General features: G+C 39.2%; 2 protein-coding genes across 6 annotated transcripts; one reads left to right on the plus strand and one right to left on the minus strand.

The window, feature by feature from the left end:
• Nucleotides 1-5289: 5289 nt before the first annotated feature.
• On the minus strand, nt 5290-52388 carry ZPBP2 (zona pellucida binding protein 2). Of its 3 annotated transcripts, none has more exons than XM_049114062.1 (8): nt 52368-52388; nt 12246-12311; nt 10648-10773; nt 9630-9791; nt 8778-8996; nt 8058-8140; nt 6326-6506; nt 5290-5748 (listed from the first exon to the last, which is right to left on the minus strand). In XM_049114062.1, the coding sequence occupies exons 3-8, from the start codon at nt 10724-10726 to the stop codon at nt 5654-5656; spliced, it is 819 nt and encodes a 272-aa protein (XP_048970019.1). In that variant the 5' UTR covers nt 10727-10773; nt 12246-12311; nt 52368-52388; the 3' UTR covers nt 5290-5653. The 3 variants fall into 3 exon arrangements, with proteins under 3 accessions (XP_048970019.1, XP_025296213.1, XP_025296214.1); XM_025440428.3 differs by lacking the exon at nt 52368-52388 and adding an exon at nt 12466-12676; XM_025440429.3 differs by lacking the exons at nt 6326-6506; nt 52368-52388 and adding an exon at nt 12466-12678.
• IKZF3 (IKAROS family zinc finger 3) lies at nt 16615-108715 on the plus strand. Of its 3 annotated transcripts, XM_025440260.3 has the most exons (8): nt 16615-16822; nt 43579-43632; nt 46006-46107; nt 77110-77370; nt 78285-78452; nt 80815-80931; nt 90062-90178; nt 102406-108715. In XM_025440260.3, the coding sequence occupies exons 1-8, from the start codon at nt 16816-16818 to the stop codon at nt 103107-103109; spliced, it is 1530 nt and encodes a 509-aa protein (XP_025296045.1). In that variant the 5' UTR covers nt 16615-16815; the 3' UTR covers nt 103110-108715. The 3 variants fall into 3 exon arrangements, with proteins under 3 accessions (XP_025296045.1, XP_035577286.1, XP_025296046.1); XM_035721393.2 differs by lacking the exon at nt 80815-80931; XM_025440261.3 differs by lacking the exons at nt 16615-16822; nt 43579-43632; nt 46006-46107; ... (1 more) ...; nt 78285-78452; nt 80815-80931 and adding an exon at nt 89088-89946.
• The last annotated feature ends 8304 nt before the right edge of the window (nt 108716-117019 follow it).

The raw sequence follows: 117019 nt of genomic DNA on the forward strand, positions 1-117019 counted from the left end.
TGAATTTTCAATTTTGAGGAATGAGTTACTGGTGAAATAAGCCTGCTATGGTAAGAAAATAATTTCTACTCTAGGCCACTGACACCTGCACAAAACTGGTAATCTTGTGTTCTTACTCATTACTGTAACTCAAAAATTCCTTTCCTTAAAATTTCCTTCTTGAGATCAGGTTTTGTTTTGGACTGTAAAACTATTTCTACTCATAGAGCTAAAGGTAATCATACTAATCTGTCAGTTTATTTATATTCTTCCTTCTGAGGTACTGAAGAAGTTTATGAAACAAAGGAGGAAGGCAAGAAGGGCTCTGAGAAACATTTATCACATGCATGGGCTGTGGGGTAGGGAAAGCTTGCCACGGGTGAACACAGTTAAGATGCAAATATGGCAACAACCTAAAGTGTAAAAGGACACTGGAGGATGAAAAACAAAATGTAAAAGGAGAAAATAGTTTCCTGGTTTAGGAAAAAAGAAATTCACAAACTCAAGAGCAGTGCCTACATTTTGTGGGATTATCTAAAGAGCCAGGGAAAAGTCAAGTCACAGTCATATCATCAGAAAGCAGCATATGGCAATCTTATGTACTCAATACCATCACTAGTTCTCCCTTTAACCTGTACTGTTCATTTTCCCTCACTGGGGTTAGTTAAAGTTTGTATTTTGCTCATATCATATTTGCCTATGGGCATTATCTCATTAAACTGCTTTATTTGAAGAGCTCATACAAAATGTTAGGAATAGTTATTACTTGTTAAGATAAAACTTGCCAAGAAAGAGCTAGTATAAGAGCTTAGATTCCGGAGACTTCCAGTGCCAACTCTACCACTTACTAGCTGTGTGACTTTGGGCAAATTACTTAACAGTTATGTCCTTCTGTTTGCTCTGTATAAAATGTGAATGAGTATGTACCTACCATTATGGACATGAGGACTATTGAGAAAATACATAAAAAACATTTAGAATAGTACCTGGCACATAGTGTTATATAGGTGTCAGCTATTCTTTAGGAGCACATGCAGCTTTCCGCCTTCAATTCCCTAGGCATCTATCTCTCTAGAATGGTTCTGGTGGTAGTTCTACCTTCAAGAAGGAGACATTTAATTCTTTTTTTTTTCTTTCAAAGATTTATTTATTTATTTAGGAGGGAAAGAGAGAGTGTGTATTAGCAACCGGGGTGGGGGGCAGAGGGAGAGAGAATCTCAAGCAGACTCCCCACTGAAGGTGGAGCACAACATGGGTTTTGATATCAAGACCCTGAGATCATGACCTGAACAGAAATCAAGAGTTGGACATTTAACCAACTGAGCCACCCAGGCACCTCAAGACATTTAATTCTTAAGGAGACAGAAGTTTCCCTTTAGAATTCAATCATTAAAATCTTCACATTATATTTATCACTTTTATAAAATTCTGTTTCAAAATGAAATAAGCTATTATAAATAAAAAAGAATAATGTGTAAGTCTATCGAGGGCAACATTATATTCATTAACCTGTATGACTAATTCTTTTTACACTGATAGAGTAAAACTATCCAAACAACAGAGATTCATCCTTATTGGAATAGACACAAATTCTGGGTGTGGATTTGCCTTTTGTGTTCATAATGCTTCTGGCAGCACCAGTGGACTCATAGAGTGCCTTTGCCTTATCTACCATCATGATATTCTACACGACATTGTGTCTGATCAAGGAATTCACTTCAAAGCAAAGGAAGTAAAGCAATGGGCTCATAACCATGGAATTAAATGGTCTTACCACATACCCCATCACTCAGAAGCAGCTGGCATAACTGAAAGGTGAAATGGCTTGCTAAAATCTCAGTTACAGTGTCAGTTGGGAGAAAATACACTGAAATGAAGGGTTTTTGCAAATGCTTTGAATTGGGGACCTATATACAGTGCTGTCTCTCCTTCATAGTCAATATAGTCCAGAATCAGAGGTGGAAGTAGGAGTGGATACTTTCAAAATTACACCTAGTAACCCACTTGCAGAATTTTACTTCCTATCCTGGCGACTTTGAGCTCTACTGGTTTGGAGATCACCATCCTCAAGTGGGGAATATTTCTACCACGAAACACAACAATGGTTCTTTCCTGAGTTGGAAGATGAGACTGCTACCTGGACATTTAAGCTCCATATGCTATGGAAACAACAGGCCAGAAAAAAAGGAGGTAGAGTGTTAACTTACTGACTAGAGTGATGATTCTGATTACCAAGGGAGAATAGAGTTGCTATTCTCTCATGATGGCAGCAAGGAGGACCATTTCTGGAACCCAGGAGATTTTCTGGGGTGCCTCTTAGTTCTTTGCCCAATAATAAAGGTTAATGGAAAACTACATAGCAACACTAATAAAAAAGGGCAGAATATGAGGACCCATACCTTTGGGAATGAAGGTTTTGGTCATTCCACCAGATAAAGAACCTGCATATCTACCATGTTAATAGTAATACGAAATAACCCTATTATTAAAACCAGATAATGATATTACAAGAAAGGAAAACTACAGACCAATATATCTTATGAACCTAAAAGCAAAAATCCTCAACAGACTATTTGCAAATCAAATTCAACAATGTATAAAAATAATTATACACCATGAGCAAAAGGGATTTATTCTAAATATACTAGGATTGTTCAACATTTGAAAATCAATTAATGCAATCCATCTCATCATATGATCACATCAATAAATGCAGAAAAAGCGTTTGGTAAAATCCAATACACATTCATGATAAAAACTCTCAGAAAATTGAGAATAGAGTAGAACTTCCTCAACTTCACAAAGAATATCTATAAAAAAAAAAAAACTATAGCTAACATCATATTTAGTGGTAAAAAAAAACTGGATGCTTTCTAAGATCCAGAACAAGGCAAGGATGTCCTCTTTTACCACTCCTCTGCAGTATCATACTGGAAGTTCTAGTTAATGCAGTAAGACAAAACAAGAAAGTGAAAAAGATTGGGAAGGAAGAAACAAAACTGTCTTTGTTCATGGATAACATTATTGTTGAGGTAGAAAAGCCCAAAGAATCAGGGCATTTGGGTGGTGCAGTTGGTTGAGGATCTGACTCTTGGTTATAATCTCAAAGTCATGAGATAGAACCCAAAATCAGGCTCCATGCTCAGCATGGAGTCTGCTTAGGATTCTCTCTCCCTCTGCCCTTTCCCCATGCACGTGCTCAGATAAACAAATCTTAAAAAGAAAAAAGAAAGTCCAAAGAATCAACAAAAAATATCCTGAATTAATAAGAATTTACAGTAAGATCACAGAATATAAGCTTAATATACAAAAGTCAATTGCCTTCCTAAATACCAGCAATGAACATGTGGAATTTGAAATTTTAAAAATACAATATATTTTATATTTGCACCAAAAACTTTAAATATTTAGACATAAATCTAAGAAAATATGTACAGCATCTATGTGAGGAGAAGTACAAAACTCTGATTAAATAAATCAAAGAAGATCTAAATAAATAGAGACATATTCTATGTTCCTGGATAGGAAGACTTGATATTTTTAATATGTCAGTTTTTCCCAATTCAATCTAGACTTAATGGAATTCCAACCAAATTCCCAGCAAGCTATTTGGTGGTTATCAACAAACTGATTCAAGTTTATATGGAAGGTCAAAGATCCAGAACAACACAATACTAAAGAAGAAGAAAGTCAGAGGACTGATGATACTAACCAATTTTAAGATTTACTATACAGTAATCAAGACAGCATGGTATTGATGAAAGGATAGAAAAATTGATAAATGGAACAGAATAGAGAACCCAGACACAGACCCACACAAATGTAGTCAATGGATCATTGACGGAGGAACAAAGGATAGTCTTTTCAACAATGATGCTGGAACTAGACATCCATATGCAAGTAAATGAATCCAGACACACAAGTTATACTCTTCACAAAAATTAATTAATGCTAGACCTAAATGTAAAACATGAAACTATGTAACTTCTAGAATAGGAGAAAAATCTAGATGACTATGGGTTTGATGAAGAGTTCCCAGGTATGATGCCAAAAGCATGATCCATGAAAGAAAAAAATGGTAAGTTGGACTTTACTAAAATTAAAAGCTTCTGCTTAATGAAAGACTGTTAAAAGAATGGGAGAAAATATTTGCAAAACATGTATCGGAGGATCTTGTAGATAAAATATACAAAGAACTACTAGAACTCAGCAATGAGAATAAACAATCCAATAAAAAAATGAACAAAGATCTGAATAGACATCTTACCAAAGAAGATATACAAAATAAGCATATGAATAGATGCTCAGCATCAGATGTAATTATTTCAGATTAAAACAACAATGAAATACTACTATATACCTATTAGAATGGCAAAATCCGAACAACTGAAAATACCAAAAGTTGGTGAGGATGAGAAGCAACAAGAACATACTCATTGCTGGTGAGAATGAAAAATGGTAAATTAATTTGGGAGATGGTTTGGCAGTTTCTTATAAAACTAAACATAATCTTACCATACAATCCAGCTATCATGTTCCTAGGGTATTTGTGCAATTGAGTTGAAAACTTAAGTCCACACAAAAACCTGCACACAAATGTTTACAGCAGCTCTATTCATAATCTCCAAAAACTGGAAGCAACCAAGACGTCCTTCATACATCCATACAATGAGATATTGTTCAGCAATAAAAAATGATCAAGTCACAAAAAAGACATGTAGGAACCTTAAATGCATATTGCTAAGTGAAAGAAGCCAGCCTGAAAAGCCTACATACTGTATAATTCCAAGTACATGACATTTTAGCAAAGGAAGAACTATAGAGACAATAAAAAAGTCAGTCGTGTCAAGAGTTCTGGAGCAAGAGCAAGATGAATAGGTAAAGCACAAGGGATTTTTAGGGTGGTGCAACTATTCTGTATGAAACTGTAATGGTAAACACAAGGTACTATGCATTTGTCAAAACCCATAGAACTGTATAATACAAAGAATGAACCTTAATGTAAACTATGAACTATAGTTAATAATAGTATCAATGTTGGTTCATTATTGTAACAAATGTATCACACTGATGCAAGAGGTTAACAGTAGGGGAAATTGGGGAAGGGTGAGGGACATGAGCTGGAGTAGGTATACAGAACTCTATTTAATATCTGCTCAGTTATCTATAAATCTGAAACTGTATTTTCAAAACAAATTATTTTAAAAACAAACTAAAAGCAAAGGGACCAAAGGAAATAAGTTTTTTGGTTCTAATTACAAAGGTAATATACATGCCTTTATATCATATATCAGAGTGATTTCAAACAAATTAATATATAGAAAGTATAAAATTTTTATTATGTTATCCTTTGCTACTCTTCTTGACCTTAATATAGTCTTAAGTACAGAGCAACAGATTCAGTTTCTAAACAGCAAAACATATTTCATTGAAAAACATCCGCTAATACTTTCCTTTGTACACTGGAGATATTAAATTCCTTCTTAGAAATGCCAAGTCAACTATTTTTTAAAGTTTCTAAAATGTATGTTTTCCAATGTTTTGGTCTTACTGATCTTACTTAATGGATCTTTGATGCTCCGGGATGTGAACAAATTATCTTATGTTCCCCACCTCCACAAGCAAGGAACACACTTTCACCTCTAGTCTTCATATTACAATTTTTGTTTGAAGTTTATGCACAAGATTTAGCTCCATAAATACGGACGGAAACGCAGTTCTGACAAGTAACATCAACATCAGGACTAAAAGTCCCAGGACTACAAACCACTGCAGAGGAAAAAACACGGAGTAGATTACCATCATTTCAGTTAGAGGTATTTTATACCAGTAATATAAATCTGCTTTCAGTATCACAGTGTTTCTATACCTTTATTATACTGAGTAATGTTCACCAATTAAGTTGTGGAAGATTATGAGTTTGAAACATTGTAATTTCATGATCTTAAAGGTAGGAGAAAGTTAGGATCCTATTTTTCCCTTTAAAATCAGCATTTTACAGCTTCTTCTGCAGTGCCCCATTTATGAGTTCCTATTTCTAATTTTCTAGTTTCTATTTCCAACTCTGTTTCCTAGGTAGGACCATTCTGTTGTTTTCCTTCATAGCATAGCAGCTTAACTCAGAACACTATGGAAATGTTTTATAACACAGAAGAATGCATTAGGAAGAATTAATATACATAAAGATACTTATAATTAGAAATTTAGACTTTGAATTTTTACTTCCCTTTAACTAAATATAACATTTTGTGAAAGAACCACTATATTCAATAATCCTAAGGTAATTATTCATCTATTCTTCTGACTACATAACCTAAATATTTAGATAGTTATATTTTATAATTACCGCAACAGCTAGCACAATTACTGTGTAGACCATCATTTTTTCCAAAGCCTGGACGACAGCTATCCAAACGAACTACTTGAAAACTGTGGTCCACAAAGTGCATAGCAGGTATAGTTTTATTAAAGTCGTGGTAGTAAATGTATGCTTGGCTCCGGAAAAATTCTTCTATCCGATCTCTTGCCTAAGATTTTAAAATACCAGAAAGAAGTACAATTACTAAACTGTGAACCAAATTTATCCCTCTGTATCAGAGGCAATGAAACATAGTATAAGCATATCATGCTATATCCAACAGATGAATTCCTGAAAAGTTGTGTTAATACTAAAATTAATCTAGCCTTGACCTTATTCAATTGTCAGTTCATATGTACAATATTTAAGAAAAATTTAATTGAGGTTTAAATTATTTGCAGCATGTCTACTCCATGAGAGTTCATTATTTCTAATTCCAAAGAGCCAAACAAAATAGAAACCAAAACTGTTCTCTAATCAGTATTAGAAACCAATGATGTAAATTTTATTTTATTTTTTTTAACACAGCCTTTATTTATTTATTTTTAAAGATTTTATTTATTTATTCATGAGAGACAGAGAGAGGCAGAGACATAGGAAGAGGGAGAAGCAGGCTCCCTGCGGGGAGCCTGATGCAGAACTCGATCCCTGGACCTCAGGATCATGTCCTGAGCCAAAGGTATATGCTCAACCACTAAGCCACCCAGGTGCCCCTGAAAACAGAGTTTAATAATAACTAATATTAACTGAATGCTTTCCATAAGCCATGCACAATATTTATTTTTTTAATTTTTATTTATTTATGAAAGTCACACAGAGAGAGAGAGAGGCAGAGACATAGGCAGAGGGAGAAGGCAGGCTCCATGCAGGAAGCCCGATGTGGGACTCGATCCTGGGTCTCCAGGATCACGCCCCGGGCCAAAGGCAGGCACCAAACCGCTGCGCCACCCAGGGATCCCAGCCATGCACAATATTAAGGGTATGGGGTCAGGACTAGATCAGGAGAGTAATTTTTTAGACTATGTCCTTAGCCTCTGAGAATGGCAGAGGGGAAAGCAACTATTATGACCAACATAGATACAATTTTGTTAGAACTACTGGTTTAACCTAGGATTACATGATTGTGGGGCTGTTCTTCAAGTTGCTGCTTAGTTACCACTTGAGAAACAAAAGCCAGGGATCCATTCTTCCATTAGAGAAAAAATACGTACTATTAACCTGGGGAGCTATGTATTATTCTAAGTGTATTATTCCAAAACAAAACAAAACATCTTAAAATAGGCAAGACTCTCACAATCTCTGCTTAAAAAACTGAAACAGGGATCCCTGGGTGGCGCAGCGGTTTAGCGCCTGCCTTTGGCCCAGGGCGCGATCCTGGAGACCCGGAATCGAATCCCACGTCGGGCTCCGGGTGCATGGAGCCTGCTTCTCCCTCTGCCTGTGTCTCTGCCTCTCTCTCTCTCTCTCTCACTGTGTGCCTATCATAAATAAATAAAAAAAATTAAAAAAAATAAAAAACTGAAACAAAAATCAATAATGCTTCATATTTTTTAAAATAATAATTAAATCTACTTGCTAGAATGCCTATTATTAATAAATACAACATGGAAAAATCGATTTTTGAAGAAACTTTTAAATTAATAAAATGAAATATTTACAAAAAATTTTACATAGCTTTCTTAACTATTCAAATACTTTCCCTCTACATTGAAATTCTCACCTGGAGGATATTATGATTAGTGGTATCTTCACAATCAACAGAATCCTTGCATGCACCTTTCCACCCTGGTGCAAAAGGATTGACTGGAGAGGAAAAAAATGATATCTTCACAAAAGAATTCTAAAAAATTCCAAACATTCCAATAAAGCTTTAAATGCTGAATTCAGTATGCATGCATGCATGTGTTTAAACTATCTAATCCTAGTAATAAAGTGTACAATTTGAATAATTTATACATTATGATTTCACTCCATCTGGGGGCTAATCAAAGTAACTACAAGGCTTTAAAATGAATGGAAATCAATTTGGTTTTGTTCCACCCTTTTATTAAGTTCTTCTAAAAAATACAAATTAAATTTTATAAGAATTTATAAATTAAATATTAGCTGCATAGTATGTATAAAATGATATCAACTTCTAAAAGATGAGTAACAATATTGGGGTGCCTGATTAGCTCAGTCTATAGAGCATGCAATTCTTGATCTCAGGGTTGTGAATTCAAGCCTCACATTGGGTTTGGACCCTATTTTAAAAAATAAAATGAACAAAAAATAAAAGATAAGCAACAATATATTACTGTTAAGGTAAATAATTAATTGTTCATTTTTAAAACCTTAACCAGGCTAGAATCAACACTACACTTTAGTGCTTAACAAATATTGTAATGCCTACTATTTGTAAGACATCTCAAATTAAAGAAGTGTTAATTTTTTTTTTTACCTTGAAAAGCAATAAATAGCTCATGTAGGAGGCCATGTTTTGGAATTTTAACAAAATGGCATTTATATGATGGTTCTATGATATGGCATGACAAATCAGAGATTAAATTATCCAAGATTTTCTTCAGCACTCTAAAAAGCAGGTCATTATATCTTCCTTCACAAGACTTTGTGGTAAAACGTACAGCCATCTGATATGAATAATCAGGTTCCCGATAGGCTTTAAAAAAAAGATGAGAATAAAAACAATTGTGCTTACCATTAATTTCCTCTACCAAACAATTTGCAAATAACATGTAATATTAAATCACATTAATCTTGCAAATCAACATAGAAACTTATCTAATAAAATGTTTTATCAGTTTGTCCTCAAAAAATACACAAAACTAGTAAATTTAATGAAAAAAGGTTGTTTTCATCTGGAATGTTATCTACTCAGTACAAGAGAAGAAATGGCTGAATGTATAGATAAGTTAACAGTATCAAAAAAAAATAAGATGGAGAAATGTCTTAATTTGCAGAAAGTGTCACTGTTGTCAACACAGGCCAGTGAAAAGGATCATCGATTTGCTTTTATAGAATTAAACATCAGTTTTAAATTACCTGGCAAATTGTGATAAAGTAGATTGTGCATGCACACCTAGATGGTAGAAAGCAGGAGGCTGAAAGAGGATTATTTAGGACACACACTATCCAGATGTCAATTTAAGAGTTTGTGTGGTCAAATATGCTAAAATACTCCGTAAGTCATGATGATTATATACAACAGACTCATTTTCACTAAATGAGGAGACCATTCACTTAATTCTTATCCAAGCTAAATGTGTAAGTTAAAATGTGCCCATATTCTTACCAAAGATCAGAAAGTCATATCTTTGCTTTACTATACTTTCTTCTTGGGTTTCTGCTCTGACAGTCTTATAAGAAAGAGTACACGTGTAAAGTCCAGACAAAGCCTCCAGAAAATCTTTCACCTTCAGCTTTCCTGTTTTAGTTATATTTATTCGATCATTTACTAAACAGAAATAGTAAATTAGTTATTTAACATATAACAATTCAAATATTATTTAGTAAACTTGGGGTTACAAATGAATACAAAAATGAAAAAATGGACTATTTAACTTCAAGAATTCAAAAAAAATCTTAATTCTGTTATTACTCTCTGGAAAACCACATAAGTACAGTTTTAAAATATATTTTGGGGGCAGCCTGGGTTGCTCAGTGGTTTAGTGCTGCCTTCCTCCCAGAGCGTGATCCTGGAGACCCGGGATCCAGTCCCACGTTGGGCTCCCTGCATGGAGCCTGCTTCTCCTTCTGCCTGTGTCTTTGCCTCTCTCTCTCTCTGTGTCTCTCATGCGTAAATAAATAAAATCTTAAAAAAATATATATATATAGATATATATTGTTTGGTTTACTTTAGCTCATTTCTTGGCCTTTAATTTCAATTGGTTTATGTTGATAATTTAGTAAATGAGATCACACTGCTCTGTCATACTACACAATTTCCTCACATAAGACAGAAATTAATAATGCTAATATTCCAAGACACTCTTCTAACATCATGAAGAATTACATATTCGATACTTTATCTCCAATATAGATGCTATAAAGATAATATTTAGGTTTTATAAAAACTTTTGAACTAATATAGCTCTGGGAAGTAGGATACAAAAATTACTGCTTCAGTTTTTTCATAAAGAGAAAATAAAGCACAGATGAAGATACGATGTTATATCTAAATATGGAGCAAGTGAAACTGCAGTTGAAATTAAATTTCAGTTTGTTCTATCCAATAAGTGACAGTGCTTTTCTCTTTAAAAAAAAAAAGTCCCCATCATTTAAAAAGAAGATACTAAGATCAAATAAATTACCTGTTAATGGCTTTTCATTAGGCCCAATCCATAAGTAGGTGGGGTCCACTGTTTCTTTTTTAGCACGTCTAAAATCCATACAGGCAAGGATTGGGCTATTGTGATGTAATTTTACATATATTTTCACTATGACAAAATAAAATAATATAAAGCAAAATTAAATTAAGAAATATAGTTCCTAACATTTTGGCCCCAAAGACACACTGATTAGTTCTTTTTGAATTTCAGTATTTTGAAAATCAGCGTATCATTATAACATTGAGAATGCTAACATAAATTCCTTATTTTTTTAAAACTCTAGACTGATAGTCCATATTCTTTTTTGTGATATTATAGTTTTATTATAAAAATGTACATGATATATTTGATTCATCTTAATGCACAGATTCAGAACTTACTTAAATCACAATTTTTTGAAGGGTTAGTGGAATCAATTTACAGGTCAGAAAATGATTTGAAATTGGTTGTGAAACTATTCTCAAGATGATCATTGTCATCCCTAAAAGGAACTTGATATTTATCTACAAATGCCCTCTTTGGGGGACAATAATTAAACTTATATGGGGGCATACTAGAGAGGTTTTCTGTAATTACCTATTCTGTTTCAAATCTAGTAGAGGCAGCAATACTCTACTTAGAACCAATGCAGTCCCACAAGATATTGATTTGAAAGTCTACTGAGGGATGCCTGGGTGGCTCAGTGGTTTAGTGTCTGCTTTGGCTCGGGCGTGATCCCAGTGTCCTGGGATAGAGTCCAACATCAGGCTCAAGGCAAGCAGCCTGCTTCTCCTTCTGCCTGTCTCTGCCTCTCTCTCTGTCTCTCTCATGAATAAATAAATAAAATCTTAAAAAAGAAAAGAAAGTCTACTGAATGCCAGGTCCTAAACTTTAAAAGAAGACACCAAACCACAATTTGGGTGTTGGAGAAAAGAGGGGCTCCAAACACGGAGAGATCCCAAAATAAGACAAATGCCGTGAACTGGCCCCAAATTATCTAAAAGTCAGCTACGTGACTAATTTTCCTCGGAGAGTGTGGGAAAGAGTCATCACAGTGATAAAGGACATTGGAGCTGAGCCTTAAAGGAGGTGTAGGAGGGACTCCTGGGTGGCTCATTGGTTGAGCAGCTGCCTTGCGTGATCCCGGTCCGGGATCCCGGGATCGAGTCCTACATCGGGCTCCCCGCGGGGAGCCTGCTTCTCCCTCTGCCTATGTCTCTGCCTCTCTCTCTGTATCTCTCGTGAATAAATAAATAAAATCTTTAGGAAAAAAAAAAAAAAAGGACTGTAGGAGCTCCAAATAGAGGGACTTGCAGCCCTGGAAATGACTCTGAGTGGGCCTCGCAGGTTGCAAAGCAGCGGAGACGCCTGGCAGTGAGGTGGCATCGAGAAAATCTTGGAATGAATCCGAGCTGCGTGGCTTTAGGCCAGATGATACACACTCAGGCATCGCTGTAAGGATGAAATGACGCGAGTGCCAAGCACCAGGTGGACGTTCAATGAACTTTCTCTCCCTTTCCCTCCGCTGGAAGAGCCTTTAGTAGGTCCACTGCACACCAGGCTCTTCTGATAGACTCTTCAGGTGAAGAGATCCTCAGTACCTGGGTGTCCGGGTCTGCCATAAATGAAGCCTTTCCCGGTGCGTTCAGAAGAACGCTGCCATCCAACTGTGGAAGAAAGAAACCAGTGACTTCAGGTAGAAGAAGAGTGGGAGCTCAGAGTGGGGCAGGGCAAAGTGAAGCGGAACGGGCAGGACTGGGAAGAGGGGCGAGACTGAGGGTGGGGGACAGGGGAGAGGGGGGCAGACGGGAGGAGCCCCACCTCCAGTGAGGTACCAGAGCACCGCGGAGAGTAGGACCCACGCTCGCATCACGGCTCAGGGGCTAGCGTCGCGGGAGGCGTCGAGGGGCGGGCTCCTTCCTACCTCAGCCCAGGCCCAGCGCCTCCCCATCTCTCCTCCACAGAGCGGAGCAAACCGCCGGGGTCAGCTCCCCTACCGGTCCCTAGCTACGGTGGGAGCGGACGCGCAGGAGAGCGCATGCGCGCTCTGGGGCCTTGCACGCGCGTGCGTGCGCGCGTGCGCAGGAGGTAGCGGGCGCACGCTGGGCCCGAGCGTGGGAGGCGAGCGCCTCAACCCCGCGTGTGCACGCGACTACCCTCGTGTGAGCGCCTCGCGCCTCGCGCCATTTTCCCGCGCTCTCTGTGACCGAGCTCTCTGAGTAGCCACGCCCCTTCCCAAGTTAAGGAAAGGGTAATGTTAAAGAAGCCAAGCCTTCGCGTTTCAGTTACTTCCTTTTCTGGAAGCTGAAGCGATCCACCAGAGGAACACTGTGGATCCCAAGTGGGACGATGGGGTAAGGCGAATAAGGATGCAATTACATTAGAATCGGAGGGAGGGAGACGCATGTGAGAATTTCCTCCTAGTAGGAAGCAAAGAGCTTGTGCGAATTTCCCGTTCCTTGCTCCTCATGAATTCTGCCTGAAGTTGTGTGTGGCATCCTTTCCAAACTCTTCCACCCTATTTTTACCTAGCCGCATTTTGTACCCCTCCCCCCAAAAACGAAGAACCACTCATGTGCCAAGAAGGCGTTTCCAGCCCTTCCCACACTAGAGGAACATTTCACCTTTCTTTTTCTTTTCTTTCTTTTTTTTTTTTTTTAAGATTTTATTTATTAATGCATGAGAGACACACAGAGAGAGGCAGAGACACAGGCAGAGGGAGAAGCAGGCTCCATGCAGGGAGCCCGACGTGGGACTTGGTCCCTGGTCTCCAGGATCCCGCCCTGGACTGAAGGCGGCGCTAAACCGCTGAGCCACCCGGGCTGCCCTCACCTCTATTTTTCACATCAAATATCGAAGGGTGTTGGGAGACCCCCATGCAAATTTACCTAGGGTTGTGAACTAACCTTGCTTTTGGAAATGGGCCCTATCAAGGGGCAGGTGGGTGGCTCAATGGTTGAGCCTCTGCTTTTTTGACTGAGGTCGTGGTCCTGAGCCTGGAATCAAGTCCCACATCAGGCTCCCCACAAGAAGCCTGCTTCTCCCTCTGCCTATGTCTCTGCCTCTCTCTCTCTCTCTGTCTCTCATGAATAAATAAAATCTTTTAAAAAAGAAAAAAGAAAACGGGCCCAGCTGAAAGGCAAGATCCACCAAGTAGGGATGCTTTTCCCATAGGGATGGATGATAGATGAGTCAAGATCACAGAGCTCATGGTTCCTTCTTGGATACCAGTTTGGTGGCCTGTTTGTTGTCTATTTCTTAGCAGCGGGACACCCTCTGGGGTGGTTTTGAGTAGGCTGATGGGTAAAGAGACCAAGGTTCAGACAGGGTGCAGAATGATTATTTTGGGTGAGATCAAGAGTTTTCAGTTTTATTTCCTTTGAGCCAAGTCAGTACTTGGACTATCTCAGATAGTCCAGGAGCAACCTTTGTCAGTAATTTCATTTTTAGTCACTGTTAATTATACCTACATAGCTTAAACCATGAGATGTGATTCGGTGAGTCAGATCCACCCAATGGCAGTTACTGTGTCTAGATTCATGGTTTAGTCTCAACTGTTCCCTTCCTTCTTGAGGGAGTGATAATGAAGACAAATTTAGGCATTATCTTTAATTCCCTAGCAGTTTACCATTCCAGCTTTAGTCAAAGTACATTATAAATCCTAATAGATCCTTATAAATCCCATGTAATAAACTTTGAATAGTGTGAGAAGAGACTTAACCAAATAAGTAGTAGCTATTTGTTGAAAGGACCCGTGCATTCTTTTAAAATAAACTTTTAATCGTAGAATCATTTTAGATCTACAGAAAAAGTGTGAGTACAGAGTTCTTGTGCACTTCCACCTAGTTTTCCCTACTCTTGACATCTTACATTAGTACATTTCTCAAAATTAATGAACCAGAGTTGATACATTACTATCAAATAAGGTATACATTTTATTTAGATTTCTTAGTTTTTACTTAATGTCCTTTTCATGTTCCAGAATCTCATCCAGATTCCCACACTACATTAAGTCCTCAGGTCTCCTTAGGTTCTTCTTGGCTGTGACAGTTTCTCAGACATTTCTTGTTTTTGATAACCTTGAAAGTTAATGACAATTTTGATGACATTACCTGACCTTAACTGGTTAGATACTTTGTAGAATGCCTCTCTATTAAAATTTGACTGGTGTTTTCTCTTATTATACTAAGGCTATAGATTTTGGGGTGGAAGACTATAAAGTGCCATTCCCATTATATCACATTAAGGGTACATACTATCAACACATTTTATCACTGTTGATGTTACCCTGATCACCTGGCTAAGGTAGTGTTTGTCAGGTTTTTCTACGTGAAAATTACTCTTTTCCGTCCCTTTTATACTGTATTCTTTGGAAGGAAGTCACTATAGGAAGCCCATATTTAAGGAGTGGGGATTTATGCTCCACCTCCTTAACGGTGGAGTAGCTATATAAATTATTTCATCCATCTACTTTTTATCTATTCCCTTAAGTACCATTCTCTGGAGTCTGAAATTCTCCATTTTGAACTAATTACTTACAGAGTAGTAACACGTTCCACTGCTTAAGTATAATAACAGTTTTTACATCCTTTTAATAACCAAATAACTATTCATCCTTAAACCATCCCTGTGAAATTTTACAGTTCCTCTTCTGCTACTTTTGATGTGCTATTTTTGCTTCTAGAAACTAACAAACAACAAATTTCCCCTTTCAATACTATAATTAGACCTGGTGTTTAGAGTATTTCTCCAAAATTGATATCATCCTGTGGAACTCCAACCCATGCAATCTACCAAGATACTACCATGGTGTCATAATCTTAAAACAAAGCCAATGTGTTTATTTACTCATTAAAAAAAAAATCACCCACCACACACACACACACATACACACACATATATGTATGTTGACCTTCTATACCAAGGCATATTAAAAATAAACTAAAATTCATAAAATCACAACATGTACACTTTAACTTGTAAGTGTGGGGTTTCTGCTGGTGCACATCCCACAACCTTAAGCCTGTAATATATTTTTATACAGTAACAATATAATTTTCTAACAAGGGTGGAAGTTGCCTTTTTGAGAATCATTCACATGTTGTCCAATTCAACACAATAGATATCTTTATAAGGATTCACCAGAACAACGTCCCTTAGACTTCAATGTAAAGAAAAATTCTGCTTTTGAAAAAAATGTTGTATAGGCACTTCCTCTTTCCTTTTCCTACAGTCAAACTTATGCTTTTACCTCTAAAAGCGGGAAGGATGTTAGGGAAAGATGTTGACTGGTATGTTTCTGTGCAGTAACATCTTTGAGTTAATTAACTATCTTATCACACACACACACACCTTAATTCTCTTTACTTACTTTTCTGATACATTATATGTATGTATATGTATTTTTGTAAGCTCAGATCCCACTTAGAAGGCGGAGAGTAGAAAACAAACATGTAAATAGAGTGCATAGTATTTTGTGAGTGGTGGCAAGTAGTTCTCAGAAGGGAAAACAAAAGTAGAGAATTTTTGCTTCCCGAAATGAAAAAGTTAAGTTGATAAAAGTGCCCAAATTCTTTTGAGCTGTCTTAGAATTTTCTGAAAACGTGAACCAGGAATTATCATGTGAAAAGAAAAACCCAGAGGAGGAAAAACATAATACTTCGAAGGAAGTGAGTTCTCTTTGACGGTATTCATGGCTAGCATCCCCTCATCTAGACCAAAAGTTCCAGATCTTGTTAAATTTAAGACAAACCTCTTTGAACTTAAACTTGTAAGAAAACGATCCAGATCTCCCCTCCTCCCACGTATTACTCTCCCATCTATTATCCTTATTAGATAGACACTTTGGGACAATTTACTGATGCGCCATTTCTATCCTATCTGGTTCTTGGGTTTCACATTCAAAAGGGGGTTGGAGGTGCGGAACCTCGGGCGCTCCGCGACGATCGTGCTTTAAAGCCGCCGCCAGCCAGCGCCGCTGTAACCCCGCGCACCGGCGGGTCGCCGGCTCCTGCCCCTTTCAATCTGCGCCGACGCGGCGGCCGGATCCCGGGGAGTCCCCGCGCCGGGAATCTCCCGCCAGCTGCGCGCTGCGTCCCGGCGACGGCAGGAGCACGTGGAGCGGCCGGGTAGCCAGAGCGCAGCTCCAACCCAGCCCAGCCCGCCGGCGAGATGGAAGGTGAGCCTCCAGCCCGCTTCTTTTCTAAGGGGTCTTTGAAAAGCTCAACCAGTGCACGCAGCAGGGAGAGTTCTTTCTGAATCTCAGTTTTGCTTCTATTTATTTCTTTTGTCAAGAGTAAATAAGAGGAATTTCAGAAGGCAAAGCGTGTTGGTTCTCATACGTCTCTTTATATTGCCCCCCTCCCAGCCCCCACCTAACTTTGAAAAGTGATAACTTCTCAATTTTGTGTCTTAGGGGTTGTCAGACATGAGGGGTCGACTCGAAGTATGCAGAGGAAGAGTACTTAAGGGGCATCCCTGAAATGGCAGCAGACATAGGTTGGAGTCACTGATCTTTTTGGATGCTTTTTTCATCCATGGCCTCAAGTGTCCATTGGAATTATGCTAATCTGAGTGACTTATTTAGAATGAAATGTGAAAGTTTTTCTTTTTTTCTTGTAAGAGTAAATGCTGTCATATGGGAAAGGTAAATTTTTTTAAGTGGTTGGCACTGGTGGTTCTTGGAACTCTGTCTTCTAATGATCCTTTTTTACCCAAAGCAAAAATCAGGCTCAATTTAAAAGTTTCATGTGAATTAATTTTTAAAGTCATGAAACTATCCTAACTTCTCAGAAACTTTCCAGTAGATACTTACTTAGGAAAACTAAAATTTCACACTACAGTTGTAAACTTCTTAATGGTCTTTTCAACAAGTGTTTGTAAAACCTTGAAAATGGCAGCTGCATTTCAAATTGGGGAAGGTGGTGATATTTCGAAGATCAGAATTTGTGGGAAACCTATTCATTCCCTTAATGAGATACTGACACCTAATGAAAACGTTAATTTGATACATATTATGAATAGCATAGGATTTTTTTTTCATAAAAATAAAAGGATCTTCTGTTGTCAATGAACCTTGATCTTTGGCAACTCTAAGTCTGGAGTATATGAAGTCATTTAAATTTTATTAAATATTCTGGAACACAAGATACAGGTGGTAGACACCCCCCGCAATATAATTGAGTGCAATTTTATGATCCTGGATCCTCAGTTTGTACATGGGTGTGCTTACAATCTTTCTAACTGCCGTGGCCCATATAAATTTTTTCTTTTTAGATAGAATGCCAAACAAGTCAATGAACAGTATGTGTTTAGTATGGATATGGAAACTTTAAAATGGCCATTATGAATAATCCCTCAGGTGTTTTCTTTTATGGAAAACTATGCTTTTAAATTTTTTAATTATTGGGGCTTAAAAATAGCTCTTAAAAATGGACATTGTGAATATTTAAAAATGAAGTTTATGAAGTGTAATTGTTAACATGTAAAGGTTTTGTTGGCCAAGAACAGGAAAAAATTAGGTCACTGTACACTATGAAAAAATAATTTAAAAAACTCATGCTTTGATTATTATAAGTTACTGAATTTGTTTTTGTGGTTATAAATTAATATCCAACACTATTTTTTCTTTTTTTTTTTAAAGAATTTTATTTATTTATTCATGAGAGACACAGAGAAGAGGCAGAGACACAGGCAGAGGGAGAAGCAGACTCCATGCAGGGAGCCCAATGTGGGACTCGATCTCAGGACTCCAGGATCACACCCTGGGTCAAAGGCAGGCGCTAAACCGCTGCGCCACCCAGGGATCCCTATTTTTTCTTATTATTAATCATTTCACTTCTCCAGACTAACATACAGAATAGTGTAAATCTGTGGAAGCTAGAGTGTTTCCCTGTAAATATTAATACTCCTAAATTCATTTATTTAATGTGAAATAAATTATTAACTAAATAGCATAATTTGGGATAATAATGCCCCTAACAAAGACTTTTAGATAAGCCTGAATAAAGACTCTCTGAATCAAAGAAAGAAATGAAAACTTGTAGAGAATTTGATTTAGAATGTTCAAACTATAAATGGAAAGAAATGGAATATAGAATATAGGCAGTGATCAGTTGTGATTTTAGATGTCTAGATTAAATTTATAGGTCCATAGAGATGGATGGTATATAGGATAGTGCAAAAACTTTAACACTTAAATGAAAAAATTAAATTAAAAAAAAAAAAGGTTAATGATGTGAATTTGGCTGTTCTAACACCAGGTCCTTGAGGACAGAGTAGTTGAAGTAGTAAAATATCTAGTTCATTATAGCCACCTGAGATTGACTCATCTGGCCTGTGTGTTTAATATTTAAAATATATTTATATTATCTTGACATTTTGGCCTCAATATACAGAGATTTGACCAATAGTGTGTACCTCTCATTTCTTGGCAATATAAGAAAGTAGAATATTTTATGGAATACCTTTATTTTCTGCCTTAATATGGTGGCCAAATTAACATGCTACAGTTTATTGTTAAATGTGAGGCTGTTTAGTTAGGCATTCCAACAGCATATGAAATCTTTTTTAAGTTTATTCTTCAACAGACATTTATTGAGACTTTCCATGTGTGAAGATGTCAGATGAAATAAGCTTTTGAAATTGAAATTTTGTCATGTAAAAATGAAAAGTTGATACATATAATAAATCAGAAGCTATAACTTTTTTCTTTTCTCACAATCTGTGATCCTAAATATTTTCTATCCAAAGACTCTTGATGTTGCTAAATTTTGTTATTTGTGTTGTAATAACAGTATTTCTTCTATCTGTTATGGTTGAGAAATGAGGTGGTTCACAAATATGAATTTCATAGGTATTGACATGTTTCTCATTTATTATAAAACCTTTCTATTTAAACAATATTGGATAGAGATCTTTCAAATTGTATTTATTACACAACCCTCTATCTTATAAACAAGATACACAAGAGATAACTTTATCTTGGTGACCCTGGGTCACAATTCTGACCATCTGGTAATGTATTACTATTCTATAATATATTCTCACAGGGGTTTTTAACTTTACAGAGCTGAATGCCCCTACGCTAAATATTCCAGGGTTATTAAACAAATTTTGTCTCCTTCTTGATGTCAGCTTCTGCTTCTTACCACATGGCTTTTGTGGAAGCCATTTTTCATTTCTAAATTCCTTTCTATGCTTTGGATGGTTGAGTTTTACAGAGATATAGACTCAGATGGTGGAGTTTAGTAGCCCTCCATTATGAGCATAAGGGATGAAATGGTAAAGTTCAAAGGAACAAAAGCTACAGAAGGACCACAGGATCTTGATAGAACATAATTTAGAAAATTCCTGTTTGTGCTTCCTATGATCCAACATGCTATTTCACACTTCCATGTCTTCACTAAATTTTTCCATTCTTTACATGGTTAAGCCTATTCATCCAAGAAGTCTGCTCAGAGCATCATCACCCTGAAGGCTCTGCAGACCTTCTGATGAACTTCTCTGTTGACTTCTGGTGGTCACCTTACTGGTCCCTCACCTCCCTCCACCTAAAGGCTGAGTCTTTCCTTTATGTGCATATTTCTACCAATTGTATTGAAATTATTTATTGATTTAAATGTTTATTCTCACACTGGTCTTTAAGCTTCTAGAGGGCAGAGAATCTGTGTTATTTTTGTGTGCTCAGTGCCAGGAATAATTCCTGGTTCATAAAAGACCCTTAGAGTTTGCTACATTCAATTAAGAAAATAGTGCTGAAAAACAATTTTTCTTATGTTTATTATTGTGCCTTTTATTTAATTAATTTTTATGAGTAGGAAATTGGTGCTAGCAATTCTTTGATAGAACTCAGAAAATTTTAAAAGTACTTAATTAAATGGTATAACAGAAAAAGAAAGCCAAGAAAACAAAAGTGTAATTGGTTTCTTTTGGCTAAACTATCCCTAAAGTCAAATAATTCCTATTAAACTTATATCAGCAGATTTTAGGATCACATATTAGTTCATTAAAATATGGATCAAATATGAGCAGAAATTTGCTTTCTCAATCAGTAAGATATAGATGATGCCATAAAATTAGCATACAACTTTCCACTGATACCTTTCTAATACGTTATTATAAAGTTCTCATTATATTAACTAAATATACTCCTTATGTAGGACTAAATGATCATTCTTTTTTTTCCTAAATATTTTATTTATTTATTCAAGAGAGACACAGAGAGAGGCAGAGACATAGGCAGAGGGAGGAGAAGCAGGCTTCATGCAGGGAGCCCAATGTGGGACTTGATCCCGGGACTCTGGGATCACGCCCTGAGCCAAAGGCAGATGCTCAACCACTGAGTTACTCAGGTGTCCCCCTAAAAGATTATTCATAGATCTTTTATCAGACATCCAATGTTAGTTGGCTCCTGACTCAAGCTGTATGAGAAGAGTTGAGAGATTAATACAGAAACCTGCCTGTAGTAGGTGCTCAATAAATGATTTTTAAATGCTAAGGATTCATTAATTATTGTGAAAAGAGATCCTAAACATCACAAAGACATAGAGATCACTCTGCTATCTAGCCTTTTAAAAATACAACTCTTTACTAACTGTATATTTGTAATAATTAAAAACATAAGGATGATTCTAAGGTCTTTTAATCACTAAAAAAAGATAAAATAATGAAACCAATTATATTTCTATTATATGTAGATTATTTGAGATATTACCTATGCATAACTATTAGTTATTATTACTATATAATTATCAAAACACTTTAGTCCCCAGTGATTTTGAGTGGGGTATTTTTTCAGCCTTAATTGAGATCTGCTTTCTGCATCCAAAATTAAAGTTCTTAGAGTCCAAAGTGGTATAGAATAAATCAAAGTAATATGGAGTTTATCCTGTATTATATTGGATATGTGTTCCACTTAGGAGATATAAAAAATTAGGTGTTTAATAATGGATATGAAACAATAAAATGCATTTATGGAACAGTACTCTTTACTCATTGTCAAAAATTCAAAACCAGCTTACCTCCTAACTTTTTATGTCGAAAGAATTGGCAATGTACCCAAAATTATATTTGTTAATATATGTTCTTAGAGATGAAATTTTTTGGCACATCAGATTATCTGTGCATTTATACAGGTAACTTTTTTAAAATAAGAGAAATTGAAAATATTTCAATAACATCACCAATGAAACAATACAAAGCTATATTTTCTACTTGTAGCTCTTAATAATCTAAAGGTAACTAGATTTCTTACTTATTTTGTAAATTTTATTTAAATTCAATTAATTAACATATAATGTGTTATTGGTTTCAGAGGTAGAGGTCAGTGATTCATCAGTCTTATATAATATCTGTTAGCCTGTTTTCTTTCTTAAATTCCACGAGTGAGATCATATGATAATTATCTTTCTCTGATTGATTTATTTCACGTAACATAATATCCTCTAGTTGCAACCATGTCGTTGCAAATGGCAAGATTTCTTTTTTTTTCTTGATGGCTGAGTCCAGCGTATATATATATATACCACATCTTTATCCATTCATTTGTCGATGGACAGCTGGGCTCTGCTTTCTTGCTTATTTTAGTTAATATACCTGTAGCCCCTTCTAGACTGTTAGGTTACAAAATGTAGGCATCTTTTTATCATCAGCCCACTCCTCAGCACGTAGTAAAACTAGTCATATTAATTGAATAAATTAATGAAGGAGTTTCTTGTGTATTTGGTCATTTTATTTTGTTTGTTTGTTTGTTCAGCTTTAAAGGTAAAGAGTAAAGGTAATAGTGACATTGAAACTAGTTAATTTGGGGCACCTGGGTGGCTCAGTGGTTGAGCATCTGCCCTCAGGTTGTGATCCCAGAGTTCTGGGATTGAATCCCACATCAGGCTTCCTCTTGGGGGCTGCTTCTCCCTTTGCCTATGTCTCTGTGTCTCTCATGAATAAATAAATAAAATAAAATAAAAAAGAAAATGGTTAATTTTGCTAGTTAATTTGTCAGAGGTGCCGTTAAACGTTTGGTAGAAGAGTTTGGGGTGTTGGCCAACTCCAACAATATGAATACTACCATCTTTTTCTAATCCAATATTGGCTCTACTCGAGCAAAATAATATAGTGCCTTCTAACTTTTGGATTTGTTTAATATTTTTGCTACATTCTTTATTTCAGGGAAGCACTACACTTTCCACGATAAACCATTTCTTTATAACAAATGTTTTGGTTTTTATTTTTTTTATTTTTTATTTTTTATTTTTTTGTTTTGGTTTTTAAAGTTGACAACGTAGTTCACTTAGAGTTCTAGTTCACAGCACTATCAGTTCACTTGCAGAGTAATATCTATTTGAAAGACTATTAATTTATCAGAATATTTGGCATATCAGAATAGTTTCCTGTAATAGTCATGTAGAGTCTGTGTATATGAAAAAAAATCATGCTCACAAGCCTTTTTATAGATGTGGAGTTACATCATAGTTGATATATCATAGGTCCAGTCTTAAAACTGAAAGTTACTAATTTTTATATTTAACAATTAATCATTTTTGCTATAATTTGCCTTTATCTCTGTAATTAGGAATTCACTCACTAATATTCATTAATAGTTGATTTTATGTTTGCATACATGTAGATAGTACCACAGATGTGCATCAGAGGCTAACTTGATTTAAATTTCATTTGACTTTTTTGAGTATCATTTACCAAGTTTTGGTGCGTTGAGGATTATTCAATGTATAAATTCATACTCTGACCTCAAAATAAAACTTTTTTAACTCTTTGAAACTCTTTGAAATACTAACATTTTATAAATGTGACAAGTAAGATTGTGGTTCTGTACTCGTATTTTTTTCCCCATGCATGTTTTGCTCATGTAAAATTATTTAAGTAAGAACATCATTAACTCTTCTATTTCCTCTGTTTAACTAAGTGCTCATAAAGGCTCAAGCTAAGGTGCTTGGAACATGCTTTTGCCACAGTGTAGTAATGAACTGCTCAGTAACAAGAACGTGCAGCATGGTACCTCATGATTATATATTATAAATTTTTAGAGTACTTATTGTAAGGTTTGGTTACTTGTCTGATTTTTGTGTTTAGAATTAAAGAATGTGAAGATTTGTTAGATATTTTTAGTGATTCAGCTTTGATTACTTACCATCTTCTTCCAAATTTCAGGGAATAAATTAAAAACTATTCTGAAGGGATGCCTGGGTGGCTCAACAGTTGAGCGTTTGCCTTCAGCTCAGGGTGTGATCCCCAAGTCCTGGGATCGAGTCCCACATGGGGCTCCCTGCATGGAGCCTGCTTCTCCTCCCTCTGCCTGTGTCTCTGCCTCTCTCTGTGTCTCTGATGAATAAATTTTTTTAAAATCTTAAAAAAAATTATTCTGAAAAGGTGAAACACTTGCAGGTGGTAACAGTTTATATATATATATATATATGCATCGTCATTTCTTTTCATATTGACAAATAAGACAAAATACAGAAATAATGTATTTGTTTCAAGCTGATGTAAAGCTGTAAGTTTCATCTGTATCTATAGATTTTTAGTTTTTGTTTATTAAAACAGGCTTACTGTCCTCATTGTTTGACCTTTCATCAGTAATTATGTATTTGAACTTACTGTATTGTATACTACTAAGATACCTTTTTATCTGTTTTATGTATGGCAATCTGTGTAAGATTTCATTTGAAAAATGAAGTGCTTCTTCAAAAAAATATTTTAAAACTAATGGAATAGAAGATGCATTTCTAACCAAGTTGTCTCTGGAAGCCAGTATTGTCTAAGATTCAGCAAGTTCTGTAGCAATTATGACTATTAGAAATTAATCCCTGTTCCCTTTGGCTCTACAACTTCCTTTTTTAAGACTAAGCTTCCTAACTTCATTTTGATACCATAGATGTTATGCTGTACCATTCAAACCTTGAGATATAGCTGGCCCATTGGCCTACAAGAAATATTTGTCTAAAGCAGTTGTGTGCCAGTGGATTTAAGGGGACAAGGTGAGAGAGATTATTCATAACTGGTATAAACCACTGATTCTTGACTTTTCTTGGTTTAAGAATCATTTCAGTAAGACAAAAGACTTTATGGACCATCCTGACCAATACACTTCTTGCGACTATAAAGACAAAATTCCCCAGAATTAATCAGTAAAAGAATTAGGATGAGTCACCATTTTAACATTTATCATGCATTCTAGAAATAAGACTGTGAACTTGTTTGGTAAACAGTACTTCAGTATAAGATAGGCCCTTGGCATTTACGAATGTAACCAGCTGTTTTGACTCTTTACGAGTGACCCTAAGGAATACAATAATACATGGAAATTTCTAAATGTTATGGTTCTTGTAAAGATTTAAATAGGGTAATGTATATAGAAGTCCTACCTCAAATTTGAATTAGTAGCACTGAGAAACCAAAGTACACAAGTATATAGCTTTTATATTAGCCTAAGCAACGGCATCCATGCACACGTTAATAAAAGGAATTTGGAGGGATGCCTGGGATGACTCAGTGGTTGAATATCTCTCTTTGGCTCAGGGTGTGATCCAGGGGTCCAGGATGGAGTTCCCACATCGAGATCCCTGCAGGGAGCCTGCTTCTCCTGCAGCCTATGTCTCTGCTTCTGTGTGTGTGTGTGTGTGTGTGTGTGTGTGTGTGAGAGAGAGAGAGAGAGAGAGAGAGAGAGATAAATAAATAAATAAATAAATAAATAATCTCTTATTTTATTTATAAAATTGGAGATTCTCAAAGGACTCCACAGTTTTCCATTGCAAACATCAGTGACTTAATATGGTCCTATTTGCTCCAAACTTAAGCAAACCCAGGGAATTTTTACACATAATCTAATTTAGGGATGGAGACATACTCTCTATAATGGAACAAATAATGACTTAAAAAGTTGATAGTAAGAATGAATGTAATGCTTATGGATCTTGTGGTTAGAACTCTATACAATGACACTGATATTATACGAAGACTCCTTGAGGTAGTCCATGGTCCATCTCACAGTTCAACAAGAATTTTGTTGAGACACATACAAAAAGAAAAAAAAAATTGTTTTTATTAACAGAATACCCTTTTATACAAAAATCTTATGTGGGGCAGATGCAAGTGTGATGTTCCAGTTGAGAGGAGGGAGAGAGCAACAGACTACTGCTAGGCTTGCCTAACTGTTGGCCCTTTCCTTATGACACAGATTGGCACATGTGGCAGCCCTCTGGAACCCTGGAATTCCATAGAACACATTTTGAAAACTATAGATTCAGACTGTTACATGTTCTTTTCTATTGGTAACCCTGTATCTAGACTTACTTTCTTCAGTCCATTTTAAGAATTGCTGCCAGAATGATCTTCCTAAAATATTATCAAGTTATTCCTCTACTGAAAAACCATTTTAAGAATTTCTTAGTAGGGCATTTAAGATAATCCACAATGTAGCTTCAGTATACCTTTGCCAGTGATATCCTCTGTCCTCTAATGTTATTCTGATTGCTTAGTGTTCCCTGAACCTGCATTACTTTTCCTAACTTCCCATTTTCTAATGCTGTTCAAACCCAGCAAGTCCAAAAATGAATTCGTCTCTCCAACCCAAACCAACTTCTTTTTTTTTTTTTTTTTTTTTTTTTTTTTTTTTTTTTTTTTTTTTTTTTTTTTTATTGGTGTTCAATTTACTAACATACAGAATAACACCCAGTGCCCGTCACCCATTCACTCCCACCCCCCGCCCTCCTCCCCTTCCACCACCCCTAGTTCGTTTCCCAGAGTTAGCAGTCTTTATGTTCTGTCTCCCTTTCTGATATTTCCCACACATTTCTTCTCCCTTCCCTTATTTTCCCTTTCACTATTATTTATATTCCCCAAATGAATGAGAACATATAATGTTTGTCCTTCTCCGACTGACTTACTTCACTCAGCATAATACCCTCCAGTTCCATCCACGTTGAAGCAAATGGTGGGTATTTGTCATTTCTAATAGCTGAGTAATATTCCATTGTATACATAAACCACATCTTCTTTATCCATTCATCTTTCGTTGGACACCGAGGCTCCTTCCACAGTTTGGCTATCGTGGCCATTGCTGCTAGAAACATCGGGGTGCAGGTGTCCCAGCGTTTCATTGCATTTGTATCTTTGGGGTAAATCCCCAACAGTGCAATTGCTGGGTCGTAGGGCAGGTATATTTTTAACTGTTTGAGGAACCTCCACACAGTTTTCCACAGTGGCTGCACCAGTTCACATTCCCACCAACAGTGTAAGAGGGTTCCCTTTTCTCCACATCCTCTCCAACATTTGTTGTTTCCTGCCTTGTTAATTTTTCCCATTCTCACTGGTGTGAGGTGGTATCTCATTGTGGTTTTGATTTCCAAACCAACTTCTGACTTCCCAACAGTGTTAGTACTACAATCCCATTGAAATCTTTATTCATTTGCCATATTCTATTGCAAATGCCATCCCTTTTAGGAAGCCATTCTTCATTCCACGTTGGAATTTTTCTGTTATTCTGAAAATCAGTGACATTTTATGTCTAATAACTGCCAGAACCCAACTCCATTTTATTTATAAACATGAAGTATTTTTGCATGGTTTCAATACAATCTAAATTGTCTAAGAATGCAACTACTGTATAAATGAGGAGGCAATGATTCTTTGTTCTGTTCAGAGCTAAGCTCTTTTGGCATTATTGATGCAACCTGTATCTTTCTATATTTTTAGCTCTTGCATTCATGGTGATTCTACAAATACATCTGACTACCTTATTATTATGTTTTTTAGAATAATTGTGCTAGTATACTTATATATTGAGATACAAATTATTTTATTATCATTTTCACCTTTATATGACAGATGTGGCTTTATTAAAAGCTTGCAGGAGTGCCTGGGTGGCAGAGTTGGTTGAGCCTCCAACTCTTGGTGTTGGCTCAGGTCATGATCTCAGGATCCTGGGATCAAGCCCTACATTGGGCTCTGTACTCAGGGCAGAGTCTGTTTGGTATTCTCTCTCTCTCTCTCCGCCTTTGCCCTTCCCACTCGTTCTCTCTCTCTCTCTCAAGTAAATAAATCAGTCTTTAAAAGAAGAAAAAAGCTTACATGTATGGATAGGCTATATTTAATTCTGATTATAAAAGAGGTATTATAACATATTTTTCTAAAAGGGGAATGCTTCTTTCCAGATCGTTAAATGTGAGTTGGGGTGGCCTGAGCTGGATGTCTTTTTTTTTTTTTTTAATTTATTTATGATAGTCACACACACAGAGAGAGAGGCGCAGAGACATAGGCAGAGGGAGAAGCAGGCTCCATGCACCGGGAGCCCGACGTGGGACTCGATCCCGGGTCTCCAGGATCTCACCCTGGGCCAAAGGCAGGCGCCAAACCGCTGCACCACCCAGGGATCCCCCTGAGCTGGATGTCTTGCGCCGAGATGTTTCAAAGCCTTGTTTAAAAAGTTTTGGTCCTCATAAAGCCCTACTCTACTCAAGTTTACCAGGAGATTTGGGTATGAATGGAGTTGATGGGCTTCATCATTTATAAAATCAGGAGTGCTGCACCTGCTCATGGTCATCATTAACCAGCTTTACTTGGAGTACATATCAGATGGCACATGAGTCTGGCTGTAAATCTCAGAAGCTCTGTTAGATGGAGCATTGCTGTACACTTGCTAGACGTGTTGTTTCCTTTGTGACATGAATAAATATAATGACAAGGCACAAAAAAATAAATAAAATAAGTAAAATAAAAAAATAAAAAGGGGACACTTGGCCTTGGTAAGGTTGAAAACGTCTCTGAATTTACTGTACTACAAGAGAACAGCTACAGCCTAAATAAGATAATGTGTATGAAAATCACTTTGCAAAGTACTAGACACAAAGTTGAGGCCCAGCAAATGTTTGTTTTAGTACATAAATCATTTACAAGGATCCTTTAGACCCTTGCTAATTTAAAATTAGACCCTTTAGACCCTATACTATTTTAAAATTAGTCTGTGGACCAGCAGCATCAGCAACATCTGGCAAATGTTACAAATGCAGAATTTGGGCCAGACATGCTGAATTAGAATCTGCATTTTAACAAGATTCCTAGGGAATTCTTGTGCACATTAAAGTCTTATAAGCATTGCCCACAGTTTGAAAAGTATCAGTGCAGCTTATCCTCACTCTCATAGCACATGTTGGATTAGTAGTGTTGGATCATCTTTATATGTGTATTTAGAATATATATAATTAAAATATATTACTTATTTATTCATGAGTAAAATATTTTACTTATTCATTTTACTTATTTATTTACTTATTTATTCATTTATTTTACTTTATTTGTTCTCTGCCTCACAGAGAGAGAGAGGCAGAGACATAGGCAGAGGGAAAAGCAGGCTCCATACAGGGAGCTCGATGTGGGACTTGATCCCAGGACTCCAGGATCATGACCCCAGCCGAAGGCAGGCACTCAACCGCTGAGCCACCCAGGCTTTCCTAGAATATATTTTTTATTTAGATACTGATTTTAAAAGATAGTTGAATAACAAAAAGCTTTATAATATTTATTTTTCAATTGTCTTGTTACATTTATAACACAACCCCAAAATCAGAAATCTTCATTATTCATTTAAAAAATATGTATTGATGCCTAGTATGTGCCATGTATGCAAAATATTGGCAATATAGTGGTAAACAAAATAGGCAATGCTTTTGCTGCCATTGAATTTGCAGTCAGGTAAGAAAGACTCCCTCACACCAAAAAAAAAAAAAAAAAAAAGAAACCAAGTAAGTAACAAATTAAAATTATGTAAGTGCTATGAAGGAAATAAAAAGAGTGCTAATATGGAGATTAATGATCAGGGACATGGTTGGTGAACCTCTCCTCTAAATAAGAGGTTTGGTTAGAGATAGAAATTTGGTCATTTTCGGCACATAGATGATATTTAATGCCCTGAGAATGGATGGGATCACCTAAAGAGAGGAGCTAGCATAAGAAGGGGACTCAGGATTGAACCCTGAGAAACATCTAATTTAGGTGGTCAGCTAGAGGAGGAAGAGCCAGCAAAAGAGGAGCAGCCAGCAAGATAGGAAGAAAGCCCACAGACTGTGGTATAATGGAATTCAAGAAATAGGACTGTTTCATGAAGAAGTAGGTGGTCAGTTGAATGTTGCTGAAAAATCAAGTAAAGTGAGGAGAAAAATATGAGTAGGTTTTGGCAACATAAAACTTGCTATTGACCTTAACAAAAGTGGTTTCTGTGGAGTGGTGGGAATGGATACCAAATTGAAGTGGTTAAAGGAGGGATGGGAAAAGAGGAAGTAGAAATGTGGATACAGATCATTTTTCCCAGAAGTTTAGCTAGGAGAGAAGCAGAGAAATAAGTGGGGCTGTTGGTGGAGAGAAATATGGATCAAGAGATTTATTTTGTTTTTGTTTTCCAAAGGCAAAGACACTTACACTATCTGTAGCCTAACTTTATTAAAAAACAAAACAAAACAAAACAAAAAACTGGGACACCTGGGTGGCTCAGCAGTTGAGCATCTGCCTTTGGCTCAAGGCCTGATCCCGAAGTCCCTGGATCGAGTCCCACAGAGGGCTCCCTGCATGCTCTCTGTATCTCTCGTGAATAAATAAATAAAATCTTTAAAAAAAAACTAAAACTAAAAAACCTCCAGGAACAAAATTGAAACATCTTGAAATCTCAATTCTCAGAGAAGTTCTCAGAGTATTAACTATCACTGAAAATATCTTCATATCTACTTGACATATGCCATGTAAATACATTTCTTCACTGTGAGAATTTTTTTAAATTTTTTTTAAAGTTTTATTTATTTATGATAGTCACAGAGAGAGAAAGAGAGGCAGAGACACAGGCAGAGGGAGAAGCAGGCTCCATGCACCGGGAGCCCGACGTGGGATTCGATCCCAGGTCTCCAGGATCACGCCCTGGGCCAAAGGCAGGCGCCAAACCGCTGCGCCACCCAGGGATCCCCACTGTGAGAATTTTTAAGAAATATACTGCCCATTTAGTAGATGATTGGTATAGATATAATCTGTACTCTTCTACAAAGAATCATGAGAGGGATCCCTGGGTGGCGCAGCGGTTTGGCGCCTGCCTTTGGCCCAGGGCGCGATCCTGGAGACCCGGGATCGAATCCCACGTCGGGCTCCCGGTGCATGGAGCCTGCTTCTCCCTCTGCCTGTGTCTCTGCCTCTCTTTCTCTCTCTGTGACTATCATAAATAAATAAAACTTAAAAAAACAAAAAAACAAAGAATCATGAGAAAACCTTAAATGCACTTTTCTCAAAAGTGGGAAGATAGGGATATAATGGCGTTTCTAAGGTTTATGATTTTAGATATTTGAATATATTTGAGTATTCAACAGATTTTTTTTGAAATTAAGGAATAACTTATGCAGTACACATATCTTAAGTTATATAGCTTGATTAATTTTTACCTTATATACACATCTTTCTGATCAAGATATGGAACATTTGCATCACCCCACAAGGTTCCCTCATGCACATTTATTTTATTTTATTTTATTTTATTTTTTTAAAAGGCTTTATTATTTATTCATGAGAGAGAGAGAGAGAGAGGCAGAGACACAGGCAGAGGGAGAAGCAGGCTCCATGTGGGAGTCGATCCTGGGACTCCTGGGACTCGGGGATCACGCCCTGAGCCAAAGGGAGATGCTCAACTGCTGAGCCACCCAGGCATCCCCCTCATGCTCATTTATAATTGGTATGCCCCCTTTGCCCTGAGTTAAACATTATTCAGACTTCTATCATCATAGATCAGTTTCCCTGTTCTTGAGTTCTATATAAATGAAATCATACAATATGTACTTTTTTGGTGTCTGGCTTCTTTCCCTCAACATACTTTTGAGATTTACCCACATTGTTACATTTGTTAGTAGTTTATTTTTTTATTATTAAAAGATATGAATATCCCGCAATTTGTATACTCATTCTACTGTTGATGGACATTTGATTGTTTCCAGTGTTTGTATTATGAACATTCATATTCATGTCTTTTAGTAGACATACATTCATTCATTTCTCTTGGATATAGATGTAGGGCTAGCATTTCTGGGTCATAGGTTAAGTGTATATTTAGCTTTGATATATACTGCCAGATAGTTTCCAAAGTGGTTGGACCAGTTTACCACCCCACTAGCAATGTTGGAGAGTTCCAGTTGACATCTTGTCAACACTTGTTATTGTCTTCGGTTTTTAAAATTTTAGCCATTCTGACGGGTGTGTGGATATTTCGTTGTGGTTTTAATTTGCATTTTCCTGATGAATAATGATGTTGAATACCTTTTCCTTTGTTTATTGACCATTTGGATATCCTCTTTCCTGAAGTTCTGTAAGTCTTCTTTACTTTTTTTTTAAGTTGGGTTGTTTGTATTTTTTCTTGTTGATTTTATAGACATTTAACAAATATTTTAGAAATATGTACTTTGGGATGCCTGGGTGGCTCAGTGGTTGAGCATCTGCCTTTGGCTCAGGTTGTGATCTCGAGGTCCTGGGATCGAGTCCCACATCAGGCTCTCCACAGGGAGCTTGTCCCTCTGCCAATGCCTCTGCCTGTCTCTGTGGTGTCACGCATGAATAAATAAATAAAATCTTAAAAAAAAAAAAAAGAAACATGTACTTTGTCAGATGTGTATTGCAAATTTTTTTCTCCCAGTTTGTAAATTGCTTGTTTTCTTCATCTATTTGATAAATAGGATTCTTAACTTTAGTTAAGACAAATATATCAATTTTTTTCTTTTGGGATTAAGTGCCTCTTATGCCCTATTTAAGAAAACTTTGCCTACTCTAAAGCCATAAAAATAACCTCCTCCAGAAATTTAATTATTTTAACTTTCACATTTAAGTTTTTAAAAATTTAATTAATTTATTTGACAGAGAGAGAGCGCGCGAGAGAACGAGAGAGCGTGAGGTGAGGGCGGGGGAGGGAGAAGCAGGTTCCCCATTGAACAGGGAGTGCGATGCAGGACTCTGGGGCTCCATCCTAGAACCCTGGGATCATGACCTGAACTGAAAGCAGACATTTAACAGACTGAGCCACCCAGGCACCGCCACATTTAGGTTTATTACCCACTTCAAAATAATGGTTCTGTTTTTGACCCCAGTTATTTTATAACAGAAACTAGATATTTTACATTTATAAAATGAAAATCTTAGTTGGAACATGTTGGATTCAGGCACTTAGCACATATTTTTGAAGTAGCAATAACATGAAATGCCCATTCTTCCTTTTCTCTCCACATGTTCATTTGGTGGCATGATATCCATGGTACAATAAAAATATTTATTTTGAGGGATCCCTGGGTGGCTCAGTGGTTGAGTGTCTGCCTTTGGCCCAGGGTATGGTCCTGGAGTCTCAGGATTGAGTCCCGCATCGGGTTCCTTGCATGGAGCCCGCTTCTCCCTCTGTGTCTCTGCCTCTCTCTCTCTCTCTCTCTCTCTCTCTCTCTGTGGGTCTTTCATGAATAAATAAATAAAATCTTTTTAAAAAATTATTTTTCTACAATTTTAGAATAATTGATCTTTCAAAGAAAATAACACTAGATGTTGCATTTGTTGTTTTAGACCTGTGCCCAACAGTCTATAATTTCCTCATTAGATATTTAATCTAGGGGGGAAAATAGGATATTTTATTTAGAAAGAATAAAGTAGGAAAAACTATAGTGGTGATATGGGCTGTATTTGATCTGGCATCCCTAGAGAAGTAATATTAATATTTCTTAATCTTTACTTTAGTCCAAGGTAGAAAGGAAGGAAGTATTTCATGGTTAGAGGAATTACTCTCATTTTATATCTTCCTTTCCCCTCAATCATAGTCAACTGAAGTGTTTGAAATAATTGGATCTGAATCCTTTTTAGTTCTGACCTTCCTCTAAAATTTATAATCTATATAGAAGAGCACTTTAAAACATTAAATTCTTTGAAACAAAAGTGTAATTCAAGGCATGAATCCTGCTTCTCTTCTTAATGTGTCTCTGATGTTGTACCCTTAAAACAATTACATGACTTTGTATTTTTTGTCTTTCTTTGTGTCATGAATTTTGTCTGTATAATCGGGAAAATAATATATGCCACTGTACCTGTTTATCTTGCAGAAATGCTATGAGATAATATGAAATGTCATTTGCATTACTGGACTAAGTGCTTGATGTCACATTTTTGGAGAGCCACAAGCAAATAAAACAGGTTCAGAAGAAAGCTCTCATCATGGCTATGAACTGATTGGTAGCATCTGAATTAGAACTTATCCTACACATTTCCAGAGAGCTGAACTAGGACCTGAAATCAAAACATTAAGAAATTTGAGTTCAGCTATTTTAAGGAGGAACTTTTTTAACCACTAGAGTTTTTCTGAAATGGAAAAGAATAACATTCTGTATTATTGGAAGTGCCTAAGCAGAGGCTGTGCAACCCAAGTTTGGGAATATTGGAGGAAATTCAGGGGAAAGAAAGATAAGATAGCTAAAATATCCACTCCAATTCTGATATTCTAATTTCATTGGTTATAGAGGTCATTTTTCATTATACATTATACTATACATTACACATTATGTTATTCTTGTGGTGATAAGATTCCAGGAATGATTATACATGGTAGTATTAAGAGAACTGGTGAAAGACCTTTCAGAAATAGTAGCTCACGCTTCTGCTTTCACATATATAGTAAGTACTGTTGCTGTTGGGATTGTTGAACACATTTTTGTAGTCAGTGACTCAGTTTCCAAAGGTTTTAGTGAAAAAGTAAAAGTGAACAATTTAAGTAAGAGAAAATATTTTTTTGAAAAGAAGCATGGAAAAAAAACAAAAAGAAGCATGGAGATAAGAGAGTCAGTTTACCATTATGAAGATAAAAAGGAGTGTCAACACTGAGAGACAGCTTTCTGGCAGCTGTCAGGCACCAATGACGCTGGCAGCTGGCAAACTCACTCTAGGATTTTTTCTAAGATTTAACATTTTGCTCTCCTTTAGCACCTATACTTTCTACCAGGAAAACAGACAGAGGCTAGAAATCTGATTTCTGAAACTATGAACAGAATTTTGTTAGCTGGTATTTTTTAAATGAATGATAATTACTTAATGGTATTAAAATAAAGGCAAATTTATAATCATCTGAGTTAAAAATATGGTTGCAAATTTTCGCTAATGTAAATATTTGGTTTTGTTCATAGATCATTTATTTTAGAGCTAAGAGGTTAAAACCTTCACCCATGAACTTAATGAACTCTCAACCAGACTGCTGCCATTTCCAAGTTTAAATTTTATTTGTAATCTACCCCCTTTCATTTAGCAGTGTATAAAATGCTAGAATTTCTGAGAAAAATATCAGTATCTTAATAAAAAACTCTAGTGAAATTGTTTTAAAAGGCATCTTTGTCAGTGAAAAGAGAATCTGAAGGAGTAAAAACAAATTTGAAATTGTCATCTCTCAGTAGGCATATAATGAAGGCTTGATTTCAATACTGGTAGAAAACAATTTGAGATTGCTGGTAAAGCTTTGAAATTCTGGAGTACTTGGAAAGCTACAGAAGAAATAACCTTTAATTTTTCCAGTCCAATACATTGTCAGCTATATCAGTAATAAATAGTTATACCTTTTATAAGATTTGTTACTTAAGATGTAAGGTGTCAATAGAAAACACTAATGATTTACTTAAAACATATCAGGAGATGGCTATTTAGTTGTGGGAAGGGCAAGAAGACAAATGATAGGAAAAGAGTGTGTGCTAGGGTTTTCTGCTAGATTATAATTTTAGCTTTTTAAAAAGATTTTATTTATTTATTCATGAGAGACACAGAGAGGCAGAGACACAGACAGAGAGAGAAGCAGGCTCCATGCAGAGAGCCCGATGTGGGACTCGATCCCAGGTCTCCAGGATCACACCCTGGGCTGAATGTGGCGCTAAACCGCTGAGCCCCCCAGGCTGCCCATAACTTTAGCTTTTAAATGAAATAAGAATAGTTTTATCTAATGATACCAAAAAATCCTAATGGTAATATGATGCTAAGTATATATTTGTACACATACATTAAGCATATTTCAAAGATATTGTATCTGGATGTTTGGCATCATGCAGTGTTTTGTTTTTGTTTTGCTTTTGTTTTCTTACCCTCCAAAAGGTCACATTAATGTTTCAATTGGTATGAAAGGTGCTGTGTAGATACTATATATCTTTGACTACTGCATTACTGGAAACCACAACTTTTTTTGAAATTCCAGTTGCTAGAATTTTGGAAATATTGGTAGAACATGGTTATTGTTGTTTCCTGGTATGATACCTTTAAAATTTTGCTTGATATTTAATTTTTATATTTAGTTTGATTTACGTCTTTTTTTCCTGATCCAGAGTTTTAATGTTTGTTTTAAAGAAATAACTTTTCAGTGGTATCCCAGCAACAGCAAGATATCCTAAAATCTAGAGCAGTGCTGTTCAAAAAAACATTCTGTGATGATAGAAATGTTCCTTATCGGGATTCCTGGGTGGCTCAGTGGTTTAGCGCCTGCCTCCCGCCCGGGACTGTGATCCTGGATCCGGGAATCGAGTCCTACATCAGGCTCCCTGCATGGAGCCTGCTTCTCCCTCTGCCTGTGTCTCTGCCTTTCTCTCTCTGTCTATCATAAATAAATAAAAAAAAATAGATCTTTAAAAAAAAAAAAAGAAATGTTCCTTATCTGTGTTGGCCAATTAGGTAACCACTAGCTACATGTTCTATTGCATACTTGAAATGTGGCAGGTATGATTGAGAAACTAAATTTTTAATTTTAATTAATTTACATTTAAAGTTAAATTGCCATACATGGCTAGTGGCTACTGTATTGGACAATACAGTATTAGTATTAGTAACAGATCTAGAGCAGGGCTTGGCAAACTTTTTATGTAAAGGACCAGACAGATAGTGACTGTTTTAGGCTTTGTAAATCATATAGTCTCTGTTACAACTGTTTGACTCTGCCACTGGAATATAGAAGCAGCTATAGACAACACATAAATGAAGAAGTTTGGCTGTATTCCAATAACACTTTATTTTTGGATACTGAAATTTGAATTTCATATATTTTCAAGTGACACAAAATAGTATTCTAATTTTTTTATGTATTAAAAAAATGTAAAAACCAGCAGAGGAGGGAAAAAATGTAAAAACTATTCTTATTTCACATGCCATACAGAAACAGGTGGTAAGTTACATTTCACAGAACCTTGATCTAGATCGATGTAAAAATTCATGTGTTCATTCAATAAGTATTTTTTGAGTGTCCATCATGAGTGAGCACTATTTTGGGATCTGAAGATACAGCAAAATAGCAATAAAAAATACAGACAATGGGGTGTCTGGGTGGCTCAGTTGATTATGTGTCTTACTCTTGGTTTCAGCTAAGGTCCTTATCTCAGAATTTTAACATCAAGGCCCTCCTTGGGCTCTGTGCTGGGTGTGGAGCCTGCATGGGATTCTCTCTCTCCCTGTCTCTCTGCCCCCCCACCCCCAAAAATGTATGTGTATATATGTCAGGTAGTGACAATGAAGAGATTTTATGAAGAGAAATAAAGCAGGGTAAGAGAAAAGAAAGTGACAATGGAGGATGACATTTAATTTTTTTTTAATCTTTAGTTAAGTTTTTAATTTTAATTCCACTTGAGTTATCATATAGTATTATATTAGTTTCAGGTGTACAGTGTAGTGATTCAACAATTCTACACATTGCTCAGTGCTTATCACGATAAGAGTATTCTTTAATCCCCATCACTTGTTTCACCTACCCACAGAAGATGATGTTTTATATGGGGTAGTTAGGTAAAGCTTGTTTGGTAAGGTGACTTTTGAACACACGTCTGAATGAGAGAGGAAGTGAGCCACATGGTGATCTGGGGAAAGAGCATTCTGGTCAGAAGGGAAGGAAAATGCAAAGGTCTTGAGGCAAGAGTATGATTTACCTATTCAAGTAACAGAAGGGATGTAGAAAATAGAGGAGATTTATACTTAAAATTAACCCACTTTGGAATTCTTCCATCATTAGCACTAGTTATGTATAAACATAAGTATAGGAAACTATTTCAAAAGCAATATAGGGACCCTTCATTCTTAGCTTTCTAGAGCATTCTTTTGGAAAATATTTAAAGCTATATTGTCTGCCAGTATATTACAAAGACCCCATCAAATGAAACATTTTTGAGGGTTTTTTTTTAATGAAGTTAAAGAAATTAATAACAAAATGATCCATTAAAAACTGAAAAGTTTTTACTGTACTTAGAAATATTTAACAGGTTTCTGGTCTCTCTGAAATTCCTTCACTCTCTATCCACTACTGGGTTTCATGTTTTTACGAGGACCTTTAAGTTTAGGTGGAAAAAATGTATTTCAATCTCTTCTGTCTTGTGTTTTATATATATATATTAGGAGCTCCTCCATGTAGCCTGATCATAGATGGTTTTAATATCTCCTTTAAGTTCTGAACACTAAGGTATCAGAATCTCCGTTTTCTCTTAGAAACTGTGCTAAATTGTTTCTGATGTTCTCTACAACACACAAAGGTTGCTTGAAAGAATATTGAGAGCTATTTAAATGTCATTGTCAGAGGGTTTAAAAGGTTCAGGGGGCTGGGACCTTTTTCCTTTAGGTCACCAAATCAAAAGCCATCTTGCTTTGTAGTAACTAAAAGATATTTTCACATGAAGGTTGTTTATGTGAAACCTTTGAGCTAGTTTTCTTTTTTTCCTGTTAAGAATCCCTTTAGTGTGCAGTTAAAAGTTTCACATTTAGCTTTTTAAAAACACTATCAAACTTACAGAAAAGTTGCGATACAGTACAATTTTTTTTTCAGAAATTTTGAGACTAAGTTGCTAATATGATGCCTTATCACCCTTGAGTACTTTAATGTGCTAAAGGATATTTCTCCTAGATAACCACAAAACAATGTCCAAGTCAGGAAATAAACATTGATATATTACTACCATTTAATCCTCAGACTCCATCCAGATTTCTCAGTTGTTTCTACAGTGTTATCTACTGCAGGAGGAGTCAGCTCAGAATCACACATTGTGTTTAGTTGTCAAGTCTCTTTACTCTCCTTCAGTCTGGAACAGTTTCTAAAGTTCCTTAATCTCTCATGACTTGGACACTTTTGAGGATTACAAAGCCAGTTATTTTGTCAACTGTCCCTCAATTAGAATTCATTTTCTCATGGTTAGATTCATATTATGCTTATTTGGCAGCAATATCACAGAAGTGATGCTGTGTTCTTTTTATTATCAGATGGCACATAATTTTCATTTGTCCCATTACTGATGATGATCACTTTGTTCAGTTACAGTGGTGTCTACCAAGTTCTTCACTATGTACTGCTCTTTTCATGTTTGTAATGATAAGTATTTTGAGAGAAGCACTTTGAAACTATATAGATATTCCATTAATCATCTGACTTTCAGTTTATTTACTTATTAATGTCAACATAGACTCATGAATTTGTTTTTTTTTAATGAGTTATAATCCCATACTATCATTATTATTTTGATACTTCCCTGTCTCAGATTTGGCAGTGGAAACCTCTTCAAGATAATTTCTATATCCTTTAACATATACTCTTCATTCTGTGCACACTTTCTTGCTTCGTGAATGTTCCAGACCCATCTTGTACTTTTTCCTGCCCCAACTGTGGAATCAACCATTTCTCCAAGGAGCCTGGTTTCTTTAAGTGGAAAATGATATGTAGAAGTTAATATCTGGATGCTAGAAGTTGTTGTAGTGTCACTGCTCCCCAGGGACTCTCAGTGGACAGGGCTAGGGACTATATGTATGTATATCCATACATATCCATACATATATACATACACATATATACATATTTACATCTGTATTTTATATCTGTTTATATAAAGTAGAAATCACATGTGCAAGCCAGTACCTTCATTTCCAATACAGTACCACAGGGTTTTTTGGAATTTTTTGTTTTGTTTTTGTTTTTTTTTGCATTTGTAACTCCCTTTTCTGACAGAAAAATCTGACTCTTATTCTTGTTATATTTACTTATTTGATGAATTCTCCTTTATGTAATCAATCAGCCATTGCCACTACCATCCCTTCCTCAGCACTGAATGCTTTTCGTGCCTCATTTGGGTTCTGACATCCTGCACAATAGCTACTGTGCTATGTGGACACTCTTTACGTTTTCTTTGGCTTTGACACCTCCATGCAAGGCTGTCCCTAGTATATCGATGCCCTCTACCCCACTCAAGTTTTGACACTTTAGACTGGAGCATTCCTATGTATGGAAGCTTCCTCCACTGTCCCCATGTGAGTGCCTTACTCATCCCATTTAGGCTCGGAAAACCCACACCAGACCACCTCTATGCATGGATGTCTTATTCACCATGCTCAGGCTCTGACTTATGCTAAGCTGTCTCTTATCTTGGATACCCTTTTTATCCCTCTTGGACTCCAGCATTCCAAGTTGGGCAGTTCTCCTGCCTGAATGCTCTCTTTAGCTGACTCAGGCTCTGATTTCCTATGTTGTCTGCCCTCCATGTAGAATTCCTCCTTATCTCATTCATACTGCCTACTCCATATGTCATACTCTTCAGGCTGGCTGGTCTCCAGCAGCCTGCCCTGGGTTGCCTCCCTTCCTTGTATAGATTTATTCTCAGCTATCTTGGGTTTTGACACCCTATGCCAGGGGGCCCCTTTGCTTATTTTAAAAACATGCTTTGCTGCCATCATCTAATGGATAATACGTTAAAATTTTAAAATTAGAACAGAATATAAATGTAGTGACTCTATTTTACAAAACAAAAATTGAAACGTGACTAGATAATGGTATTGAATATTTGAAATTAGTACTGTTTTGAACAGTTTTGGGTATATGATCTTCATTATTTTTTTTTAAACTTACCAAATCTGAGTTTTTTTTTTAAAGATTTTATTTATTTATTCATGATAGACATAGAGAGAGAGAGAGAGGCAGAGACACCGGCAGAGGGAGAAGCCTGACACGGGACTCGATCCCTGGGACCTCCATGCCAGAAGCCTGACACGGGACTCGATCCTGGGACTCCAGGATCACACTCTGGTCCAAAGGCAGGTGCTGAACCGCTGAGCCACCAAGGGATCCCCTGATCTTCATTAAAATAAAGAACAAAGAAGAGGATCCCTGGGTGGCTCAGCGGTTTAGCGCCTGCCTTTGGCCCAGGGCGCGATCCTGGAGTCCCTGGATCGAGTCCCTGGATCGAGTCCCCGGATCGAGTCCCCGGATCGAGTCCCACGTCAGGCTCCCAGCATGGAGCCTGCTTCTCCCTCCTCCTGTGTCTCTGTCTCTCTGTCTCTCTGTCTCTCTCTCTCTATGTCTATCATAAATAAATAAATCTTAAAAAAAAAAGAACAAAGAAGATTTTCTGGCAATAGAAGGGTACCTCCTACTGAACCAGCCTTCGAACCGATAACAATGATAGATTCTGGACAAAATATGAAAAAAATCTATTACCTGAAAGCATTGGAAAATGTAAAAACCAACTTGTTTTTTTTTTTTTTTTTTTTTTTATTTATGATAGTCACAGAGAGAGAGAGAGAGAGAGAGAGAGAGAGGCAGAGACATAGGCAGAGGGAGAAGCAGGCTCCATGCACCGAGAGCCCGATGTGGGACTCGATCCCGGGTCTCCAGGATCACGCCCTGGGCCAAAGGCAGGCACTAAACCGCTGCGCCACCCAGGGATCCCCCAACTTGTTTTTATATTTGTTTTAACCCACGGGTAGGCACCAATTTTGGCCTCAAGGTGACCAAAACTTGGGTAGATAATCCACAGTTACACTGGCTTAAAAAACCATAGTATCTGCAGCAGGCTGGGAAGTAAAGAGGGAAATCTTGGTATGAAAAAAGAAGAGAGGGCTTTTTTTTTTATCATAAATTCCCTGGCTGATCCAGATCTCTAGCTGATCCTTGAACCACACATATATGGGTCATGCTCTGAGCAGCCAACCTGAGACTAAAATATTGAACAGAGATTTATGCCTCTTCAAGAGACCAACTTGTCCCAATTTCCCTGGAACTAGAAAAGTTCTCTGATCTGGAAAAACCCTCAGTTTCAGTCATGCTGGGACATTTGGTTACCCTAGTTGCTGCTCACTACAGTGATACAGAATTCAAGTTTGAGTCTAGGCAAGTTAACTGCATGCTTTAAAAAGAAACAAAATTTCTATACTCTTCAGAGGAACATAACAGAATCCAGAATTTCTGTAACATATCATTTATAATGTCCAAGGTACACTCCAAAATTATTAAGTCATTTGAAGAAGCAGGAAAATGTGACCCATACTCAAGATAAAAGAGAATCAATGGTGGCTAACCCCAGGATGACATAGATATTGGAATCAGAAGGGAAAGTATGCTTGTAATGAATTAACAAATAGGAAATCTTGACAGAAAAACTATGACAAAAGAACAAAATGGAAATTCTAGAACTAAAAATTATAATATCTGAAATAGAAAACTCACTGGATAAACTTAACAAATTAAGATGACAGAAGAAGGTGAATGCACTTGAAGATATATCAGTGAAACTATTCAATCTAACAACACAGAGGAAGAAGAAACATTGGGGCAGGGGGAGAACAGAGCCTGGGAATTGTGGGAAAATATTAAAAAGTCTAACATATGTGCAGTTGAAGTTCTAGAAGGAAAGGAGCAAGAAGATGGAGGAGAAAAAGTATTTGAAGAAATAATGGCTGAAAATTTCAAGTTTAGTGAAAAATATAAATTTACAGAAGTTCAGCAATCCCAAGTGGGATAAGTTCAAATAAAATCACGCCTAGATATATCATAGTCAAACTACTGAAAACCAAAGATAAAGAGAAAATCTTGAAAGCATTCAGAGAAAAAGAATACATTATGTGTGGGAAAACAATAATACAAATATCACCGATTTCTTATCAGAAACAATAGAGCCTTGAAGGTAGTAGAATGCTATCTTTAAAGTTCTGGAAGAAAACTGTCAACCCAGAATTCTGTATCAGGTAAAAATATCCTTTAAAATTAAAGGCAGGGTGTTATGCTGTATGTTGGCATATCGAACTCCAATAAAAAAATATATACCAAAAAAATAAAATAATCAATCAATCAATCAATAAATAAATAAATAAATAAAATTGAAGGCAAAATTAAATTAAAATCTTTCAAAAGGGACAGGATGGTTGCCTGGGTGGCTCAGTTGGTTGAGTGTCCAACTCTTCATTTCAGCTCAGATCATGATCTCAAGGTTCTAAGATTGAGCTCTGCTTTGGGCTCCACACTCAGTATGGAGTCTGCTTGCCCCTCTCCCTCCACCTTAACCCCCTTCCCCCACTCACTCATTGTCTCTCTCTCTCTCACTCTCAAATAAATAAATAAAAATCTTTAAAATTGAAGGCATAAAGATATTTACAAATAACGAAAACTAGGAAAAATTATCACTCACATAGTTGCATTACTCGAAATGCTAATGGAGGGATGCCTGGGTGGCTCAGCAGTTGAGCATCTGCCTTTGGCTCAGGGCGTGATCCCAGAGTCCCTGGGCCACATCGGACACTCTGCATGGAGCCTGCTTCTCCTCCCGCTTCCTATGTCTCTGCCTTTCTCTGTGTGTGTCTCATGAGTAAATAAATAAAATCTTTTAAAAAAATGCTAATGGAAGCTCTTTTGGCTGAAGAGACATGATATGAAATGAAAAGTACTAGAAATGTTAAGTACAAAGTACTAATGTTTTCCTCTTAATCTCTAAAATACAATTACTGTGTAGATAATTCCTTTTATCCTCCTAAAAAAGGGAGGATAAAGGTAAAGAACAGCCCGGCTCTGAAGAGGAAATCTGCTAAAGCTCCCAAAATGGTATCCTTATTAAATTTAGAATGCTCCAAATCTGAAAAAAATTTACTCTAAGTAGCTAATATTTATAATCCTTTTCTTTTCAGATATAAAACCAAATGTGGAACTGAAAAGCAGTCAGGAAGAGTCTATGCCCACAGGTAACATCAGGTCTTACCTCCCTAGAAATATACCTTTACTGAAATAACCAAAGGAAGAATAATATTCTGATCACAGTAAAAATGCTATAGAAATGTGTTAGAAAAAAATGTAGTCTTTCTGATATAAAAACAACTTGTCCATTTCAATTATATAAATTCTTCGGCATCATAGGGCCAAATCACACCCCACCTAATTTTGATCACTGTGGTTTTTTCCCTTAAAAATTTGTTTTTAACTTACTGGTTTAAATAAAGACAGTTCTTGTTGAACAATGTAGTAGCTTATGTTTTATCAACTTGTGCTGTAGATAGTGGTCAACAAATTTTTGTGTGTGAAGGGCAAGATAAGTAAATTTTTAGACTTTGTGGGCCATATATGGTCTCTGTTGTATATTCCTTTTTAAACAATCCTTTGAAAATGTAAAAACCACTCCTACTACCTGGGCCCATACAGAAACAAGCCATGGCTAGTTTTGGCTCTCAGGCCATGGTTTGCAGATTCCTGCTCTAGAATAAACTATAAACTTTTCAGATTTCTTAGAAATAACTTCTGTGTTTTCTGGATTAACTCCCTTTGGATCAAAATTTATGCTATATTACAAAATTTATCACTTAAGTACCTTTTTGTTATTGTTGATTGTAACCTTATATTTTAATTGAACCTGTACATCATGTTAGTTGTTTAGGTGTGCACTTTATTTTAGTCATATTGAGCTTGAGAAAAGTGAGCTACTATTTAGAATAGTGTCTTAGAGTTCATAGAGTATATGTTACAATATGTAGAAATGAGAAATTTAACCTGTTTATAAATCAAAACATGAGTCCACAATAACCATGTTTTTAGCACCTTTTCATCATGGATTTTGTGAAATATATTTCCATTTTATTCCTGCATTCCAGCAAAAGTCCTGCTCCATGTGTTCAGTCATGGATGCAGCTGGAAGGAATGCCACTGCAGAGTTTCTAGTCACTTCTCCTACTTTACCTAGCTTAAATGCCACAGGATTCAATATCTTTGACTATTTTTTGTATGTAGTAGCTACTCAGTAATATTTTATTAAACATTAGGAAGGACATAATCAGTTTGATATAAAGTAAATAAGTGAATGGGTGACGGGCACTGGGCGTTATTCTGTATGTTAGTAAATTGAACACCAATAAAAAAAAAAAAAAAAAAAAAAAAAAAAAAGGAAATAGGAGAAACCATCATTGTATGGGTATGTGTAGGTTTATGTGATCCTAGAAATGCAGGTAGTGAAATGCAGGCTGTTAATAAATTAAATTTTATAAGAAAAAAAAAAAAAAAAAAAAAAAAATAAAGTAAATAAGTTTTTAGTTGATTTCTTTTGTTAACATCTTTTTAAGCTACATGCTTGTACATGAAATAATACCTGCTACATTGTTCCTTTTCTTCTAACATCTAATATTATCAGTATTTATATAATATACAAATATACAAAAGTATATTTCTTTTAGACTTAATTTTTAAATAAGTTTGCTGTTTATTTAAGCATGCTTTTATTATATCTGCTCTCTTTCACAAATGAATTCCTGCTCCTATAATACTTTGTCTGAGTCTACATTATAGACCTGTAATGTCTTGCATTCAGACTTATCTACATCTGCAAATTATAAGCTCCTTGAGGACAGGAATTATGACTTACTCATATCTGTAGCCTTGTTAGCATTTAGTAAATGTCCAAAGAAATAAAGGAACTCGAGGGCCAATATGTCTTCCACAGAATCACATTTATAATGTGAACAGAAAAGGAAAATAGGATTTCATATACAGTTGCTTATGGGTTTTCTCTCAGGAAAACATATTTCCTAAATTGGGTTATGCCGGTATTTTTTATCTCAGTATTTCTCATCACTACATAAATGCTTCTTGGTCATAAATAGCAATAGTGGGAAGCCTGGGTGGCTCAGTGGTTGAGCACCTGCCTTTGGCCCAGAACATGGCCCTGGAGTCCCGGGATCGAGTCCTGCATCAGGCTCCCTGTGTGGAGCCTGCTTCTCACTCTGCCTCTCTCTCTCTCTGTCTTTCATGAATAAATAAAGTATTTAAATGAATAAATAAATAAACAAACAAACAAATAAATAAATAGCGATAGCATCCTACTGAATGTTGTGAGACATACCAAAGGAGAGAGAATTCCTGTCAGGAAGGAACATGAATGCATTTTAACTCTGGTGTACCCTGGGCATATTTCTGAATCTCAGGAGTTTTCACATGTATTCCACTTGGAGTATGTATGAAAGGGGCACTGTCTATCATGAAGAGATTATGCTGAAATGGAAGTCTACTTAATACATGTTTATAAAAATCCTTTAAAACTGGCCTGTATGATTAAAATTCTTTTTATCTCCTAGAATGTCCAGTGATTTTGAATGACTACGACTTAACCAAACCACATGAAACAGAAAATGTGGACAGTGCAGAAGGCCCAACCAATGAAGATGAAGATCTAGGAGGTAAGCCACTGCGACCGACTAAAAATGGTTATAGATATGGTTGAAGCTTAATATATGGAAGAAATCAGGAACTCTCCAAGAAAAACTTGCATTTGTGGGTTGAGTTGGGAATAATTAAGTTTTGTTCATTTTACAAACATTAATATTTAAAAATTTGCTGAAGGATATCAGCAAACTTTGAGAATTTAAGGTGTTTATTCAGTGTTTAAGTTATACCACTTCATTTTTAAAATGTTTATTTGACTCTTTTTCATTATAAAAATAATAACTGTTCATTATGGAGTATTTCCCCACCAACAACCAATTCTCCAATTCTTCAGACAGTAAGTGGGCATCCAACAATTCAATTCAATTCTCATACTAACTCCTGGAGTTAGCACAGAACCCACAGGTTAAGGGCTCAGTCCCACAAGACTGCCTTAACTTTAGACATCAGTTGAGTGGGCACCTGAGTGGCTCAGTGGTTGAGCCTTCAGCTCAGGGAGTGATCCCAGAGTACTGAGATTGAGTCCCACATCAGGCTCCCCATAGGGAGCCTGCCTCTCCCTCTGCCTATGTCTCTGCCTCTCTCTGTGTGTCTCTCATGAATCAATGAATAAAATCTTTAGACACCAGTTGAAACTACCAGGTCTCCATGTCACCTGCACTTTTGTCCAGCTTGGCTACAATGCAGGGTTTTTCACAACCCCTCCCCTCAGTTTTGACAAGTTGCTAGAATGACTCCCAGAATCTAGGAAAGCACTTTACTTTACTATTAGTAGTTTATTACAAAGGATAGAGCTCAAGAACAGTCACATGGAAGAGATGCATAGGGCAGGGTATAGGGTGGGAGGGCATGGAGCTTCCATGCCCTCTTTGGGCACACCACCCTGCGATCATCTTGATGTGTTCACCAACCCAGAAACTCTGAATCTCATTATCCAAGAGTTTTTATAGAGATCAATCTTTAGTCACCCCCCCCATCACTTTGTCTTTCTGGTGACCATTCCATCCTGAGGTTACCTAGGGGCCTTACCCTAAGTCACCTTATTAGCATAAATTTAGCCATGATTGAAAGGAGCTTGTTATAAATAACAAAAGATACTCCTATCACTCAGGAAATTCAAGAGTTTTGGGAATTCTTGTGCCAGGAACCTAGGACAAGGACCAAATATATTTTTGTACTTTACCATAGGCCACCCACTGATCTTTGACCATGAATCTCTTATAGCACAAGAATTATAAAAGTCAAGATACTGGTGGGGCACTTGGGTGTCTCAGTTGATTAAGCATCTGACTCTTGATTTCGGCTCAGGTCATGATATCAGGGTAATGAGATCGAGCCCAACCCCTCATCGAGCTCTGTGTCTGGCTCCATGCTCAATGAGGAGTCTTCTTGAGATTCTGTCCCTCCCTCTCCTTCAACACCACCCCCCACCCACTCACAGGCTTTAAATAAATAAATAAAATATTAAAAAAAAAATAAAAAAAAAAACAAAAAACAAAAAATAAAAAAAATCAAGATACTGGCACATTACTACAGTCACAGTCAGTCATTAATAATTATTCCAGTCCATCACCATATCATATGAAAATGTTTCCCAGGGTGAGGCCATTCAAGCTTGCAGGTTTTGATTTTGTCAGGTTCCAAAAGCAGGAGTGGTCTCAGCAATATATGGCTTCACCTTTTCAGCATCTAGTATAATTGAGCTGAGAGGCAATATTTATTATTCTCTTGCTCTGAGCCTTTCTTGAGATTTTAGTATAATACTGAATTTCCTTCATTATATAACCCATTGATTCATTTCTTTACCCTCAGCTACCATTCTTTCTTTTCATTTCTACCTGAACCTTTGCACTTTTGGAAGGAACATTAGGTTAAACTACTGTGCTGGTCTAGAGGATGGATGGCTCAGTGGTTGAGTGTCTGTTTTTGGCTCAGGTCGTGATCCCGGGGTCCTGGGATTGAGTCCCACTTCGGGCTCCCCGCAGGAAGTCTGCTTCTGCCTATGTCTCTGCCTCTCTCTCTCTGTGTCTCTCATGAATAAATAAAAAATCTTTAAAAACAAACAAACTAGGCAGCCTGGGTGGCTCAGCGGTTTAGCACCACCTTCAGCCCAGGGCATGATCCTGGAGACCTTGGATCGAGTCCCATGTCGGGCTCCCTGAATGGAGTCTGCCTATGTCTCTGCCTCTCTCTGTGTCTCTTATGAATAAATAAATAAAATCTTTAAAAACAAACAAACTACTATGCTGGTCTAGATTGCAAGCAACAATACTAGTCGAGCAAGTGCCTTCCTATCAATCCACTCCTGATCCTATAGAGTAGAGTTACTTAGGTACAGAACCAGCAGGCTCTTTTTGCCACTAACAATAGAGCTTCATTCACTGTTAACTCCAGTTGGGGAAATGGAGTGAAGGCACAACCTGCCCTATCAAACCTTTAAAAATTCTGACATAAAGGTTTAAAACTATAGTTACTGGGCAGCCTGGGTGGCTCATCAGTTTAGCGCCACCTTCAGCCCAGGGTGTGATCCTGGAGACCCAGAATAGAGTCCCCTGTTGGGCTCCCTGCATGGAGCCTGCTTCTCCCTCAGCCTGTCTCTGCCTCTTTCTCTCTCTCTCTCTGTGTCTCTCATGAATAAATAAATAAAATCTTAAAATAAATAAATAAATAAAACTATTGTTACATTTCTTGTCTAGGGATCATGTCTGTTTCCAGCACTTGTTGAAGCACTAGTCCCATGACTACTGCATCAAGTAGGAAAGAGAAAGTTGAAGTGATAAAAAAGAAAAGTTGAGGGAAAGAAAAATAGTATTGTCATCAAACTAGTGTCTTCTCTTGGGAAGAATTATAGTCATACCAATATTTTCCCCCTACAGAAAAAGTTAATAGCGTCCTCCCCCATTCTTCTTCCCCAGATCCACCAGAAAAACAGGAATCTGTCAATGAGGACACTCCCTTATCCCTGCTCATGCTGAGTGTGAGCGCACATTCTTAAATATACGTATAACAGCCCTTCCTGCCTACAAGTTCCCCTCTTTTAAACAACCAGTGTTAAGTTGCCTATTCCAAATCTCTATGAAACTGTTCTTCTGAGGACAATATCTCTCTGCCCATTTGACTTTATGGGCTGTAAAGTTTCTTGTCCTGAAGAAATTGGTGCAATATCTTCCAAACTTGTTTTTGTTGTTGTGTTTTGGGGGTTTTGTTTTGTTTTGTTTGTTTTTTGTTTGCTTTGTTTGTTTTTTGTTTTGTTTTGTTTTTTTGGTTCTCTTACCATTTGCATTTACCACCAAGTAAGCAATGCACAGTCCAGAGTCAGTGTCTATTCTGTCGAAACACATTTGTAGCACCCCTCACCCAGCTACTGGCACCAGTTCAATATCATTTACTTACCAGCTATGTGTGGGGCTGTCCCTCTGAGGAATTTTCCCCATAGCCATAGGTAGCCTCTGTCTCTCTTGTTGGCAGATAGAACAGTTCTTGTTGGCATTTTGAGCCTCAGAGGGTGCAAAAGGAGTATGTCCAGATTCAGTCCTCTGTATTGCTATGGTCCCCAAATATCTACTCCTTCCATGGACCCAGGTGGCCACTTCAAGTAAGTACACTGCGATCTCCACTTATTTCCAGTCACCTTCCAAACCCGGAAGGGAATTCTGTTGGGCATTGACATACTTACTTTAATGTACCCCTCAAATTCCTATAGTGAGGGCACCTGGGAGGCTCAGTGGGTTTAGTGCCTACCTACAGCTCAGGTCATGATCCCAGGTCCCTAGGATCAAGCCCCACGTTGGGCTCCCTGCTGAGCAGGGAGCCTGCTTCTCCCTCTCCCTCTGCAGCTTCCCCTCTTTGTACACATGCTCACACACTCTCTCTCTCTCTCTCTCTCTCTCTATCAAATATAAATAAATAAAATCTTATTTAAAAATCCCTAGTGGGATCCCTGGGTGGCGCAGCGGTTTGGCGCCTGCCTTTGGCCCAGGGCGCGATCCTGGAGACCTGGGATCGAATCCCACGTCGGGCTCCCTGCATGGAGCCTGCTTCTCCCTCTGCCTGTGTCTCTGCCTCTCTCTCTCTCTCTCTCTCTCTCTCTCTCTGTGACTATCATAAAAAAATAAAAATTAAAAAAAAAATCCCTAGTGATTTCTGTATGGTCATGGCCTATATGGGCATCCCTTTAAAAGACCAGTTTTCCTTCTGCCTATCCCTGTGGCCAGGCCACTGGCCGTCACTCGAGTTAGGTAAAAACCAAAATGTAGATAGAGGCTTTTGTCATTGATCCATCCTTCCATCACTACTAGGAAAACAGCATGAAATTCATCTACTGAGTTCATTTGTTTTTGCATCTTCAGTCAGAGTGGTGGTCCTCCAAACAGGATATTGTTCGTTTACCTTGGAATTGCCACCCATAAACCAAGCAGCTCTATGTTGTTCAGTCTAGATCTGCTTTTGGGGCACTGTCCAAGTAATGATACAGCCTCATATGATTCCAAAGTCAGTCCTGAGGAAAAGAGGCTCACTGCTTGTGAGTACCTCCTGCTTGCATTCCTCAGGTAGCATAATCCTGTATAAACCATTTCCGTCTTAGTATGGAACTCTCCTGGGCATTGCCCTCCCAGAAACCTTAAGCATTTCTGTGACATTACCTAAGACATGGGCATTTTAGATGTTAAGATTGCTTTTGTACTGCAGTCATAGGGGCAGTTTCAATTAATATCCAATAGCAGGCTACTAATTGCTTCTCAAATGGAAATCTCCTTTCCATAATCCCAATAGTTGTTGATGGGAAGCAGTCACAGGCTTTTGCCATAAACTTCAATCTATGCTCCACATAGAGCTACCACACAGAAACTGTTCCCATTAGCACTGCCACTTCTCATTTACACTGTGGACTGGGGCAATCTTATCCATCCCCATTCAGCATGTCCAATTAATAGGACAGATTTACATGCTTTCTGTTTTACAGAAACAATTAATACCCAGTCACAGACAATGTCCATGCCCATAATACATTCAAATAAAAGAGATGCAGCCACTTCAGACATACCAGCTTTCTTTCAGACTTTTACCTTAATCCTTCAACCCTTCCATTCCTAACTGTGACCTATCAACAGGTTTTGGTTTTATAAAATGAGGTGAGGGAGAAGTTCCCCAGTCAGACATAATATCCATTCTCATAACAGTTTCAGGTGAAGGAGACACAATTTATTCACAAATAGCTTATTTAAACGTTCCTTTCCATCTAAGCCTCCACCTTAATCCTGTCAACCCTTATAAACATTTCTGTATTCTCTCAGTCAAATTGAAGCCCCCTGTAGGGCTTCACTAACAAGTTTTGGTTACTACAGTGAGTGAGGCTCCCATGTTGGGGTGTGGGGTGTCCCAGAAACTTCTGTGCCCCCTGACCATTTCACCCTTTCATGTGCATAAGGCTTTGGTCCCTAGTGAGAGGCTGAGCCCTGTTCTTTTGTCATGACAAAGATTAATCTGCCCGACTATTGCCCTAGCTGATTTCAGATCAAGTTTCTGTTTATAATCTTTGCCTTCTGGCTTTGTAAGTTCCTTTACTCTGGAGCAATAGAGCAAACTTGTTTGGGGCCCTTTAATGGAGAAAGTCCCTTTGGTCCACCCAACCTTGCATAGTGCTGTCTTAAGACCTTTGTTTCAAACCCCTCAATGTCTGTTTCTTTATTCTGTTTCTTTATAACAATCTAAAGATTTTCAGTCCGATGAGTCCTTTGACTCTCCCCCTTTCTTTTTTCTTCTTTGTTTTGGCCTTACCAGTGTTCCCTTTATTCTTTTTTTTCTTAATAACCATTTACAATTTTCCACCTTGCTGGGACAAGTCCCTTGACTCTCCCTTCTGCCCCTCCTCATTTTCTTGTTAATTACCTAATGTTTTTATTAGCATCTCTAAGACCCAAGAGGGGAGGGTAAAATAGCAGATTCACTCTGGTTTCTTTTACTGTTGCTTGATTTTGCAGCAGGAAGATTACATGGCATGCCCATGCCAAAGGGGTTCCCTGTTCTGACTTTGTTTTCTTAGATTCTGTATTTGTCTCTTTGGCATCCACTCATCACAGGACCAGTTTTATTAACTGTACTGTCTTTCTGTATCTTGGACGCTTTGATATTTGGGGTCCTTACAGACCCAGGGAAAGCCTGCTTTTCCCAGGGATAGCCAATTCTTATAGATAGCAGAGGAGTTAGCCAGGATCATTCTTTTCATACACAAACCAACCAGTCCAGAACCTGTGCCTCCCAACCATCTCCTTACCTAATTCTCATACACCAAGGTAATATTTCCTCTGCTCCAAATCATCCCACAGCCAAGTATATCAGATAACTAGAGACCATTCTGTGTTCTAGAATCTGTCAGGATTATTCAAACCAACCAATCCTAAACTGTTTACTCTGTCTGCCTTGCCTTTTCTCAGAAACTCCAATAAAAACTCTGGCCTAGGAGGATTTCCTTCACTGCTCTTTTCTGCCTCCCGACTGACACTGGTGCTTTCCCCTGTGGCCCTGTGTGGCATGTGGCAATACCCCCTCTATGGGTCTCGTGAATATAAAAAATTTCTTCCTTCCAATTTTTGTTCTTATCTCCTCCTGTGGCTTTACTAACTTCACCATACCATGTCCAATATGCACATTCTTAGAACACCCCCTTAAACCAGTTATCATGACCTGGATAACTGGCATATTTAAGGAGTAAATATGTCTGTTATCATAAAGCCAGTCCCACATAGCTTTTTTTTTTTTTTTTTTTTTTTTAGAATTTTTATTTATTTATTCATAGAGACAGAGAGAGGGGCAGAGACACAGGCAGAAGGAGAAGCAGGCTCCACGCAACAAGCCTGATGTGGGACTCGATCCCGGATCTCCAGGATCACACCCCAGGCTGCAGGCGGCGCTAAACCGCTGCGCCACCGGGGCTGCCCCCACATAGCTTACATACAAAGTATATCAACTGTTAAATCTGGGTGTTCCACTGGCATTTATAGATGGAATCGGATATTCCTCTTCTCAGGGTAAATAGAACCTACAGTGGCTTTCATCTAGTCCACCACGCTGCTGTGTATCTGGATCATGTATAGCCATCTGATTATTGCATAGTTAGCTGTGGGTTGAGTATCAACCCAAACATGCTCTTCTTCTCTGTAGAATTCAAAACCAAATATACTCCCCCTAAGTTAGTCACTATTACTGTCCATTTTAGTAATAGCTCTTCAGGAAGCTGATGATACTGATTCACAAAATGAGACAATGCCTTCATATTATACCTCCTGGTTTCAGTAGTTTCTTGGTTTTGGCCTCTCACCATGTGAACTATCTTTTTGGTGAACAGAGGTTTTAGAGGTCTTCTCTGTTGTTCCCTCAAAATTTTACCTTTTAGGGCAACCTTTGAACTTAACATCTGAAGCTTAAAGCAATCGAAGTCTGAGCTTGGTCCAACATCAAGGTTTGGTCAACACTTTCTGTTCATTTCATTTTAGTTAATTCAGGTAACAGTAACTAATTTCACTTTTTTCCTGTTAGTTTGCATTTCCTTATGTACCCATGAACCAGCTCACAGGTGGTGGATCCATCTCTGAAAACCCTTGGTAACTTTACCTCATCACTGATCACAACACAGCTGTTTTTCCGTAACATGGGTGACCATGTGGCAAGGAATCAGAGGTTCCTCATTTCTTGCTCTTTCTTCTTTTCTCTTCCCAAACCACATGTTTCCATGAGCCCAGATTGTTCTAGCAAATCCCACTCCTGACACCAATTCTGGGTTTTTTCCAACACTGACATCAATTTCTCCAGACACCAACTGGGCATCCAGAAATTCAATTCGATTCTCATACTAACTCCTGGAGTTAACACAGAACCCACAGTTTAAGGGCTTAGTCGCATGAGACTGCCCTCCCTCACTTTAGACACCAGTTGAAGCTACCAGGTCTCTGCCTTACCAGCACTTCTGTCCTGCTTGGCTACAAATACAGGGTTTCCACAACCATCCTCCTCAGGTTTGACAAGTTGCTAGAATGACTCACAGAATCTAGGAAAGCACTTTACTTACTATTATTAGTTTATTATAAAGGACACAACTCCATGGAAACTCCATGCCCTCTTTGGGCACACCACCTTCCCATCATCTTGATGTGACCACCAACCCAGAAACTCTCTGAATTTCATTGTTCAAGAATTTTCATAAAGCTCAATCTCCAGTCCCCATACTCCTTTCCCCTTAATCACTTGGTCTTCCTGATGACCATCCCTTCCTGAGATTATTATATAGGGGCCCCACCCTAAAGTCATTAGCATAAACTCAGGTGTAATTGAAAGGACCTTATTATTGAATAACAAAAGACACTCTTGTCCCTCAGGAAATTCAAGGGTTTTAGGAACTCTGTCAGGAACAGGGAACAAAGACTAAATATGTTTTTATATTTTACCACATTTTGGAAAGTTGATAGAAAGAAAAAAGAAAAACTCACCTCTCTCCCTACCACCCAAAGATAGTCTTTGTCAGCACTGTGGAATACTTCCAGGCTTTTTTGTGAATTCTGAGCACTGTATTTATATAAACATTGTACACATTTTATGCTAATATTCATGTTGATAAATCTGATCACTATTACTTTATGAATGTCACTCAGATCTCATCTTAGATGTCATTTCTTCAGAGAGATTTTCCCTGACAACCCAGTAACTATTTTAACACATTCCTTATTTTAATTCTCTGCATGGCACTTACCATGGATAATTTTGGAGTTTTATTTATTTCTCTATTGTCTTTATCTCTTTACCTTGTATGAGCCAGGATCTTGGGCTGTCTTTTTCAAGGCTAGGCATTTGCAGCACATAGAATAGTACTTGGCCTATAGTAGGATAAAAAATAAAGATTTGTTAAATAAGGGACCAAATGAATGCATTAGATTAATTACATGTGTGCATCCATGTGTTTCTTAGAGGAAGAAAAGAAAAAAAAGAAAATCAGTTCTTGAGATGATTCTTTTGTCTTAGATTCTTAAGGGACCAACAATTAGAGTTCTATCTCTAAAGCTTCTGAGATTCAAATCACAGCTTCAACTAACATTCCAGCTCTGCCTAGCTATACATTAATTTGTACCAGTTCTTAACCACAGAGACGAAAAATGCTGCCTGGCACAGGATGTGGTCATTTGTGCTGAGGAAAGGCATACAGTGTTCTACCAGCTTCATGCAACGTCTTAAAGATGCTATCCATGGAGTCACATTCAAAATGAGGCAGATAATAACTGGGCTTGCATTTTTCTGAGTTAGGGTTTCTGAGTTTTGGTAGGTGATGGCATTAAGTTTGTGTCTGGATCTTTGGTCTGGAAATTTATCATTTATGTTAGAATTCCCTCTGGATTCAGAAATAGCCTATGAGTTTTATGTTTTCAGGTGGTCAGAAAAAAACACAACAGATAGATACTTGATCATTCCCATTTTAGTATATGTGCTGCCAAAGTGAGTACCAGATTAAATACCCAAATATAAACAAACAAACAAAAAAAAAAACCCAATTCCATTCAACTACAGGAATTTAAAACAAATATTGTAAAAACTCATGTGGTACAGCATTTCTGTAGGAATCCATATAGTAGATTCCAGGCCTCTACATTTTGACCCTGTTCCTGAAGTGCATCCAAGGAGAAAGAAAGAGATTCAGTCTCTGTGGACCACTCACTTTAGGTCAAGTGCCAGTGTAATTTCTATCTCCTTATGTCCAGTTCCATGTGAGTGGATGAATGGGGTATCAGTGTATTTTTCTCAATTGTTAGGGATCTAGGAGTGTCATAACATTTCTTAGAGAGACTAGAAAATATGATCAGTCATTCTAAATAATTTGGGAAAGACAGAAGAAATGGCTCTTTCCTCTAAGCCTGATTTAAAAAGAAATGAGGGGTGTCTAGGTGGCTCAGTTGGTTAAGAGTCCAATTCTTGATTTCCACTCAGGTTTTGATCTCAGAATTGTGAGATCAAACTCTGCACTGGGCTCTGTGCTCAGTGGGGAGTCAACTTGATATTCTCTCCCTCTCCCGCTGCCCCTCCCCCTCACTTGCACTCAGTCTCTCTCTCAAATAAAAAAATCTTATTTTTTTTAAATAAAAAAATCTTAAAAAAAAAAAAGAAATGGGCAGGCTAACTTTAGCATTAAAAGATTAACCCTTTAAAAAAAAAAGATTAACCCTTTATTTCATGATTAAACTCCAAACTGATTACTGTACTGTTAACGTTGGCACTTAATCTGGGTCATATACCTTTGGACAACGTTATTACCAGGCCTCTGCCTTTTTACTTTTTTAGGCTTCTGCCTTTTAAAGAGATAAAATATGACCAGTAGATACAAATTATACATGCTAAATTGTAAAAGAATTGAAAAGTAGCATTGACTGAAAGAAGATATGCCTATTGCGTAATAAGGTACTTTTTTTTTATCATATTCAGCATAGGGAAACGTTAAGACTAGCTAGAATTATACTTTTAAAGATAATTAGAGAGGATTCCTGGGTGGCTCAGTGGTTTAGCCCCTGCCTTTGGCCCAGGGTGTGATCCTAAAGTCCCAGGATTGAGTCCCACAAAAGGCTCCCTGCATGGAGCCTGCTTCTCCCTCTGCCTGTGTCTCTTCCTCTCTCTCTCTGTGTTTCTCATGAATAAATAAATAAAAATCTTTAAAAAAAAATAAAGGTAATTAGAATTAAACTTTTAAAGGAAATTTAGCTATAATATAATAGTGGTTATAAACAACTTTAAAAGCATGCTTTAGAGGATCCTAAAGTTTAATGGATGGATTAAATGGATTAAATAGTTTAATCCTAAACTATTTAAGTTTAATGGAAGCATTTTTTTTTATGTTATCTAAAAAGTTTTGAAAACTAAGGTCTGTCCTAGAATGTTTTAAATTCACAATAATTATAATCATATCTGATTTATATTTTAAAGAAAATGAAATGTCATATGTAGCTTTCTAAGTTTCCAGCTCTTAGAAAATTATTTATAGAAGATTAGAAATGCTCACTTTATTTTTCTTTATTATTGTGTGAGAAACAAAATAAAATATTTGGAAAAAAAACTTTTAAAAGATCTTAACATTTAACATAAATTCACTTGTTTCCTCCCCTCCAGATATTTTTATCATTTTTTAAGAGTTTTTGGTGTGTGTGTGTGTGTGTGTGTGTTTAAATAATCTCCAGTCCAATATGGGGCTTGACCTCGCAACCCAAAGATGATTTTTTGTGTTTTTTTTTTTAATTATATATTCCTACAAGCCTAGTTGGCAATTTTTTTCTGTAAAGTGCCAGATAGTAAATATCGTGGACTTTGTGGCCAAATGATTTCTGTTGCAACATCTCAACTCTGCTGTTGTAGTGTAAAGCAGCCATAGAAGATATATAAATGAATGTGCATAGCCGTATACCAGTAACTTTATTTACAGAAATAGGCAGTGAGTCAGATTTGGCCTATAGCTCATAGTTTGCTGACTCCTGGCCTGATGTATACATTTATTATATGATGAGTTAAGAATGGTTTTGCTCCTTGAAAGAACAATATTTATGTAAATATTTCAAAAGGACATCAGTAGGGAGCCTAACACTACAATTTTTTAAATTAGAAAAATATATATCACTAACAGCTTTGTTTATCTCACACATACATAGTGAGTATAGAAAAATTTTTTTTTGAAAATTTAAATCTAATAGACTAATGCACTAATCTATTAATCTAATAGACTAATTTACATCAATTCAAGTTTGTTTCCTCCATAAGATCTACTTGTACTATCCCAGCTCTCTCAAGTGTAGTCTTAGGGCTGAGTTTTTGGAGTCTGTTTAATTAGTACTTGTTTAAGCACCTAATTATACTGTATTTGGATTTGTGTGTGCAAATGACAGACTTTCACCTTATTACATTATAAGCTTTTTGGAAAAAAAAAAAAAAAAAAGAGCCCTAGTAGCCTACATTTATATATTGGTAAAAATACCTACCTATAAGTGATATAATCCAACTGGATCAAAAAACACAAGAAATGGAGATTTCAGAGTTCTTTTTCAAGCCTGGTCATTGATTTCTATGAATTGTCATTATTTCTCTTGTCAGTGGTAATGAACTACAATCCTTGTCAGACTAATCTTGAGTAGTAGGAAATAACCAGGGAGCTCCAAATCTTTTATAAAAATAAACAAAAGTTTAGTGTTTGATATGTGCAAGGGTGCCATAGGCACTTCACTGAATACAAAGGACATTGGGACCTTCCTGTTGGAACCAAAATGTCTTTGAGTTACCATAATGTCAAAAGCAGAAGTTAGGGCACCTGGGTGACTCAGTGGTTGAGTGTCTACCTTTGACTCAGGTCATGATCCTGGGGTCCTTGGATCTAGTGCTGCATCAGGTTCCCCGAAGGAGCCTACTTCTCCCTCTGCCTGTGTTTCTGCCTCTCTTTCTATGTCTCTCATGAATAAATAAATAAAATCTTTAAAAAAAAAAAAAAGCAGAAGTTAAAGAAACATTTATAACATACCATTAGACTATCCTATTGCTTGCATGGGCCCTGTGTTCCCCGAGAAACGCAATAAAATAAAAGCCTCTGGACACCAGGGCTAGTGGTCAAAAGTCTCAAATCAGGGTGTCAGCATGGCCATGCTCCCTTTAAAGGCTCTAGGAAAGGATCTTCCCTTGCTTCTGTCTAGCTTCTGCTTGCTCCCAGCAACCTTGGTGTTCCTTGGCTTGTGTCAACATGACTCCAACTTCTGCCTCCTTCATATGGCCTTCCCCTGACGTGTATATCTCTGTATGTCTTCTGTTTTTCTTATACAGTTATTGGATTAAGAACCCACCCTAATGCAGTGTGATTGCATCTTAACTAATAATATCTACAAAAGTCATTCTGAAGTTCCTGGCAAACATGAATTTTGAGGAGACATTTCAATGGACTATACTCTTTCTCTCTCTAATCTTTACAACTATCAAATACACCTGAAATAAAATAGATGAAATGGATTCCTTTTTAATTATGTGTACAGTGGTGATTAATCAGTTTTTAATTACTTCTGTAAGAGTTAGAATTGTGCCTGGTTCCATGAGGAAAGTTGAATTTGATAATTTTTTGATAGGCCTTAAATTTTCTCTATTGTGATACCTTAGATCAAAGATAAAAAAAATAATAATTAGAAAGTCTGCTGAAAAAAAAATTCTTCCCACCTCAGGAGATACAGCTCCTATCTTCAGTAGCTTTCCATCCATGTCAGAGTCTCAAGTCAAAGAGGTGTACAACATATTTGTGCTCATGAAAAATACAAACTACGTTGATGCTTCTGAAAGGGGGGGAAAAAACCCAAGCCACATTTGCGGTTTATGGATGCTAATTACTGCTACATTTAGATGTGTGAAGGAGGGGTTTATGGCTGGAGCGAGCTGGGAGAGACCAAGTCAGCCTCGCCTAGGCGCTCACTGAGGTTCCAGTGGTACTGCTCAGCACACGCAAATATATGCTTCAAAAGGAAGTGCCGTTTTTTATCAAAATATTACATCTCTCAAGCCCAGATCAAGACCTGTCGCTCATGGGATGCAGGGGTTATCTTACAAAATCAGCAGTGCTTTGCTGCAGAAGTTCACTCACAGGGGATTTCTGTAAGTGTTCGCAATGGGCAGAGGCTTTACCGTTTCTACTGTGTCAAACCGGTATGTTCTGTTGGTGACAGAACACCTTTCCTTGAATCTTTTTAACAAAAAACGTCTCTGGATTTTTTTTTTTTTTTAACCAAGCTGCATGGCACAGTGAACTAAAAGGAACTTAATAGGAAACTATTTGGCATCTGCAAAAGAAGAATGGATGGCTGTATCAGTTGACAGAAAAATGGATCTGCTCACTGTCCTTAGTGGGTCCTCAAAGACTCTTTCCCCCTTTCTTTTTTCTTTTTCTTATTTCTTTTTTACTGGGGAGCAATAGTGTTTGTGCCTCCTTGGAGCAGAAACAAGATGAGTGTGAAATAAAACACAAATTCCAGTCCAGTTGGTTAGCTGTGCACGTGAAACACCCATGTGTGCCTGCTAATTCTCATAATATCTGATCTTGCCAAGCAAATTCAGCTGCTCAAACTAAGTTTGGCACCAGTATGGTGACCTGGGCCATTGTGTACCCTGGTGCAGTTTGGTAACTACATAAAGGCACCCTGCTGAGGAATAAGTGAGAAATCCCAGTGGTGTGCCAGAGTTAGCTCATAATCGCTTATTAAACTTTAAGGAATTTTGTCAGCCGGCTTACTTCACATTGGTAGCTTGAATTGGGCCATGGTATTCATACCCCTGACATCAGCGAATGCTACAAATAAGCCCTTCCCCCTCTCTGAGTTGGTTTTTAAGCACTTACCAGCACACCATTGGACTGAGGGCTGAATGAAATCCTGTTCTGGCTCACTAGGTCATCATTTTTCATAATTTGTCAGAGGGACCTTTTTCTTTTCTTTTTTCTTTTGTAATTTGCATGAAGGGAAATAGTGTTGGAGATGAGAAGAGTACATAAGACCTTTCCACAACATGGTAGGTAGGATCCACAAATTTTATGTTAAAATATGAGGATCACATTATTGTAAAGTTAATGAAATAATAGGGAGTTTTCTATTACAAAAAGCGCAAAGCAACAACAGTGAAGTTTAGACGAGACCCAACTGACCATACATTAAACTTAAAATGTCCTAAATAATCATGAGTCAGTAACTTCCTTCTGAATCTCATAACACAAGAATTTTAACTTGCTCCTGTAGGTGAAGGGAAGAGTGGACAGTTGGAGATGATCACCAATCCTGTTATATCCAATTTTATACATATTACCTTTGTGGCGGTTTTATTGTTCTCTACTGTCTCCTAAAAAGAGCTGACAACATGGCAAGGGCAGAGTTTTCTTAGTGTCACTCTCCTTTTATGCCAGAATTTGGGGTATATAGTAAACACTCAGTATTTATCCATTTTTCTCTCTGCCTTTCCATCCAGCCATCCATTTATCCATTCATCCCCTGCATTGTTCCATGTGCTCATTAAATAACTGTCAGTTAAGTAAAGTGAAGACGAACATGTGACTACATTTTGGCAATGGGTGTCCTTTAGCTGTGTTCTTCAAACTGCTCTTCAAATATGGGAAGACTTTGTAAAGATTACGTGGGTGTGCATAATTTTAAGACAATCAATTTCCAGGGTTTAAACTTCAATATGTTCTCTTTCCTAAATCTGATATGCCCTATAAGACTGCTGTAGTTAAGGTTCTTCTGTCCCATCTCCCTTTTCACAGGGATCCTTCTCCATTTTATAAAAAAAAGACACATTGCTCACCCAGCCCAAATCTTACTCTTTGCCCTACAGTACAAGTACTTCCAGGATGCCACATAAAGGGTCAGTTAGATAATTTCTTTAATCAGACTTTTGTAAATGTATCCCCTCCATCCATCTCATTAAAAGATACATTCCCAACAAAATTTTTTTTTATATTTAATAATTATTGGTCAAGATTTGCAACATTCTTGTATGGTTTTAATCAATTGTATGCTAATAATTTTAATAATACAGAAGAAAATTTTTTACCCCTAGCACTTCATGGTAACAAAAATATTTTTATTTATACATATATATTGTTGTTGCTATAGAGATATATGATAGGACAAGTAGTAAAGATTCAAGCATAAAAGAACAGTGCATAAGGGGGCGCCCAGGTGGCTCAGTCAGTTAAGCATCCAACTCTTGATTTTGGCTCAGGTCATGGTCTCAGGGTCATGAGATGGAGCCCTTATGTAGGGCTGGGTGCTCTGCAGGGAGTCTGCTTGAGATTCTCTCCCTCACCCTCCGTCCAGTTGCATGCACGCATGCGCAGCTGTGTATGTGTGTGCATGGAAGTGCACGCTCTCTCTCTCTCATAAATAAATAAATCTTTAAAAAACAGTACCTAAGGATGAAGTTCTATGGGTAAAGTGAAATGGAAATAGAAGTTCAGGGAGAAATTTTCTGATTTTTTAAAAAAGCGTATGTATTTTAAAGGTTTTTTTTTTAAGATTTTATTAATTTATTCATGAGAGACACACAGAGAGAAGCAGAGACATAGGCAGAGGGAGAAGCAGGTTTAATGCAGGAAGCCCGATGTGGGACTCGATCCTGGGACCCCCGGATCATGCCCTGAGCCAAAGGCAGAAGTTCAACCACTGAGCCACCCAGGCGTCCCTATTTTAAAATTAATGATGGAGTAAATCCAGTCATTAATATTTATACTCCATTGGATACATTTGGAAGGGTGCACTAACAGTTTAATCATTATTATTTACAATAAACAAAATGTATATTTGTTTAGAAAATGTTTAAATGATGATGAAAAATTGTAGATGTCAACTTAATTTCCACTTAATGTCTACTGTGTATAGGGGAGAAACATAACTTTTCAAAATTCTTTTGAGGGTACTTGAGCAAATAATTTGAAGGTCAACCACTGTCATATGAAGTATATACAAGGGGAGGGGTGGCAGGGGGAAAAATAAAAATAAAGTATATACAATGTAGCACAGAAGAGCCTTCAGTTTAAGCCTCAGCCTACTTAAAGGTCTAAGACAAAGATTCTTAACCTGAAATCTCAAAGTTTGGGAAGCCTCTCAAAACTATGTAAAATTTTGTGTTTATGGGCACGTGTACATTTTATCTGAGCCAAGAGTACACTTCTGACCAAACATTTAAGATCTTACAGCTTCTTGACTCTGTTGTTTTTATAATAGTTCCATATGTAATGGTCTATAGAATGGCTTCTAACATAAACAATTTTGGGTCAGCTCTGTATGTATAGAAAATAACATATAGTAATTATAAAAATCATGAAGTAAGCATAATTCTCCTTTCTTTACCAACCTGAAACCTATCGTAGAGCAATCTTTTAATTTTATTCCTGGCTGATTCAAAGGCCTTTCCTTTTTCTTAATTTTGATAAAGTTACAGTTGCTTTGTCCACAGAAAATGGATCTAGAAAAATGCTGGATGGAAATTTTGAAAACAGTTTTTTAAAGGAATAGATAGACATCATTTATCCCTGACAATTCTGTTATGCAGCATCTAATTTAGCACCTAATACTCGGCAGTCTAGTGATACTGATGTAGTATTCAGGCTTAGAATTGGGAAGATTACATTTGGAGGTGACTGGCAGCACAGGAGTTTGAAAGCTTTGGATTTTAAAGTGTCACACACATAGCAGATGAGTAAAGATGTCAGAGCCAAGCCTAAAGGAGGACCCTGGTAATCCTGCCCTTGGTGTATAACCTTCAAACACCAATAAACAAGATTATCTGGATTTAACATGTGACCTTTCTCATTCTTACTGGTTAGGTCCAGATGTTTTCTCATTCAGCTGTCTGGTTGAAATCTGCTTCTTAACTGACTGCAATTGGATCTAGATTTGAGGTTGTAGAAACGACAGTCTTGAAAACTCTATTCTGCAGGGGGTGATGCTGTCTAAACAGTAACATATGGAGACTGATGGTTTAATAATTAAAAATAATTTGTGACCTTACCCTTAATAGATTTGTTAATTATGTCAACTGAATAAGTAAAAATGGGGTTGTGGTAGATATTTCACTATATTAGTCAGTCTGGTGGCATTAAAAACATTGACAAGATTTGTTAGAACCAGGCTTTCTTGCACCTGCGTCTACAGAAGCAGAAATCCCAGTTATGCCTTTGTTACCCTTTGTCACCCTCCAGGAAGTTCATAGCAGCCCTAGAGAAAGCAGGAAAGGCTGTTTATTAACTTCTCTTAAGTCCGTCTAAGCTTATGGCCATACTTCTCCTCCACCAAAATTTGGACACAATTTACTCTACGTGTATTACCTCTCTTCATTGCTTGGAGCCCAGGACTGTTTCTGGCGTTTTGTTATGAACTGTTCCTTCAGATTGTACTAGTTCTTCAGGCTGTAGTGGTTGCACTAGTTCTGTCTCTGAGACTATATGAAAAAGATACTTCTGTATTTTCTTTTCTCATGGGGGAACTAAACTCTCATATCACTGAGTAAGCCCTCAGAGAGCTTCCCCTTGTGATCTTATATTATCGCTGACTTGTAGGGCAGGAATAGTGCTCATTAATTAATTAATAACCATAGCCTAGTAAGGGACACTAAATTATTAACAGAATAGAAAGTGAGACATGAGAACATAAAAAGACATAAAAGCACAAAATATGACAATATAGTTAGAAAATCTGGGTCTTTATGGATTTTAGCACAACTTAGAAAGATAGCAAAATCAGTGGTTACTTAGGTATTCTCTGAAATTGATAATAAAATAATATCAGTCTGAAGTTAATAACAAAATAATTAAGTATGGGAAATGTCCTGAGGCCAACTCTTAACATTTGATTTAGTTTTCTTCTCTACTACCAAGTAACAGATGTACCTTGTGTTTTTTAATACAACACTTATAATTTCTGTGAAAAGGGCATGACATTAGTTATACAGGAACAAAAGGAGTTAAAGATAGTCTCATGAGGATTTGTCGTATCAGATTAATCATAGGTCAAAAATGACACTTGTCACAATGCTTCTTGTAATAGTTGGTATATGAGTAGCTAAACTCTACCCTCTTGAGACAGAGTATCAGCGTAGCTAAATATCAGTTGTTGGGTTGGTTTTTGTTTTAATCCTTACAGAGTTATTTTTTTTCCCTAACAGCTTTAATTCACATACCTTTAAGTGTTGAAGTCCATTATTTTTAGTAAATTTACAGACTTGTGCAACTAGCACCATATTTCAGAACATTTCTATCATCCTAAAAAAAATCCCTGGTACCTGTTTGCAGGGAATCCCCATTTTTATTCCCAGCCCCAGGCAACCACTTATCTGACTTCTGTCTCTACAGATTTACTGGTCCTGGACATCTTGTATAAAGGAATAATATAGTATGTAGTCTTTTGCTTCTAGCCCCTTTCACTTAGCATGACATATTTCTTTTTTTTAAACTTTATCCATGTTATTGCATGTTTCAGTACTTTGTTTCTCTTTATTTCTGAATAGTATTCTATTGAATCAATAAAATACATTTTGTTTATTAATTCACCAATTGGTAGACCTTCTTACTGTTTCCATTTTTTTGGCTTTTATGATCCTGCTATGAACATTTATGTACAAGTGTTTGTGTGGATATATGTTTTCTTTTGGGTAGATACCTAGGAGTAAAATTGGTGGGTTGTATGGTAATTTATGTTTAATTTTATAAGAAATGTCTATATTAGTTATCAATTGCTATATAATAAACCTTAGCAGCTTAGAACATTACAAATTTATTATCTCAGGAATACAGGTACAACCTATTTGGGTCCTCTGCTTCTTATGAAGCCACAATCAAGGTATTGACTCAGACTGCGGTCTCATCTGAACATTTGACTAGGGAAGGATCAAATTCCAAATTCACTGTGTCATTGTCACGATTCAGTTCCCTGAGGGTTATTGGACTGGGCCTCATTTCCTCACTGTAGGCTGACCAGAAACAGCCTTCAGTTCTTTGCCATGTGGGCTCTCTAGCTTACTTCATCAGAGAAGTGCATGAGAAGCACCAGGGAAAGAGTGAGAACAAGATGGAAGTCATGGTTTTTTATAATCTAACAACAGAAGTGATTTCCCATCATTTTTGCTGTGTTCTTTTAATTAGAAACAAATGACCCAGGTCCAACCCACATTTAAAGGGTGCAGTTTGTACAAGGACATGAACACTAGGAGTCAGGGATTGTTGGGAACCATTTCAGAAGGCTATCCATTACATAGGAAATTTTTTTTTTCCAAATGGCTATACCGTTTTACATACCTGCCAGCAGAAGATTACAGTTCCATTTTCTCCACATCCTTACCAACACTCATTGTTTTCTGTCTTTTTGAAGATAGCCATTCCAGTGGGTGTGAATGGCATTTCATTGTGGTTTTAGTTTGCATTTCTCTAATTACTAATGATGTTGAACATCATTTCATTAGCCAGTTGCTCATTTGTATAATTTCTTTGGTGAAATGTCAATTCAAATATTTTTCATGTTTTTCACTGGATTGTTTGACTTACTATTGAATTATAAGATGTTTTCATTTATGAATCATCTCTTGGTATCATATCTAAGAAATCTTTGCCTAACTCAAGGTCACAAAGATAATATGTGTCAGCTACTATGCTAGGCATTCTATACATTATTTTGCCTAACGTAATTACAGTAACAACCCTGTTAGGTGTAGATAATATCATCATTGCACAAGTGAGAAAATTCACAGAAATCAAGTGACTTGCTAAGATCATACAAGTAGAGTACAACTTGAACCTAGATGTCATCTTACTCCAAAGCCTGTGCTCTTACATCAGAACTTTAAAATATATATATATATATATATTCAAATCCATTTTCGGGCAAAATAAGAATGAAATACCATATTGTCTTTTCCTTATAATTATCAATACCCATTCTGGTGCTATTTGAATACTGGTAGTAGAAACCTCTCTATTCATGATTGTTGGAAGTTGCCTTTTGAAACAGAAAAAAAAAAATTATACTCCAGTTTGTTGGCTAGATTCCATCCTAGTTTTATCCTGCCAGACAATATTCTCTCCACTCTTTCTAGTGGAGCAAGGATGCATCTTTGCTTGCAGCCTTGAAGTGTGTTCCTGGGCAGCTGTTAAGCAGTTGTTATACTTTACCCCCAGGGACAACCATGTTCCAGTGACAAGATAGTTTACTCCCTTATGCACTTTTAATGTTATACATTCACCTAAGACAAGTCAGTACTGAGTTCTTCCATGTTTCTTAGCCACAGAGAAGAGATTGGAGGAAGCAGAGAGGAAGAAAAGTCCAAATAATATGTGGCAGATAGTAAATTTTATATTATTTTGTATATATTCTGTTTTAATCAATTAAATGTTAAAAAGACCAAGAATCTTCTAATTCTTGATCCTCATATTCATTTTCCTCTCTTTCAAGAATCTTTTATGTACCTTTTGGGTCTGGTTGGTATACCTTACGTTAGAAATACAATTTGTTATCGCTGTAGCCTAATATGCTAGCCTTAGGCAAAATTACAATCTGTGCAATTAAAAAAACAAACAGACATTTCCAACCTTAATTTTGTACTTGAAGCAAAAAACAGGATAATCACTCACCCTTTCCTTCCTTCTTGCCCTCTTGCCTTCTTTCCTTCCTTCCTTCCTTCTTTCCTTCCTTCCTTCCTTCCTTCCTTCCTTCCTTCCTTCCTTCCTTCCTTCCTTCCTTCCTTCCTTCCTTCTTTCCTTCCTTCCTTCCTTCCTTTGTTCCAGTTGCTAAACTGCGTGCCTAGTCCTGTGCTACATGCTAAGAATGTGAGTGGAATAATATACAGACATTGACATCAAGCAGCCACTAGGTAGAAGGGAAAACAGGGACTATTATAGAAGAAGCAGATTTGGAAGGGAAATCAAAGGAAGAGAAATAATTAGCTAGGTTGCAACTTGTTGAGTATGAAACAAGTATAAGAAATATAAGAAATGATTGTCAATAGCTGTTGAGCTAGCAGGGAGGACTAGGCTGGAAATATAGATGTAGGGAGTCATCAACCGTAGAAGGTTGTTGGATCAGTAAAATATGTAAAGTGAGAAAACAAAAAGTTGAAGAAACAGACCTGAGGTGACCATTGACACCTAGGAGACAGAGAAAGAGGAGTAGACAGAGAAAATAAATAAGTATGGTAGGAATAGAATCAGACAGGAATAGAACTCAGGGAAGGAGTTCAAGAAGCAGGAACTAGTCATCCTATTTCAAAGGATGGCATTCTGCTCCAAAGTGGGGGATTAGGGAAAACAAAAGACTGACCACCATGGGCAAAGAAGTAAACTAGAGGACTGGTTATCACTTGTGGGGCTTTTTGTGGTGTATTATGAGGAGAAATTCTGCATACCACATCTCAACTTCAGAATGTTGTAGAAAGGTAGGAAGTGGTACATCAAAGTGGCTTATTCCTTCTTCCCTGCCTGGCTACCTTCTTAAATTGGTTCAAGCTACCCAAAGAAATTCATTCATTCATTCATTCATTCATTCATTCATTCATTCATTCATTCAATACTTACAGTAAATGAGCCCTCTGAAATGCTCTGGTGACAAAAATTTAAAAAATGGCCCCTGCCTTGAAGATACTCCTTATCTGTATGGGAAATAAACATGTTAACTGTCATATAACACAACACATACTATGCATACCAGGAACTTATGTTATGGAGACAGAGGGATTTTCATTACTTCCCTTACCTGTGACTGAGTTTGGTGTTGTGACAGTCAGAATGTTTTTAGACAATTTAACTGTATTTTGATAATTTTTTAGTTTTTCTAAGTGGTATATTTTTTTTATTTTTTTAAGTGGTATATTTTAATGTGCTTTAAATGTTTTGAACTCTGTCAAAAATAGAATGAATATTCTATACAAAGGAATCATAAAAGAAAAGAAAGATTTTTCTTCTGGACTTATAAATGAAATGTCTACTAGGTAAATAATCTATCTCTAGTAAGTTTGGGCAACATCTAAAACCACATCTTCTTTAGATGTATTTTCATTCATTATTTTTCAATGGATGGCTATTATTTCTAAGAAATACAAATATAAAATAATGTATAGGTTGGGGCACCTGGGTGGCTCAGTCGGTTAAGTGTCTGCCTTTAGCTCAGGTCATGATCTCAGGGTCCTGGGATTAAGTTGCACATCTGGCTTCCTGCTCAGCAGGGAGTCTGCTTGTCCTTCTCCCTCTGCCCCTCCCCCTGCTCATGTGTGAGCTTGCATATGCTCTCTCTCTCTCTCAAATGAATAAATAAAATCTTTTTTAAATGTATATATATATATATATTAAATGATCAATAGAGAAAGTTCATAGTTACAATGGATAGAAATGAAAATGTCAAAAAAAAAAAAGAAAGAAAAAATGTCATGATGCACCTGGTGGCTGAGTCCGTTAAGCATCTGCCTTTGGCTAGGTCATGATCCCAGGGTCTGGAGATCCCGCCCTGCATGGGGCTCCCTTCCGCAGCAGGGGATCTCCTTCTCCCTTGCCCTCTGCCGCTCCTCCCTATTTGTGCTCCTCTCTCTCTCAAATAAATAAATAAAATCTTTATTTAACAAAAAAAGAAATGAAAAAGTCACTATAGTTGTATGCTGCTTTATAGTTTAGAAATTCTGTTTTAATCAATTAATTCTGTTTTAATCAAGTTAGAAATAACTTCCACACATCATGTTCTTCAATCCTCACAACTGTGGATGAAGAATTCACCTGGTCCCATGATATCTGAAGAGTAAATTTAACCCAACCGAGTAACTGGAACCTCACCTACTACTGATATGTAGTATATTCCTGTTGTTCAAAGTAATAAATCTCCTTTTGTTCTATTGGGGAAGCAAACATTACACTGAAATTATTAAACAAAATTATTTTTATTATTATGGCAACAAATGAGCTATTTGATTGTCAGATAATAAGACAAAGATTAACATCATTAGTAAAATGGAGGGTGGTTTCTTTGCAGCTGAAACTTTCTTCATGTTTTCATGCTAATGTTCTTGAATTTGAAGTGACATGATTTAGTAATTACCAGTTTAGATTTTTTTAAGGGCAAATTTGAAAGGCTGATGAGAATATGTTTTAATGAAAACTTTAACCAAACCAAATATTATCCAAACTGCTATCTCTTATTTCGCTGCTGACGAGATATTAATACTTTATCTCCTAGTGGTCTGATTCACCTTTTCCAGTTTTTTCCCCTAATTTTTAAATAAGTGTTTTAAAAACTAATAGATGCCTATTATTTTAGGTTTAAAATGAAGAGAAACTTGACAATACAATGAATCCTATAAATTAATGACTAGAAGTTTTGCTTTTGTTGAAGCTTTATAATTTGACTGGTTAGCAAATACTAAAACTTTGTATTCTTTACTTGGCAAAATATCATTGGTTTTTCTCCCTCCTCACTTTACAAATAAAAATGTAAATTAGGAAATGAAAATGACCCATGATTTTAGTGTTCTTGTTCCTAATACAAAGAGGCCATTGTGGGAAAGGAGTAAAGATATTAATTTTATAAGGAAGACTATTTTAGTTGATCTATTTCTGCAGTATTGGATGATAGCAACAAATTCTGTAGACTAAATACCTACCATACATATATCTCCCATTTTGCTCTTTAGTGCTTCAAGCTTCTAAATCCTATTAACAGCTGTCAAAACCTGGTAAACTATTTAGATGCTTTCACAATTTGTTTAATTGGATAGTTAGAAAATGGCATGCTAGAAAAGCCCACCCACTCTCCCCCCCTTTCTTTTAGCCTGGCTGAACATCTGTAGCATTAGGGCCTCATTATCTCTGAATTGGCATAGCAAATCAGTGGCATCATTAAAATGCCACATTAAGATGATTAAGCTTCTTTGTTATCCAGTTGACTTTTGCATGTGCTGAGGATTTCATGGTTATGACCCCTAATCCTTGTAAAACACTTAAACAACATCACCCTTTTGTGTCTTCCCTGTCTAGCAGCCTCTATCTTGTTTTGCCCCCTCTCACAATATCTCTGGCAAACTTAAGGCTATTACTCCAAACTTTGTCCTTCTTTGAGTTGAATTCTGAGAGCTCATAATTCAGAGTGGAAATTCAGAATCCCCTTTTTTGCACGGGGAAATTCCTACTAACATGCTATCCAAGATACCCAAGTTGCCTGTTCCATTTGCCATCTTTGATAGGTTCTTCTCTCCAACTGAGCATTTTATGTGCCTGTAAAAACAAACTGAGGCACAGTTGGCTGAGACTGCTATTGCCCCTGAAGGATTTAGCTGTTGGATCCTTTCCAAGACCCATTGTTTTTGCAATGTCTCAGGTGAAACCAAAAATGTCTACTCTGGAGTGCAAGCCTTTCATGTGATAACCATCACCCCAGGAAATGAAACCATGTGCATCAGCCCCAGTGAGCCAAGCCTTTGTTCTCTTCAGCCTACAAAATTCTCTCTGGGGGGTGTGTGTGTTAGTGTATGTCATCTTCCTAAGAGGCCTCCAGAATATAGACAAAGATGGGAGCAATTGTACCCCAGAGTAGCTCCTTTAGGAAGAAGTTCAGTTTAATCTAATTTCCTATGGGTTAGATTCAATTTAGACATCTTTTTCCCCCCTCTGGGAATGTTTAGCAATTACCTTTATCAGCAATTTGTGGTTTGGTATGTTCTTTTCTCCACAAGTTCACTTATAAAAAATTTATTCAGGAAGCTTTTAACATTTTTTAGTATGAAATATATCATATATACAAAAAAGACAAATATAATTACATGTATAACTTAAAGAATAACAACAAAACAAGCATCCATGGACCCACCACCTGGCTTAAGAAATAAAATATTGCTAATGCCTGTGAAGATTCTTAATAGTATTTTAAGTGGCAGTTTAAGTTGTACGTCTAAGAAACCAGACACATATTATAGGAAACTGGAATTTACAGAATTAAAATGGAGTATTCTTCACATTTCAAAAGTTTTATTCACTTTATAAAAATTTGAGGGCATTATGGGGCAGTTCTTCACTATATTCAACTATTTCTTGCCAGATCTTTAAGATTTTTGGCCTTTATTAACAGTTCAAATGTTACCAGTCACTGACAACTAAAAATCAGAGAAAAATGAAGAAAAATATTTCTGAGTTTATAATGTAAATCAGTGGGACAATATTATTGGTTTCACATGTAACATTTTATGAACACATCAACTATATTAAGGTGAATCTGTAAAAGTTAATGATATCATGCTAAATAGAAAGTTGAGTGAGGTAGGTATATGAAAAAGCACAGAAGTGAGAATTTTTTTTCTACGTTAGGATATCGAGGAAAACTGCATGGAAGAAATGGCATTTCAATAACATCTGAAAGTTTGAATAGAATATTGATGTGGGAGAAGGGTGGTGGAAAGACTGGAGAAGAGGCTTGGGAAACTGCGACTAGTCAGATTGCTGCTGTAATTTCTCAAACTTTAATATGCAAAGCAATCCTTGAGAATCTTGTTAAAATGCAAATTCTGATCCAGTAGGTCTGGGTTGAGACTTGAGAGTCTGTGTTTCAAACAAACTCCCAAGAGATTCTGGAACTGCTGATCCAAGGACCCCATTTTGAGTAGCAGGGAAAAGGTTGATTCAGGAGGAATGAGGTGATTAGGTAGGTTCAGGGCAGGCCCTTGAAGGTCTTGCTAAGGAGTTTGGACTTTGTTCTATAAGCAAAATGAAATTACTCAAAATTTCTGAAAAAGAGTTTTAGTGCTACAGGATGATTGATCTGGAAATAATATAGTATAAAATAGAGATCTCATACACTGTGGGCCAATTAGGAGACTAATGCAATGCTAACAGTCATGTACTAAGTATTTATTGTGTATGTACTTCATGAAGAGCACTGTGTCAAACTGTAGAGTAGCGGTTCTTCCCACACACACACACACCCGACTGCCCTAGAGTGGCAGTTCTTAAACTCCATCGTGCTCAATATTTACCTACAGAACATATGTTTAATGCATATTTCTAGTCTCTACACCCAAATTAGTAGGTCTATGATAAGACCCCCAACATTTCTTTTTTTTTTTTTAAGATTTTATTTATCCATGAGAGAGACAGAGAGAGAGAGGCAGAGACATAGGCAGGGGGAGAAGCAGCAGGCTCCTTGCAGGGAGCCCAATTCAGGACTCAATCCTAGGACCCAGGATTACAGCCCAAGCCAAAGGCAGACACTCAACCACTGAGCCACCCAGGCATCCCTAAGGACCTCCAACATTTATATTTTAAAACCACATAGCCGGGATCCCTGGGTGGCTCAGCGGTTTGGTGCCTGCCTTTGGCCCAGGGCAAGATCCTGGAGTCCCGGGATCGAGTCCCATGTCGAGCTCCTGCCATGGAGCCTGCTTCTCCCTCCTCCTGTGTCTCTGCCTCTCTCTCTCTCTCTCTATGTCTGTCATGAATAAATAAACCTTTTTAAAAATAAATAAATAAATAATAAAACCACATAGCCTCTGGTCTCTACAGATACAGATCAAGCTGTGTCACTGGGATACTGAGTTAAACAAACAAACAAACAAAAAACCTGTGTAGCTTCTGACCTCAGATAGCTTACATGACCATATGGGAGATGAGGTGAATTTATAAGTAACTCAGAGAAAGAAGGAACAGATTATTTTGCAGCTGGGGGGATCAGTGTGTATGTTTGGGAGGATGAAATGCATACTAATCTTGGCTGTGAAGGATTGGTATGTTTTGGATCCACCTGTGCCAACACTGGGGAAAGACCTTGTAGGCAATGGAAATAATAAAAGCAAGAATACATAGCAGTTGTTTAGTTTGGTTAAAGATATAAGTATTCAAAATCAACATTATAAAAGACAGATTGGGGCCAGATACCGAAAGACCTTTTAAATTCCTTCTTTCTGAGTTTGGACTTTATTTTGTTGGCAATAGAGAGTATTGAAGACTTTTGACAGGGCCATGATATGACCAGAGCTATAGCTGAGGAAGAACAGTGTGGTGGTTGTGTATAGGATGAACTGGGAAAGAGAGAGAAGGGAGGCAGGGAGAACAATGTGGACAGGAATCAGGGCCTAAGATTCAGGATACTGCTAATGCAAAATGGTAGGGAGGAGAAACAGCTTGGAGAGAGGATACAAAAATAGAACCAATGGGTGATTAAACGTGGGACCCAAACAAGAGGAAGAAAAGATGCTTGTAAGGAATCTAGCCTGAGTAACCAGGAAGCTGCCTAGGAGGCCTTTGGGAATGGAAGGGAGAGTAAGAGGAGGGAGATTACACCTCGAGATCTATGTTTTTGGGAATTAATCATATAAAATGCTGGTTGAACCCTGAAAAGTCGATGAAATTGCCACAGGGGAGGGGATGTTGAGGGAAAGATAAAGAGCATTATGGGTAGTGTTTAGGAGGCATAGGGAGGAAAAGGAGCTAGAAGAAAACAATCAGAGAGGTAAGGAAAGAAGTTGCAGTATCACTGAACAAATAGTATAGAAGAAGAAGGAATGGTGGTCAGTAGTGTTAAGGGCTACAGAGAAGTTGGGGAGAATAGCACACAAAAGGCCATTAGATTTAGGAATCAGGAGATGATTGATGATCTTCAAGGGAGAAGATTCAGTGAATTAGGAAGTAGAAGCCCAGTTACAGGGAATTTTACATTAGTTTTGAGTATACAGAGGCAGAAAATGTAGCTTACTTTTGTAGTAAATCTCTCTAGAAAGGAGTGTTGAGAGAGGATGAGTTTTAGGTGTGATGGGATGAGAGGCTAAACCAAATTGCAATAGGAAATAGAAAAGAGGAGTTGGCATCCAGAGAGCCTGAGGACATAGAATCTGTAGGTCTTGAAGATTAATTTGATGTAGAGATTGAAAGGAAAAAGATTCCATTTTTAAGACTTGGAACTGGAAGAAGGAAGATACTTGGAAATATAACAAAGTCTTAGGGCAGCCTGGGTGGCTCAGCGGTTTAGCGCCGCCTTCAGGCCAGGATGTGATCCTGGAGATCCGGAATCGAGTCCCACTTTAGGCTCCCTGCGTGGAGCCTGCGTCTTTCTCCCTCTGCTTCTGTCTCTGCCTCTCTCTCTCTGTCTCTCATGAATAAATAAAATATTTTAAAAATAAAAAAAGGAGTAAGACTCCAAAGACAAAAACAACTGAGGAATTCTTGGTCCATTAATACCAAAGGACTTTCCTAATATTCTGTCCATATGTCTCTTATGCTTTCCCTTAGGGTTCTGTATCTCAAATACCATCTTCCATGTTCTACAGCTAAATCCTAAGGGACAAAAACCAAGATTTTTCTCTTGAGCCAGGTTGGTATAGCATTTGAGTTCTAGGTCAAGCCCATTAAAGCCAAAATCCTGAGGGAAGGAGCAACCCTCTTTTGTCCTGTGTTTTCAGAAAGACCCAACATACTGATCTTCCTAGTTTTTGTTGTCATTGTCCATGGAATGGCCCGAATCTATTCATGTTAACATTTTATAACCAAAATGAAAAGGATCTTTTTTCTACTGGCCCCTGTCTGCTGTTTTTTGGTTTTTAGTAGCTGAAGTTTTCCGTTGAGGTTCTTTTAAAACGCCTACATGCAAACTGAAGAGCACTCAAGCTTTGGTGGGATATCACCCACAGCTGGAGTGCTGGAGGAAGGGAGGAGGGTACAAACCTCAGGTGCATCCTTCTCTTAAATTTTTTAAACAAAACCACTTAAGCAAACAAATTCCATCTGAAAGTAGGTGAGAATCTATCCAAAGAGCGAAGGGAATGAACCTCTTTCCATATAGGAAATGGATATGGATTCATATGTGACCCAGATACATTGAATTGGCAAATTTGAGACATGTTGGACTGATCCTGCAGCCCTACATCTCTTCTAATCAAACAGTGAAAGGCTATGAACCATGAACCGTGGTGAGAAGCAGAGGAACAGTGTTGCAGCAATGGCTCCTCGGTTGGTGGTTAGGCCCTGTCTTGCTCTATTAAGCAAACACAGTTAATATAGATAAAAGGTAACCTTGATAGAAGTGAAAATTGAAACTTGAGTTGAAGGTAGCAAGCCAGGCACAGCTGCAGTTGTACTTCCTCCTATGTGGCAACAGGAGCTGCACTTACTGGTATTTTTTGGAAGGGATACAATTTTTTTAAATATCTTTTCTTCAGTGTGTTTTGGTTTTTAATGTCTACACCACTGATGGGAGAGTGGAATATGTTACTAAGAAGCCACCTAGGCTTTCTGCATCTAATGTGTGAGGTCAGATCCAAGTTCAGTATTCTAATCATACATCTGCTATTAATTGGCTGTGTAACCTTGGACAAATCACCAAAAAGATCTCTGGTGGTAGATTTTTCTTATCTGAAAAACCAAAGGGTTGAATTAGATGATCCCTTCAAGCCCTAAAATTCCACTGATTTATGATTCCTTATGAGGAAGCATAACTTCCAATTTCTAAGAATAAATGTTGGGAAAAATATGCATTTATACAGTTTATTTTATATCTGAAAAATCCCTTGCAATATCTGTCATGATTTTATCAGGCAAATATTTAGATGTTATTAGTGTCACTATGTAAATTTGCCTTCTTCACTGTTTATGTTCTTCAGCTTAAGAGTGTTGCAACTCTTTTTAAGATAGTACCTGGTCAGCGAACTCAATTGGATCAGTCCCTCCTCTCCTGTCTAGTCCTATGGTTCTAGGATCTTGAGTTTCACCCTCCCTAACATAGGTATAGGTGTGCTTCCCCTTGCTTAGGTTGAACTCCATTTACCTGTGTCAATGAAAGTGACTCCTTAGAAGATTATGTTAAAGAATTACTTCTCCTTTTATCTTTCTCAACAGTATTTCACTAGTATGGCCAGCTTCCTCTCTATACAATGTTGTCTCATTATCAGTTCCAAGAGAAACAGAGATAAGACTCATTTTAGCAGTGCATATACATGGAAGGGGAAGAGGCAAAGCATGGCTTAAAATCAGAAAAACCATATTAACTATACAACTCCCACTCTTAGTGGCTTAAATTGAATGCATTTGAAGGATTAAAACAGTATTTTCTTCTTGAAACTGAAGAACTCCACCATCTTGCCTTTTAACTGCAGCCACCAAAAAAGGTACTAAATCTGAGCACCTATCTTCTCCCCCAGTACTGGAGAAGACTTGCTCAAAATGTTTTTTGTTTTTTTTTTTTTCATGGTTGCTTTGATCAGTCACTGCTAAATCCATTCTCTCTCATTTTCTGGATGGTCTAAAACACTGTCATCTATTTGTGTGTGTGTGTGTGTGTGTGTGTGTGTGTTTCCACTGACTGTGGTTCTGAATTCAAATAATGAGTGCTCATCCTAATGGTGTTTTCTTGTTTTGTAGATGTACAATATTATGTTAGCTTCATTTGATATTTAATTTCAGTTGAGAGTCTCTCTCTCTGAGCTGTTTTGATAGCTCCAAATACAATCATTGTTCATTTCTTTCATTTTCTTCCCTGCAGATGATTCAATGAAAGTGAAAGATGAATACAGTGAAAGGGATGAGAATATTTTAAAGCCAGAGCCCATGGGAAATGCAGAAGAGCCTGAAATTCCATATAGCTATTCAAGAGAATATAATGAATATGAAAATGTTAAGCTGGAAAGACATGTTGTCTCATATGACAGTAGCAGGCCAACCAGTGGCAAGATGAATTGCGATGTGTGTGGATTATCCTGCATTAGCTTCAATGTCTTAATGGTTCATAAGCGGAGCCATACTGGTAAATAGTTTCCTTTATCCATTCTTCTGAAAACTGTTCTAATGCAGCCATGTGAGAAATGAAATGGTAGAATTTGGATGACTTTTGATTACTTTCATTGATTTTTGCTATAATTCTGATGTATCTCGCCCTCTCTGCATTTTCATTTACCCAGTGATTTTTATTCCTGCTTTTCTATGTGCTTGGCAAACATTGAAAATGCCATGAATAAAAACACTGTAGTAAGGGCCATGTTCTAGGTCAATCAAATATTTTTCTTCAGTTAATAAGTAGGAGTTGAATTGTGTGATATGCTTCTTAAGCATCATTCATACATTTTTACATAACTTTTTAAAAAGCAGACCTTCTTATTATATTGGGTTCAAATTTAATAGGTAAAAGGATATAGTTTTTATTACCAGTTTAAAAATTTTATCTTCAGACAATAAACAGTCATAGAAATGCATACAAACACAACAGTTCCACTGAGACCAATAGATTCCATCTGACATCTGATATGAAAACTTTAAAAAAGAAGCATTTCTGGCTCCTCCATGCCTTAATAGGATTTGAGTCTGTGATTCTTTTTTTTCACATTGAGGTTATATTCAAAAAGAATGCTAAATAATTTTACAAACTTACATCTGGAACACTCCTAGAGCTACTCTTGTTTGGGTTTTTGTTTTGTTTTGTTTTGTTTTCCTCTGATCCAAAACGATACCTAAAATGGCCTTGCTAGATGAATGTTTTTTCTCTTCCACAGGGAAGATTCCAGAAGTAAGTCATACACTTGCCTTCAAATACAGCCCCGAGCTGATCCCAATATATGAACAGATACTGTCTAAAAGATGAGCTTTTGCCATAGGCATCTAATCTGTGCATATACTTTGCCACTTGCTGGGTGATCAGAAGTCTCCTTTTTGTCCTTTTTAAAGGTGAACGCCCATTCCAGTGTAATCAGTGTGGGGCATCTTTTACTCAGAAAGGTAACCTCCTCCGCCACATTAAACTGCACACAGGGGAAAAACCTTTTAAGTGTCACCTCTGCAACTATGCATGCCAGAGAAGAGACGCACTCACAGGTCACCTTAGGACACATTCTGGTAAGTGAGAGCAATGAACATTCCATATCTAGTAAATGTGTGTTCCTCGGTGCCCATTGAGGAAACTAGAAAGAGTTAAGTATGAAGGTTTTAATCTGTCATTCCTGTTCTGAAGGGTTACAACAGCAGAGACCTCTAGGGCTAATTACACTTCCATTAAGGCATTAATTGCTCTCCGTCTGGCTCAATGGGGATGATCATCTCCTTACCATCCTTGCTCCCCTAGAGAACCAGACAGTCAGACTGGAAGAGCTTGCCCTATAAAAATGCCTTTTAAATTTTTGTAAAAAAATTATAGTCATCAGTATTTTCTTATGGTAAGCTTTATTAAGAGATTATTTTCCTAAAAAACACACGGACACACTTTTCATTCAGAAGTCTGGACGAGCAAATGATGCATAGTAAGTTACGTAAAAGTGTAAACTGAGTATAAATCATTACAGGGGGTTCCTTTTTGGCCATTCTGGGCTAAAACTTTTTTTAAATTGAGATATAATTGACAATATAACATTGTATTGGTCTTAGGTGTAACATGACTAAATTTCTTAAACCTGACTTTCTTCTTGATCAGCCTATTTATTTTTAATCTCTAGAAGATGAGCAGCAAAAGAATTCATTAAAAAAAGAAAATTATGTTCGATCTTGATGTTTTCACTCTTTATTTAGCCAAGGAAGATAATAAAACTTTTTTCAACATTTAGAATTTCCCTCCTAGAAAAATAAAACTGAGTTTATTTTCAAATTTGGGACCTCATGTTCTTGATGTTATCTGACAAACTTTTAATTGAAGAAAAAAAAAGGTTTGTTTTTATGTCAATCCATGTACTGCTTTGACTAAAACCCAGCCCCAAACCCACAACTGGTCACAATTCAGAGACTAAGGATTAAACAAGTCAGCCCCAGCGAAACCCACCATGAGAGATCATAGGTGGTAAGAGAAGGGTTTCTTTTACAGCTCATTGTTCAAAGTAATGAATTAAGGATGATTTCGGCCCAAAAAATTAGTTCTCTTCTGCTGCTTTTTTTCAAGTAAGATCCAAACATAGTGATAATTTTTTAGATAGATTCTAGAGGACCCCAAATTTATGCATAAAACCTAATAATTTTAGCCCTAGCAAACCTGCATTTATTTTAATTTGAGATTCCAGTAAGATCTTTTAGTGCTTTAAGTCCCAAAACTCTGTTTTAAACAGAGCAACAGGATCAGAAAATAAAAGCCTCAGTTCCTAAAATTCTGACATATTCATAGGGTACATTCTATCAACAAATCAGGAAGATCAGCCCTGCCCACAAAATTGAATTATTACTTTAATTAGCTCTGTTTTTATTGATTTAGTCCAGACTTTGCTATAGCCACTTGGCAAGGATATGCTAAATGTATCCACATATGTCAATGCTCTGAAAGGCCATCAGTTTCTGGCTGAATGGCTAAGTCCCAGCATTCTTCACTTACAACTAGATAGATGTCACAAAATAAGGGATCTCTTTCTATTTCATTTTTAAGCCACACTAACCTCCTTGAAGAATGAAATGGCCCTATATTTTTTCCTAAAGAAACAACAGTGGAGGCTCCTGGGTGGCTAAGTGGTTGAGCTCTGCATTTGGCTCAGGTCGTGTTCCCAGGGTCCTGGGATTGAGTCCCACATCAGGCTCCCCGCAGGGGGCCTACTTCTCCCTTTGCCTATGTCTCTTCCTCTCTCTCTATGTCTCTCGTGAATAAATGAATACATAATCAAAAAAAGAAAGAGAGAGAGAGAGAAAGAAAGAAAGAAAGAAAGAAAGAAAGAAAGAAAGAAAGAAAGAAAGAAAAAGAAAGAAGAAACCACAATGGATCTGCAACCAAAATACTCTGCTCAATGATAGTCATTAAATCCAAATCCTTTCTTTCTTTCTTTCTTTCTTTCTTTCTTTCTTTCTTTCTTTCTTTCTTTCTTTCTTTCTTTTTTTTTTTTTTTAAGATTTATTTATTTATTTTCAAGAGGGAGAGAGAATCTCAAGCAAACTCCTTACTGAGGGTGGAGCCTGACTCAGGGCTTGATCCCACAACACTGAGATCATGATCTGAGTTGAAATCAAGAGTCACTTAACTGACTGAGCCATCTGGGCGCCCCAATCCAAATCCTTTTATATGTGAAAGGAGACTGTTCTTTCAAAGAAAACTCTAACATAACAATCAATTTAAGACTATTATCTTATTTCAGTTTATTAAATTTAAAAGTAATATAGATGCAAAAGGATCCATATATCCTGGCTTCTCTTAGCAGCCTCATTCCTAAAGGACAGTTTGCACAGAGCCGTAAGACACCATTTGTTCTGTAACCCCTGAGGGTCATTGAATGCCCCTCTTGTGTTCTCCTTATAGTTGAGAAACCCTATAAATGTGAGTTTTGTGGAAGAAGTTATAAGCAGAGAAGCTCCCTTGAGGAGCACAAGGAACGCTGTCGTACATTTCTTCAGAGCACAGACCTCGGTGAGACTGGTGAGTTCATGCAACACTCATTTTACACACATGTAGTGAGTATCTACTCTTCTAGGTGGTGGGATTCAGTAGTAGTAAAATTAAAAAAAAAAAATCTTCCCTCACAGTTAACATTTTAATGGGGAAAGACAGACCATAAGCAAAGTAAATAAGTAACATATACAGTGTATTAGAAGGTAGTAAGTACCATTAAGCAAAATGAAGCAGGTATTGAGGGCAGAAGGTGAGTCAGAGAGGTGACATTTTAACAGACTTACAGATAATTAGGAAAACAAGGGCAAAAGCCCTGGGTCTTGAGTTTGAAGAAGTATAAATTGTCCTATGTGGTTGGAGCATAGTAGGTAAGGGAATATGACACCAGAAAGGAAATGGGAAACCAGATCTTATCAAGCCTTGTTGGCCATTATAAGGCTGGCTTTAACTCTTAGTGAAATTGAAGATCTTCAAAGGGTTTTGAACTGAGGTGACATGATTAGACTTCTCATTCTAGAACAATCACCCTTTTAAATCATTTCCTATTGAGAAGAGATTGAATTTGCAGCAAGATTGGGAATTGGAGAGTCCAGTTAGAAAACCATCACAATAATTCAAGTGGGAAAAAATTGTGTCTTAAAGGTAGAGCCAACAGGATTTCGTAACAGATTGACATGGGATTTGATGAAGAATGCAGTTGCCATTCCCTGAAAGATCAATTGAGAGCAGAGCAGGTGGAGGGGTGGCTAAGGCAGAATCAGTTAAAACTACAAGGATTTTATTTGCCCAAGGGCCCCAAATCATATACTTACCTACTCATATGATTTATTGTGATGCTTATCTTTGGCTTTGATAATTTCATATTTTATTCAGTGTTTTGAATTATATGCCTAAGGGCAATTGGTTGAAACACTAGATGCCTTTCCATATATCAATCGTGATTTTATTTCCTTCACATTCTTCAGTTAAAACAGCATGAAACCTCTTTGTGTCACATCTTTGCAGTTGTACTCTGTCCCATCCTGTTGACCGTCATCCTGGTTCTACAGTTTGGGTTGTCCGACATTTTTATTTGGTTAATTGAACCAATTGCATATTCAGAGTATCAAATCCTCAGAGGATTTGGTGTTTGCCAGCAGTAGGTGGAATTGAATGATTTGAACGTTCTAAAACAGAAAGATTACAAAAATATGACCGAAATAATGTGAAATTCAGGAAAAATGGAGTGGAAATCATTAGTAGCTTAACTGTACCTATTTTGAGCGAGAGGAAACTTTTGTTTTAGATAAAGCCTATTTTATGGTGTTAGGAGCTGGCCAACTGAATTCCGTTGGTTTGCACTGCTTCTGCTTTTTATCCTGATGGCATCTTTTGTTTTATCAAGGAGTTGGATTTCCTCCTTATTTCTAAAGAGAAATGTTTACAACAGACAGAGCTCTTGCTGTGAGACATTCCCAGGTTATGAAAATCTATTATATTCCAAATAGAATTATTAATATTTAAAGCTAGAAGGTTAAAGAGAGCATCTAATCCTACCACCTCATTTTAGAGGTGAGGAAATTGAAACTCATAAAAAATTCAGTGACTTACTTAAAAATCACTAGAATTTTTGTTGTTTTCATGATTAGCTATATTTCTTTTTTTTTCAAAAATTCATTGCAGTATAATTCACTTACCATAAAATTTACCTTTTAAAGTATACAATTCAGGGATCCCTGGGTGGCGCAGCGGTTTAGCGCCTGCCTTTGGCCCAGGGCGCGATCCTGGAGACCCGGGATCGAATCCCATATCGGGCTCCTGGTGCATGGAGCCTGCTTCTCCCTCTGCCTATGTCTCTGCCTCTCTCTCTCTCTCTCTCTCTGTGTGACTATCAAAAATAAATAAAAATTAAAAAAAAAATAAAGTATACAATTCAATAGTTTTTAATACATTCATAAAGTTATACAACCATCACCACTAATTCCATTAGATTTTCATCACCATAAAAAGAAACCTTGTGCCCATTAGCAGTCATCCCCTGTTCCTCTTCTCTTCAGCCCCTGGCAGCCACGGATCTATTCTGTTTCTATGGATTCGCCTATTCTGAACATTTCACATAAATAGAATCATGCAATATGTGGCCTTTTATGTCTGACGTCTTTCACTTAGCGTAATGTTTTCAGGGTTCATCCTTGTTATACATGTATCAGGACTTCATTCCTTTTTATGGCCAAATAATATTTCATTATATGGATTTACTAGTTTTAAAACAAATCTGTTCATCAGTTAATAGACATTTGGTTTTTTTCCACTTTGAGAAAATATGGCTTGATCAGCTATTTTTTTAAGGTTATATATTATCTGGTCAGCCAAAGAAGTATAGTAGCACACATACTAATAGACACACACATATGCATATATGTATGTCTTGATTCTCTTGGAAGTAGGGGAAAAATCAGTACACTATCCTCTGTGAGTAGTAAATTCAAAATTATTGATTTTAAAGTAAAGTTACCACCTTATTTCCCATCTGCATAACCTTTTTTAGGAATTTCAAATTAGGAAAGTATCAAAGAAATATTTTAGCTATCTTCAGTGGTTTCAGGTGATTCAGGAAATGCTGAAATACAGAGACTGAGTTAATTTGCATTTCATAGGGTGGTTTGATGGATGCATTCAACAACATACTTGAAGTCTCAGCAAAAAAATAAAGGGTTAACTAAGTCAGCAAGTTTTTATTTTTTTGCTTAAAACATTTTACAAAAAATATTTTGTAATGGTGGTTTCATGTTATAAAATGTATAAAGTCACAGTTTAATCAAGTGTAATAAAAACTGCATATCAGTCAATATATTACTTTTGTATTTCAAATAGCTTCCATGATTTTTCCTGAAATCTAAAATGTAAAGAATGTGGGTTTTAGTTTATTTCTTTTTTAGTAATCTCTACAGCCAATATGGGTCTCTAACTTACAACCTGAGACCAAAAGCCACGGGCTCTTACAAGTGAGCCAGCCAGGTGCCCCCAAAATGTAAAGAATATTTAATCCACACAAGCCAGGGATCCCTGGGTGGCGCAGTGTTTTGGCGCCTACCTTTGGCCCAGGGTGCGATCCTGGAGACCCGGGATTGAATCCCACGTCGGGCTCCCGGTGCATGGAGCCTGCTTCTCCCTCTGCCTGTGTCTCTGCCTCTCTCTCTCTCTCTGTGTGACTATCATAAGTAAATTAAATAAATAAATAAATAAATAAATAATCAATCAATCAATCAATCCACACAAGCCAATCCTTTAATTTTTGTCACTGCTCCCTATATGGTTTTCATTTGTTTCTTTCTTAAAATTGGGAGTCCCAGTCTAGATATCATGTTCCAGTCTGAACCTGACCAACATAGTATCACCAGTGGTACATCTTATTCCTTCATCCCTAGCTTTTAAAGTGATGGTACGCCATTGCTACTATGGATGTGGCCCTTTATTCATCAAGTGCTTATTATAAATTGAAGTGCAGCCTAACATAAGACCCAAGCTTTGAGTAAGCGGATCTTCATGGAAGCAGGACAGAAAAGAAGGCTTGGACTAGACACCAGTCTACAAAAGAATGCCATATGGGGTAACAGGACTTACATATAGCCTTACTAGTCACTTTTCTTTTAGTCAGATAGCATTTGTTGGATTCTCTATGTGCTAGAGCTGTTTGTAAAAATGAGAGTTTAGCCCCTACCCTTGGAGAACTAATAGTCCAACAAGGCAATGGGCACTTGATCTGCTAATATATTACCAAGGTCTAAGAGAGACACATGTGATATTGTTGCTTCAGTCCAAGTTTCTATACCAGACCTCATAAATGATGTCATCAAGATACTCCAATTCTGCTGTCTTAATGGTGTGTATATGAAAAGGAGAATAAAGGGGGATCCCTGGGTGGCTCAGTGGTTTAGCTCCTGCCTTCGGCCCAGGGCGTGATCCTGGAGTCCCAAGATTGAGTCCCATGTCAGGCTCCCTGCATGGAGCCTGCTTCTCCCTCTGCTTGTGTCTCTGCCTCTCTCTCTCTCTCTCTCTATCTCTATCTCTCTCTATCTCTATCTCTATCTCTCATGAATAAATAAATAAAATCTTAAAAAAAAAAAAACGAAGAAGAAGAAGAAATAGAGAAGAACACAGATTTCGTTTTCTCATTAGCTTGATCTTTATTCCAGAAAGGGACTAATACCTGGCATAGAGATTCATTTAGCCTCATTTCATGCAAATTATGAGTACTTGGAGTGGGACGTATTTTTGTATGACAAGTTCTAACAATAACAAGATTTTTAAAGTAATTGGATAATTATATTTATTTATGAATCTTCAAGTCTCAACTTTTAATCTTCATACTCATTGTTTCAGCTGAGCCAATACAAGCATGAGAATTTTTTAATGAACTTACATTTTTGCCAAGTAGCAGACCAACAAAAAAGTTTAAAGTGTTTTAAAAGTTGATCTTTCCAACTGATTTTTCTTAAAAAGTGATACTATCTTACAGGTAGTATTTATTCTACTTGCTCCAAAAGGCAACAATTTTATGTAACTTTTTTGTTAGAAGCTGCCTCAGTCTTTGATAGCAATCTTTTGTTAGACAATTCTTGTTACACAATAACACCTCTATGTTCCACTGTCCATTAGCTACCACTGACCACACCAGAGAAGAGACAGGAAGCAATGCCTCTTAGTTGAGCTCCATTTAACACTTCATGAAAGATTCTGAACAAACAAAAACACAACCAATTACATAGTTAAATCTGCAGTTACTTTGAGAAAGAAATTGCATCATGGAAATAGTTAACTGAAAACCAGACAATTAAGACTTGTATGGAGATTAAAGGTTGAAACTTGTTCTGTAATTATGACTTCATATTAGTTTTATTATTTATATCTTCAACATTTCTTTAAAATCATTTTGCTAATGAAAATTGGTATACCCACTATGTAGCAGGGAAGTGACATGAAGGGGAATTGATCCAGAATTACAGCCCTCTTGTGCTCACTCAGGAACCAAGTGTATAAATTGCTCTTTGCCACTATCCCATATTCCCCCACACCCACCCCTTGCAACATTAAACTGCCAAACACCACCCAGGAACGGATTTCCTATTTCATCATTTAAACCCATTATCTTGTCCCCTTACTATCTTGCCAAACTGGTTTCCCTCCACTTACATTTTTGAGACATGATGTGGCAAGATAACAAGTCTAGACTATATAAACAGACAGTTGGGTCTTCAAGTTGAAGCAGAGGACCAAAAAGCAGTGGTCCTCTTTGTTAGCTTTTTAGAGTACCTGAACCTGTAATCCTGAAGAGATCCTCTAACCCCAGAGCATTTCTTTGTGTTTTAAAGGGTGCCCATGTAGTGGTATTATGCAGCAAACTGTCCAACAACTACAAGGCAAAAGACCAACAGTTTGGGGGGAAAAGGAGTACATACAGCACATTCTATTGAAGTTGGAGCTTTTGCCTAACTTGCCCATTAGAAATCGGTTAACTCAGTAAAGATGAGCTTAATCTCTAGAGTGTGTTTACATGTCCATTGATGGTTGGGATCTTGGAGTTGATATTTTGAGTGAACAAGCCAGGGATGCAGAGTGAGAGTGGGGGGAAACCTTCAGAGGATTTTGTTGGCTCTAACCAGAGTTGTGGAGATGGGAAAGTTTCCACCCATGCCCCCAATTATCTGTCCAGCCAAACACTTCAGAATGTTATCTTTTTTAAATGTCAGGCATTTAGCCACTGTTTTACAGAGTAAGATTTATCTAGAAATGACTGTCAAGACCGGCTTGGTGAGTAACCAGGGATAAAAGGTGATATTATCTCGGAAGGTTGCCATTTAGTAACATGCCCTCATTACATTATTTAGGTCATGTATCCCCGCTCTAGCATCCTCCCAAATATAGAGGATATTGAGTACATATCCTCAGAAAGCTGCTCATGGTAACTGATAGTGAGTTGGTAAAATGTAGATAGTAACTGTGGAGAGCTGAACAGGAAAGTAGGCTGGTGACATAATGCCTGAGGTGAGTCCTGGGGCTGAAGGGATAGATCTCTGGGGGATGATTGGCCCACTAGAGGAGTGACTGAAGAGGCCAATATGAATGAATAGTGGTAAAATGGGGCTGGAGTTAAAAATTCCCCCTGGACTGTTTTGCATTCTCGTTTTGCTGTAAATCTTTCTAATAATAATACAATGTTGGGGGTGGGGAGGAGCCTGGGGGGTGGGGGGAGCAGCTGTTTACCTGGATTTAATCCTCTCAAAGTTGCTCAAACCAGAATGACTGTCCCCAATGAAAGTACCGCTTAACTCCCCCTCAGATGCTTCTAAGAAAAAGCCTCCTTGTAACAGCCTCAGGAACTGATTTCAAATCCCAGAGCTTTGTCTTTCATCTCTCTGCTCTTGGGGCTCCGGGTAGTGCCACATCTGGTGGTGGTTTGTGTGAAAGGAAATAATATATATAATAGTTTCCTGTTTGGTCATTTAAACCTATCCCTGTGCTGGACAGAATTTGACCCACTTCACTCAATAGCACAGTGTCCTGTCGCTAACATGCCCATTATTTACAACAGCTGGTCAGCCAGTGATAGTGCTTTACCACCAGCCCCAAAGCTGCCCAGGCCCCTTATTCTGACCCTTATTGTTTTCATTTACACAAATAGTATTATTAATAACTGAAACCGAAGGCTGGGACTTATTTCTTTGGAGCATATAATTATGTTTGACAAGAAACTCCCAAAGTCTAGTAAATACAGTCATCGTCCTCTTAATCCTTTTTGGAGCTAGATTTCATTTTATTCCTGAATTTTAAAAGCCTTGAGCTTTATAATTTATTGTGTAATGACTGGAAACACAGACAAAAACATGCTAATAATAAAATGAAACATATTTAACATTTTGATTTCTCTTTTTCTAATTTGGCTTTGGTTTTTGTGCCCTGACCATACTTGACAGTCTTGTCCTGGAGGTTTTTCTCTTATTTCCTTGCAGAAGTGGCCAGTTTTCTTCTCTCTGGGTATTTCAATTTGTGGTACTGAATGTCTGAGAGGACTATGGAATTTGTGACATTCTTTCTGTATATTAGACTCTCTTCATACAGCAAACTCCTTTACAGAATGAGCACTGACCATCCCTAAATCTCTGCATATATTTTGGGGGAAAAAATCTGTTCTACAGCCATCCCTTGCTTTTAACTCAATCTCTTAAGCTAATTTCAGTTTCTTCTTCCTTAGAGACATTAGAAATATATGGATATATCATTTTAGTTTGGACCTCCTGAAATGTTTGTGATAAAACAGAGAGCAATGTTTGTAGTAACACAATATGAATGTGTGGGACAGGAGTGAGCAAAGTGTGACCCTTGGGCCAAACATAGCCAGCAGACTGTGTATGTACACAGGTGTTTTTACATTTTTAAAGGGTGGTGGTTGGATGAAGAAACCAAAGAATATGTGACAGAGACTCTATGTGTCCTACAAAGTTTAAAATATTTACTATCTGGCCCTTTGCAGAACAGTTTGCTAATCTGTAGCTTGGGTCAGCATCATGTGTTCAAGCTTGGGTCAGCATCATGTGTTCAAGCTTAAAGTCTTATATTTAGAGCAGTTGGTATCTCTTTGATCTTTAGGCTTGGACTCTTATTGACGACGGCCTACTGTACCAGGGTAAATTATACTTTATTTATTCCAGTGTACTGTTTAGTTGACTAGACATTAGTCCTAAGTATATATTCTAGTGGTTTTTAATTCTGGCTGCATTTTAAAATCATCTGGATGGGATCCCTGGGTGGCGCAGCGGTCTGGCGCCTGCCTTTGGCCCCGGGCGCGATCCTGGAGACCCGGGATTGAATCCCACGTCGGGCTCCCGGTGCATGGAGCCTGCTTCTCCCTCTGCCTGTGTCTCTGCCTCTGTGTGTGTGTGTGTGTGTGTGTGTGTGTGTGTGTGTGTGTGTGTGACTATCATAAAAAAAAAAAAAAGCTCACTAAAAAATAAATAAAAAATAAATAAATAAAATCTTCTGGAGAGGGGATCCCTGGGTGGCTCAGCAGTTTGGTGCCTGCCTTCGGCCTAGGGGGTGATCCTGGAGTCCCGGGATCAAGTCCCACATCAGGCTCCCTGCATGGGGCCTGCTTCTCCCTCTGCCTGTGTCTCTGCGCCTCTCTCTCTCTCTCTCTGTCTCTCATGAATAAATAAAATCTTTATAAAAAAAATCACCTGGAGAGCTTTAAAAGTACTGTGGCCTGGCCACCTGTACCAGAGATCCTGGTTTCAGGATCTGAAGGAGAACCTGGGCATAAGTGTTTCCTACATTCACTTCAGCTAATTCTAATGTACAGGCAGGTCTGAGAACTACAGGCCTACACCACTTAAAGGTCTATTTGTGGATTAACAACTAATCCATATTCTTAGGCAGTTTTTATTCACATTGTTCATTAGAAATATAAAGATGTATTATACAAATTGCTCTTTAATTTCAAGACAGAAGTGTTGCTCAGGGAAATTTTAACTGAGACAAGTTTGAAATGTGAGGAACATATGAAACAGATAATGCAGAGCCCAGAGAAATAGAATTTAAGAGATAGGAACTGAAAGGAGCATGCTGGAAGAAAAGAAAAGAAAAGAAAAAAACCACTCAGAATTTCAATACACAAATCACTGAGTAGATTTCTTGCTGTCTGGGTAAGTGTATCTATTTTCAAAAGTGCTATTAACATAAACAGAGCAGTAAATCTGGGGCACCATACTTTTTTTTTTTTTTAAGTTGTTAAGAAGAATTATATCAGTCTGCAGGTGTCACACGCAGTTACTCAGAATCAGAAAGAAGGCTGATCAGGGGTTAGAAGATCTTCATCTATCTATCTTTTTGCAACCAACCACGTCCAGGCTGTTTATTTAATACTTCCTCTTGCTAATGAAGATACTGGTTGGGGATGGGTCGGGCTTTCCCATCTCAGCATAAGACTGCAAGATTTGAACGTGCCCTGGTGCTGGCTTCACTGACCACAGCAGGTACCCCAGGCAAGAATCTGAGCAGTAATAACAGGTAACGACAGAGTGTACATCAGACCTCTGACACTTTTCCTTCCAGTTTATTTCCTTTCCTCCCTCATTTATCACCATGTTCTTTTCCCTCTTCTTTTTACATTTTTCCAAACCAGCAAGTGCGGAGGCAAGACACATCAAAGCAGAGATGGGAAGTGAAAGAGCTCTCGTTCTGGACAGATTAGCAAGCAATGTGGCAAAACGAAAAAGCTCAATGCCTCAGAAATTCATTGGTAAGAATACGACCCTTTTTCCTGCTGTTGTTAGCAGATAGTTTAAATGAGATAACATAGGATGTTTATATATTACACAGGCCCTTAATCTCTGTTAAAATTAGGTAATTCGTTTTCCATTGTACACTTTTATTCTTTGTGCTTCATTTTGATAGCTAGAGCAAATAGAATAAAATCTTTTAACTGAATAATCTTAACTCCTAAAGATGGGAGTATTTGATATCCAATTTCCTAAATGGAGTTGGTGTTAAAAATGCTGTTCCTTCCTCTTTATTCTGAATGACATATGTTGCATGAGAGAGTTTATGCAATTGACACCAGTAAGATGTTTGAGATAGCATTTTTGTAACCTTTTGTAATTATATTTTACAAGTTGGTTCCGTAATCATGCCCCAACTTTTTTCATGTTCTAAAACTTATTGCCATACTTTCTTGAATTTAATTGAGGATAGGCTTTAAGAGAAAGTTGAAAAATTAGATATTTAAATAACAAAGCTAGATTCAATCATTTGTCTTAAGGGAGTTAATTTTTATGCCATCGGTTTTCACATTGTCAAACAATGCAACAGAATGAGATGGCTAAGAAAGAATTATGTTAAGTGTTAGGATTGCTGAATGGCAGAGATGTTTTGCCCAGCTCTTCCAGATGTTTACATAAATGTGACCATCGTATTTAAAATAGATTTATATTTGTGAAGGGGACAGTTGAATTGAATGCATCAGTTTTGCTATAAATTGAAATTTGGTGATATTGAACAAAAATAGTTATCACACGAAAATAGACCTCCCTTAACACCAGCAGAATTTTTAAAAAACTGCCAATCTGTTTTTCCAAAGATACTTGCTATTGATGTCTTACTACAGTCCTTTTGTGCTTGGTTCTTTTCAGTACAGATATTAAGTACCTGCCTGGTTTTTAAACCTGGTTAAATTTTATTCTGGTCTACATCATTTTTGTACAGGCAGGTATTTTATGTGAATTATAGAGACATATTGAAAGAACTCATATATTTCAAAATTACCTAGCTTGGCATTTATGTTTATTTAAGTGCTTATGCCTTATTTTTTTTTTATTTTGATTAGCTGAAAAGTTTTCATATCCTTTTAATCACTTCAAGAATTGTGTCAGACTAAATTAAGTTGGTGCATTTCAGTTTAGAGAGATACACCCCTCCTACCCCCCACCCCTGTTACCATCTTCCTTTGTGAGAAATGTCAGGGAGCATGTAGTGGCCTCCATGTGGAGTTTAGGAACAGTGGATCAAATGTGATTCCAAGACATGATTTTAAGACATTGCTCATATTATCTTTTGAGCTTGACTGCTGTGAAGAAGTTCTGACTGGAGTCAGAACAAAGGAAAGTAGAGGTTGTTATTCTATGAGTGTAATTTACTTTGTAATTTAATTTGGGGAAAGTTTTGACTCTAGAAATGGCTGTACTTGGTGTGGAGTGGGACATGGGGAGAAATAGGCAAAGAAAAAAATGTAAAATGACTCAATTTCAATCCAATTATGGTCAAGGCGTTTTGGTCTAAGAGAACTTACATATGAGAGAAGGTGCTTGGTCCTTGTAGCTGCCCTACACCTACAGTTGAGCTAAAACCCTCCTTAATATAATAAAACCTGCTTTGGTATTTTTGTGGGTTTCAGAAAACATGTTTCCTATGTCCAAGTCCTTGCCATTCTGCTTGGTGCATTGGGGATCTGTTCCATTTGCTACCCTTGTAACCAGGGGATTTTTACTCCATTTCCAGACTGAGGAGAGATGCTTGTAGGTGCTGATTTCTCTCATCTTCTGAACCATCATGTTCATTCTATCCTGGAATCAGGAAACCCAGTAGAGTTAGCTCTTGATTTGAGCTGAGGTAGCAACTTCGAGGCTTCAGGGCTCTGAATAACTGGGGGAAATTTTGTTTGGTAAATTGTGGTATAGCGCAGTAGGAAGAACACTGGATTTGAAGCCAAATGACCCAGGTTCCGATTCTAGCTCAGTCATTTCTTAACCGTGTGTGTTTAGACAAATCACATAACCTTTCTGGGCCTCTGTTTACTCATCTGTGAAATGAGGAGACTGAATAGGTGATGAGGTGATTGGGAAGGTCCCTCCCAGCTCTATCATTCTACAAGTCTGCAAGATGAATTAGCAGAGGCTGCAATTATGAATACCACTTTGTGTTTTTAAGCCCATATGTGTAGATTCAGATAACGGTTTTCTCAAGACTATACAGACAAGGTGTTTATGTTATGAACCATGTCATATATTTTAGTTGTTTTTGTTTTAGGAAGGTGTGGTTAAATGAGAATCTATAAAACAGCTACATTAGCCCAACATTCATCTGTTTTACTGAGGGCGTTACTCCTTGTTCATTTGTTCTTTCCCCTGTTCATTGGTCGGGAAATGGGGACAGCGCTTCCTGTCATGCCCATGATCTTGTTCCTGAGCCCTGTTCTAAACTTCTAGCATTAGCTTATATCCCGAACCTTCCTTTTAGAGATTGTTTTTAAATAAAGGAAACCCCTTGAGTCATTTAATGGAGTCAACTTTTTTGATAGAAAACAGCAATACTGGGGAGAGAAAAGGAACATTTTGACACTGCAGTGTATGGGATAAAGTGCTGCAAAACATACGGGGCTAATGTTTTCCCTCCTCTTCTCGCCTGTCTCCTATATTTCCTCTCCAAGGCACCTTTTTCTGAAAAGATTCAGCTGCCAGGGAAATGGCAAAGGGTAAAGTGTGAAGGAAGAATGAGTCACTCTCTTTAATCCTTGCTGACAGTTGCACAGCACTCAGACCAACCTTGGCTTCCCTGACCTCTTGAACTATGAGGGTAAAGGTGAAATTATACCATCAGGTCAACCTGTTACTTTCCCAGAAGGCTAAAGAGAATTACCAGTAGGTAGCTTTTTTCATAAATTAGAGATGAATTGAGGAAGAGGGACAAGATTGGGTTAAGTCTAACTGCACTTATTTTTTTTAAGATTTTATTATTTATTTGAGAGAGAGAATGCAAGAGAGAGCATGAGCTGGGCGAGAGGCAGATAGATGGAGAGGGAGAGGCCTTCTCCCTTGGAGCAGGAAGCCCTATGTAGGGCCGGATCCCAGGACCCTAAGATCATGACCTGAGCCAAAGGCAGAAGCTTAACTGGCTGAGTCACCCAGGTGCCCTCTAAGTGCATTTAGAAACACAGAAACATGCCGTTGTTGAAAAGTAAGAATAAAATTAAATTGCCCACATAGAAGAAAAATAAAGCCATTTTTCCTAATTCTCCAAGAAATTTTGTTTTGTTCTCTGTATTTAGGACATAAATTGACACGCATTCATTAGATGTCGGCATCTTTACATCATCAAAATAGTTCTTCGTTGCTCTTTTCGAAGGACACAACGGCTTACTTTTAGCACCTAGCCTTTTAAGAGTTGTCCTTTTCTGCATCTTATTCTTCTGTTATAAACTTGTTTGACTAGACTTCTAACTAGGCCATCTTCAAATACTTGGCTCAAAATAGAGGCCAGATTTCTCTCCTGGAGGGAGGAGGAAAATGACTACATTTCTGCATATTTCTTTTTCTGATTTTCATTCTTTCTCCAAAAACAGATGTGTTATTCCAACCAAAGTGGTTACCATAGCATCTCCTTATTATTTTTAATTTTATGTATTATTTTATTAAAGGAAGTTTTTATGTTGAAAAGAACATGAAAAAAGATCTCACTCACCCGTGGTAAACATGTTTAGTGAGGTTTTGACACTTCAACAAACACCATCGATTCTCCCTGTGAAGTAACTAATGAGAAATTGTCTGCTTTGGTTAACAGAGCTACAGGAAGCAGTTTGAATACCCATTTCTAACAGCAAAACGTATCTTCTCCCACTCCTTCTCAAAGGGCTGAATCTATAATCCTATAAGTATTACAGAATCCTAGCATATTAGAACTTGAAGAGATATCAGGAATACACAGCAAAGTTCTTGTCCCAAGGAAGAAGGGAGGATGGAGAGATGAAGAGATACAGCTAGTGGGTGACAGAGCAGAGTCAGGACTGGGACCTTGTAACGCACTGCCATCCAAGGTCCAATAGTGGAGCCAAAGCCTCCTTCCCTGGAGGTCCCCCTGAGCAGTGGGGTCATGTGTGCTGCACCAGGTCTTTGGATAGGGAGGAGTGTAGTCAATGTAAGCTGGTGGAAGAAAAAGCCCCTGAAGAAGGGCAGTTATTCTCCCTCAGGAGTGTGTTTTCTTGAGAGAATAAGTCTTCCCCTGGGGCACCTGGGTGGCTCAGTGGTTGAGCACCAGCCTTCAGCTCAGGGTGTGATCCTGGAGTCTTGGGATCGAGTCCCGCATCGGGCTCCCCATAGGGAGTCTACTTCTCCCTCTGCCTATGTCTCTGTGCCTCTCTCTCTCTCTCTCTCTCTCTCTCTGTCTCTCATGAATAAATAAATAAAATCTTTTTTTTATTAAATAAATAAAATCTTTTAAAAAAGTCTTCCCCTGGTGACTCCGTCAGGACCGATGACATCCAAATAGCACCTCTCACAAAGGACAGGGCTTCTGCAGCAACAAAACATGGTCTCCAACTCAATTTTCCTCTCCTCCACCCCCCACCCCATGGCTATCTCTGTGTTTGCTCCCCTTCCTGCCTGTTCTATGGCTCCCTTCTACTTTCCTCCTCCTGGAAGAAATGTTATTCACTTTAGTCTCATTGAGCTTGAGATCAGAGCCATTACCTCACAGATATTTCATTTAACCTCCTTACTTGCCCCTCCCTCCTTTTATCGAACATGTGCTTGCAGTAAGAGTAAGCAATAATACACATGGGATATGGTAGGAAGGTAGGGCAAGTACATTTCAGTGACTTGCAGAAACATAAAACCTGAACATTGCTCATCACCCCTCATGATGCCTATAATAGTGGAAATGTGTTATCTTTCTAAAGTTCAAATCATCCCCCCTTCAAAAAACCCTTTCAATGGCTTCCCATTGGAATAAAATCTGAACCACCCAGGTGTTCTGAGCCTTGTACAATCTGTCTCCAAGTTACCTTTTCTAATTTTATCATTTCAGCCAAGTGATCTTTTAATTCAGCCACAGTGAACTACTCACACTTCTATGTAATACTTTCCCTCTTGTATGTAATCGTTATGTCCATGCTGTCTGCCTGGAATGCCCTCCCTCACATCTGCCTTTGAAAGTACACATGGGGGATCCCTGGGTGGCGCAGCGGTTTGGCCCAGGGCGCAATTCTGGAGACCCGGGATCGAGTCCCACGTCAGGCTCCCGGTGCATGGAGCCTGCTTCTCCCTCTGTCTATGTCTCTGCCTCTCTCTCTCTCTCTGTGACTATCATAAATAAATAAAAATTTTTAAAAAATTAGAAAGTATACATGGTTAGGGTGCCTAGGTGGCACAGTCTATTAGGCATCCACCTGTTGGTTGCAGCTTGGGACCTGATCTCAGGTTGTAAGATGGAGCCCTGAGTAGGGCTCCATGTTCAGCAAGGAGTCTGCTTGGGACTCTCTCTCCTTCTCCCTCTGCAACTCTGTTCTCTCTCTCTCTCTCTCTCTCTCTCAAATAAATACATTTTTAAATTTTTTAAAGAGATTTTATTTATTTGAGAAAGGGAGAGAGCAAGAGTAGGGGTAGGGGGAGAGGGAGAGGAAGAAGCAGACCCCCTGCTGAGCAGGAAGCCCAACATGGGGCTCTATCCCAGGATCCTGAAATCATGACCTGACCCAAAAGATGCCTAACTGAGCCAGCAGGCACCCCAATAAATAAATCTTTTTTTAAAAAAGTGTATGTGGTCTACATTCCCATAGTCTCCTGAATTCTCTCTCTGCTCTGTTCTTCCCCTGTACTCAGGCAAGTTTAACAGTTTTGGGATGCCTGAGTGGTTCAGTGGTTGAGCGTCTGCCTTCGGCTCAGGGCATGATCCCTGGGTTCCAGGATATAGTCCCACATCAGGCTCCCTGCAAGGAGCCTGCTTCTCCCTCTATGTCTCTGTCTCTGTCTCTCTCTCTGTGTCTCTCATGAATAAATAAATAAAATCTTTAAAAAAAAGTTTAAGTTTTTTGTGATATGTAGAACTGTCTTCACCACCATCACTGTCACAGTTTTTTGTAATATATAGAACTGTCTTCACCACCATCACTTACAAGCAGACTTCAAAAAAAAAAAAAAGTTAATATTTGTCCCGCATTACATGGCATATTGAGAAGCTGTCCATATTTTTCTCTCTTCACTTTCTTGACTACTCTATACTTTGTTCTACCACATAGCGTTCGGGGTACTAATTTGCAATGAAATTGTATAAATGCTGCATCTCCTGGACTGCAATTATATTTGTACTCCTCAAAGTACCTAACGTGATTTGAGGCTAATAATAATAATAATAATAATAAAAGATATAAGGCCACTTGGGTGGCTCAGTCGGTTAAGCATCTGCCTTTGGCTCAGGTCACAATCTTGGGGTTGTGGGATCAAGCCCCACATGAGACTCTCTGCTCAGGAGGGAATCTGCTTCTCACTCTCACTCTCCCTCTGTACTCTCCCTCTCTCTCAAGTAAATTAAAAAAAAAAAAATCTACCACTTATTGAGTGCTTACATATGCCAGGCATTCTGTTAAGCACTTACAGACATCACAACTCTGTGCATCATAAATACTTCTTGAATGCACGGTGCTGGTCCATATGGAACAAAGCATAGTTGCTTGTCCACTGCTTATGGGGACCATCCCAGCAGAGAATCTGAAGTCACTGCCAGTGGTGGGATTGTGCAGCCATGGGCAAGGTAGCAGTCAGGAAACAATAATTTATGCTCAAACACAGGGATGCCTGGGTGGCCCAGTCAGTTAAGCATCTGACTCTTGATTTCAGCTCAGGTCATGATCTCAGAGTTGCGGAATCAAGCCCCATGTGGGATCAAGCCCCACCCAGTGTGGAGTCTGCTTAAGACCCTTTCTCTCCTCTCTCTACACCTTTCCCTCCCTATTCCAAAATAAATAAATAAATAAATAAATAAATAAATAAATAAATAAATAAATTAAATAATAAAATCTTAAAAAAAAAAAAAAAGCTCAGACACAGGCAGATATATATGGGCCCTTAGATTACAACTTAGTTCTCCATTTACCAACTTAAGCAGCCTTGACAAGTTAACCTGTTTGTAGGTTAGGTTATTCATCTGAGTAAGAGGTGCTAATTCATCTTAGGCAAATGAGAGAATATGCAAAAAGTAGCTAGGACTGCACTGAGTACATAATAAAGGCTCAATAAATAGGAGCTATTTTTATGAGTATTATATATAAGGCACAGTGCTAGGTAGTGTGAAGTATAAAAACCAGAGGTAAACATTAGAGTGGTGGATCTTGTCACTTGACCCCAGAAGCAGAGGTCTGAATCCACGTGTTCAGTTAAGGTCCCTTTTAGCTCTAAGTGGTGATTCTGTACTTTGAAGTTGGCACTCAAAAGACAACAACCAGGGGCACCTGGGTGGCTCAGTGGTTGAGAGTCTGCCTTTGGCTCGGGTTGTGACCCCGGGGTCCTGGGATTGAGTTCCCTATGGGGAGCCTGCTTCTCCCTCTGCCTATGTCTCTGCCTCTCTCTGTGTGTCTCTCATGAATAAATAAATAAAATCTTAAGAAAAAAAAAAAAGACAACACCCATATATACCCTCACCACATTGCAGCAATTCAAGTCAGGCGGCTGCTTGGTTTAGAATTTCCAAAGTCTAGGGATTCACACCTTTAAAAAAGAAGCACAGGTAAGGAATGGCCCTGGTTCCTAAACTCAGGACTTGCTTTTGCCAGTTGTACTTTCATCAGAAGGAAACCTCTAATTCAGCCTGAAGCTGCTATCATTAATCATTCAAAGGTGTGGTACGATTTTGACTACAAGCTGGACTAGAGGCTCCGTGCAGGTTTGGGAGAAGTTATACGCTTGTGGTTTGACTAACCTTTTTTATGAGTATGTTACTAAAGAAACGTGAGCTGTTGGCTTTTCAATTACTGTAGCTAACCCCTTCTGGGTTTCATACACATTGAGTCATCGTGTCTACAGGTGACTGATAATCATCTGTACTACTCAAGTTACCGTAACTCGGAGATGAGGGGATCTGATGATTGCAGGTTGCGTGCACGTGAAGATCTGAGGCTCTCCTGTCTTCACAATGAACAATGGTCTGCCTTAACCACAGAACTCAGTCACATATTTCCACTCATCCAGGGGTGTATTTTCCTCTTACTGTTTTGCCTCTTACAACTTTAGCACTCAGCTCTGTTCTGACATGTGCTGCAGGTGGTAGAGACTGTGAAACTGTAGGCCTAGTTCAGTAAAGCTAACTCTTGGGAGAAAAGATAAAAACAGAATTTGTGATGTGCCTGTCCTACCCCCAGAAACCTTCTGGAACCTCTCTGTAAAAAGATAAAAAGATTCTCAGGGACCCCCTGGTATTTGAGGAGTGGAGTAGAGCCAGCCACACTGGAAAATCATCAATGACCTTGAAAAGGTCAAGAAACCAAAGTTCACAATTTCTGTGTCATTTTCAGAGGAATGAATTTGTGCCCTTAGCTGACTTTCATGTTCTCAGCCTCACTCTTTCAAATAGCTTTTTTTTTTTTTTCCCTTCAAATAGCTTTGATCAAAGATTTATCCAATCTGGAAGTTTAAAATAAAAACCACTGATGACTTTGGCACATGTCTAATTTCCTGTTGCTTTTTATTGAGTTGCTAAGGCAGGGTGTTTGCAGATTTTTTCTCTCAGGTATTTGTCTAGAAACTATCAGGTTGGCCTTAAGGTAGTAGGGATGCAAGACAAATCCATCTTATTCAATTAGATCTTCTAGCTGGTCTTTCAGGCTCCAATTCCTTGCTGTTCTGGTCTTACATTTTGCTGTTCCATTAATATTCTGAAAATAACATTTTGTCACAAGCCTCCCTTGTTCAAGGGCATGAAGCAGTTTGCTCTTTGTTCAAATCCAAATCCTGTGGTTGGTCATTCAGAATGTCTATCTTTTGGTTCCTCTGTGTATTAACGTTTTTTTCAATAACTCCCCCAAATGTGGGATGCAAAGTGCCAGGAGACCCATAGGGCAAGAAAATTATTTCATTTTTTAGTTCTCTGTCATTCTTGCTGATTATTCCAAGGGAAAAGTTTTTTGTTTTTTTGGTTTTTTTTTTTTTATGAAAAGATTTAGATTTAATTTTATGTTAGTCTTCTTTCATACAAATCTCACATTTGGTAATCTCTGTTTTTGACAAAGAGAGGGGATCTTTGTTTCCAAGTAGTCACAGTATCTGATCAAAACTTGATTGCTCTGTTTCCTTGTTTTTATTTTTCATAGTTAACCTTCTATTTGTGGTGCGTGAGTCTAGCCTTCTGTTTATATTAGTGATAGAAAGTTTACCTAAAAAGCAAATTCAGGGCAGCCTGGGTGGCTCAGTGGTTTAGCACCGCCTTCAGCACAGGGCGTGATCCTGGAGTCCCAGGATTGAGTCCCATGTCAGGCTACCTGCATGGAGCCTGCTTCTCCCTCTGCCTATGTCTCTGTCTCTCTCTCTCTCTCTCTCTCTCTCTGTGTTTCTCATGAATAAAGAAATAAAATCTTTAAAAATAATAAAAAGCAAATTAATTTTAGAGACATAAAAAGAGAGAGAGAAAAAAGAAAATTCGAGCTGATTCCAACAAAACAAAAAGCCCTAACATTTACTGGGTGCTTTCTATGTACCAGGCATTGTTCCAAGCACTTCCCAATGACCCTGGGAGGTAGATACAATTATAATCCCTGTTACACATGAGGATACGGAGCCATAGACATGTCAAGTAACTTGCCCAAGGTCATGCAAACAGTAACTGATGAGCCAGCATCAGTCCATCTGATCCAAGAACTCATGCACTCAACCACAACACTACCCTGAGATGTCAGTGTTGCAGAATGTGAAGGATGAGTGAAGTTTGAGAAATGCTATATTTCATACTTCCTGATATAGCTACACCCAGACTCTTTTACTCTTCCCTGTTTCTGTCCAGTAGTAGTAGTAGTAGTAGTAGTAGTAGTAGTAGTAGTAGTAGAAGTAGTCCCACTTCTCTGCCTTCAGGTTGCTCCTCCCTCTTATCAGGATGTCTCATCTACCTCTTGGAAAAATCTAAGTTGTACCAGTTCATCAAGACCCTTCTTGGGATGCCTGGGTGGCTCAGTGGTTGAGCGTCTGCCTTTGGCTTGGGGCATGATCCCAGGATCTAGTCCCACATCGGACTCCCTGTGAGTAGCCTGCTTCTCCCTCTGCCTATGTCTCTGCCTCTCTCTGTGTGTCTCTCATGAATAAATAAATAAAATCTTTATTTTTTTAAAGATTTATTTATTTAGAGAGAGAGGCAGAGACACAGGCAGAGGGAGAAGCAGGCTCCATGCAGGCAGCCTGACGTGGGACTCAATCCCGGCTCCCCAGGATCATACCTGGGCTGCAGGCGATGCTAAACCACTGCGCCACAGGGGCTGCCCTGAATAAAATCTTTAAAAAAAAAAAAAAAAAAAAACCCTTCTCAAAATCTGGGTTTTCCAAGAATGCTTTCCCTGCCCCAGGTACTCCTGAATTTTATGATTTCCTTAACACTTAAATATACAATTTGTACCAAACTGCCTTACTCTTGTCTTATAATTCTTTTTACAGAAGACGTATCACTCCCCTGCTTAAGTGCCTCAAATATGGCATTTAGAATAAAATCAGGGATGCCTAGATGGCTCAGTTGATTGAGCATCTGACTGTTGATTTCAGCTCAGGTCATGATCTCAGGGCCATGGGATTGAGCCCCCACATGGGGCTTTGCACTCAGCACAGAATCTCTTTGAGATTCTCACTCTCCCTCTCTTTCTGCCCCTTCCCCTGCTTGTATGCTCTCTTTCTCTCAAAATAAATAAATAAAATCTTTAAAATAAAATAATAAAATCAAAGGTCCCCACAGAGCAGAGAAGCCCTTTCACAATTTCTAACATTTTTTTTTTTTTTCCAATTCCCACTTGTTTCTCTCCCACTAGTTTGGAGACATCTCAAGAACAGGAACTAGTTCTTCTGATCCCTTTTGTGTGTGTATGTGTTGTTTCTTTATTAGACCCTTTAGTGCATGGCAGTGACAGATTTTGGAACCATAACATTTTGGAATGTTACGGAAGAGAGGATATGGTTCAGTAAATCTCTCCAGAATCTAGTGTCTACAGAATGAAAAAACATCAGCGATACCTTAGCCTCACTTTCAGTACTTGACACATCCTCCCTGCTTTCTCTTCCTTCTGCCAGCCACTCACCATGGAGCACATCTGCCATCACTGCAGACCCTTGCTCCTGGCTTCCCTGTGGCCAGAGAGCCTCTGTTTTCTAACACACAACACCCACACACCCAAAAGGTGGCTAAACTCTGTTTTCAGAATTTCTCAGCAGTTTGACATGAGCAGTATGAGAGGGTGACCACAAATAAATTTTTCAGTTAAACGTGAGATGGGTCCTAATGATCACATGTGTATCAATGATACAGTTTTTTCAAGCAAAAGAATAATATACTTTATGAAAAAGACAAAGACCATGATCTTTCAAGAAAGCTTTTCTAAAACTTTCTACATTTGAAGTTCTTTTACTTAAATCTCAGTCTGGAGACAATGTGTTTGGGGAGTGGTAAGTTGGAGGTTTGGGGGCTATTTTTTCTGCCTCTGTAGCTATTTAAAGAGCTGCAGAGGCCAGTTGCTGAGGTCCTCACTTCTTGCAGCACTTCCGTCCCCCAGGGTCCCTAGTATTACGAGCAGAAAATAACAAACAAAATAACAGTTTAGGAATCCATTGAGTGTTGAGAGTCCATGAGCAGTCGAAGTGCAGAAGTGGCCATGCTCCTGCACAGTGGTAGCTCCCTGGCTCCCTGTGAACCTGACCCGGTGTCCTCTTCCTTCTTTTTCTCTGTTTTCTCCAGCACTTCCCTCTGACGTGTGCAGTGGAAACAGCTCATATTGTAGCCTCAACTTAATGACATCTCTGACTCACCCTTTTGCCTGCTGGCTTAATTTATTTTGACTGTCCAAGCGTGTGCTGTCAGTTACTGTCCCTTACAACTGTCCCCAGCACCGATTGGAACCATCCTGCCTTGGCTGGGTGTTAAACAGGCATGTGTTTCCTCCCTTTTCAGGGACTCTGGAAAATCCGTTTACAAACTCTGCATTTGTGTTCTTCCTCTTGTAATTCTTTCTTTCACTTGTTCTAGGTGAGAAGCGCCATTGCTTTGATGTCAACTATAATCCCAGCTATATGTACGAGAAAGAGAGTGAGATAATACAGACCCGGATAATGGATCAAGCCATCAATAATGCCATCAGCTATCTTGGTGCGGAAGCCCTGCGCCCCTTGGTCCAGACCCCACCTGCTCCCACATCAGAGATGGTTCCAGTTATCAGCAGCATGTATCCCATAGCCCTCACCCGTGCAGAGATGCCAAATGGTAACCCCCAGGACCTGGAAAAGAAGAATATCCACTTGCCAGAGAAGAGCCTGCCTTCTGAAAGAGGCCTCTCCCCCAACAATAGTGGCCATGACTCCACGGACACTGATAGCAATCATGAAGAACGCCAGAATCACATCTACCAGCAAAATCACATGGTCCCCCCTCGGGCCCGCAATGGGATGCCACTTCTGAAGGAGATCCCCCGCTCTTATGAACTCCTCAAGCCCCCACCTATCTGTCCAAGGGACTCCATCAAAGTGATCAACAAAGAAGGGGAGGTGATGGATGTGTATCGGTGTGACCACTGTCGAGTCCTCTTCCTGGATTACGTGATGTTTACTATTCACATGGGTTGCCACGGCTTTCGTGACCCTTTTGAGTGTAACATGTGTGGATATCGAAGCCATGATCGGTATGAATTCTCATCTCACATAGCCAGAGGAGAGCACAGAGCCATGCTGAAGTGAACATCTGGTCCCAGAGATGATTTACGCCTGAGTGTTCGACATCATTTGTAAAAACCGACACCCCACCTAACGAATTATTCTCCAAACTCACTTCCAAACTCATTCCCATACTATTTTTAGTGTCCAAAGGGTCATGTTCACATGGGCAACAGGGAAACACTGTCTTCATTCAGAAATTGTTTGCAGATATATCATGCTATCATTTTTGTGAGACATTTGTTTTCTCATCAGGGACTTGAAGTTTTATAATATTTAAAAGCCAGTGAAGTATTTGGTCGTTATCTTTTGCAGCAATGGAACAAGCAGTCCTTGGAGTTTGTTGCCAGTCAAAAGAGCCCTCCAGTTGTGCTGAATGAGACATTCTTCCTGAGATATATCCTCCATATGTGGAAAAGCCTTTTGGTCATATGTCCCGGGGCCACAAAGAAGAGCTCACCAGCTAACCTCCCTGGGAAGCCACACTCTTCTGCACTTAACACAGACTGAAAGTCTAGGACATAATCTCCTCATCCCAAATTAGAGTCTAATAGTAAGGAAAAGAACAGCCATAAAATAAGTATCTGTTACCAGTAACTGAAGACTCCAGTCTCCAAACAGCAGACCCATTTCTTATCACAGAAGGGGAAAAAAAATCAAGCCATTTTATGATCCTTCCGCTTCTACCCTTTACCCTCCCATATCAATTTAAAAGCTGCTTTAGGTTAAACCAATCATCTATAGAAGAAATTCTGTGCCAGAAGAACTGATGGTTTTAAACATAGAGCATCATTGAAATTCCAGGAAGTTGTCAGCTATGGATGGTGGCATCCATTTCCTGTGATCAAGATTGGCAGAACTGAACTCTGAGGGGGAAATGGTTTAGCAGCACCCCGGAGGTGGGGGCAGCTACTTGAAAGGTTTTGGTCTCCATGGAGCATTAGTGTACAGACCCAAAGCAAACTTGCTGATTTTTTTTTCTTTTTTACAGAAAACCACCAAACAATCCAAAAAGCGTAACTTAGTCTCCCCCTCCCCACAGGGACAGACATCATGAGTGTTGTTTGGGTCAGTGCTGAGCTTTCTGATGGGGTGAAGAGGGACATACCTCTGCTGACAGGTTCTCCCTTGATCAAACTGGGTTTTTCTCCCTAAGTGGAGCTGCTGTATCCAGAAAGATTCCTGAAAGTCAGATCTTGGTTCTGCAGATGTATTGGCCAGCTGTATCATTAAATTATGCAATATGCTATCAAGGAAAAGTGCAAGGATAATTGTAAAATTAGTACTGCAGTAGGGGTCCCAAAATCTTTATGCATTCCATATTGGCTGCTAATTAGCTGAAAGACTTTGGGCAAATCACTAAACTCTTAAAACTGAGTTTCTTCAACCATAAAATAAGAGTTGGGCTTAGACACTCTCTAAGGTCCCTTCCAGCTTTAAATTTATGTGATTATGCTATAACCCTAATTATCTTTTAAGCCTTTTAATGTATAGGTATTAAGCAGGAGAATATGTATATGAATACCTGTTTCACATTTCTTTGGTGTGAAAATGGTAGTGTTAAATTTTTCCTTTAACCACTGAGTTGTGAATGTGAAGAGGATGGTGGGAGGAACAAAAAACAGGAAGGTATTTTGATCTTGCCCCAAAGTGTATATACACAGAGTGGCACCTGCAGCTGCTTGCCAAAACCTTTCCCCCCCCCCCCCTTTTTAAGAACTGGTGTTAGTGAAAATAAATTCTGCTTCCAGGGACAACTTCATGGAACCTATTTACAAATTAAGAGTCAATTTTGTGCACAATTCTACCAAAGCCAAGAATAAGAATCTCCAATTCCTGGTAGATTCGCATTTTATGTATCTGCCTTGATATTTTGAAAGGGCTTAGGCATTAGACTCAAACTCAACTAATTTATGTGCTGCCAGTAATTAAAATGTTCCACCTCACACTGCACAAATGGCTTATCCTTCCATGTAACATGGTGTCTGTCTCAGGAAAAAAGATTTTGTGAAATTCCATGGTAACAGTCCCAACATGTTTGAGATTTTAGCTAAAAGACTAGATGTATTTCAGTGCATAGTCTTCAGCATGTCACTGTATTTCCGTAATCCTAGACTCCAAACTACGCCAGGTTGCTGACACCCATTGTGGCAATGGAGCTGCTCATTATACTCTTGAAATGCCACACATCCTGTTGACTCTTCAGAGGACAAAAGAAAGAGAATTTGGAAGCAAGTATTAGTTGGAGAGAAAGCTAGGGAAAGTGAACATTTCCAACAGAGCTGTGGAAAAGTCTTTCTGAAGAAACCAACTTTTGCACCTTAAGATAATGAAAGAGGCCCATCCCACTAACCTAGGGACTTTTTTTGCAGACATGACCCTCATTTTCCCTGTGACTAACAGATTATTTCCATTCTTCAGAGGTCAGTTTTCTAAGTGGGGTGACCACTCACAAATGCTACTTTCACTGTAGCATTCTGGGACTAGACCGCAGCACACCAAGTCCAGAGAAAATTTGTATGTGCAAATTCCATGTTTTTAAATCCTAAAGTCAAACCAGGTAGTATGTAGTGGTTGCCACCACACAGGTAAACATTTCCTTCTATAGGTACCCCTTATACCAATAAATGCCCTTCGCCCTTGCTGGGGGGTGGGGGGTGGGAAGGAGAGGACAGGGGGAAGGAGAATCTTAGCAAAATCCCTTAGAAAGAAGGACAGAGTCAGGATTCACATCCGGCCATGTTGGACAGTGAGGTCCTGCAGCAGCTTCAGGCAGCACATTTCCTTTCTCAGTCAGAGTCCCTCTGACATGCACCTCATAGGTCTGGGCTCTCCATCATTTCCCACCACACACCAGGAGGCCACAATTCAAGGAACAACCAACCCCAGGAGAAGTTCCTTGCAGCCAAGGTGACAGAATTGGAGTGAGGGAGAAAGGGAAGAGAACTGGCTCTCCAGATATTCCTTATCACCTCACTTGAATCATTGCACAGGTATTTCCTACTGGCAGAGAACTAAACAGAAGTGTCTTCCCCATTACCCTCCACCACCACCACCAGGGCAAAAAAGATATTGATAAACCCACTAGCTTTTAGGTTCTTTAAGTCATTCTCCCTAAAAGATACTTGCCTTGACACAGATAAGCTAACTAATCTTATGCCTTGTTACCCATTCTGAGCTGTTCCTGACTCAGCTTCTGACTTTGTCAGTGACAACATTTCTCACCTTTTAAATGCAGTGCTTAACATTTTGCTAGGTCCATACTCAGAGTGGCCCAGATATAAAATGACCTCAGATTTCTTTTGCAAAGAAAAAAAGCACAAAATTTTGCTTAGTTGAAACACTGTGTTATGAACAAATCTCACACCAACATAAAGTTTTTCCAAGTAGTCTCTGTATCACTGTTCTTATTCTCCTCCTCTGCTTTTTCCTCTCTGCTAAATGTGAGATTTAGCATGTTTTAAAGGAAAAAGTGTTACTGCTGATACATATCCAAGCATAGGCAGTAAGACCGTAATGGAAATGTTTTAAATGCTTAGAGTCCTAACTTTAAAATGTACCCCACAGAGAATAGGTTCATTTATCTCTAGTGGAGATTTGGAAACTCCAGGCCACTCAAGATTTGAATCCTCAGAAACAGGCAAGCCTTTTCACAAAAACTTGGAATTGATATTATGAGCTCAAGAAGAGAAAAAGTAGAGTGAGGAAAATTATGTCCTAGAAAATACTATCAGGCTGTGCAAAGGTGAAGAGATATACAGTGATAATCTCTTTTAAAGAATTGGAAGTTATTTTTATGCTCAGAGAGTATAGATCAGAGAATCTCTCCCTATAGAAGAGTTCAGAAAAACAGAATGGATTTGGGACTTAAGTGCCTGGCAAGAAGACAATTTTGGCCTGAAACTAAAGGCTAGACCTGGGACACCCTAGGAAAAAGATTCTGTTCTCTAAAGCTGAAGGATCGAATGACTCTGTGAATGATCAGTGAACCCAGGACTGGGCACTGCTGCCTCTAAGTGTGGACTCAGAAGAGCCTAGAGGAAAAGAGTAGGCTTTAGACTTGCCTAAGCTCAGAACACAAGACTGTAGCTCCATTCACCCAACCTGTAGATAGTGTGTACCCCAACATGCTGTCAACATGATAAACAGATCTTCGCACTTTGAAAAAGTTGAATGCAAGTTTCCTCTGAATATTACAAGACTGGACTGTCATGTACATTGATATTGATTGAGTTATCATTTGAAAATGGAATGTTAATGTTTGATTTTTTAAAATGTAAGGACATAATATCTACCTCCCAAGGATGTTATGAGATTTTATGTAATTTTGTCTACGAGATGATGTTACTTGCCAGGGAGGGGAGGTGTATTTTGGATGGTTACAAATTTTCCACTATATGTATGGTATGTGGATTTAAAGACATGGAAATATTCAAAGGCCGTACTAGGATCACAGTTCAGTAATTCAGAAGGCAGTGGAGGCGTCTGATCTCTAACACACAGTCTCCATCATGCTATTTTAATGAGTAAGAGTAAAGAATATTGCTGACTGTTAGAACCAACACGAGTGAACCTCATGGTACAGACCCTTCACGGCATTGCAGCCAGGGAAGTAGAATGGCTTTGCTCCCTCCTTGTCTCATCAGCTCTCAATTATTAACTCCCCAAGTAACTTAAGAGTTTCCTCAAATGGTCCTCTCTGTCCATCTCCATATCCACCCTACTCTAAAAAGCCCGGAGTGCAGTCCCATAATATCAACCAACCCCCTTCTCCCAAGCCTGTGCCACACATCTGTGAGGCCTAGCTTCTGAAGCTACTTTGCTCCTTCCTCTCCTAAAAAGACTGAGAACAAACATTTTAACATATTAGGAAAATGGGGCAGCCTTAAAAATGATCCCATTGCCAGTGACTCATTTACACAAGGACTTTTCCAGGTTAGCAGACAAAACCCTTTTAGGTGGGCCTGCTTCTGTGGGTTCACAGAAACCAAATTACTGTGGGTTGCAAAGTATTAGCAGATCATTTGAAAAGCAGACATCCCTTCACCCAGACTGTGGTTTTGCATGCTCAGGTTCTCATCTATGAGCTTTGGTGAGGGATCATTTTGGCTACTGGAAAAACCATAGCTTATTTTTAATTTCTGGTTGCCAAAGCCACCACACGTGTGGTCTGTGGATGACCCTTGTCTGCAGAATGACAGGGGAAGAAGGGAACCTGGTTTGGGGGTTCAAAGGGGCTCAGGGTGGCCTTCTCCCCAAGAGGAAGAGAGGGAGACCTTACCGAGTGGTTTTGACACGGCCTGTGCTCATAGCATTCTCATCTGGGTTTCTCAGAAATGCCCTCCCTGCCCAACAGTGACCTTCCCTCTTAACTCCTCTTGAATTTTACCCACAGTCCAACCATTTGGAGTACCGTAAGGTATCCTACTCCTCTGTAAAGACTCTTTAAAGAAAGTCAGCTTCTGAAATGTAGCAATGCTGTAACCCTGCCAGAACCATAATGAGTGCGTCGTCACATTAAAAAAAAAAAAAAAGAAAAAAAAAAACTGCTAATAGTTTTCAAGGTTTCTTTATCATGTTTGATTTTTACACTGAAAAATAAAAAAAAAATACTGGTGTGTTTAAAATTAGTCATTGTGCATGCCTATCCTTTGTAGTTGTCAGAAAATGGAAGAGTTTAATTCTGTCTCTAGGACTATTTTCTTAATTTAGCCCCTCTATTTCTTAAAGTCCAAGTACCAAGGTAAATGAAATTATCACTGAATAAGACATCTGTTCTGATGCCTTGCTGAGCCTGCCGTTGGCATCCTGCTGTTGCTCCCATACTCCTAGAGTCGGGTTCTGGTTCCACTGGCCCTTAGTTCACTAAGGGGACCAGAGAAAGTTGGGGACTGGATTTGGCAGGATCAACCCTGCAGTATCTCTCAATTCCAAGACACAGCTCTGCCCTTGCTCCCACCAAGGGCAAGACAGGCAAGTCCTGGCTTTTTCATGTCTGGGGTCTCAGAAACATCCAAGTTTCTTAGGAATTTGGAAAAATCAAGTGCAGTCACTAAATGCAGCCACGTTTTTCTTTTTTACTTTTTTTTTTTTTTTAAGATTTTAAGTAATCTCTACACCGCACGTGGGGCTCAAAATTAAACCTTAAGGTCAAGAGTCACATGCTCTGGAGGCACTGGGTGGCTCAGCGGTTGAGTGTCTGCCTTCAGCTCAGGGCGTGATCCCAGAGTTCCAGGATGGAGTCCCACATTGGGCTCCCTGCATGGAGGCTGCTTTTCCCTCTGCCTCTCTCTCATAAATCTTAAAAAAAAAAAAAAAAAAAAGAGGGGTGCCTGGATGGCTCAGCGACTGAGTGCTTTCGGCTCAGGGCGTGGTCCCAGAGTACTGGGATTGAGTCCCACATCGGGCTCCCCTCGAGGAGCCTGCTTCTCCCTCTGCCTGTGTCTCTGCCTGTCTGTGTGTGTGTCTCTCATGAATAAGTAAATAAAATCTTTAAATAAATAAATTATTTTCAAAAAGCCACATGCTCTACCAATGGAGCTACTCAGGTGCCTCAGCTGCATTTAAATATAGTCTTAAGATACTTGGGGGCCCAAACCTAAAGTGTTGAGGAGAAAGTCCTAGGAGAATGGCATAGAGATTATTTAGCTTTCTCCCTGTCTTGGTATCTTCTGTTCTCTCTTAGAACATGTCAGACCAGAGTCTGGGAGGTGATCTGACCTTCTGCTCAGCCTCCTCCAGAACACCTTCCCTTTCCCCTCCTTTGTGAGAGAGGCAGGAAAAAGCCATTTCTGAAGTTTAGGATTAGCAAAGGTGGGACCTGGTTGGTGGCAACTTCCTCTGGCTCTCTACTCAGCACCAACTCCCTCCCTGCAGCATCAGATTATTTGGAGGCTCTCCAGCAGGCTTTGCAGTCTCAGCACTCAGGGCAGGGAGAGAGGAATTGTGTGGCAGCCTGCCTTTGTATTCTAACACTAACTACATTGAAAAGTGGCTTCTGGGTAGCTGATTCTCAGCCTTAGAGAGAGTGGTATGTGGCCTTCCTCAGCCCCAGTCCCTTCACAAAGTAGGAGCAACTAAGAGAGAAAGGGAGACCAGAGACCTGATCCCATTTGCCAGTGAGAGCAGTGGAGAGAGCTCTGGGGCTGGCTGGAGCTGGGCGAGGGGCTGGATGGGCTTTCAGCCTAAGGACAGTTTTCTTTTCCTAATTCTTGGGAACTAATGTGACACTTTAGAGGGTAGTGGGCCTGGCAGGGGAGGCCACCCCACACCTGCACACTCTTCCTCCCCCTCCCCCATCACTCAACACAACCAGGCCATTCACACAGGCTGTGTGCCCGAACCTCCACCTGCAGGCAACTGCCATCCAAAGGCAAGGAGGGGGACAAGGACCTGTTTCCCTTCCCTCACCTCCCATTCCCTAGCACCCAGAGTTTGTGGAAAAGTGGAGATGAGAGCTCTGGGAAGGCCAGGAACGCTGGGGGATGGTGGAAGAGCACATTGGGCCCAGGACACAAGTTCTGGCTGCAGAGCATTCCCGGTCAGACGGTTGTTTGCATAAAAGCCAAAAGCCACTGCACCTGGGGTGGGGAGGCCCTCTGGGGAGGTACTCCCTGGCTTGGGGGAGAGGGGGAAGGAAGGTGTCATGGAAAGTCCCTGAAGGACACGGGGTGTTGCATTTGCTGCGGTTTTTTTAACTCTGTCTTGACCTGTGAAGTAGGCAGCTACCTCCCTTCCCCCCCAATAACAGGCCTTCCCCCAGAATAACCTGAACATACCCAAGGAAAGAGCACTGCAGTGGAAACTATGGAGGTTAGAGGGCCTGTGGGTGATGTAAACTGCCCCCCTTCCCCAGGACTGATGGGGCAGGAAGCCCTAGAGCAGTCTTTTCCCATCACCCCCCCCACCAGGCCCCCTGGCCTAGAAGAGCTGCCTAGTCAAATAAACCACAGCCTTGGGGGCGGCTGGTGGGAACTAGGGGGGCAGATGTCACCTCCTCCCCAGGCTTGTCCTTGGGGTGAGGTCAATCCCCATCCCACCCCCACTGGAATTGGTCCCAGCACCTCTACCTCCTTGTCGCATACCCTACCCACCCTCCCTAGTCTGGGGGGAGTGGGGGGGTGGGGGTGGGGGGAGAGTGACAGAATCAATGAATCCAGCAAAGCTCTGAAGTCTCAGTAAAGGCTGGTACGGATTCCAGCTGAGTATTTGGACTCTTGGCTTCCAGTCGCAGCCCTGCCACTCTCTGGGTGACCGTGGGCACTTTCATTTCCCTCTCTGGGCCTTCATGTTTCCCTGGAACTGGATCTCTATAAAGTTCCTTCCGGCTAAGACCAAGCCAGGCCTTCCCTCTAACTCCAGACGAAGAGGAGAGAAAGAGGCTGTGCCCTCGTCCTTCTCTCCGCACCACACTCAGGCACTGACAGGAGGTGGGCGCTTGGAACGACGGTTAGAGCCGCCTGTGGTTCTCCAAAGTGGTCACTTTCTAAAGCATTGCAGGAAATTCCCATCGGGGCCCACAGGAGCATGGGGGACGCGGAGGTGACCCTGGCACCGAGGCTGTCTGAACCCCCGGCCCCGTCCTCTCTCAGGCTCTCTTCATCCTGCGTGGACTCAGACCCCAGATTCCCGGGTTGGGGGTGCCCAGAGAGCGAAGGCTGGGCGGAGGGGGAAGGGGTGCAGAGCGAGGTGGGAGCCGAGGGGGGTGTGAGGGGAGGGGCAGCTGCACTTCTGAGAAACAGCTCGGCGTCTCAGCAGCCCGCAGCCTAACCCCCTGCCTGCGGCTTCACAGCTCGCGCCTCCTGCCGCCCACGCCGCTCGGGGCCTCTCCGGGGGTCGGCAGCCCCCGCGGAGGCGGCGGCGGCTGGGGAGGAGAGGCCGCTCCGGGGACGGCGGAGTGGAACCCGTGCGGGGCGGGGGGCCGGTTGGAAAATGCAGGGAGGCGTGGGGCGCGTGACTCCCCGGGAGCAGCAAGCCATTCCTCCCTCGGGGTCCCGAGCGCCGGCCGGCGGCACGCCTGTGAGCATCACCCCCACCCCGGCCCCCACCCCAGATGCTCTCCCATCACACCCGGGTAGGATTCCAGAAGTGAAACTGCTCGGGGTCACAGCCCAGCGCCGCCGCTGCGCCCCGCCCCGCCCTTCCGGGCACCGCAGCCCTCCAGGATCTCCCAGCGCTCGGGCGCCTGGCCCGGAGGAAACTGGGGGAGGGGAAGGGAAGGGGAAGTGCCCCGCGAGGCAGCCTGCAGAGCGCGGCCTTCTCGCCTGGGGTGCCCGCCCGTCGCCGCGAGTGGGAACCTCGAGAGGCGCCGACCCTGCCGGCGGAGCCGAGCGGCGGCGCCTGCACTCCCCGCCACGGCCGCTGGGTGTCAGTGCCGCCGCGCGGCTGGGAGCGCGGGCGCCGTGGGGAGGCGGGGGCGCGGGGCTCGGGGAGCAGGAGCGCCCCGCCCGCCCGCCCGCCCGCCGCGCCCGCGAGGTGCCGCCGCCCGGCCGTGGCCTTCGCCGCCGGGGCCCCGCGGAGCTTGGCCCGGCGCTCGGACCTCGCTGCCCGCCCGGCGCCGGAGGCCCCCGCGCAGCCCACCAGCTCGAGCGAAGGCCGCGCGCCTCCTCCCCGCGGCCCGAGGCGAAGCGCGCCCCCTGGCGAGGCGGGCCGACCCTCTCCCGCGCCGACACCCCGACACCCCGACACCCCGACGGCCCGGCGCCCCGCAGCCCCGCAGCCCCGCAGCCCCGCAGCCCCGCAGCCCCGCAGCCCCGCAGCCGCGCGCCCGACCGCGGGCCCCCGCCCCGACTGCTGCCTTCCTCGTGGACGCGGGCCGCCGTCCCTCCCTCCCCACCCCAGCGCCTCCCCGACGTGTGTGGGACGCGGTGGCTCGGCCTGGAAGAAGGGAACCAAGAGGTGGGACTTTGGGAATCCTTCGGGAAGTCGAGGTGCTGGCCGGTGAGAATCCCCACTGATGTAACATCCCAATGTTACATCGTGGATCTCATCGCGGCGCGGGGTGTGCCCGTAAATGCGGAGGAATCCGTCCTTGGCGCCAGCTCTTTGGAGTCTCCCTAATTCTCCCCTAAACCACTCCGAGATAAACCCAGTCCTAGTAAAAGCAGACTGCCTCCCATGAAAACGCAGCTCCAATAAACTGCCCCCCGTCCTAGGTGCCCCCCCCCCCAAAAAAAAAAAAAAACCAAACCCGCCTCTTCCTTGGAGCAGCCAAGAGGACGCTAGAGCCATCGCAGCTCACCCCACAAGGGATTGGATTTCAGAGCTCATTAACGGCCCCCCGGAGAGCACAACCCATCTCGCTCCTACACCCCTTCTTGTATGGAGGTCATGGAAAACCCCTGGGGATCAGCTTCAGCCCCCGGGATCACCCCCTCTGTGGCTCTAGACCCCTCAGCAACAGCCAACTTCCCCAAGATCCTTATATGTCTTTTCCCTACTCTCTCCACTCCCTACCCCAGAAGGAAGCTCAGAATCCTCCGTCCCAAGAGGCCACACTGTGCACCTCCCTCCCAAGCCCCAAAGCTAAGATTGTGCCAACAGCACGGAACAGGAAAGCACTCTGCCACAGGCCCCGTGCCACTTGGGCCAACCGAGGTCTCTGGGCCCTCTCTTCTGTCTGCTAGACCAGTTCAGTCATACAGTAGTGGAAGCCTTTTTTCCAAGCGTGCCATGAAGCCGAACTCCCAGATATAAAAGCAGTGCTCTCCCCAACCCCAGCGCAACCTGCCCCCGACTCCTGCGGGAACCCTTGGACTGCAGGATGCCAGTAGAAAACTGCTTATATAGACAGTTTGGAAGAAAGGATCCTTCTAAATGGCCTTGATCTCTCTTGCCTGTCTTCTTTTCTTCTTCCTTCTCTCCCTCCTCAGGGTGCCTGGCGCTGGGCACAAGGAAGGAGCCAGGCAGGATCACTGACCCAATGTTGAACCCTCTGCTGGCACCAGCAGGCCCTCCACCCAGGTACTTGGAGGCTGTGTAGATTTCATTGAACAGGATTTTGGAATCAGGGAGAACGTCAGTTGTCCAGAGCTTTTGTCTATCTGGATGTCCCATCTAGGGGCATCCTGAGGTGGTGGGGACGGGAGGGGGCGGCGGGGGGGCTTCCCTAGAATCATTCCCACCTGTTCTCAAAGTCCATAAAATTGGCAGCAGGATCCCTGCCCTCCACACAAGCAGGAAGGGAGGTCAACCCTGTGGCCCCATCCTCCTACAGGCCTGTGGTACTGCCAAGGACAGCTCTGTGCCCTGGCACCAGGCTCCCACCAGTCACGCTAGCCCTAGGAGCTGGTGTCTGTGATCTACTACTACATGTAGGGCTAGCCCCCTGGATATGGGCCCTGTGTCACGCTCTCAATGCCTGGGTCCTCCTCAGCATAGGGAGATTAGAGGGATTTTTTTCTTTTTTCTTTTCCAAAGTCTTCTTCTGATTTCTGAAATGTTCTTTAATAAGCACATATACTTTTGGGGCACCTGGGTTGCTCAGTCGGTTAAGTGGCTGACTCTTGATTTCCGCTCAGGTCATTATCTCCATGTCGTGAGACAGTCCTGCATCAGGCTCTGAGTTCTCAGCACTGAGTTCTCTGCCTCTCCCTCTGCCCCTCCTCCTGCTCTCTCCCTCTCTCTCTCTCAAATACATAAAATCTTTAAAAACAAAAACAAAAAAGCCTGTATACTTTTTAAAATCAAATCCAATAACTTGATACTGAAAAGATAGTATGTTAGGTGCCAGCCTCTACCTTCTCCACAATGCCCCTGCCTCCCTCCCAGTAGCCCAAATTTCATCATAACCATAAGCCTCTACTGACCACACACGCTGCAGCCATCCTTAGAAGTCCCCTCTGTTGTCTGGGCTCTGTGGATCATGCTTCAGCCTCTTTGGCAGTAAAACAGCAACTTTCCTATGTCTAGAGAGTGGGGGAATCTTGCCCTGGGTCCGCCCACAAGCTGATCTTGAGGGGCCCCTGTGTCCACATTCTCAGCTCCTGCCTCTCCTCCAAGAAGCCAGAGATCTCAGCTATCCAGCAAGGATGTTCATCTGCTGATGTCCATTATCCAGCTCAGGGTCAAGCCAGCTGCCACCTCAAAGGGTCCTCAAAGGCCCAGGTCCTTCATAATAGCCACCATTAAGAACAGATGGGCCAGAGAACAAAGGGCAAAGAAGGGCTATGTTCTACCACCTACTAGCTGGGCCCAGACTGATCTCTGTCTCCAACTCCATATAGGACCTCAGGTGGATCAGTCTCTTTGAGCCTCAGTTTCCTGTTTGTAAAGTGAAAGTGGTATCTATCCCACATATTCTGATTAGCTGATTGACAATGCATTGTCCTTGTATATCATAATAACCTCAGGCTATGAAGAGACACTGGGTCGTTTTTTAACAGCCTAAATCCCTGGACATGCTTAAGATGTGAGTCATTCTGGCCCCTTTACTCCCACCCCATCATGGACCCCTAGCACCCACACCGTAGAAGTGGCCCTGGGCATCCCTGGCCAGTCACACTGTCAGCACCAGTCCACTCAGGCCCCAGGAGAAGTCAGTGATAGGATGCCATGGCTCTGGAAACCATGGCAAGTGGCAGGCAGCAGGTTGCTCTGGTCCCTGCTTCCTCAAGTCCTGCTAAAAAGAAACAAAATCTGCACCCCTCTCATGCCTGGCTGCAGTAATTTTTTCAGGGTAAATACCCAGACAGTTCTTAGCTGGAAGATGGATGAGGCTCTCGGCCCACCTGTGTCTGACAGGCCTGGCTCCCCAGCCCCAAGGTTGGGAGTGACAAGCCTGGCTCAAAGACTGGCTATGGTGGCTGGTCCTTCTCAAGTTCACCTCAGGACAACCCCCAAGCCAGAAACCAGGGCTGCAGAGAAGGGAGGGGCTCTTCAGGGGAAGACACCCACACCCCACACCCCTCCATCCCATCACCCCACCCACTCCACCCCACCCCCACAGGCCACTTAGGAATTCCACCTGGAAGCCAGCCAGGTAGGGGTAGCAGAACAGCCCAGACCTGTATTCAGACCTAGGTTGAAATCTTGGCTCTCCCACTAACTGTAGTTTGGGCCAGGTCTCACTGAACCATCAGTTTTCTCACCGACAAACAGGATCCCACTACCTTGTGCCCAATCCCAAAGATTTGGGGAGAGGTTCTCCATTAAAAAATTTTTTTTTACTACAGCATTTTCAAGCTTACACAAATTTAGAGAATTTAATGAATCCCTATATACCCATTACGCAGCTTCAACCATTGTCAACTCATGGGCAACCCATGACCATGCTCAGACTCTCTCCCCTAACCTTGGGGTTATTTTTTTTTTTTCCCCCTTAGGGTTATTTTAAAAACAAAGCTAAGACATCATTTCACCTATAAATACTTCAGAATCAATCTCTCAAAGGTGAGGACTTAAACACACACACAAGTACCATTTATCACCCCTTGAAAAGTTAACCATAATTCCTTAATATCATTGAATATCTCATCAGTGCTCAAATTTCCCCCAATTGCTCATAAATATTTTTTACAGTTAGTAGTTTGGATTTGAATCAAATGAGTCAGCACATTACATATATCTAAATTTCTTGAGAGCTAGAGATTCCTCATCTTTTCTCGTAATTTTGTTGTCAAAGAAGCTGGGTCATCTGTTCTGTAGTTTCCTAGTCTGGATCTGGGTAATCGTATCCCCACGCATGTGTCATTTCACATGTTCCTCTGTCCCCTGTACTTCTGATAAACCAGCAGCTAGATCCAAGGGATGAGACTGAGGTTTTATTTCTTGGCAGAAATAATGCTTCATTGGAGTTCACGTGTCTGGAGAGAGGGTTTATCTCTTCATTATTTAAAGATCATATGGCAGGTCCAGGTATTGCCAATTTGATACAGTTATTATAAAGCTCTCCTGTCACCTAAGCTAAAACTGTAAAATTCTTAGATGAAAAACTT

Source organism: Canis lupus, chromosome 9 (assembly GCF_003254725.2).
Source record: "Canis lupus dingo isolate Sandy chromosome 9, ASM325472v2, whole genome shotgun sequence".
NCBI lineage: Eukaryota > Metazoa > Chordata > Mammalia > Carnivora > Canidae > Canis > Canis lupus.

Bases quoted from the DNA above. Each gene is read 5' to 3' on its own strand.
- ZPBP2 (XM_025440428.3), bottom strand. From the start codon at position 12,514: ATGCGAGCGTGGGTCCTACTCTCCGCGGTGCTCTGGTACCTCACTGGA. The intron at 9,792-10,647 runs GTAATTTATTTG...ATTTCTGTTTAG, and splicing joins TAATGAAAAGCCATTAACAG to TAAATGATCGAATAAATATA. The intron at 8,141-8,777 runs GTAAAAAAAAAA...TTTCCTCTCCAG, and splicing joins GCTATTTATTGCTTTTCAAG to TCAATCCTTTTGCACCAGGG.
- IKZF3 (XM_025440260.3), top strand. The intron at 43,633-46,005 runs GTAACATCAGGT...TTTATCTCCTAG, and splicing joins GGAAGAGTCTATGCCCACAG to AATGTCCAGTGATTTTGAAT. The intron at 90,179-102,405 runs GTAAGAATACGA...CACTTGTTCTAG, and splicing joins AATGCCTCAGAAATTCATTG to GTGAGAAGCGCCATTGCTTT.